This window comes from Aquila chrysaetos, chromosome 20 (assembly GCF_900496995.4).
Source record: "Aquila chrysaetos chrysaetos chromosome 20, bAquChr1.4, whole genome shotgun sequence".
Classification (NCBI taxonomy): domain Eukaryota; kingdom Metazoa; phylum Chordata; class Aves; order Accipitriformes; family Accipitridae; genus Aquila; species Aquila chrysaetos.
Window position 1 is genome coordinate 11,005,502 of NC_044023.1, and position 136,899 is coordinate 11,142,400.

The 136,899-nt window shown below is 53.1% G+C and overlaps 5 protein-coding genes across 15 annotated transcripts in view; all 5 read left to right on the forward strand.

Moving 5' to 3' along the window:
- Positions 1-263: 263 nt before the first annotated feature.
- On the forward strand, positions 264-22,927 carry IP6K2 (inositol hexakisphosphate kinase 2). Of its 5 annotated transcripts, none has more exons than XM_030043354.1 (6): positions 264-360; positions 15,515-15,813; positions 17,972-18,194; positions 19,027-19,202; positions 20,509-20,684; positions 22,143-22,927. In XM_030043354.1, the coding sequence occupies exons 2-6, from the start codon at positions 15,612-15,614 to the stop codon at positions 22,638-22,640; spliced, it is 1,275 nt and encodes a 424-aa protein (XP_029899214.1). In that variant the 5' UTR covers positions 264-360; positions 15,515-15,611; the 3' UTR covers positions 22,641-22,927. The 5 variants fall into 5 exon arrangements, with proteins under 5 accessions (XP_029899214.1, XP_029899217.1, XP_029899216.1 ...); XM_030043356.2 differs by lacking the exon at positions 264-360 and adding an exon at positions 1,750-1,767; XM_030043355.2 differs by lacking the exon at positions 264-360 and adding an exon at positions 14,625-14,773.
- A 9,547-nt stretch (positions 22,928-32,474) lies between these two features.
- Positions 32,475-86,364, forward strand: NCKIPSD (NCK interacting protein with SH3 domain). Of its 3 annotated transcripts, XM_030043351.2 has the most exons (14): positions 32,644-32,734; positions 48,613-48,779; positions 54,732-54,844; positions 55,616-55,817; positions 60,245-60,332; positions 62,532-63,160; positions 70,348-70,518; positions 71,713-71,799; positions 73,273-73,411; positions 78,846-78,926; positions 80,239-80,367; positions 82,274-82,366; positions 83,911-84,083; positions 84,661-86,364. In XM_030043351.2, the coding sequence occupies exons 2-14, from the start codon at positions 48,741-48,743 to the stop codon at positions 84,862-84,864; spliced, it is 2,148 nt and encodes a 715-aa protein (XP_029899211.1). In that variant the 5' UTR covers positions 32,644-32,734; positions 48,613-48,740; the 3' UTR covers positions 84,865-86,364. The 3 variants fall into 3 exon arrangements, with proteins under 3 accessions (XP_029899210.1, XP_029899211.1, XP_040974689.1); XM_030043350.2 differs by lacking the exon at positions 48,613-48,779 and having other exon boundaries at positions 32,475-32,734; XM_041118755.1 differs by lacking the exons at positions 32,644-32,734; positions 48,613-48,779 and adding an exon at positions 34,078-34,130.
- A 4,906-nt stretch (positions 86,365-91,270) lies between these two features.
- On the forward strand, positions 91,271-126,231 carry CELSR3 (cadherin EGF LAG seven-pass G-type receptor 3). 5 transcript variants are annotated; one of them, XM_041118768.1, is made up of 36 exons: positions 91,275-94,504; positions 102,520-103,152; positions 104,787-105,009; positions 105,468-105,583; positions 106,452-106,540; positions 106,980-107,137; positions 107,349-107,512; positions 107,974-108,099; positions 108,274-108,443; positions 108,682-108,867; positions 109,015-109,125; positions 109,394-109,562; positions 109,809-109,950; positions 110,142-110,262; positions 110,583-110,766; positions 110,860-110,961; positions 111,595-111,609; positions 113,287-113,381; positions 114,097-114,306; positions 114,759-114,942; positions 115,438-115,587; positions 115,866-116,046; positions 116,348-116,515; positions 116,846-116,972; positions 117,153-117,359; positions 117,467-117,641; positions 118,175-118,287; positions 118,598-118,677; positions 119,324-119,450; positions 120,113-120,226; positions 120,405-120,541; positions 120,636-120,742; positions 121,414-121,587; positions 121,732-121,932; positions 122,113-123,193; positions 123,883-126,231. In XM_041118768.1, exons 1-36 carry the CDS (start codon positions 91,345-91,347, stop codon positions 123,911-123,913), a joined length of 9,531 nt encoding a protein of 3,176 aa, XP_040974702.1. In that variant the 5' UTR covers positions 91,275-91,344; the 3' UTR covers positions 123,914-126,231. The 5 variants fall into 5 exon arrangements, 3 of the variants coding, with proteins under 3 accessions (XP_040974702.1, XP_040974703.1, XP_029851761.2); XM_041118769.1 differs by having other exon boundaries at positions 91,276-94,504; positions 123,886-126,231; XM_029995901.2 differs by lacking the exon at positions 111,595-111,609 and having other exon boundaries at positions 91,276-94,504; positions 123,886-126,231.
- Positions 126,232-129,307: 3,076 nt separating this feature from the next.
- SLC26A6 (solute carrier family 26 member 6) lies at positions 129,308-134,975 on the forward strand. The gene is made up of 19 exons (XM_029995902.2): positions 129,308-129,448; positions 129,767-129,906; positions 130,007-130,117; positions 130,394-130,566; positions 130,661-130,825; positions 130,954-131,106; positions 131,298-131,380; positions 131,476-131,623; positions 131,731-131,844; positions 131,951-132,028; positions 132,171-132,266; positions 132,389-132,495; positions 132,584-132,653; positions 132,828-132,920; positions 132,995-133,099; positions 133,645-133,830; positions 133,955-134,009; positions 134,292-134,413; positions 134,496-134,975. The coding sequence occupies exons 1-19, from the start codon at positions 129,315-129,317 to the stop codon at positions 134,517-134,519; spliced, it is 2,157 nt and encodes a 718-aa protein (XP_029851762.2). The 5' UTR covers positions 129,308-129,314; the 3' UTR covers positions 134,520-134,975.
- Positions 134,976-135,302: 327 nt separating this feature from the next.
- LOC115333272 (cytochrome b-c1 complex subunit 1, mitochondrial) overlaps positions 135,303-136,899 on the forward strand; it is a 10,282-nt gene continuing 8,685 nt past the window's right edge. Inside the window, exons 1-3 of the mRNA XM_029995982.2 lie at positions 135,303-135,435; positions 135,911-136,045; positions 136,538-136,624. Coding sequence (XP_029851842.1) covers positions 135,364-135,435; positions 135,911-136,045; positions 136,538-136,624 — 294 coding nt within the window. The 5' untranslated portion in view covers positions 135,303-135,363. The remainder of the gene's footprint in view (positions 135,436-135,910; positions 136,046-136,537; positions 136,625-136,899) is intronic.

Here is a 136,899-nt window from a genome sequence, read left to right on the forward strand (position 1 = left end):
CCCAGACCCGGACTCTACGAAGCAGGCCGGCCACCCCCCCCACGCTCCGTGGTTTCCGCGGAAGGGGTGCGCAGCCAGGCCGGGCTGCGGAGCGAGGACGGCGAGGCCCTGAGGGGCCAAGCGCTGCCCGGGCTTGCGGCGCCCCAGCCCCGCGCCCGCCGCCCGCTCCGGCTCCCCTAGCAACTGCGGCGCTGGCGGCCGCCCAATCAGCGCGCGGCGGTGAGGGCCGAGCCAATAGGGAGGCGGGCAGGAGGGCGGGGCGTGCTGGGGTGGGGGAGAGCCGGCCCCGCTCCGCGCCGCCATTTTGACGTCTGAGGAACAAAAGAGGCGAAGCCGCTGCCGGCGCCGGCCTGACAGCAGGTAACGGGCGCGTCCCGCCGCTCTTCCGGGCCTGCCGGCCGGCCCGCTCGGCGCCGCGGGCTTCTCGGCGAACCCGCCGCCGGCCCCACCCTCCCCCGGGGCGGTCGGCTGTGAGGGGGTGGCCGGGGGCTGCCGCTGGCGTGTGAGGCGCGGCGGGGCCCTGCCTCTGCAGGCCCCGGCCCCGCCCGCCGCGGGGGGTCGGTGCCTGGCCTGGCGGAGGCGGAGGGTAGGCGGCTGCCCTGCTTCCCGCTGGGGATGCTCGGAGGCAGCCTCAGGCCTGTGGCGGCGGTAGGGGGAGGGGCATTGCCTGGGCCCAGCGGGAAGGGAGGGGGGCAATGCCCTGGTTTCCCCCCTCCCCGGGGGGGGGGGCGGGAGCAGGGCTCTGGCCTGGCATCACCCCCGGGGGATGCGGGTTTGGTCCAGGATGTGGGGGACGACGACGGCGTTCACGGAGCATCCCCGTTCGCAGACCGAATCGAGCTTCCTGCCGAGCCCTGCCCTCCCCCGCGGGGCTGTGCAGGGCGGCGGTGGGGGGTTACCGGGGCGGGAGGCTTTCGGCAGCGCCGGTCCTGGCTCGGGGCTGGGGGGCTGCAGTTATGCGGTCTTACGTGGCTGGGTGACCCTGGAGCTGGTTGTTGCCCCTTGCTGTTACTCAGCAGTTCTCGTCTGTCTGAATCATAAGACGTTGGTTTCCGTTTTGCCTGGGTGATGGGTGTGCTGCAGGTTCGACGACTGTTTCATACATTTGGTAATATTATAAAATGAAAAAAGGGTGCTTCGGGATGTGTTGCATAATTGGACGTGCTGCTCATGAATACCCTTTTTCTGTGTAAAACGGAAGTACTGGGTGATGTTACGAGCTGTTCTGAGCATCATAGGTTTATAATACCTTGTTAATGTGGCTTGGGGCCCTCAGGCTCTTAAACTTCCGGTTGAGGCTTTGGAAATCGGCATACTGCTTAAGAAAATAAATGTTATCATTGTCGATAGAATAACAGCCTGTTGGTAGTTACACCCTGATACATCCTTGGTTTTAATTCTGCTGTGAAGAGTACACGTGTTTAACCCTGATATCTTTCCTGATATATGCTGGAATTTAATTGCCTTCTAATTCTAGCCTGTCTTTTTATTTTTTTGACACAATGCCTTATGTGTCCCATATATTCAGGTGTTTTAGAAATGCATGCAGCACCTATATGGTTTTTTAGACTCATGAACATCTAAGGGGGCAGTTCTGTGTCAAATACTGTAATTAGAATTTTGCTTTAATATTTAGTTCTGGAACGTTAAAGCTAACGTGAGTTTGTTTTAACATTTCAGTCAGATGGTGTGCTGCTGGTCATTACTCAACACGTAACAGTGAAGTGAAAGTAGAACAGTTCAAATTTGACACTTGAGAATAACAAGGTCAGGGTTATTTTGCCTTTTAAATGTCGAAGAGTTGGCATCTTTGCTCATAACTTTGCTTATATAAGATAAAAGCTATTTGAAACTGTAAACTTGTCTTTAGGCTGAAATGTGCGTATTTTCAGGACTTACGATAACATTAAGGAATGGAAACTGGGTTTATATACACATGCATCTACACACGAATATGTGTATTTTTAAAATGGACTGATTAATTTGTTTACATTTGGCCTGTTTAGCATCATCCAGCTTGTTGTTATATTTTTTCTTGATTAAAATATATTACTAAATGAGGAAGAACCCAATGATTTAACTGCCAGAATTCAGAAAAATTTCTTCAAAAAAGAGTAATCTTAAGTGCTCTGAAGTGTCTCCTGGTTAAGGGTCATGGGAAGGATTTCAGGATTACAGCCATTCATATGTACTTGTTTGTAAAAATTTCAGACCTTAAACTTGGCCAGGCAGCTTTTCATAAATTTATATTAATTCATTTAATTGAAAAGCCATTTTCCTACCTTTACTGTCTTTGCTGTTTATACCTTTCTGAAGTAATAATCTGTTACCTTGTCTGTGTACTGTGGTCATACAAGTAATGTAACCTTTATGTTGTTGTTGCTTCTTGAGGAGAGGTAGATCGGAGCCATTAGGACCATGTGGTATGGTAACTTGGGAAGGAGTCAGTCATATGAATGCTGGGCTTTGTGCTCTCAGAAATTCTTTCCCTACTAGTTGCTTGCAGGGAGGACTTTAGATTTGTCAGGCATGCGGTTTTGAAAAAACAGGATGAGAAAAGGTATTAAAGAAAGAAACTCTTTGCTGCCTGTCAGTGGATGGGCTTCCAGCCAGGTCACTGGTATGGTGGTACTTTAGTTGTTCTCTGGTAACTGGGGAGCATGAGAGGATATTTTTGGGATGTTTTTTCTTTTAAAGGGTAGGGGAAGGGTGTAAACCTTGAGGCACTAAGGGTGTCTCAGTCTGTCAGCTATGGTGCTGGGGTATGCCCTTCTGGTTTAGGAATAGGTGGAGGCAGAGTCACATTGATGGTGGAAGACCTACTTCGCTAGCGACATAAATTCCACAAGGATATTGCATCTACAGGGTTAAATTAAATAGAAGTCACTCTTAAAAATCTTTAATTCTTTAGTGTCTGAATACTTTCAGTGAATTGAATTAGATATTCGGGAAATTCTGGAGTAACTGGTATTAAATCCCAGTTACTTTTGACGATTCTCATCTGATGGTGTTTAGAGATTGGGAGACAGCTGAGGTGTTTCTCTGGGAGGTCAGGAGTGCTGCTCCCACAGCTGAGTTGGTGCCTGCCCAAGGTCGGGAGCAGTTCCAGGTCCAGAATAGGCAAAACAAGTGTCTCCTCAGTAACGCTTTTGATGCTGTCCTGCCCAGGGGGCTGCACGTCGGGTGGGAAAGGCTAGGGGCAAAGGCAAGGTTTTGAAGTGAAGCATGATTTGATGTGGTTTTTAATGCTAAGCCGAGGTGTAGCTTCTTCCTTTTTGATGTAGTTCATTGGTTTTCTTAATGTTTCTGCACCAATGCTTAAACACAGAAGTTGTTTAATGAGTAGGACCGTGTTCCAAAAGTTCAGGTACTGCATCAAAAGATTGAAAAGGCAGAAATTGAGTTGCGACTAAAAATTTTTACTTGAATGCACTCTACTGCTCTAGCTGTACCCAGAAGTGTGGGGGTAAGAGCTAAGTACAGTGGACTTTGAAGCTTAATTAGGCTGACATTTTACATTGATAATAATTCTTGTGTATCTAGTAAGCATGGGCTAGAACCATTATCTGAAAGCCGTCAGGTTTTTACACTGGTGTGTGGAAAAAACTTGCTGCCTCTCATTCAGTTCATCCACTTATCAGTTGTTGAATTTGCTGATGCTTAGCTCGTCCCTGTTGGCAAGAAGCTGCGGTTGGTCTCCAGGCAACGCAGGTCCGGTTGAGCATCTCTGTGCCTTGCTTGAAGAGATGAAAATTTTCCATTGCGGGGAGAGGATTTTTCCTCTCACTAATTCTGTTATCTGGCTTTCTGTCTTGCCCAAGGTGGTTGTATCTTTGAAACAATATAGGGATAGTTTTCAAATATTAAGAGGCTACATTTTAGAGTGTTAAGGTATAACTGCAAATGTGCGTTTCTACAGCTTTTGTTAGAAATATCTTATTAGGATGTTATTTTTGTGCCTCATAATAACTATTCTGTTTCAAAATAATTCTTTCTTCCCCTCTTTTGCAAAAAGCTGTGTGACACAATCTCATGTGCTGTAAGTAGCTAGAAATTTCTCCTGCAAAGTCTGAAATACTGGAAGACATAACATAAGCAAAATTGTTTGTTCAGATGAAGGTCTAACATTGGTTGTGTTTAATTGGGTGTTTAGGACCTTGAAATCATCACCGAAATCTTTTGCAAATTCTTGACTTGTGTAGCACTAAGTCTTTGAAGTCCTGACTCTGTCTCAGGAAGACAGGCTGTGTTAAAATAAAGTAATGATAATCTTTGTAATAGGTACAGAAAGTACTCTTTCACGCTGCTGGTTATCGGATATTTAACCTGCAGTCTTTGTTGTCCCTGTGTCTGGATTGCTGGCACATATGGAGGATTGTCTATTGGAGATAGCTGGAACCAGTTAGTACCCAGTTTTGCATTGTTTTATGGGAAAAAGAAAGGCTTGCTCATAAAATGGTTTTGACCACTGAGAGTCCTGCTTTATGAAGACAAACTCTATGCACGTGCCATGATGAATGGTTGGGCAAGAGACAGCACAGGCGGTGGCTGGTTTGGAGCTGTGTACATGCTCATCAGCCAGTTAATAGCCCAAACAGAACAGGTGAGTACTGAATTCACGCAGTGGCCTTTCAGCTCTACTGCCTCTCTTGGTCCCGGTCTTCTGTCCTGCTGTGTTGCCATCCAAACTGAAAAAAAAGATTTGGATGACTTGCTGAAACTGGTTAATGATGCTGTAGGTTGTTGAGATTTATGGTGAACAAGCTTAAGGACAGAAGATGCAATTATTTAGGCTATTTTTCCTCAGAAAATCACACTTGGAAGCAGCAAGGGTTTGGGGGGTTTGTGCCAGAATCTGTATTAGAATGAGCACAGCAAAAATGTTCATTTTATTTTCTTGAAGCACAAGAGGGCTTTGAGCATACCCAAATAGCTGTGCAGGGCTGTGATGCAGAAATTCTCTACAGTGCCTGAAACCTTATCAGGAATTGTGGGTGCTGCCTAGTTTCATGCTTATTGAAGATGACCTCTTTCTTTTAACATTTGCTCTTTTCCTTTTTCATATCTTTTTCCAAAAGACATCAGTTGGTGACATCAATTAGATTAATGTAGTTCCTTGTTAGAAAGATGAGAAGTGAAACTGCTGACATGATAAGCATCATCTTGATGTCTCTGAGGTGCTAGCTCTTTCAGAAGGTTGATTCAATTTAACTGGAGATATGAGGTTGAATTGGTATGTGGATGTGCTCATACTAACTAGCATTGTAACTGGGAATCTGTTCAAGCTAACTTAGGAAAAAATTTGGATGGGGCTTAATGGAACCAGTCAGTTTTCTGAAGAGACATCTGTGAATATTAAAATTGAGGGTATAGCTCAAGATGGGGAGGGAACAAAATGGCTTGGAGAATCATTTCAGAATTCATGGAAATCAGTAGTGTCTCAAGGATGAGGGCTAAACGAAGTAAGTGCTGATTGAGCTGCACTGAGTTGTGTGGTGAGAGGAGGACTGTCTTCCAGTTGTTCTGTTGAAACAAAACCTTTTGTGTATTTAAATGTAAATGCTGAATGGTGATTTCTTGCTTTAAAGTGCAAATAATGATTTAACATCACTATGCATGGTTTGCTTCCAAAAAATAAAATGGTCTTTCATAAGCTTGACGACTTGAAATTTTTTTTTTTTTCCTGAGAGTATGTTGTTTTTTAGAAATACAGATTTGGAACATGAGCACTGTGTTGATGGCGGTGCTATATTGCAGGTTTTTGAAGAGAAAATAGGTTTTTGGCAATCATCCTGTCTGAGTATTCCCTTTTTGGGTGGTGATGGTTTCTCTTTGAAGGCTGTTGTGCAAACCACACTTGCTTGTGCTGTAGAGTCACTGGCTGCTATAAAAATTGCCTGTAAAGCAACAGATGTGTTTAAGGGAATAAGACTTACTATAGTTGTGTCCCATTAGCTGGGCTACTAAAACTAGCTAGCTAGCTCTTTTGCATCATTAAATGTGTTTCAGCCTGCGGTGGGGACAAGAGCAATACAGCCAAGCCCTGCAAAAGCTCCCTGTTACAGATTACTGGAATTGATAAGATTTTTCTTCGAGTGGTTTTGTACTGCTGTTTGAATATGTAAACTGTATGAGATTAAAATGGATTAATTCTTTGACAGTGATTATTATGGAGAGCCTGTAATTGGTCCCAGATGGTGTATTACGAGATCACTGAAAGATGAAACATGAAATACGTAAATAATTTTTTTTAAAGGCATTTTTTAAGTACTGTGCAGGTGTGCTTGTACAAAAGGTCCTTGTCCCTTTTCCTAGGGAGAAACTGTGCTTGAAATAAGTTACATTTACCAGAGGAAACATTCACGACTTTCTCCATGGTTTTGTTGTGCCACATCAGTGTGTCTTGTAAGAATCCTCTCCTGTTCTTGCTTATGTCCAATCTGCTGCAGTTTAGCAAGATGCACAGTGCAATTATTATTTTCTGGGTTTTGGGTTTGAACTTCTATAATTGCTCAGTCATCCTGGAAGGAGCTATATGTTCAAGGTCTTAGGACCCAGTTATTTTCATAATTTTTTAGGGAAAGAGCATGTGGAGGGCACTGAATCGTATAAACTCTTCCCTTTAAGATACAAGTCTGGGTTGTGTTATCTGTTTTGAGATGTATTTTCAGTAGTTTGAAGTGTTTTGAAATGTAAATACAATTTTAAAAGATATGTTAAATGCATCTCATGAACTTGAGCTGGTCTGGAGCAAAAACTCCATCTGTCATGATCATCAGAAGTAAAGTCTTGGAACCTACACTTGAAGAATTATAGTTAAAAATGTGGATGGGCATTTCAAGTCTGATGACTATCTCCTTCTGGGCTACTTTTTAAGCACCTTCTACAAAAGGGGACTAAACTTCTTCATTTGAAGTATGTTGATGGTATAGATGAATATGCACATGAATGGGATGGATGAAATGTGTAACTGCGTTTTGGGTACCGTTCTTCCTGTAATAGTTTATTTATAGATGATCTTTGCTTTGTGCTCCTCTGGAAATTTTTGCTTAAGGAGTTAGACTGGATTGTAGGATTTGGGCATCTAAGCTTAAATTTAACGATCTTGTTCTGTGGGCTGCTAGTTCTTAATGGTTTAAGAAGTATTAAGGATTGGGATTTCTGAAGGGAATACAGACAAAGAAAACCTTTATGTAGTTAAGTGAATGCGACCTTCGAACAGGACTTGACCGTTGTCCTCTTGAGCAACTTCCAATATATGGCAAATTGGTCACAACTCAAGGGCCAGTCACAAAGATACCATGTTCTTCTATTGAGTGGCTAGAAATACAGTTCCCAGACTGCTAAATTCATGGTAATGAGAAAGGCATAGCCTTGGATTTATTTTAATCTTAATGCTGGAATTTCTGGGGCCTTTGGTGTCTTGAATAACACTTTCATGTGTGTAATCCACACAATTTAGCTCTTGCTGTCATATTTTCAGAAGATTAAAGGCTGAATGCTATTTTGGTTTCTCCATGACAAAGGGCAGTATTGTCTTTTTATAGCAACTGGTGTTTTTAGCCACTGGTGCCAGAACACTGTTTTAAGATGGATCAGTTTCTAAATAGGAAGTTTAAGTAGCTTAGTTTTGGTGGTTCAGGTTTCTTAGTTTCCATGGCATTTTTACTTGGAAAAGAGACTAGTTCTTAAATTACACAATCCCTGGAAAAACTGCATGGGTCAGAATTGCATGCTTTTTTCTGGCTGAATATGCTTAGTAACCTGTAACTTGGCTTTATTTTGGTTCTAGGGAGATAAAATAGCTTTTACTTGAGAAGTAAAACTCTGGCATTTCTCCAGAGCTTTGTGTATATAGTTGTTAAACTTACAGATTACAAATGGTGTAGGGAAAGCTGAAAGCTGTTGCTTTTGGGGATCTTGAAATGTTAGTTGTACTAAGTGCATAACCTCCTCACTGAGGTTTATGAAATTGCAGCTGAGGGGCTGCTGTGTGTGCTTCTGTTAAGAAAAAGCTAGAAGCTCTTGGAGACCGCCTTGGTTACTTGCCTTGCTTTCCCAGACAACAGGATTGGGGAACTGGGTGTCTCCTGGTAATGCAGAGCTGGTTTAAGGAAGGTAGGGAAAATGGTTGTGCATGAAGAACAATAACAGAATATTATGCAACTTCAGATTTTTTTGTTTATAGTTTGTTCCCTTAATATGTTATGCCTAATGTTTCATAATTCTTAGTTTCATCTGTTAAAGTTGTATTCAAAAGTCTCTTTGGTATTTGCTACAAGAGGTGGCTCTGCAGCTGTGGTGTTAAATTTACAGGTGTAAATACATGTTGTAATCTGTGTGGCAGTGTTTATTTCTCATAGTAACTACTATTGTGTTTGGGTTATATTTAAAGGAAGTCAAAACTAGAACTCCATGTTTAGAGGGTAAAAGGAGATAGCATAAACATGTTGCTGGTTTAAAAGAATTTGTTTTGTGCTGAAAGAGTGCATCTTTCTATACATTTTTCAGCATCTCAGTGCATTGTCTTTCATTTCTATATTATAGACAAAATTCTTAGTGGATAGAGAAGGCCTGATGCTCTTTTTGTAAAAAAAAGGATCTCTAAGGGTGCTGGCTTACACTCTTGAGAAGTTCACAGCAGAACAGGATCTTGAATGTAGCACTTGGGAGTCCTTTGCCATTGTAGCCGATGTTGGACTGTCCTCCCTCTCCTTTCAGTGGAGGGGGAAAAAGATGGGGAGGAGTAGTACCTTTAGGTGTGACATACCTGACCTGAGGTCCTCAGAAGAACCTTGGGCATTTCAGGATGTTCTTCTGCAGTTTTAAACTGCCTAGAGAGTTTTTAATTATTTCATGTTTTTGAAGGTATGTTAAACTGTTAAATGTTTACAAAAATGTTGGAACATTTTTTAAAAAAACTAAATACTATTTCAGCTGTGTTTGGCTTGTCATGTGCCAGTGATAGATGAGCTCTGGGACAGAGCATCACATTTTCCTAAAATCTAATGCCAGTGGATGTTACTGAATTTTATTGTTAAATTCCTCCAATAATCCAGCAGGAAAAATGTATACAACTTGATACAGGGAGTTCCTGTAATTGGTATGGAGGAGGGCAAGGGCTGCTGTTTTAATTTATTGAACCGATGAATACATACTTTCCACCCGATAATAAGCATGCATTCTTTCTTGGTGGGAATCTTTTGTTCGCAGTCTAAGGTTAAAATTAGGATTACCTTTCTACCTCGATGGGCCAAGACTGCTGTCCAGTTAGCTCTGTCACATTCCCAAAGGGTTTTGCAAACATGTTTTGTAGAAACTTTGTGCATGAGTTCATGTATAATTCTGGGTTTCTAGATTCAGTCTGTTTTGTGTGATTCAGTAAATTAATTCAAGGAATTTTTTTTTCCTTTTTATCTGGAGAAGTTCTTTCATTTTTCCAACTACAGTGATGTGGTGCTGCAGTTACTAGCCATTTAATAAGGACAGATTAAAAAAAAGGGGGAGAATATTGCATTATATCGGCACTTTCAACAAGCAGATGGTTTCTTTTATTGGTCTAGCCCAAGCACCCTACATTCAACAAGAATAATTTGCTCTTTTTTGGCTTTTTGTATCTGTAGGTGGTCATGATAGATTCATCATGACAGTGCCTGACTCTCATCACCCTCATGATTTACCAGTGAAGGCTATAGCAAAAGTATTTCTTCTTGGAAGGGGAATGCACATGTAGTCTCAATATGTAGCTGTGGAGGACTTGGTATTTTACTCTTGGGTTTGCAAGTCTTCCTGCTAAGTATCTGTACAAAACCTCATGCTTACTCATCTCTGAGTACAAGTCATGTGGAGATAACTTAATGATTGTTACATTGATTGATTTGCTGCAGAAGAGCTTAAATAACCCTGACTTGCATAGAAACTTATAGCTCAGCATACTCTTTTTTTTTTTTTTTTAAACCATCACAACCCCTTGGTTTAAGGTTATACTTAATGAAAAAGAAGGGATTTTTCCACTCTAGTCTTTCTTTTAAAGTAAGCTCAGTGGAGTAGTTTTCTGTGCCTTTTGAGTGTGGGTATTTCCAGACATTAGCCAAATTTGTTAGTGAGTGTTGCAGACCTACAGCATGTTGTGTCATATTTTGTTCTTGCATTTAGGGAAAACAGAAAATGAGACAAAAGCAGTATGCTCACCTGGGTGATGTCTTCCCCCCGGCCCCCACTTGATATCATGGCACTATTCCCCCCACAATGTTGAAAAGTATTGTCTGCTGTATTAAAATTGCATTACTTGCTGTTTAGGGGACAGGTTTTTGTTTACAATGAAAATAATCTGATAATTGAGAATGTCAATGCACTCTTTTACTGACGATAAACTTTTTCCTTAAAATTAGTTACCAGAATAAGTGTTTGCTTCCTGTAATCGTGCAGGATTTAAGGCTGCTCTTAAGGCTTTTTCCAAAACCGTAGGATTCATATAAGCACATTATTATGCAGGCTCTGCATTTGTACTGTAATGAGATAAAAAGTTAGAAACTATAGCTTTTATTGCTTAAACTTAGTTATATTGTTACTATTGAACATACAAAAGGCTTCAAAAGCATCCTAGTGTGGGACTTGGCATTTTATTTAGAGGTATAATGCATCCTCAAAGTTAGGAGTCTATTAAAACAGTTGTGATAACAGAAAAAAGACCTCTGCATTCATTTAAGAATGAAAAACATCTGTTGTATGGGGTTTGCTCCCTAATCTATATGCAGTTCATCTTTAAAATATAATTCTGTATTTCTGATACTGGTTTAAGGCAGCTGACTGGTCAGTAGAGGATTTGAGTATCTCCATTCTAGTCTTAAGAACTTCTGGAGCAGAACACACCAGAGTAACTTCAATTCATGAGTCAAGCAGCAACTAAAGTGAATGTTAGAAGCAATTCCTTACCAATGTTAGACTGGGCAAATTGGCTAATGAAATAGTGTTATGTGTAGAGGAATGGCATTGCTTTTCATCAAAATGAATCACAAGTTGTGCAAGAACTATAAGCCTGAGCATGTTTAACATATCTAACATTATTAATATTCTGATGTTGCATCCTCTGCTTTGTATTTTGTGTTCTTTGATTCAAGGAATGTGCCTTGCTATTTGTAAAGTAACAGGTAATGAAATGTGTAGTTTGCTCACATAAGGACTTGTAAAATTCCTGTAACTATTCCAGTTTCATAGGGGTATTGTAGGTTCTTAAAGTGTGTTTATTTTGCTTCAGTCGTGAACGATCGTTCTCTTTGAGCATTGTAATGGCTTACCAACTCAGACCTGAGGTACCTTTTGAATTTTATGCATGAAACGTGGTGGGCTCTCACAAACATACCATATACTTTCCGCATTGATATCTGCATCTTCCTATGTCCTTTCTCAGCTGGTATTCATTTCTTCCTGAGCATTCTTTGGGCTGAAGCAGCTTCCTCTTTGGCTTCTCTAATGGGTCACTGATATTCTTTTTTGGTCCTGTTGGCTGGCTGTGCCATTCCTCTGTTTCCTTGGAACCTTGGGAAGGGGCTTATCTTTGTCTGGTTCAGCAGGGTTTATAGCATCCTGCAGCAGCTCGACTTGGCAGGTAGCTACCCCGTGAGCTTCCTCTTTGCACTAGCCAGTGAACTGAGAAACGGACAGGCAGAAGGCTTTACTGCCTTGCTATTTCTGTCACTGTAAAGCTGATTTATGGCAATTTGGAGCTGCAGATACTGACCACCCAAAGTAAAAAGTCTGCACTTGAGAGAACCCAGTTTTAACAGATTCATTAGGAGGGCAGCTCTGCATCAGTAATTCTACTATTACAGAGTTTTGGGAAGAGGTGTTATTTTTGAGATTGTTACAAAGGAAGGACCTGCTGCTTAACTGAGAGCTGTGCTCTCCAGAGGATGTGTTCGTTAATGCAATTACATATGGGACTAAGTTGAGAGTCTGTAATGACATGAAATACCTTCCAAAGAATGCTGTCACCTGAGATTAATATTGAAAAGTCTGAAAATGTGACTTCATTGTGATATTGTTTCAATGGTCATTGTCACATGTGGATGAGAATAAGATGTCTGTACATGTCACTTCGGTTTTACAGGTTTGGGTTTTAAACATCTTTTGCTGCTTACTGTAAGAATGATATTGCTCTAGATGAGTTTTTATTTGTTTCCTTCAAGTTATGTCAGTTTTTTCTCTTAAAATGCTTGACATGTGAAGGAATAGTACATCTGCTGCCTTTTTTTTTTTTTTTTTCCTGATATGTCCTTTGAACAAAAGATCTTAACCAAAGGCACTTAAAAGCACGTAGGAGGAAAAGGGCAGGGTACAGTGAGCCTGTGTTTGGTATCTGGGAAAACTGCCTAAACCCAGCTGTTCTGTGCTCTTTCTTGCTCAAAGAGCATTGAAAACAAACTGGGTGTAGGATCAGAGGAAAGGCAGTGAAGAACTGTATTGTGCTTCTGCTGGTCAACATCAGTGCCACTTGAAGCTGTTGGTCTTCGGTTAAAGTTTTTATTTCTAAGGAAGTGGAACCAATTTGACATACTTCTGAGGTTGTTTATGGAAGTAAGGTATTTACAAATTGAGGTTGTGCAAAGCATTTCTGATGGGTGTTACAACTGTGCTCCAAGTCCTGTTGTTGTCCTGCCTAAATATTGCATAACTGATATTTTTATAATATCAGAGCTATTAAAAACTTGCTTTGTTGTCCCTTGAATGGGAAGTTACACTGTGTGATGTTCTGCCAGATGTTACTTTTTCAGGAAACAGTAAAGTAGCATGAGTAGTCCTGTCCAATTCTGTGTTTGGCAATTCCATTGCCAAGTGAATGTGGTGCACCATGTGCAAGTATTGTCCAGACCACTTGGGTATTTGTGAAAGCAAACAAGTTGAGCTGCTACTAATGAACTCCCTGAAGATGTGCTGGGTAAACAAGGTGGTGTGTATGGTCTGTGTTAGAGGTGCTTCTTGCTAGAGTCATTTCTATAGCATAAACATGTACAACGCTGAACTCCTGATGCAACCCTGATTGCAGGACTAGGACTAACTAGGTGTTTGAGGTTAAGGGATGTTGCAGCTACTTTCTAAGTTTGAATTGCTGCAGCTGCCTATCAGTATCTCTACATCAGGGGTAATTAGAAAGGCGGCCACAGAATGGTAATGCTATCTTGGGAAGGGTGGCTCTTGTAATGCTGATGTACTGTGGTGCTGTTAAAAGTGGCTGTGCCAGTGTCAAGCTGTCACCACAGGATCTTGTACGTACGTAACTGTGTTTCCCGGTAAAAGCTGGCACTCTTCTGGCTTTCCCTGGGAAATTCCAGAAGACTGGAGGCACTGTTGGCTCTAGGAAATCCTGATGAAAACTCTTGAGACTTGTAAAATTACATGCAATTTAATGGTGCATTATACAAACACAAACTGAAGCTTAAAATTTCCCTAATAGAAATTGGAAGCCACTCTCAGTCACAGCTTACCCGGGAGCTCATGCGGCTTGCTAAGTGTGCGGTTGAAGTATGTCAGGTATCTGCTGGTAAGCCAACTTCCAGTCGAGTCTAACGTGAGGAGCAGTACGGCCCTGCCCGGGGTGGATGGTAGGTGCCCTGGGGAGCCATCGAGCAGGTCTGTGACTCTGAAGCACTAACAGTGCCACCTTCTGACTGCGGCAGCTGCGGAGCTGGGTTGGACTGCCTGGGGTTTGAGGTCAGGCCAGGGTACACGGCTTTCCGCGCTCTCTGGGCACCGCAGTGTTGCTCGGCTTGGCCGTAATTAAAGAGGTTTCTGGAAATGGCTTGTGTCCGGCGTGGAATGGAGAGGCTTTTACCTGTGTGTCTCCAAGTTGTCAAGTTGTTGATGCTGAGGTATATGAGAAACTGTTCTGGGGATGCAGTAGCTGCATTATAAAAAAAATACTAGGAAATTCAAAGTAGTACAAACACGGATGGAAAGCTTACTGATTTTGTTCTAATCTTAAATATAGAGTATCAGAAGAGAGTATTGTTTCTGGGAAGTACTGTTCCAGTTTAAATTTTACCTGTTTGTGCAGAGAGGGCCTGAGTTTTGTTTTCCGTATTAAATAATTTATTCTAAAAAAAAAAAAAAAGTTGGTAACTTTTTGTCAAATAAGGCTATTGAAAGAAGATGTGTGTGTGTGAGGAAGCTAACTGGTACGTAGTGAGTAAAACTATTGATCTGTTATCCTTAGGCATGGGTAAACATTCCAGGAGCTGGGGTTCAATTGATCGATCTGTTGTTTCTTTAAGCAGTTTAGTTGTTTAATTCAATTAATGCCCTTACGTACAGGGCATGCTGCAGGGGTCTGTAGTTCTGTTAGCGCTGCTGCTTTAAGCCTGCAGGTCTCTGCTTTTCCAGTTAATGTAAAGCTGTTAAATATCTAAGGAGGACAAATAAAAATAGACCTGTGACCTAGAACACTTTGTAGTCTCTTTGAATTAAGTGTATTATTGTTCGTGTAATGATCTTCAGACAAAATAAGTACGAGGTTGTTTTTAGCTGCAAAAAGTTAATGATTAAAGCTCGGGTCTAAAATTAGAGCAACTCGACTTAAAAATTTACTGGAAGGTACAGACCAAGACAGTCATGTTTTGTTTTTTCAGCTTTGCTCCTTTAATTGTGTATTGAAGTGGAAGTTGCATGAAACTGGATGTTGGCCAGAACTGAGTGGTGTGTAGTCACAGGGGTACAGTAGCAGATCCTTTGGATGCAGATGGCACAAAACACTGCCTTCTGCTGTACTTATGCAAAAGTAAGTTCTTGGAAAATGGCTTATTAGCAGTTCAGTTTTTCAACTGAAAAGGTAGCATCTATGGAATACTTTAAATATCTGGCATGTTGTTGTGAATAAATCGGTGAAATAAGTGTTCAGCCTTGACCTCGGCAGGTTACTGTGATCGCTGTCATTGTCTGGAAGGGAGGAGCTGTAAACTTGGTTTTAATTACGAATTTCTCTGGTGGGCCTGGGATGTGTGCTGTTAACCTTCAGCACGGGGGAGGCAGGGATCCTTGCGAACGCTGATGCGTCTGGCTCTGTGAACGGATGCTGGAGGGCGTTAGGCGTAACTTGAAGTAGGACTCGCCAGGAATTACCATCAACGTTTTTTTAATTTAAACAAAACAAAACACACCAGGAGTTTATCTGCGGCTCGCCCTCCGACCAGCGCCGCCGATGCGCATGCGCGGCCGGGCGGGGCGGGGCGAGCGACCCGCGGCGCTGTCCGCCCCGCCCCGCGGAGGTTCCCATTGGTTGTGGCGCGCTGAGGGGCGGGGACACGGCGTGCCTGCCTAGCTGCACCCCGCGCGGGCCCGCAGTCGGCCGCTCCGTAAAGCGAGCGGTGCCTCGCTCCGCTCCGCTCCCCTCGGCTCGGAGGAGCCTTCGCGGCCGGCTTTGCTAGCGGCACCACCCGCAGCGGCTCTCAGCCTTGCATACCCAGGCCTCAGCGTGCGGGGAGGCTGACGGCCCGGCGCTCTCTTGTGTTTGTTTTAACAGACTTTTGAATCGGAATAAACACCTTCAGGTCTCGGAGGCTTCTGGCTCTGAACTGCCTTCACTACTGTCGCCTTCTTCTGTCTAATGTGCTACAAGGATGAGCCCAGCATTTGGAGCTATGGAAGTGGAGCACTATTCCAAGGGAGTCCTGCTCGAGCCTTTTGTCCACCAGGTTGGAGGACACTCTTGTGTCCTCCGGTTTAACGACAAGACCATCTGTAAACCCCTTATTCAGAGAGAACACCAGTTCTATGAGACTCTCCCAACAGAAATGCGTAAATTCACTCCGCAATATGAGGGTAAGTTACCAAACCTTAGGATGGGGTTGGGCTTTTTCTTTCTGTAAATACAAGTGTGCTGTGCGCTCTGTTATCTCTGAAATCTCTTCTGTGTGGAAGAGATTTTAGGGTTTTCTTTTCATGTATTTTGATGTTGTCTGAGGCAGGCTGTGGAGATGCAGGGTGGAAATGCTTGCCAAGTTGGTGTTTGGGCTGACTAACAGCATTAGAGTAGAGCAACTCTGCTGGTGATAGCCCATATATCTCCCTTAGGCACAGGTAAGTAGCTAACAGCTTGTGAATGTTTTCAGTAATTCTCTGCTGCTTTTTCTGTGGCTTTCTAAATTTTTTTTTTTTTTTTTTTGCCACTTGTTTAATGTTTGTTTACAGGGATTTGGTAAGATTGGTTGACTGTTTTGTGTAAGCTTAGTTGTGGTCTCTCTTGTTTTTGGATTTCTCCTCAGACTCATTTTGATCGCAATAAATACATGTCAGTGAAGTGTCTTGTTGAATATTTGCAGTGTTGTTTCTGCCATTAAGGAAATGAAAATTCATGGCATTTAGGTAGGGAAGGATCAAGTAGCCGTGATGAGGCTGAGTCAGATGTTATGTAGGAGTGGAAATTCCAGTTCTCCTAAGAATTGCGCTAGTTAACAGAAACACTTTTCTTTCCCTTCCCTATTCCATCAACTGCTGCCTGGTGATTAATAAATAATATGTCTGAAGCACTTTTTAAAATGGAGTTGCTTTTTAAAGCACATTGATTTTAACAACCATAAGGGTGACGAAGTTTTGCATACTGTTTGTGAAACTGGCAGAAGACTTCAGAGGAGATGTTTCAAAGTTAATATTTCCTGCATGCTTAAAGAGACTTTTTGACATGTAACTACAAGTTCTGTTGGACTGGAAGAAAATGTGATCTTTGAATGATACTTCTCAAAATGTAATAGAACAATTGTACTAGTGTATATGGCTTTTTGGGGAGTGTGGGGAGGGATTTAGGGGTAAGGGGCCTCACTTGGTCCATCTCTGTTATTTTTTCCAGGATAAAGCCAAAGGCCATTTGCTAGCTGGCTCCCCCCTTTTTTCCTGTTGTCCTTTCCTTTGTGGCAGCAGGACTGTCAGTCAGAGCTTCTGCGCTCCCTGCCCCAGCTACTGTAGGTCTCGGAGCCGCCTGCCCAGCTCAGAAGTGCCAATCTCTCGCCGAGACCTCTCCCCTCTGGCCTAGTGATGAGCTGCAAGAACTGTGCAGACTGATTGATTTGAGAATAAAGAGAGAGGACTGAAAAATAAAATTAAAACCAATTCAGACAATTGTTATGGTTTCTTCATTAACCACTGAAACTGGCTAATGTAGCACTGAGCGCATCTCTGTCAGAGTGCTCCACTAAGACTCTTAAAATGCAATGTAGTGGTCTAGAGACTCTTGAGGGGAAGATGAGAAAAAAAAATGCTTTCAAGGTTCACCATGTTTCTGTACCACAAACAGATTTGTTTTGTATTGCATTTTTGTTAACTTATTTGACAAGATTGCTGCATAACCAGAATCAATAAAATATATTCCAAAAAGGAGAAGAAAATGTATAATTAAACGTGGTGATTCTAAGTGGAAGCTTTTGGACTAGTTTCTGTTGTAATGTGACATTTTCCTTGTTTTGCTCTATTTGCAAATCTTTCCTTTCCCCTGGGGATCTATTAACCAAATCTTGTTTGGATAAGTGCTTTTTGCTTTGCTGTCATGCAAAACTTAAAGCTTTTGATGTGAGGGGGTTTTTTGTGCAGGTCACTTTTCACTACAAGATGTTAACAAATGTTTTACATCTCGCTTAGGGTCAGACCAGTCAGGTTTTTTAAATTAATAAAAACTTTTATTAATTGAAATTGTCTCCTGTTATTATTTGATTCTTATTTGACTGCATCAGAGAGAGAAAAGAACCTTTTGTATCATTGTTTTGTCAATATGATGAATTGTCTTTTGTGAGGTGTCATTTTTGTCTAGGTCTTTTGATATTTGTTAGGTTGGCAGATGAGGTTTGGCCTGTGGCAAGATAGAAACTAAGGACCAGGGTAAGAGAAAAAAACCAAAAGTTGCTATATTCTTGGTGTAAAATCATGTATTCTAAAAGGCTTGCTTGTCTCTTCAGCAATTCATAACTGTCTGTGTCCTTTCTCTCTTCAGGTGTGGTGTCGGTGAGCTTTGAAGAGGATGAAGATGGAAACTTATGTCTAATAGCATATCCATTAAGTGGGGACCATGATAACTTAGAAAACTTAGATAATTCTGACTGTGAACCCAAAAGTAAGCTGTTGCGATGGACTAACAAAAAGACAATGTTGTTAGAAAATGAGAAAGTATCTAAGGAATGGGTCCGGCAGCACAGGAAAGAGGAGAAAATGAAAAGGTAAGTTTGATAGGGGGAACTGGAATGCAGAGCATTGAAGCATAAAATTTTCTTCTGTCAAATTAGGATCTAGTCTCCAGAATTCCAGAGAATTCTACAGAACTCTTAACTTTCATTTTCTTTTCTTCTTGTTTCTTTTGTTTTTCCTGACCTCTTCAGTGCGGACAGGTTCAGTTGTGAAACTAGTATGTCCTCAGTCCAGTTGTGTGTTGAGTCTTTTTTTTTTTTTTTTTTTTTTTTTTTGCTGTGGTTAATTGAAAACGGTTTCCCAATGTTATTTTTGAAGCTTCTGCAAAAAAAGAAAAAAAACAACAAAACCAACCCACCTGCAAAATCACAGTAGTTGTAAAAAACCAAAAATTATTTCAGTGTTACAGCATACTTTTGTGGGAATCCTGCTTTATCCCTGTTAGTGATGTTTTTCCCATTGTTCACCTGTGTAAATTGTGCCCACTATAAACTGTGAGCCATGATGTGTTGTGCTAAAAACAGTGACCTTAGCAAAGGATAAATCTTAAGCCATATTGCTACTTCTTGCATGACTTCCATGGAAGTAATTCATGCAGGTAAAGAATATATAAGTAGAATTAGTACATATTTTGTAACATATTTGGCTATATGCTAATTTATATTAATACAGAAGTGGCTTTATAAAGGTTGAAATATTACTCATGGGCAACTTGTCCACTTGTACAGAAAGCAAAATAAAGCTTATGTCAGCTGTTAGTGAAGGTGAGCAAAATAGTTTGTAAAGTTAAATCCACTGACAACCCTTTTAAAGTGCTTATTTTTCTATTTGACCTCTAATTTGATGCTTTGTTCTGTTTTCTAGTCACAAATTGGAGGAAGAATTTGAATGGCTGAAGAAGTCTGAAGTCTTGTATTATACTGTAGAGAAAAAAGGAAATGTAAGTTCACAGTTTAAACACCATAATCCTTGGAGCATGAAATGTCACCAGCAGCAGTTGCAGCGGATGAAGGAAAACGCAAAACACCGGAATCAATACAGTATCCTTTCTTGAAAATATCTCATAACAATGGAATGAGTAGGGCTCTGCTTTTTATTTCTTGAACATGCCAGACGAAAGTACAGAGCAGGCTTAACTGCAATCCAGAGAGACTCTCTGAAGCTGTGATTTATTTGGTGACTTTGAAGGGTTTGCCAGCCCTTTCCAGAACATGGGCTTTTCCAGCATGTAATAAAGTAACTAGGCTAGGAAATTCAGATAGCTTAATTCAAATCTACAAATTGTGGATTAGTTAGTGGACAGGTTTTACAGCATACTGTGTTTGGGATCTTCCACAAAAACAGTTTACTAATGAAAGCTTTCAAAGGAGAAGAGTTCTGTCACTTTTTTTTTCGTTACTGTTTTGGTATTGGTGATGTTAAAAACTAGTGTCATCTTTCCCTTTTCAGCAACTTCTTAAATATAGAGGATATTCCAGTGCCTGGAGTTGTCTGCTTCTAGTAGTCTCTTTTTAGTGAGCCTTTCTGGTAAAGAAAAGCTGAATATAAACAATCATGTAGAACTGGACCATGAGAAATGCAAAAACAGTGACTGAATCCGTGAAACCTGAAGCATGCTGGTTTTGTGCTATGGAACTGTAGGCAAACGTCTCCACCCTGTGCATTCTGTGGGGAAAAAAAATCTTGCTGTATGCAGGCTTAGATGCAACCGATACATCCTGCAAAAATATTAGTATCTATATACTTAGGTAAACAAATTCCTTTTGTGTGAGTAGTTTCAGTGAATGGATTACTAGAACATCTCTGACTAATAAACTGTTCAAAATAGAAAGCATTTCATGGCTGGTACCCTCACCATTTCACTGAAGATGATTATTAAATTACCTAACTAGAAGTGTGTGATATCTCTGGAAAGGTTTTACTACAGATGTTCTGAAGTGCTTTTTAGCTTCTGTGTTTCAGAGGTAGTGTGAAGATGCTTCACTGTTTCTGAATGGTAACTGAAGCACACAAAATCTTCATTTCCCCCCCAAAAATGTCTCTTGCTAGGCAGGAAGTACTTCATAATTCCAAGTCAGCTGCCAGATTATATTTCTGTATGACCCCGGCTACTTTTTTTCCACTTAATGTGGAAATTCACCTGTCTTCTCTAGAGATCAGTAAAACTGGAACTAGATATCCACTCTGCTTTATGCCAAATTTATGTAACTCTAATTTTTGATAGGCTACTATATACTGGGCATGTTTTGGGTATGCTTAAAGTTAAGACTGTGGCACTATAAAATCTGTGGTAATGGTTTTAAAACCTGTATTCCTCATTGTGAGGATTGTTCCTTAACTAATCAGAATTCATTTTGCTGGAAAACCTAACATCTCGATACGAAGTACCATGTGTGTTGGACCTTAAGATGGGAACCCGACAGCATGGAGATGATGCGTCAGAAGAGAAGAAGGCTAATCAAATTCGCAAGTGTCAGCAGAGTACATCAGCTGTTATTGGAGTCCGAGTTTGTGGCATGCAGGTGAGAGGAAAACTAATTATGTGTAGGGCAAGACTGGCACCCATTTCTGTTGGTGGGGTTTTTGGCTTATGTAGTCATCCTATGTGTTGCTATCCTTGACATTCTGTGCTTCATTTCCTTCAGTAAGGGGAATGAGGCTTTTGGGTATCGCTTATCAGTTGAAGGTGGCAGCATCTGCAGGAGCAACCTGCAGCATGCACTCTGCATCAGTGAATGTGTTCTCTGAGCACAAAAACAGTCTCCTGCACAATAGTGGCAATTCAAAACTGTGTAGTAGAATTACTGATTTGATTAACATTTCAGGGTAGCGTAGGAAACAACTGAAGGGAGGCTCTGCCAGTACGTGCATTTTGAATAAAGCATGTGGCAATTTGCCAGAATATTAAGAACCAATCAGTTCTGTCTTGTAGACTTTGAAAAGCCACAGATCTTTCACTGCTTAAAGTAGACTTGTTGCAAAGTGCAGATGAGAAGTGGCTTGGTAAATGTGATAAGACTCATGGCCAAATAAGGAGATAGAGTTGCATGGACTTTCACCTGAGTTTTTTTGTTTACTTGTTTCTGTATTCCTAGAGTGACAAATGGGAAACAACTTGTTTGTATTTGAGGCTTTTCCGAAGCCTCTCTCCTCCCATCCAGTAGATTCCAGGAATGCCAGCAGTGTTTGCTAGGAATTGTTCCACAGCGTGACTATTGGCATGTTTGGTGTTTAGCTCTCTTTAACTTCAGAGAAAAACACAAGGCAGAAATGAAAGTGTGAGAGCTGCATTTCTAACCACAGCATGCTGGGATTTGAGCAGGGCCTGCTCATTGTTCACCTTCCAGTATAGACCTGTGCTGGTAAACAAGGAGGAACTTTGGAGGCACCTGCAGTCCTTATTTGACTGAGATGTTTAGGCATTATCAAGCTGTGTAGTGTATAGACTACTCTCCTATAGGGAGGAATCTTCCTGCAGGAGCACCTCTGACTTCTTTAAATACAGAGTATTATGGGGCACACCTTAGTTTTTTATATAGGAGTGTTTGCTGTCACTTAGAGCTCAGCATTCTGGGAATCAACTGGTACACCTGTGAGCAGAGGCAGGTAATGAGCTGAACGAGTGGCTGTGGTACAAGTTGTAGCTTGAATTTGGAGATCTTGGCCGCAGCTTTCCTAATCTCACTTAAACTCCTCATTCTTACATTCCCGGTGGAAAAGCTCAAATCTAAACTGAAGGAATTTTCCACTTCCTCCATGTCTCTGAGTTTCACAGACACTGCTGGATCTGTTGTTGTTAACAGTTTCTGTAACTGTGCAAGAGCAATTTTAAGAGAGTAGTGTGTCATCTTGTAAAAGCTTTCCGTAGCATGTCTGTCTGTTTTTTGGTTTGGGTTTTTTTTTCCCCTCTTCAAGGCTTTGAGTCAGTATTACCACCAATTTTAACTATTCCTTTTCTCGTCTTGTGTTTGTATATGCAGGTCTACCAGGCAGGCACTGGCCAGCTAATGTTCATGAATAAATACCACGGAAGAAAACTCTCAGTCCAAGGATTTAAAGAAGCACTTTACCAGTTCTTTCATAACGGCAAATACCTGCGCAGGGAACTCTTTGAATCTGTTATTAAAAAACTGACTGAACTCAAGTCTGTCCTAGAGAAGCAGGAGTCTTACCGCTTCTATTCAAGCTCCTTGCTGATCATTTATGATGGAAAGGAAAGGCAGGAAGTTGCTGTTGACTCAGACCCAGAGGACTTAGAGGACCTTTCAGAGGAATCGTCAGATGAGTCAGCAGGAGCATATGCCTACAAACCAACTGCTAGTACTGTTGATGTCCGTATGATAGACTTTGCCCACACAACCTGCAAGTACTATGGAGAAGATAGCGTGGTGCATGAGGGCCAAGACACGGGTTACGTTTTTGGACTTCAGAATTTAATAGATATTATTAAAGAAATAAGAGACGAAAGTAGTGAATAAACAGTGTGAATGCACATCAGTAGAAAGCACTATTGTGACTCTTTGTATTCCAAAATTATTGGCCACTTTCTGGTGGTAGGAATCTTTACAAGCTCTGCAGGGATGGTCCCCTCAGAGTCAGACTTGTTCAGAGGGCATTTACTTACATTGGTGCTGGACCTAGCACTGGCAAAACTTGGTATCCTTATTTATTTTAACTTTCTTAAACATTCCATATTTGATTACTCAGATACCTCTGTTATCCCTGTGTGTATACGTTCCAATAAAATTCTTTTTGTTCATTGTAAGCCATGCTTCTGTTGTTGCTGGTGACTGAGGAAGAGATGAAGCTCAGGTCTTTCTGGTGGTGTAATGCAAAAGCAGCGTATAAACAAGCAAGGCTTACCTGCGTTGTGAGACCGCATATGGAATAGCACATCTGTTCTGGCCCTCCTGTCAAGAGTAATGAGCAAGTCCAACAGCCACCAAGCTGGCCAGGGGCTGGAGCACCTGCCCTTTGAGGAGAGGCTGAAGCAACAGGGCCTGCATAGATGGGGGAAAAGATGGCTCAGAGGGACCAAATGTCAGAAGGTTGGACAGGAGACCTCCAGAGGTCCCTTCCAGCCAGAATGGTATGACTCTGATAAGTGAAGACTTGTCTCTTAAAATCTCCAACAACCTATCTCCTGTTTCAGGATCTTATAAATTAGATCTCATGCTGTGTAACCCATTTCTAGAGAGCTATTGACGTTTTTTAATCTAAGCTGAGCCAAAACATGCGTAAAACTCCTACAGGATTAGCTGCAATGGCAGCGACTAGGGGAGAGCTTCAGAGCCTGAAAGGTATCCTAAGCAGCTTAAAATCTTACTTGGGACAAATAGACAGGAGCGAAGTGTCAGAAAGTGAGAGGACAGTGAATAACTGAAAGATTTATCTAACCATTTTTAGATAAATGACATCTGCCCTTGTGTGAAGCTTGGAAGTCATTGTGATAGTGCAGAAGAAAACTGGGTGTGGAAGTGCTGAGGTAAGCGTGGGGATGTTGCCCGGGATAAAGCAGCAAGCTTATGTAGAAATGAAGAGTTTGGGGAGGCGGTGAGGCCAGGATCGCCTCCCTGGCCCATCCTTTGCCTTCCCGCAGGTGTGCCTAGGAGGTTAGAGGTGGGATGTGACAGGAAGGCTGCAGATCTGCTGGTGGAAGGTCGCCCTCTTCAATCGGCTATAGCCCTGCAGCTTTGGTTTCATATACCCTGGCTGTTGCTATCAAGTTCTCCTGATCAAAGTCTCTCTGATGGCCATCCTGTGCTCTTTTGTACTTTTTGAAGAGGTTTTTTACCTTTGCTCTTACAACATTACTTTGTGGTTGCTTTTTTTGTTTGTTCCATAGTGTTCAGGCACAAACTGATGTCAGTATTAAACAGGTATTTTTACATCTTGCAGTCACTTTGCTATTCTATGCCTGCATGTGGGGGATTTCCCCATGAGGTAGGTTTGTCCATCCCTAACTTGCCATTTGTTGCTGCTTCATGAGTCTCTGGTGCTGGATGCAGCTGATGAAAGCCCCATGAGCTACCCCTGAGCTGCTCCTGGCACTGGCTGTAAAAAAGCTCTCCGGAGGAGGATGGGGCTATTTATTCTTGGCACTTTCAATTGCAAAATGCTTTGGGCAGTGATCAGGGATGCTTCCTGTCTGCTGTCCCTGAGATGTGCCGTAGGTGTGAGTCAGAGTGCCTGGCACAGGGAGAGGGTCTGCGGCTGCAAGGTGATGTTTCCATTTCAGTTCTCCTGCTTAGAATGCAGTGCCCTCTGCTAATGAGCTAATGACAAGCCTCTTGGCAGGCGCTGTGGTTGCCCATCACTGGTGTTGCGTATGAATAAGCCTGCCTGTGCAGATTCATCTGATACATGGTTTGACTTTGTAGTCTGAAATTAGCAGGGATAAAGTCCTCTAATGTACTTGTGTTACGTAGGAACTCTGAAGGGAATTCATAAAATCCGATGAGAACAATCGCATTTGCTCTGATGCAAGCTGCCTCCAGAACAAGTCCTCTTTGTTTTGCTGCCTGCAGAGAGGGCCCTGGGTAGAGGCAGGGAGCTGCCTTCTCGGTAATGTTGCCAGCGGTGTAAGCTTGGGTCTAGACCTGGTCTCAGACCGGTACGGTGTCAGCAGCCAGACCTGGAGTACTTGGGGGTGCAGATGTAATAATAATAAAACCCCAGGTGGAATTGCAGCTGCTGTAGGAAGTCAGGGGGACAAATGTGGCCCCTGCCCCCGAGGGCCCTGGCCTGCGCTGCTAAAATCCTTTTGCCAATATTGTCTGAGGATTAATGGAGGCTGTGCCAGCACTGTAAAGCAACAACAAGGTGGTTGGGAGCTTCCTGGGCCTGCAGCGGCCGGGGCGGGGGGGGGGGGGGAGCGGGGACAGAGATGACCTTTTTGAAAAAGCTGCAAGAGCAAAATGTCAGGAGGAAAAATCTCCCCCACCTGCACATTGATCTAAACCGCAGGTATCCTGGCCCAGATCATGTCCTCAAGGGTTAAAGAGAGGGAGACCCAGAGGGCAAGTCCCTCTGAATAACACATTATCTTGCAAAGTTCAGGAGCAGGTTTGTTTTCCTTCCATGCTGTTCTGCACAAATCCCTCCGAGCAGTTCCTTGTGTTTGTGGAAAGGCAATTGCGTAACTGCCAGCCTGGGACATGCTGGGGTGGGAGCGGGGCTCCTGCGGCCCCTGCCTGCAAACGGCCACACCACCCATCACCCCTGCGCCCGGCTTCTTGGAGGACAGGACTGGGACCAGCAGGTTAGGGGTTTGGGGAGGGCATGGGTGGTTGCCGAGGGGGCTGGGGGTCACCCGCCTGTCAGGGCACGGCGAAAGATGGCGTGATGGAATAAGAGAGAACACCAGCCAGGCTGGGGAAGAGACTTGAGGGCTTTTCTGTTCCTGTTTTTCCGCCATTGGTGCCGGGCCGCTGCTGGCTGGCGGCGCCAGGCTGACCTTGGAGGCAGATGCTCTGGAGACGTCCCTCCTGGCTGGGGCTGGCAGCGGGGCGGTGGTGAAGCAGCCCAGCTTCCATGCCCCTGCGAGGGAAAACTCCAGCAGGCTCCGGGGCGTGCGTGCCATGGGAACCGGGGCTTCTGCCTCTGCAGAAAGCGCTTTCCCCTCCGGGGACGAATCCTGCCCTTGCCGCGTGTGCTCTGAGCGTGGCTCCGCACAGCTCTGGTCCTCCCTGGGCAGTAAGCTCCCCGCTGGCACCGGGAAGGGGCAGCTGGGCTGGCTCCCTGCTCCGTCCTGGGGAGCACTGAGCCCCGGCAGCGGCACCTCCACGGGGCAGCCCCTGCAGCCGGGCAGGGGGACGGGGAGCCGGGGCAGCCTGCGCCCCGGCAGGGTCGCCCCGCTCTGCGGTCGCCGCAGCCTCTGCTCCGTGGAGGACGACGCTGAGCGCACGTCCCCCGTTCCTCACGTCCCCTCGTGGCTCCCGTGTGTCTGGTCTCCTCCCTGGCCGCTTCCTGATGCTCGGAGAGGACCCACCTTTTCCTGCCAGCCCGGGCCCGGCAAGGCCATCGCCCAGGGTGGCTGCCACGTGCCGGGCCTGATCCTGCACCGGGGGGCTTTGCAGGGGCTGGGTGAGCGGCAGCGCGTGGTCCAGCCTGGCTGGGCTCTGGCCCCCCAAGGCACCCGCAGCCCTGCTTCCCCACACCTCCTCTGCGTGATGCTACGCCGGCCCTGAGCTCACAGGGAGCTCGCCTTACGTAAATAGGTCACTTTTAGCCCAAAACGGGTGGCTGCTGGGAATTGCCACGGGTCAGCTGGCCAGAGATGAAACGCATTCCTGCGGCCGGCGCCGGCTTCTCCGGTGAAATGAGTTCCACTTTGATGGCGAGGCGCTGAGGACTGGGGTGGGGGGCTGAGCGGGCATCTGTGGACCTGCCAGGGTGTTTTGGTAGGTGGGCTCCCTGGCTTTGGGGCTGGGCAGGGCAGGAGCAAAAAGAGGCAAGGGACAGCCCGTGGCCCCCCTGGAGGAGAGGACATCTCCGTCCCCGCACTGTCCCCATCCTGTGCTGCTGCCTATTGAGTAGCCGCTGGACTTCCTCCCTTGGGCTGGGTCCCTGCCAGCGGGGAGGGACACACAAATGGCTTTTATGGAGCAAGAGCAAAATATTTCCTTGTGGCCAGGCAGCAGCATCCCCGCAGGGCAGTGGCAGTGTGACCCTTGCCCAAGGGAGAGCCGTGTACCTTGCTTACCCCATGGCCCTGGGGCCGTAAAGTGCTTGGGCCCCAGCAAGGCATAGGGCACGTCCCACTGCCGCAAGTCTTGCTGGGGACACAGTGGCTCCCAGTGTGAGAGGGCAGAGGGACCCTGTCCCCTTGCAGCTCCATGGTGCCCACTGCCCCAGGGACAGCAGGTGCTGTGTGTGGCCAAGGAGCTGTGCCTTCGCCGTTTCTAATGGTGATGGGTCAAGTTTGTGTAACTGGACACTAATGAAACTGGTTTTAAGCTGTTTCTGTGGTGATGCCATAGTGGGGCTGGGCGTCTGTCCATCCTGCACATGGGTCCATCCTCGGTGCAGGGTGCCGAGGGTCCTGCGCTGCCACTTGGCCAGCTGCAGCGGTGCCCTACCCTGGAGCCATCCAGGGCAGGGCAGAGGGGACCCGCAACAGCTTGTGTCCAGCTGGGAGCTGCTGGGGACAAAGCCGCCTTCCCTGAATTGTATGGATATGAGGGTTGGCTAAGGGGCCTCCTGCAGCCGCCTGCGACTCAGACACCTGCGTGAGGGCAGAGCAAACCCCAACGGGGTGCCCGGAGCCAGCCCCCACCACGCCGAGCACCCCGCTCCTCCAGCGGGGATTCCCATCCCAGCACCCCTCACCTGCCTGCCAGTGCCTGCTGCACCAACCCACCTGCCCACGGCTCCCCCTCAGGCGAGGGTGCAAGCAGGAACACGGTCCTGCCCCCCCACGAAGAGCAGGGACAGCAAAGGGCAATGTTGGCAGGCAGCCTGGCGCGATGCAGGCTGGCATCCGCCACGCTGGGCTGGCAGCTCCAGATGAGGCCACGGGCTCTGTCCTCTTTTCTTTCTTGGGTTTGCACCATAGAAATGTCTCCACTGGCCGAGCCGTGACAGGCTGCGCTGGCCCCGCAGGGTCTTTTCAGTCTTTCTTTGAAAGGGAAGCAGGGGAGCTCCTCCAGCCTGCAGGGCCAGGATCTGCCGCTACAGCCCAGGCAACCCCTCGCTTTGCAGCTCTTCCCCCGCTGACACGTGCAACGGGGAAAGGATGTGAGAAGGGTGATGTTGGGCGATGCAACATTGGCTTGGTTAGAGACAGGAACCCGAGAGCGTCTCCTTCGCCCTGGCAGCCCTGCGGTGGGAAGGATGGCGTGGGGAGCCCAGGGCGCAGTGCCGCACACTGTGGTGCACCCTGTCCTCTCACTACCAAGCGCCTTACCCCAGGTCCCCTCCTCTCTTCTGTCACCATCCAGATGCCTTCTGCTTCCACCCAGCTTTTACACCACAGGCAAGGCAAGGAGCTTGGCTGCTGAGCTGATGGCAGAAAAAGCAGTATTTCCCTGAAACGGCTGTTCCCGCAGCACGGCGTTGCAGCCTGCAGAGCTGCCCCGGTGGGGGAGAGCCGGGAAGGGGCCATGCCGGCAGGCAGAGCGCGCGGGCTGGCGAGGGGCTCATCAGGTCAGGATGCGAGCAGAGAGCTTAACGAAGAACAGGGTGCTGCTGCGCGAAGCCAAAGAGCTTGTTTTCCCGAAGTGGAACCGCAGAGCCGGCTGGGCTGCGTGCTGCTCGCCTCGCAACCTGCAGCGCCTCAATCCTTCCCCTTCCCGCAGCATCCCCTCGGTCCCCCCGCCGCCATCCCTCAACTCTCCTGACCTTCTGTCTTCTTCGTTTCCAGGAAGCGCAGCTGTTGGCAGCAACGGGCTGCTCCTTCCTCCCAGCCGCAGGAGGGGCCTGGGCCCCTGCCAGCCCCACTATGGGCTTTGTGCAGGACAAGTTGCGCAAGGAGCCCTGTGGACGCCCCAGCCCCACGGGCGGGGGGAGCAGAGTGGGTCCCAGAGCCACCCAGTGCCCCGACGGCTTCGGCTGCTCCACGCGTTGGGCTCCGTGGGGCAGCGACCGCTGGCAGAGCAGCCCTTCGCCGGTGTTTTTGGGCTCAACACGGAGCACCGTGTCCCCGGCAAGAGGCGGCAGCGGGGTTTGCAGGAGCAGTGCTGGTTTTGGGGCTTTGCCCATAGGGGAGCAGATGTAATTGGAGTGGTGAGATCTCCTGTAAGCGATGCCGGTGTGTGCACTGCGCAGGCTGGGCGCGGGGCTGCGCTCCCAGCCGCTCCGGCTTGCTCAGGGATGTATATATGGCACAGAGCTGCCCAAACCTGTCCCTGCCTCCCGTGTGCGAGCCCAGCTCCACATCTTGCTCGGGAGCAGGGACACGCATGTGTCGTGAGCGGCAGCCGCCCCGCGCTGTGCAGCGCCCAGCTGCCACGTGCACTGCAGTCGGGGCTGGCCCAGCCGTGGGCGAGCAGGCAGAGCGCAGCCCTGTGCCTCGCGTCGCTCGCCCTCCTGCTCTGCTGCGGAGCTGCCTCTGGTCCACGGCAGCCTCGGCAGCTCTCCCACCTGCGAACCTCCTTCCCGAAAGGAGGTGGCCGGACCGGCTTCCCGCAGAGCTGTGGGAGCTGCTGGCAGCATCCCTGGAGCAAGCGAGGGCACGTGGCACTGCCTGTGGAGGGGCTGGGGCTGCTCCCACCCTGTCAGTTGTGCCGCGAGATTGCAGACGTGAGGCAGGGCTGCCCCTCCTGCCTGTAACGCCGGCAGGGACCGTTCCCTCCCCAGGTGGCCCTGCTCCGCTCAACAGGGTGGCAGGGCCGATGCTGGTGGTGGGGGGGTCTCGAGACATCCAGTTGGGGGGTCCCATCCACAGCCTTTCAATGAGATTTTCCAGGAGGGAGGGCTGCCAGGTCATCGGGAGATAGGGGCATGACCAGGAGACATCCCAGTGCCTCCCCGTCCCACTCACGGACACTCCCAGTCCCCATGGGACACGCTGATGGCATTGTCCCCGGAGCCATGGGCCCAGGGTCCCCGCAGCACCTCCCATCCCGTATGACTTTTCACCCAGAGAAGGCAGGCGGGAGTACAATAATATTTGTATACCTAAAAGTAGAACGATTGATCCCGCTGCTGTTTTGCAATGTGTTGACGACCAGGCGGTGCAGAATTATATAAGTGTACATGGAGCTGGCAAGTTTGTGTTTCAATCATATGAGTGCTGTTGTGCAACGCTTCCCCTCCGTGGCCCCGGGAGGAAAATGGGTGCGTGGGGGCTGCTGGTGCTTTGGCGGAGGCTGCCGTGCACGCACCGAGCCCTTCTTACCGTGATCCTGGTCCCCACGGCTCTGAGGGCAAGGGATGCAAGCGTTATTATCTGAGGTCTCAAGTTCAGCTTTAAAAGTCACCTGCAAATGACACAGCGGGATCTTTGCTCGTTGCCCCTCCCTGTCCAAGATAAATCACCTGGCCCTTGCAATTCGGAGTCGATTCCTCAGCGGCAGGAATCCATCCTGGGCTCTGAACACCCTTGGAGGCTCTTTGCCCCCCCCTGCATCGCACCCGGGTGCAGGAGGGTTTGCAGGAGCCGTTGCAGAGGAAATCCGGGCCCCTTCCCGGCCGCCGGCCGGCAGAGCTGACTCGCTGTGCCGAGCAGAGGGTGAGGCCGGGGTGCTGCTGCCGCTGCTGCCGTGTGTGTGGGAGGCGGGTGCCTTCATCCCCCTCCGCTGCCTTTGCCCGCCGGCACAGCCTGTGCTGCCCACTTCATGGAAATAAAGCGCCATTATCCCAGCGCAAACAGGAGCTGGGCCGGTGCCAGGCAGTGGCCGGGGCTCACCTGGAGCGGGGACACGGCCGCGAGCAGACCCCGAGGCAGGGCGAACACTGCGGCCGAAACCGGGACGGACTGCAGCCGAAACCGGGACAGACTGTGGCCGTCCCCCAGGCAGGGGACGGGCAGGCGGGGGGATCCCGGCCCTGCGGGAGCCCTCGTGATCCGGGTAATACCAAGAGTAATAATCCCCCAAGTGGGAAGGTTTGCCCTCCTGCTGCTCCCCGACTGCCCACCCCTTGCCCACCATCATGCCGTGCCCCCGCCGGGCATCCGGAAAGGACCGTGACCAGGCACGAAGCCCAGGCCCTGAAAGGCTCCCAAAGGGTTGAGCCCCAGTTGTGTCTCACAGTTCCCATTCAAAGCACCTCGTGGCCTTTCCAGCCCAAATGTGCCCGGCTTCAGCTGATTCCTAATATGCCTCTGGCAGCGGGAGAGCCTGGGCAACCGCTCGCTCCCGGTCCATCCTCCATCCTCACCGCTGTGACCGGGCTCAGCCAGAATTACCTCACCGGCAGTGCTGGGAAAACCGGGGGGCTGGTGGGGCCACGCTGGGAGCAGGCAGGGGGCCGTGGCAGCCACAAGCCTGGCTTTTATTGTATAACTGCCGGCTGGATTTGATTGTTGATGGTTTCTGGATGAATTAAACTCCCCCGTTGCTGGGAGCGGGGGGTCTGTGGACCGTTCCATCTCTGCGTCCCTCCATTCCCGCATCCAGGCGGGATGGCAGGGGTGGGCAGGATGGGTGAGGGGTGTCTCTGCGGTGGGCTCAGCTGCAGGAGCATGTGTACCAGCCCCCCCCCGCTTTGCTGCTGTCAGCCCCATGCTGGGCTCTCAGTGCTGGCTTTGCCAGGTGGAAAATTCCTCTTGTCCCTCGGGCAGCACGGAGAAAGCCCTGGCTGGGGAAGAGGGAGGAGGGCGATGCGCTGCAGGGCTGCCACCCACCTCCCCAGGGCAGCAGGAGGGGCTCGGACCCCCCCGACAAGAGCAGCGGGGGCCTGAGGGAAGCCGCTGATGTCTGGGGGGTTCGCAGGGGTCTTGGGCTGTTGGGGTGGTGGCCCAAAGGGTTGTTCTCCCGGAATGGGGCATCAAGGCGTGGGGATGGGACAGGGCTGGGGGCGGCTGCGTCCCCTCCGAGAGCTCCCGGCCTGATGGGCAGTGCATCCGTGTCCCCACGGCCCTCGTGCCAGGTCACCGTGTCCGCTGCGGCTCTGGCCGTGCCCTGTTTCCATGCTGGGGGGGGGGAGCGGGGCACGGCCGTTCTCTGCAGGGGGTGAAGCCCCCCCCCCCGTGTGCCGGGAGCAGGGCTCGGTGCCTGGGGTGGGGGCTCACCGACACACGGGGACTTTGGGGATTTAACGGTACTGGTTGCTGGACTATGGGACCCGCAGAGGAGGGGGCTTCTCGGGGGGCACCCGCCTGGGCTGGGAGGAGTTTGGGGGGGGGGGGGGGAGCGATGCGCTCGCACGTTCAGCCCGGGCACGGTGGTCTGACGGGCCGGTGCGAGGGCGGGCGGTGGGCAGGAGGTGGGGGCAGCGGCCAGGCTCTGGCCGAGCCCCCGGGGCCGGCGGTGACCCAAAGCCGGGACGGAGGAGGGACACCAGGACCCAAACAGGCCGGCGCGGAGGTTTCGGCCCAGAGCAGGGGAGGCGTCCGCTCCCGCCTAACGGCCCGTCCCCGGGGCTCCGTCCCGGGGCTCTGGCCGCCTCCCGCCGCCGCTGCGGGCCGGGCCGGGCCGGGCCTGGGCGGGGCTCCGCCCCGAACGAGGGGGCCGAGCGAGCGCTGGTGCCCTGCCCGCGCGGCCGCAAGGAGAGCGGCGGAGGGGGGGCGGGGCGGGGGGAGCGGAGGGGCGGGGGAGAGCAACGGGAACGGGCGGGAGGCGGCGGGAGCGGCGCCGCCGCGCCGCCAGGGGGCGGTTAGGGTGCGATGGCTTGCGGGGGGCGTGGCGCGGCGGTGACGTCCTGGGGCGTGGCCCCGCCGGGGGGCGTGGCGTGGCGTGCCGGGCCGAGCCGGGCCGCGGCGGTCGGAGGTGCCGGTGCCGCCGCCGCTGCCGCCGCCATGTACCGGGCCCTGTACAGCTTCCGCTCGGCCGAGCCCAACTCGCTGCCTTTCGCCGCCGGCGAGACGTTCCTGCTGCTGGAGCGCAGCAACCAGCACTGGTGGCTCGTCACCCGCGCCGGTTCCGGCGAGACGGGCTACGCGCCGGCCTCCTACCTCCAGCGGCTGCAGGTGGGCCGGGCCGCGGGGCCTAGACCCGGCAGGGTGCGGGCTGGCGGGGGAGGCGGCCGTGCCGGCCGTCGTGTGCACCGCCGGGGGCTGGGGGTCCCGGGGCTGGGCAGCTCTTCCCTCCGCCCCCTCACGGGCGGGGGGGGGGGGGGGGCAGCGGGGCTTTCCTGCTAAAGACCGGCCCCAATCCGGTTTGTGCTGGGGCGGGTGGTGCGGGAGCAGCCGGGTGGTCTGGAGCAAGCCAGCGCACTGACTGGGCTGCCTGCGGTCCCTGCTCTGGCGCTTCTGCGACCCGCTGGCCTCGGTTGGGAGGAGCGGGGTGCGTGGTTCTTGCGGATGCGGTTGCCCGCTGCGGTGGACTTTAGCGCGCAGGAACCTTTTGGAATATCGTGTTCCTGCCAGGGGTGAGAATCGTGAGTTTACAGGGAGGCAGGAGACATCTGTGGGTGTCACGTTTGGAGATTGAGGTCCAGAGAGCACCAGCTCTGCGGGTCAGGGACAAAATGAAAGCTCAGCAGCTTCATCCGGAGGAGGCGGGCTAGGGAAGGGTCCCCTGGGTGCTGACTCGTGGGTTAGGAGCTGAGGGGCTGAAGGGCTGGCTTCGCTCCTGCAGAATGGGAGGGGAAGACAGAAAAATGCCTAGATGATGCCCTGGGGAGATGATGAGGGGGATCCTCCTCCCAGGAGCGTACCTGATTACTAGATAACCCTGGAATCTCCCAACTAGCAGCCCCAGTTGGTGTGAGTAAGCAGCGCTTATGTGGCCATCTCCGTGCTAGCTGTTCAGCCACGAGGGTTTCCATTTGCGTGGCACCCTGGCACCAGGAGGGCAGCGAGGGGGTGGTTGTCCTTCTTCCACCAACACACTGTGACACCGATAGCAGACCTGTGCCGTCCTGGGGACCGGGAGAAGCCGTGGCAGCTGCCTGCACCTGCGATGACAATAATTACAGCCAAGTCAGTGATACTGGTAATTACAGAAAGTCCAGGCGGGCTGCTGCAGCCCTAACTGGGGTCTGAGGAGGGAGGGCACCTTGGGCAGCTGCAGGTGTGAGCCCTGTGCCTGCACGGGTGTCACAAGGAGGAGGTTGCTTATGGCTTGTACATTGCAGGGGTCTGTTTAGTGGAGGCTTCTGAGGGACAACATGGCTTCTGAAATTAAAACAGGCCTTTCATATAAGGCTAATTCATGGGGTTTTTATACTTCTGTGCCTCAGGGGATAGCTGTGGGAACTGCATGCTGAAAACTCTTTGCATCAGTGAATGGGTAACTGCACGTGAATGGTACAAATGGGCCTTTTAATGTCTGGCTGAAAATGGTGACAAACCCCTTTATTTCAGTGTGCTGCTGACACTCCTTCAGATGCCATTGAATTTCTGATTAGCGGTTATTCAGCCTGTAAGTAAGCGTGGGTGTGTGCTTCGCAGAACACTTCAGTGAGATGAGCATTACCTGGGGAGCGTGTATGTGTGTTAGGGCAATGCTGGGTCTCTCTGCTGGCTGCTTGGATCAGGAGCCGTCCCAGCTGCAAGGCTGGGGCTTGTCTGCAGCCTGGCAGAATGGCCTGACAGGAGGGGACATCTTGTGTATCAATAAGCCCTTAAGCTATTTACAGGAGCTGTTTAGTTACAGAGCAAAGACCTTATTAAACTACTAGATTTTAAAACTCCACAGTGGCGTTGCTCCAGGCTGCTGCTCATGAGTTTCCCTCTGCAGTCCCCTGCTTCGTTTGCTTGTGTGGCATGACGTCTTCTCGCTGCCGTGGGTGCGGGAGCCTTCTCCCAGGCTGTCTTCTGGAGCAGCCTTCCTGCATCTCCCCACCTCGCTTGTGCCAGTTTCAAAATCTTACAGGAAAAGCATTTCTTTGCAGACTTTACGTTCATTTTTCTCAGGTTATATTTCGCTACAGCCTTGAGATAGCTTGCATGCTGCTAGGCTGACTCCTGACAGTCCATTAATAATACACTAATGTTTAAGCAGCATTGCTGGTGACTTTGTGAGTGCCCTCCGCTAGTTCAAATGTAACTTTCCCAAATGCCCTTAGACCTGGTAGCAGGAAACAGAAGAGCCTTCCCTGCATCCGCTCATCCGCCGGCCATTAAGTTTCCGGCGCCAGAAGTTGCCTGATGATGCGTGAGGCTGCAGGATCTAATTTGCTGCTCTGCAGTTGCAGTAATGCTCTGTGTCCATGACTTTCTTTCCGCTGTTGCATCCTGCCAGCTCTGAAGAGCTGATCTGAAGTCAGAACCCCCTTTTATTCATGGGAGAAGGCATCTGCTTGCTGAAAGCTTGCTTGAGACTGCTGAACGTCTGGGATGAGAGTGCGAACAATTTGTCACCCAGTTTTGATTTAATAAAGGCACTGAGACTAATTAGTGACAGCGATTTGGGAGGCAATTAATGCTGCCCCGATCACAACAGAGAAAAAACACAGCTAATGATTAGTGTTAAGTGTGCTTAGCAGGGAGAGAGAGTGGCCAACAGGAGTCACCATTGTAAAAGTAAGCCTTTGGCTTTTTTTAGCAGTGCAGTCAGGTTCCAGGTGAGCGATACATTGCACAACAGTCGCAGCCAACAGCAGCAAATCTCCTGAAAGCCTCTCGCAGCAGGCCGCTGAGGGGATGCTCATGGGAGAGGCTTGAGCTGCTGTCACTGCTGCTGCTGCTGTCTGCTGTTAGGAGCATCGGCTTTCTTCCGAGCTCCTCTTGATTTTGGGTTTTTTTGCTCAGCTTTCAAAGATACAGGAAATTCATGCCTTGGCTTCTCTAGAGAAAAAAATAATTCCCATTCATTATTTAGAGTTTATTCTTGGCTGATGTCTTCTCATTGCAAATGTGGCAGAATTTTGTACTGAAATCCTTGTGGATCAGTGTTGCTATTAAAAGAGGGTTAGTTGTAGTGAGGAAGAAAAAACCAACAGACCCGTCTTAGAAACGTAATGCCTCTAAGAAACAAGTTAGAGCCAAGCCAGGGCATCAGAAGGTGCAAATGATGTGCAGTTAATTTGGGTCAGTTAGAAACGCCCAACTTCAGCTGATATTGCTGCTGACTTTACTCTTCCGTAGTTCCCTTTTAGCTCTGTTCTGAGTTATTAAGAGTCATTTCGAATCAAGTGGCATTCTGGGGATAGATACTGAAGCCATCAAGCAGTGACAGGGAAGGATCGGGCTGCATGCTGCTGAACGGGGGCAGGTTGTGAACCGCAAGCGGAGAGAGCTTCTTGCCAAAACGCCACCTCGCACGCAGCTGAACCCTGGCTCTGCACGCCCACGGTGGAGACCTTGAGCAGTGACGAGCAACAAGCAAAGCCGTAACGAACTCGGGGGCTGACAGGTGCTGCTGCTGAGACAAGTGAAAATGTGTACCCAGCACTGTGCTGGCTGGTAGCAGCACATAGGATAATGCTAATATCTAATGCCAGGCAAATACCGCTGCAGCGAAGCTGTCAGCATGAGTGCTGTGGCTTCTGACTGAATGGAAAGGTGCCCGTCGGCATGAGGTTGGTCTTTTGTCTCCAGCTGTGTGCTGATGCTTAAGTGACGTATGAGTGGCAGGAAAACGTGGAGGTTAAATTGGAGCTTAGGGTGTCCTCTGGAGTCAGTCACTGCAGAAGACAGGCCTTTCAAGGCTTTATATGGAGCAGTAAAATGTTCAATTGAGAAAGCTTCCTTAGGAGCAGGAGGTTCACTTGGTGTCAGGAAGGGACAAATGCCGAGTCTAGCAAATAATAAGGGTCCTTCCTTTGGGTTAAATAGCCCATATGTTGCTATTGTTATGAGGGGACATGTAATTTTGTAACAGGATCTGGAGTTATCCCAGGTTTGGCTGAAGGCTTCAGGCTGTACCACAGCAGCACAAGGAGCGCGAAGTGAGCTGCTGTCCTTGAGGATGCCAAGCTATGGGTGACACTTGGCCTGCTAGGAAGGCTTATTTGCTCTGCTCCTGGTAGGGCAGGGAGCAGGGCAGGGGCTGGCCGTGGGACCTGCGTACAGGTGTACAGTGAGCTTCAGCTCTTGTCTTCACCGGGTACCATGACTGGTCTTGCCTCGTCTCTTGTCTGCGCTGACCCAGGCTGTATTCCACATCAATGGAATTGTCAATATTACACGCCGAGGAGGGGAATGGCAGCTGTAAAATGCTGTATTGCTAAATGTCAGGGGTGCAAAAATAAGTGCTAAGTTGCAGGGGGATGTTTCTTGGTGAAGTGGGAATGGTTTAGCATGCTGGCTGCTGCAAATCAGCTGCTCAACTGTATTAAGCTGTTAGGAAATAGCTTTGAAATTACTATTAATAGCCTTTTCAAAATTACTTGAAATTTGTTTGCAATGTGAGGTTAGATTCTCTGCTCAGCTAAGGCCTTCTCTGGTCAGTCACACTTTCATGTTGTACCTCTGGAGAAGCGAGAAGGGGGCTGTCTGGCTGTGAAGAAGGTGCGTATGCCGATGGCCAAGAAGCTTTGGACTGTCTGGTGAGAAAATGGACCCAGCCGAGAGTATAACAAGTGTTTTAAGGATGCCTTGGATTGCTATTTGCCGTATCTTTTTCTACAAGAATAAACAGGCATGTGATAAAAATAAGAGACTGCTTTGTGCAGCCTAGCAACAAGTTAAAATTCTCCTGCAGCATGAGCAAGTGCACAGTGGCAGAGTACAGGTACTCCTCGCCAAGCAAGTGCAGGAGTGGTGTTTCACCTCCCAAGCTGCAAAAAGAAGAGTGGTTTCTGCGAAGGAGTGAATTTTGAGCTCTCTCTGCTTGCAGGAAACCCCTTCGTCCTGGTTCGTGTTGTAGCATTGACATGGGTTCAGGATTGGAAGTGCATTGTGCAGAGTGAGGTAGCGTAGGACCTGCCTTTCCTCGCAGGCAGGGGCATGCCCCGTTCTCAATTAATTCAGTTCACTGGCTTGCTGGAAAACTCTTTGTTTCTAATCTGGTTGCTTTTCTGCCAGGATAGCAAATGCATTGGTTCAGTGATGGAGCAGCATGTGCTGAGCTGGTGCAGGTTTAGGACCGCTGGGGAAGCAGTGAGCTGTGGTAGCTCAGGTACTGTCAAACCTTTCACGCTAGCATGGAGACGATGATGGTTTTGGAGCACGGAGTTGGTTTTACAGTGTCAGTCAAATGATGGGATGTTCTGATAGCAAATCCCCAGTCGCTGGAAACTGAGCTTTGACAGTTGTGCTTTGCTGTAAGAGTTTCTCCCTCTATCTACATAAAAATCCAGCTTTAAACTTGGTGCTCCTGACCCCTGGCAGAGTTCCTCTCGTTGCTCCTGAACAGAAGGTGATGATCGTGCAGACTGTTGTACAGACTGTCTCCTGCACCGGAACCTGCATCGTTATTTGTCATCTGCTGCAGATTTGACGGAGCTTTCAATGGGTGTGAGAGCTTAATCGCAATACTCACACAGATCCTGAATAAGCGCTTAGGCTAAAAATAAAGTTTTATTTTGGAGAATAAGCAGCTGGTAGCACTTTGCAGCTGAGGCTGCATTTCTTGACACATGCAAGAAACTGAAAGAATGAAGCATTTTTCTCTGGGCTGTCACAATAACAGAGATGCTATCGTGTCAGAGCTGCTAATGCTTTGAGATCAAGTTTTATTCTTGAGACTAAATTACACAGTCAGGGGAATTATAACCGTTTCTAATTACTGTAGCTAAAGACTTGAAATTTTAGCCAGAAGTTCTGCAATCTTTCCCAGTTCAGAATGATTAAAGTAGAAATATGCTAACGATCTTTAGCCTCTATTTTTGCTTGGCTGTGAAGACATGTTCTTCTTGCTTTTACGCTGATTAAAAATAATTAGGCTTTTTGATATCAGATATAATTTGCCTTTGTGACCTGGACGCCCATGTATGAGTAGCATTGGCAGTCTGGGCTTATACCTCCTGCAGCTGCATAATGGCTGAGCATGGGTGGGGTGGCACTGGTGGATGCATGCATGGTCGCGGTGGGTTAGCTTTGGGCTGGAAATGTTAAGCCTGTTTCAGGGTTGAACAGCATGAAGGCTATCTTGGTCAGAAGTGAGCAAGCAGTAGGGAGATGTCCGAGAGCCCACATCTGCTCTTGAGCGATGTGGCTGTGGCTCTGTTCGCCTTGGAGGAAGGGCAAGGTGAGGGGGCAGACTGGAAAGAAGAAATGTGCCTTTTTCTTCTAGGCCCTTGGAGAGGCACTTGCCCAGAGCTGATAGACACAGTCTGGTTTCTGGCTTCCCCACAGGGTTGCAGTGTCTGCCAGGTCATTTGCACCCCTGCTTTCTAGTGCTGGTCTTGCCATGAGCATTTCGCTGTGGTGCACAAGTGATCACCTGCTGTTATCTTGCAGTTTTACTGATCAAATCTGTGATTTTTCAGGCTGCCTTCTGTATGGTTTTTGACTGCTTTTTGTCAGGAGAAGATGGCTAGACATCCTTCCCCGGTTTACATCTGGAAGATGATCAACTTCTCGTTGCAAAGGGAAGAACTGCCAGTTTTGAACTAGGAGCATCTATTCAAAATAGCTGGCGAGGTTCTGATGCTGGAGGACAACAAATGTAGACACCCTTCTTCTCACCCCATTTGCAGGAAAAAGTCTTTAGTAATGACTGAATTGCATATATTTATTGAGCAAGGCGCTTAACATATAGGAGTCTGGATTCTTTTCAAATCTGCCACCACCTCCCTATGGGACTCCATGCAAGTGGCTTTCTTCACCAGACCTTGCTCCCCTGCCCATAAGTGGGGCAAGAGGCCCCACGGGAGGGGTTGTGGCTCAACTGAATTTCTCATTAACATTGAAATTTAGCTGGTGCCAACTTAAGCTGATCAACACTGCTGTCAGCCCATGGGAAAGTTGTTGTTGACTGCCCAGCAGCGTAGGTATGTCTCTCTAAAATAACAGTGCTAACATCAAGTCAAGCTGGTGGATGTGCTACACGACAGGTCTGCTGAAAGGTGTCCCACCTTCAGCCATCACTGTCTTTTGAAAGGTGTCCCACCTTCAGCCGTCACTGTGCTTTGATGCTTCAGAAGATCAGTCTTATGCTTTCCGTGCCTTGAGCAGGGCATCAATAGCTCAGCCTTGGCTGCCCTTTCTGAGCTGAAGGGGATTGGCAGGTGTCTTTGAACATGAAGTTTGAACGTATCTGGGCTTGCCGAGCCGCATGGCTTGTGTTTGTGCACATCTTCTCGTGATCCCACTCTTGTGTTTCCTTCCAGGATTTCCAGCATCCCATCAGGTGAACTCTTAGTAGAAAAAAACCCAGAGGTCTGTTGAGGTGGTTGCTAGGAGAGCTCTGGTTCTGGAACAGAAGCAGCTGCCTCTTTTTCTTCCCTTACTTGTATAGCTTAGATGTACATAAAAACAGAATTTTTAAGAGCATCCCAGCTTCACGCCCTCATGAAGGATTTAAACTTTGTCATTCCCAGCCAGGATTATGTATTCAGCATATGAGCTGTCAGTCTGGGCCCTAGAAAAAGGATAAATTCCAGAAGGGGTTTATAAGGAGGGAAGTACAAGCAGCCTTAGCCTGCAACTATAGCATTAGATAGTCCGCAAGAAAATTGGGCTTCACAGATGCTGACATCCTATGTGGCCAATGCTGTAGCCAAAATTTTAGATGCCACAGGTTCTAATAGAGCTCTGTGTGCAGATATTTTTATATTATAATGTGCGTGCATTGCATTTCTTCCAGAGAGAAAACCTTAAATTGAGGCTTTCTTCTTGGCCATGGGAGTAACAGTTGGCTCAATTTATTTCACTAAAGAGGCGCATTTGTGTGCAGACTTGCAAGGGCTGTGAGGACTGGAAGTGTTTGCTGTTGGACCAGGAGATCAGCCCCGGATCACAGGCTCTCGCAGACCTGCCCCGTTTTTTCATGTCCGATCTCTTTCTAATGGCATGCCAAGGAGGACGGGGCAGGGCTGCCTGTGCCACTTGCTGCCTGCACCGGACAGTGTTTGGTGATGAGTAAACGTGGTGGAGGCTGCTGCAGTGCCACTGGGGAGAAATGCTGGTCCAGCTGGGCTGGTGATACGCTGCTGCTCAGGCTTGCCGTTGCTGTCTTTGCTGAGTCTGTGTGTGCAGGCTGCTGTGCTAATGGGTGCTAACTTCTGATGGGGAAGGAAGTCCCATTTCAAGGGCTGGCCTGGTGACTGGAGATGACACAGCTTGTCACAAGGCCCAGGAGAAATGATTGAACTCGATGCTGGGGCTGCTCCCAAGTGCTCCTGCTAATGGGCCACAAGAAGCAGTTTGGTCCCCGTGCTGCGGCAGAGAGAAATGGATGCCAGCGCTATTGGAGGACCCCAGTTCGTGCTTTTTCAGTGCGTTGGCATCTGGAGCTGCAAAATGCTTGTTGTATTTGGAGGAAAAATTCTCACTTGAAATGACAGTCTGTTTAGGTCCACTGGAAATTCTTTCTGTGGACCCTGACCACCCTCATTGCCTCTGGTCTTGAGTTGCAGCAGGAATTGTCGTGGTTCCCAGTCCTGCTTCTGGAGGAGCATCACTTTGCTTCCCCAGCCAGTGGCTCACGAATAAAGTTTTGACCTCTACAGGGGGGACTTGTCAAGCCTAATTTGTCTTGATTTTTATCACATGGCAAAACCTTTGATTTTAAAAAAAGGGATTTGAAGCTTGTCATGTCAGAAGTGGAACAGAGGACACAATTCATGACTGCATCTGTTTCTCTCCGCTCCCCTTCACACCCCATCACTTTCTTGCCACGGGGATGTTGAGCACTACTCTGGACAAAGCTCCATTGATGCTAACAGAGAAATAGAGTTGTCCCGAAGACAAGACCCACCGCCTTGCAGCAGGAGAGGAGGGTTAGCTTCATTTCAGTTCTTCTGTGTTCACGCCCTGCCATGCAGAGCTCACTTGGCAGAGCTGTTTGCTTCCCTTGCAAGGGAACAAAGCACTAATACTTGTTCCCTTTTAGCATAAGGCTTAAGCAAGAAGGGGAAGTAAAATTTTGGCATTGTGGCTTTTTAGAGTGAGCTGGGAAGTTCATGTTTTTTTTTTTTTTTTTTCCTGGTTATTTGTTTGCCTGTTGATGTTGTTTAGAAGAAGTTGTCACTCCCTTCCTCCTTGGAAGCTGCTTACTTCCTGATTACTGAGTTGTGAAGCCCCTGCCCTTCCTCCTGTCTGTCTGGTACAGCTAAATGGGCAGCATCACCCAGCTGTGAGTGTAGCAAGCCCATTCCTCCGACTCAGACCGCCTTTCATGCTAGCGAGATGTGCCATTGGATACGTGTCTATCTTTGCTGTCATGCTGATGGGGTCCCATCTACACTGCTTCGTCCCTCTTTCCTGCTCAGGCTGGGGTGGTGTGCATGAGAGTGGTCTGCAAGATGTTGATTTTTGTGCCTGTGATCTGGAAATGCCACCACAGGCTGATACTTTAATTTGTTCAGCTGCTCAAGAGGTTTAATTAAAAAAAAAAAAAAAAAAAAAAAAAAAAATCAAGCTGTCAGACTAAGCATGCTAGATAATTCCAGGCTGTGGGTCATTTCTTGCTAAATCACTGGTTCCAAGTTCAGATTAGATCTCTTCTAAGTAATAGCTATTAATTATTTCTTGTTTTTTTCTAGTACAAGTGGGAACAGTGCCTTGTAGTATGGAAACCTGAGAGCAGGCCCTAGCTCCAAACCTTCTATTGTATGGAATAAAAATGAAGGGATGAGGGAGAAGATGCAGCAAGAGTTGCAAAAATAAAGTCACCCACAAGGAGGAGGGAATCACCTGGAAGCTGGGATGATGTCTTGATGAAAAGGTCTTGAATGCCTGTCCATGGAGTTTGTGCCAGGGGTGATACCTCCACAGCTGCTAATGTGGTTGGGGTGTCTTCTCCAACTGTTCCTGCCGCCTCCTTGAGCTTGCTGGCTGGGAGGCTGAGCTCAGCCTCTGAGTTGCATCCTCCTTCTCTGGAGGTGGGAAGAAGGCCTTGATGGACCACACAGGTGACTTTCAGCCGCTTGCATGTGGAAGGTGGAAATGGTGGTGGGCAGGTTTTCAGCATGGACGGCTCTTCATCAGTCGAGTTCAGTGCGGTTCTGTGTGCTGTGATGGTTGTACAGAGTACCGTGGCAGCTCCTGTAAAAACCAGATGGCTGTCTAAAAAGATGAAGTTGAAGCTCCCCACCAAGCAGACAAGCACAAACCTCTGTGGCCTCTCAGTCTGATATGGTGACAGTTCCTTTTTGGGTAAACTCGGTGAATTCTGTGGTATTCCAGGCTGCTTGAAGATACCCTTTTGTCCTCTCGTCCCAAGGAATGCATGTGTGTTTGCAGGTGAATGGAGGGAGCACCGTGGTCTGCACATCGAGTGTACCATGTCCAGATCATAAATCATACCCAAGTGACATACCAGAAGGCAGGTCCGCAGTCCCTTTCCCTCTGTGCCTGGGCTTGGCTGTCCCTGAGGAATATTTGGGGAGAAGCTCAAGTATCAGGAAAGCCCATGTTTTTCAGCATGTAAAAAGAATAATTGCTTGAAAACCCAGTACCTCAAGTAACAATGATGATCATAAAAATTCATTACCTGCTTAATGCAGAAGCTTAGGGATTTCCCTGAGCCTGGCCAAATCAAAGTGTTTGTAGCTGAAGACTTTTTCCATTTGACATCAAAAAAACAATGTCCCTTGAAGTGCTGGGTTCTAAGTAATAAAGTTTTTGTCTGCCCCAGAATCGCCTTTATTGACTTTAATTAAAGGGGATGCATTTTTCAGTTTGTTTTTTGAATTGATTTCATGTGTCTGTCTTCCATTAGCTTGATGACAAGAGATAGCAGCAGCATTGAAATAATTGTGCAGTTATTATCAAGGGGCCTGATATATCAAGGGGTACAATATAATTCTTTACCTCAGGGGTGGAAAGAAACCCCTCCAGCATCCAGTTTTGGAAAGCATCATCTTGTCTGTAGTCTCGGGCTCCCTTAGAAGCATTGCCCAGTGATATGGGCTAGCACGTGAGACTTTGACATGCATGAACACATGTGAACTGGCTGTATTTTTGAGCTCTCCTTTAGAAGCTTAAGATCTCAAAATGATATCGAGCTGTGGTCACTTTAAAAGCTTTTAAAGACTATTAATATACTAATAATGGCTGAGCAAAAAAGTTCTCCCAACAAAACCACTTTTGGCAATGTTTGGTCTCATGTGACTCTTCAGATGTGGAGGACTACCCAAACCTCTCATAGCTCTGCTGTGGGAACTTATGAGTGGCAAAGAGTGATCAGCCTTGAACTGGAGGAGTTTAGACGGAGTGAGGGAGTGTGTGTGTGAAGAAAGGGTGAGGGGGAGAGACAGCATGCACTTGGGTTGTGCAAACCACAGGGCTTGAGAGTTACTGTAGCCCTTTGCTTGCTGTCAGGCAGCTTCCACCACCTTCTCTGCCCCGTAGTGGCCTTGTGCACTGGAGAGGTCCTGCTCCGGACCTCCGCCGTGGAGGGCCCACCAGCTGGGTCGGGTGGAGGTGAGCTGAGTCCTGACCGTCTCCCTTCCTGCGGGATTTGTCCCATTGGAGATGGGCTGGAAAGATTTCCTGAAATACAGCAATTCGCTCTCGTTGATGCCACTGAGTGAGGTGGATGCTGACACAAGTGAATGTGGCACGTGAAGAGGTGGATGCAAGAAATCAATGCTGTAATAAGGCACGTGAGCTGGGTGAAAGTTTTGCGCATGAGAAGTGAACAGTCCAATAAATGCAGGTTTTTTTGTTCACTGCCTTGGGAAGTGAGGAAAACAGGATTATGGCTGTTCTGCTGTCTGTAGCACAATGTCCTAAGAAGACATTCCCATCCTGTTCCCATTTCTTCATGTTTGCTGGGGAGCCTGTGCCACTTTAAGCTGCAAAAGGAGATGGGATTATAACTTGCAGCTAAAGCAGTAGGCTGTTTTTTCCCTGCAGATAGTGTGGGACACTAATGAATTGCTCTTCTTCCGTGACTCACCTCTTATTTCCTTATAGGTGAAATGTCAGCAAATCCAGTTGAACCTTTAATCTTTTTTTAAGGTAAAAAAGCCCACTAAACAAATCCCAGAATATGTTCTTGAACTGAATCTGGAGATAACAGCAAGTTAGCCTCATTCCTCTGATAAACACAGCTAAACTTGCAGTTCTCAAGGTACTTTTGTAGGTCAATGGAAACTGTCAGTCTGTCTAAGTTTTGCAGCACAGAAAAATCATGTGCTGTCCACTCCCACTGTCTGCCAGTCAAAAAGCAACTCAGGAGGCTGCAGGGTCTTTAGTTCACAATTTTCTGGGGTTTGTTTTGGCTTGTGCTCTGTCTTTATGATCATGCATATAACAGCTGTAGTTGTAAGACACTGCTGTAGATCTCAGTGGTATCTTCATTTATTTTGGGGTATGAGTTAGCATTAGCTTTATCATTGAACCAGTAAAGCTCAATTGTGTTGACTTCCTGGGTTTGGTGAGTGTCTGGGTGCTGATTGCTTCAGCAGAAACATCCACTTTATCAGGAATAAATGTGCTTGCAGGAGCAGCTCTCAGCTAACAAGCATGTTGGCATACTTGGGTATTTTGTCTATGGCCAATTAGCATGATCTACCTCTTGACAGCTCAGCCTGTGTGGAGTATTTCAACCCTTCTGATACCCCCTCTCGTGCTGCCCTGCACCTGCACCCTCAACAATCTTTAAATGGCTTTGCTATAATTAGCTGGCACACCTAACTTCATGTAATTTTTGTGTATAGCACTAATAAGCCTAAAGCATGAATAGCATCCCCTGTTCGGTAGTGCTACTCTGAATGTGTCGAAATATATAGCTACCAAAATCTATGGTAGTGCATCGAGGGAGATGCCTGTTTTCTTTCAGAAGGAGCTGTTCCTTCTTGCCTTAGCCTTACAATGGCCTACCTGAAAGCAAATGAGCATTTGAGGGTTGTCTTTTACTGGGAGCCCAGCTGTCATACTTCTTGTTTAAATCCCTTAATGAGTATTTTGTACCCAGGTTAAAGTCATGAAGGCTGCTGGCAGCCAGATGGAGGCTGCTGGGACTGGACATGCCGTTCTACTTGGGTGGAAGACTTGTTTGGGATTCCCATGTTGGGAAGTACCTGCCCAGCACAGGGAAGCCGTGTTTCTTCCGCACCAGTGGGAGCTGGTCTGTACAGCCTGAAAACATTGGGGAGGAGGTGGCTGGGCACCCTGGGGTTTCCGAGTACTGATATTTCAAATACCTATGCCTGTAACCCGGCGGGGCTGTGGACAGAAGAGAAATTGCCAGCGAGATCTATATTATGGGAACATTATATAGAAATGAGTTTTTTTGGGGGCGCCTACTTTACAGAAACTTTGTAAGTATGCTTGCTCTCTTGGGTCCCTGGCCTGAAACACCATTAGCAGGAGAAATCCTCAAGGATCTTGGTCTACCTGATTGATGTGCTTGGGAGTTGTGTGAAGGCGTGATGGTAAAAGGACTGTTTGTAAGTGGTCCCTCCACCTTGGAATGGGCTTTGCTCTGTGGAAATGTGGAGCTGCTCTCTTTGAGCAGAGAGGCAGCATAAACCCAGCCTTTCTGGTTGCTGTTAGAAACCTTGCTGGTTTCTGCAGTTGCTTGGAGCAATTCTACTCCTGGTAACAAATACTCAGGTTTTTCCATATGGTGGTTTGGGGGTCATTTTATTTTGGAGTAGGTCGCAGATATGGCCTGATCACATCACTTTGATAAGCTACATTTTGGGTAGGATGCGCAAGTAACTTGAAGACAAATGCCCATTACAGAGGGAGGTGCTGGGTTTTCTGTATGAGTTAATGTGGTTTCTGGTCCTGCCCTGCTGGCTTTCTTTTTATTTTGGGGTGTGCAGGGGGAGCTGCATCCCTTCATGGCAGAAGAGGCAGTGTTTATTCGGCATGCAGAGTCCAGGACACAGGAAAATTATTTTCTAGCCAGACTGTTAACTGATCCTGCAGCCAGCAAGCTGCCTTTGATCCTTCCGACTGGAATCATCTTTGTTTGGGGAGAACTTTCCAAGGCCTCTCTCAGGTTTGCTCATGGCAATGCAAGGCAGGTTTTCATCTTCGCAGTGACAGCTTTGCAGGAAGGACCATGGGCTGCACCAGGCCTGGGAGCTCTGATGCCGGTGCTGCTAAAAAGATCCTGGGGATTTGTGTCTAGTTTACAATTTTGTGCAATTTACATCTGTCCAGGAATAAAACTAGCTGATGACTTTCCTGTGTTTGCCCTGTGAGGATGGAAACTCTTTTCCCTCATTAGCGGCTTTAATAAAGTACATATGGCTGTTCATAAACAGATACCAGAAAGCTGCGCTTGTTCCCTTTGTGGCAGACTCGAATCGTTCATGCCCAAGCCCGCAGGTTCTGCGCTTCCTTGGATGGTGACCTGTCCACCGCCTTGCCCCTTCTCCTTCCTGCCCTGCCGGCGTTCCTGGGTTGTACGCCTGTGCCAGCTGCCAGGTCTGCTTTCCCGTGTTCACTGGGGCTGATTTTCTTTTCCAGTCTCTCCTTTCCTGTTAAGTCAATAAGAGACGCTTTACAATTTGTCCATCGTTTCAGGTTTGGGCAACACGGTAATTATGCCCGAAGAGCAGCATAGCTGCAGTTTGCCGCCTTCTGTCCCTTGCCAGAAGGTTGGTCACGGGTAGGGGAGGATTTTGGAAGAAAAGCTGATAAATCATAAGTTCCCTTGCAAGATGAATCATGAGTTATTACCTCTTTCTCAAACATGTAACTGCATGCTGTGAAATCAGTGCCAGTCTGTGGCATGCAGGAGGCAAGTCCCTTTCAGTTAACGTGTACGTACGTGCTCTTCTCTTGCATCTGTCTTTGCGTATCAGTTGAATTGCCAACATACTTGCAATTTTTCCTGCTTGACCCCTGGAGACTTTACTTATTCAATACTCATGTGCTGGAAATGTACTTCAGGGTGGAGATGAATGGGAAGGGAGAGAGTTCTCCTGAATGTGGCAGAAATTTGAATTTCTTGGTCCTGCATCTCATATGACTGTCACCTTTCCAGCATTTTGCTACAGTCTCTGCTATGGAAATAGATTTTGGGGGAAAACTGAACCTTCCTCTTTGAATGCCAGAAGAGGAGCCAGAACTTGCATGGTTTCCCAGGCTCGTTTCTTCCTCTGGGCTCTGTCCTTGCCCCTTGTCCTGGCAACGCTTGGCAGACCTGATAAACTGCAAAGAGTGTTTCTGCAGTTGGGTATTCAGCCCACATCCAAGTTGTAGTCAGCCCAGCACTCTGGGAAGTTAGAAATTAGTTGCATTTTTGGTCATACTTAATATAGGGGCTTTCTTATGCACCTGTGCTAATTGCATGCAAGTGATCTAGGAGCTGTACTGAATCTCAGTGAGCAAAGGGCATTTGTAGCAGTTTGTTGGGCTACCAAACTGAAGACTGTGTAAAGACCCCTTCTGCTGGGCTTTTTTCGCAACTTTTAATGCTAATACGTCAAAAGTCCTAGAATAACTGCTAGCACTTCACTGCAGCATCTTTCCTTCCACCTTGATATATGCTGGTTCATAATCCTGAGCCTTCATCGAAATAGAGGCTATCTGCAGTTTTCTTTTTCAGTGTAGATGGTAGCTCAAATATATATGTGTATGTGTATAATTTACGTGTATGTATATGTAAGTAGAAACAGAAGTTTCTCCTGCACAGATGCAGTGCTGATCATGTCTGATATTGACTTGACTTGACAACTGTGTGCCAGAAGGATGCTAAACAGGTAATCCTAAAGAGAGGGGCAGCTCTGTTGTCTGGTGGCTGTTCGCCTGGAACGGCTGAGCCAGAGTAGTCCCCTGAAGCATTGAGAGCAGTAAGAATTAAGGCAGCAGAGAACAGCAAGATATGTAAGTATGTGTTGACTGCATTATTTTAAAAACTTCTGTCTCTGCTTTTATCCTCGTAGAGTGTTTTGGCTTAGGAGACGTGTTCTGGTTACTGGAGGGTGCAGAATTACGAGGGGAAGGAATCGGTGGCTGATTCTGATCATCGTGGCCAGTAAACATGGTCTGAGTGTGGCTGGAGAGACCCAGGATGAAGCATTTCCACCTTGTGAAGTACAAGTGTGCAGTGGTGGGTGGCATGTGTTTCATTGTTCCTCAGCGTGTCTCTGCCCCCTTCTCTCCGACTCTGAAGCTGCCTGCTCATGGGAGAGAAATCAGTTGAAGTTTGGTTGCTGTGCATCCCTCTGCTGCCTTCAGGGTTTTGTTTATTCCAAATGCCACTCGTGCCTGTACTATCCCTAGTTAGTATATCTCTTTTGCCAGGAACTCTGGCTTTTGCTTTAGCATGATTTGCACAACTTAAGCCCTTTCCCCGGCTATCCTTTCTCTTCATTTCTTATTTGTACAGGCTGTCTGCTCGAGCGGCTGCTGTCAGCACACAGTGGAAAAACACCGATCTGTTAGAAACCCACTATAGCATATCAGCAGGAATTCCAGATCTGTTTCTGGGCTGCCTCTTTGTCAGAAGAGCTCAGCCATGTCTTTGTTCGCTCGCTAGTGAGTCAGAGATGCTGCAGGTTTGTTTGGAGCTTTTCTCATCTTATTTGCTCAGTAATCAGGACAGTTGCCCATTGTTTCACTTGCATTTTTATCATGTGTTTTTAAGTGCCGCAAGGCACAATATCTTCATGCTGACAAGAATAAGTTAATGCATATCTCTTAGCCAACAGCCTGGGGACTAAAAATTTCTGATTGGGGCTGCAAAAAGGGGAAGAGAAAGGAGCTGAATTTCTCAAAGCAACGCAAAAACCAAAACTCAGCCCATTTGTTTGAGCTGTGTGGTTCAGAGGGGGAAACGCTTATCTGCTACATCACTCTGCTGTGGACAAAGGCTAGTTGATTTTGGTTAATTGCTGCCGTGATCATTTAAATCTGGAAGGAATACAGCATGCAGACAGTCTGGCAGTGACTGGGGACTAAGGGCATGTGACCTAAGAGGTGGCGTTCGTCTCCGATTTGAGTAACAAAGAACCAGCCTGTGCCTGTGTACGCCAGCGGGATAAATATCCTAATTTCAGCAGTGGTCCATGTCCGTGCAGCTGCGTGAAAACTGAGCTGTCACTGGAGACAAAACTTTGTCTGTCTTTTGTTGTTGTGTTGTGAGAGCTGGTGCAATGACATGAGGTTGAAAATCAGCAGCCCTGCCTGGGCACCCCTATGACTGCAAAAGCAGCCGCAGGAATGAGGGCACCGATTCCTGCACATGCAGAAGAGCAAATGCCTTTGATCACTAAAAACTGGGGAGGCAGGAGGAAAAAAATGCTGTATTTTCTTGGATCAGCCCCCTGCAGAGGCAAAGAAAGGCCTGCCATACGTTAATGGGCCACTTTCATAAATGTGGGAGTCTCGCGCATGCAGGGTGGCTCAGCCTGTCTGCGCTGATGCAGCTGTCAGCCTGTTTGTCTAGAAAATGCTTTTCTGAAAGGTATGATTATTCTAGACTGTTGAGCAAGTTCTTCTGTGTGAGCGCATTTAAACAACGCCGGCAGTATGCGTGGAAGGACTTAAAAGAGGGAGGGGGGCAACATTTTCGATAGTCCTGGGAGAGCAGGACAGGAGGTTGTGCTGCCTGCACAGCAAGACGCCAGTAGTGTTTCTGAAACGCTTGGGTCTCTCATCAGCCTGTATGTGGGGAAGCAGAGGTGTGCGACACATGCTGTGCACGTGTGCTCTCTTTGAGGAGATGGCTTTTGGGGCAGTGAAGATGAAAGCAGTGTGAGCCGTGGGGGTGAATGCATTCCTGCCTGTGCACGCCCGTGCCCCATGTTGGCCACGCTTAGGTATCCACGAGACATCCTGGAAGGATGCTTCTTAAAAGCCTGGCTTTGGCCCTGGGAAAGGCATCCTTCCCCACCTGCCTCGGGAGGATGGGAGTGCAGAGCACCCCAGGGCAGTGCTGGGGTCTGGGGTCTGTCCCTCGTCAGGTGTGGAGCCCCCTCCTGCGGACAGGGGCAGGAGGAAATTGGCAGTGGGCTCTGGGGAAACCCTTTGTTTGCTCGTGTTATTAGCAAGGAGAGAGGAAGTAATGATTTATTGATGCTTCTGTGATTCTCCTACACTGGGCTATGATATGAAGGAAGAAATTCTGTTTCCCAGCTGATATTCATGGCTCTAATTGAGCTGTAACTTGTTCCTGCAGGGCAGCTCGTCTGCAGGGTGCCGACTGTGCCCCCAGTTCTCCGATAGGGCGCCTCATCAGCCAGTCTAGCCCGTGATCGTCAAGGGTCACTGCTCTGCTCTTCCCCTGCCTCTTGGTGTAGCCAGGCTGGTTGTGACAGGCTGTTCATAGAGCCCAGTGTTTCTCTGCTGCAGTGTTTTATTTGATTAAACCAGAAATATCTGATAGAGGGGGTGGTGGCCACTCCTTTTTTGGGGTGAGATGCCATGTGAATGTGGATCAATACCTCACCAAAATACCCCTCTATTTTCACGGTACGTTGGGCAGAAGGTGGTGTCATATTGATGCCTCTTGGCTGCAGCCTGGTAGCTGTGCCACCCCACACCAACCGAGGAGACCCCTGCGCTCACCCCATAAGGGTGGGCACGCACGGCCGGCACCTTCCACAACCGTCACTGCCCTATCCCTGCCACCTTCTCTGCCTTTCGGGAGATGCCGACGTGGCTGGGCCACTGGTGAACTGGTAACTGGTGAAGGATATAGTTAACAGCTAGCATGCCGCAGTGGCTGCTCGGGGCTCTGCCAGCCCCCACCCGTGCGGTTACCAGCACAGCTTCAGTAAATCCATCTGAATTCCTGGGCTTTACTTGGTACGTCTCCTCTGACAGCACGCTGTACAGCGATGCCCTTTTTGTGTGCTCCCCTGCTTCCCTGTGAGCCTTAGCTTAGCCCGCGATGAGCAGGGTTTCATCTCTGTATCCTGGAGCGTGGGAGGGGGCAGGGGCAGGATCGTAGCACAGGGCCCTGCGGGGGCGAAAGCAGACTTCTGAGCAGTCTTTCCTGCCTGAGCTCAAAGGCTTTGCTCTGTTACCTTGGTGCTGGTTTGTGACCTCTCTCTTTTGCAGGCCCTAGAGCTGTGCGTGGTCAGGATTGCCTGCGAGTGTGTGAGAAGGTGTGGGTGTGCGCTGCCTGGCTGTACTGCTCAGGACCTCTGCCTGCCTGCGTCCCAGCTGCGAGCATCCTTGGGAGTGGGTGCTGGATGCAGGCAGGAATCCCTGCCAGCGCTGCAGAGTGACTGGTCTCCCTAAACTGCAAGGGGAGAGTGGCAAGGCACGTGCATTATCCTGAATTGCTGTGAGCAGGTAATCCCTTGAGTCCTAGGGAGAAGGAGATTGTAGGTGAGACATTGGCAAATCTGACTTTTGCCCCCACCCCCGCAACCCATGCTCCTTTTAACGTGCTTTTTTGTCCATCCTCTTCAAACAAAGCAATGCCATTTGGTTAACCTGAGGAGCGTGCAGATTGCTTCTTATCACATGATTTATTCAGGATACTGATTTCTATTTTTTAAGTTTGACTGTAGTGCAGGGGATCCCCAATGCTGGGTGTTCTACAAACCCTGAATGCAAGGCGGCCCCTGTGCTGAAGACCCTGCCCACTGACCAGCTCAGCTGAGCAAGGGAGGAGGAGATGATTTACAAGTAGCGTCAACAATGTCATAAAGTGCAAGTGGCAAGTTAATGCTGCTTTTTATTCCAGCCCTTTTGACAGGGCCCTGTTAATAGAGGGTTGGGGAGCAGAAACAAAGGAAAGAGCACAGCAGCTAAAAGCCAGTTGTCACAGCACTGCTGCATTAGTGTGAAAATGCTGTGTTTTATCAGAAAAGAATCGCCCTTTCCGTAACAAATGACATCGCACAGCAAGTAGCAGCTCCAGCTTGTGGATTCCTGTGGGCTGTGGATGATGTCAGCGTGCCCTCTGGAAGAGGGCAGAGACGCTGAGCTGTTCAGTAGGATTCAGCGTTCTGTACTGCGATCTTCCCTGGGAAGATCAGACTGAGAAAGGGTTGAAACCCTTTGTGGGGGAAAGCCTGATGGGCTGGGGAGGGCGAGAGAAGGCAGCACGAAGGGGTGTATCTTGTGGAGGGGTGGTGGTGAATGTGGAGGGACTACACGTGGGGGACCAGAGAGTGTGCCAGGGCGGGTGTTTGGAGGCTGTAGCAGGAGCTGTGTTGAATTTTGGGGTGGGAGCTCACATGGGAGCAGCACGAGGGCAGGTGAGCTGTGCAGAGGGCAGGGGTCTCCAGTGCTCAGAGCAGCACTGGCATTCCCCTGGGGATAGCAGTGCTGGACGCTTCTGTGCTGCTCCCCTTTCCCAGAGAAAGCATGCAGCTTGCCATAATTTGCTCTTATCTTCTCGAAAACAAGATGCATTGTCTGAAATAACTTGCCTTTCCTTCCAACGCTCCTTTAAATGTGTTCAAATGTGCTTTGCTCCATTTCCTTACTTAGATCTGTAGTTAGAGGTGGTGAAATGCTCCCTAAGCCATATGGGGCTGCTTGGAGACTTCATCCCAAAGTTGGGTTCTGAGTGTTGGTTTTGTCCTTGATCTGATACTTCAACAAATTTGGTAGGTGTATTTTAACATACCTAGTTTTATTTCTGAAGTTTTCCCCAGTTGCTTTCTTCCCTATCTCTCTGTCTTGGGAAAATAAACAAAAAAACCAACAACAAAACTGCTCCTAAATTTTTCTTTTTCAAAGCTGAGTATTGCAGAGGTGGCCTCTCATCCCTGCCTTGTTTGGAGGGTGTGTTTTTCCCCCACAGTCTCCAGTAGCTGTTAATTCACATTTGGTTTAGTAATTAATCAGGATATAAATAATACATAGCATGTTATCAGAAAACTGTATGCCAGTGCTATGGAGGCAGGCATTTTCGGCCCCGGCAGGGAGGGCTTGCCTTCTGCTGCTCTGCAGCCCCCTAAGGCCAATTAAGGTGCATCCTTGATGAGATGCCAGCCGCTCTTTGGCTGGATAAATGGCTGCTCTGATGCAGGGAGGAGGGCAAAGCAAGTGAAGATGAAGGGGGTTTTAGTGTTCAAACAGCTGCAATGAGCGCTGGAGTCCGAGCACTCCCCTCCTTTCCTGCTCCGTCCCTGCGTGCGTGGGCTGAGGCTGCCAGTGGTGGTACCGAATGGATGGTGCAGGCACCAGCGGCAGCTTGTGGGAGACCTGTGCGTCTGCTGGATCCAGGGCAAAGACTTGGTAGCGTGTCCTTTGCCTTCAGCCTTAGTCCTGTAAAGGTCTTTTCTTCTGAAGGCGTGTCAACTGTTGATAAACAAAGCCTTGAAGAATGTCCCAAGTGTGGAAACCTGCTTTACCTTCCCTTGCCCCTTTGCTACAGCTCTTCTAGCCTCCTGTGTAAACCCAGGGAATGACGTCTTTGGTATTTCTTGTTTCAAGGCTGGTGTTTATTTCAGCTGCAGTAATGAGTGCTAAACTGGCTGGCAGGAGGAATAAATGTTGCTATGACAGTTTGGGTGGAGATTTAGAAATGGCACTTCAAGTTGCAAAACAAGTATAAAAACCATCAAGAAAAAAGCAAGCAAAAATGCAAACCCAGAGCCAAGGGACTCTGAAGGCCACCAGATTTCAACTCTGTCTGTAACATTCACAGCTGTGTTTGCTCCATAGCAGGGCAGCAAGAGCAGAAATAATTGAGCTTGGGATAAGCTGGGCTTTACAGTGGGATCTCAAAAGCTCCCTGCAGCATGCTGAATATTCAAGGCTGCCGGATGGTCCTGAAGCTCTGTCCCTGGTCCTCCCGTAGGGATCATTCGACTTTGGTGCCTGTAACAGTGACTTTCTTTTCCAACCGTAAACCTTGAATGGGCAGGCTCAGTTGGAAGCACAGCTTCAAATATATTTCCTCTAGAGGAAGGAGGGAAAAGTGAGATGGTGCTGAGGTGGGGTTCTGGCTCTGGGCGCTGTTTGTTGGCTATTTAGCTCGTGCGGTGCCTGCTCTGGGGGTTTCCTGCACTGTGGTCTTTCCTGCCATAAGCTCTGGTGCAAAAGAACCGCAGCTGAAGCAGCGCAGTAACATGTGGGATGTTGTGTTTCTCAGGTGCTGGAGCAAGATGTGGTTCTCCAGTCTATTGACCGTGCCATTGAGGCTGTGCACAATGCGGCCATGCAGAATGGGGGGAAGTACAACCTGGAGCAAAGAGATGTCCTCCAGTAAGTACAACGGGCGTCTGGGAGAGCTGGTGGATGGAGGGTGGTCAGCGCGTGATGCTCGTGTCTTTTCTATTCTTGGGGGTCAAGTTGGACGTTGTTGATTTGAGTGCCTATGCTGCAGAGTGCTGATGCACTCGGAGAGCTTACCAGTGTTTGAGCTGGTAGTTGATGCTGCTCCTCCTGTCAGCTGCGTCCAGCAAAGCAGTGCTTTGGTCTTGCCCCTCTATCCCCATGCATGTAAAAAAGAGGAAACTCTCTGCTGCATTGTAGGTTTGGAGGAGAAATCCAAAACCTTTCGGGATGCATTTTCTCCTCTCTACCAGCCAGGAATTGTAGAGGTTGTTGGCATGTGGCACAAAGTCCTTAATATGTTCTCAAATAATTGCTCGTGAGGAGAATTTTTGTTTTTCTCTGACACCTCACACTCTGCGCTGAGGCACGCTGGTTTAATCTCAGTTGAACAGCGATTCTAAAGTGCAGGCAATTTCTGAAGCTTGCAATGCAATATGTGACTCTCCCCCGAGGAAGAGGCATTTTTCTCCAGCGAACTGATGAATAAATCATGGGCTCTTGCAAAGCCTCTTCCTTCCTCCCCCAGAAGTGCTTCCTTAGTTTTTAATGAAACTGGAGTTGGTGTTCAGAGTAATATAACCCATTCTGGTATATATAGCCCAAATGCAAGAAATAATTTTAAAATATCATTTAAATGTTGCAGCACGGTCACTCCCTTCCTTTAGCTTTGCTGTTCCTGATGTCGTCATTCTGTTTCAGAAAACTGATCCATCACCGGAAGGAGACCGTGTCCCGCAAAGGTCACTCTCCCACCCCGCAGGGGATGGTTATGACACAGTCCTCCAGCGATCACCATCTGGATGTGGCACGGCAGCCCAACGGGGTGTGCCGGACAGGATACGAGCGACATCACAGTCTTCCAAACACCGAGTTCGAGGAGGAGGATGAAGGTCTCTATCAGGTAACAGCGGCTGGACACTTTCTAGGTTCCTTCTTTGGTGGTATGACATTGCTTGTCCTGTTTAATAAAATGCCTTTGCAGCTGAAGTCACAAATCAAGTGTTTGTGCTGCTTACCTGGGATTACTGCAATGTAAATTGATGCTGTCTCTATATAAGAAGTCTGGAACAGTCCCTCTGCCATTTACACTTGTGATGTTTTTTGGGATCCTTGAGGGTCCATAGTTTTATGGTGACGTGCGAGATCCACTCTATATTGTGTGACTGTCTCTTGACAACTTTCTAAAAGAGTTGCAAGCTCCCCAGAGAATACTTTGAAAAACAGTTTTGACATGAGCAGCAGAACTCCCTCCGAGTACTCAGCACTGCTTTGTTTCCCCCTTGTTAAATCTGTGCAACAAGATCTTCGGTCATTAAGCGTTTTATCTGCTGTGGCTGCCTATTTTTACTATTCAAAACAAAACAAAAAATATCCTTCTTTGTCTGAATGTTGCTTGTCATGATGAATTAAAGGTAAACTGCAGGAAATATGTTTTAGAGCAGATTTTTTTTATCTCGGCGGCACAGTTCCAAGGTTACTGTGCGGCGCCAGCGAGGCTTCAAAGAAGTAGCCCAGGACGGATGCAGCAGTTGTTGGGGATGAATGATATGGCTAATTACACTGTGTAGGTATAGCTGGATGTTAGGGCTAAAGGTGCCAAGCAAGGATGAGCCTGGAGATTTTTTTCTCCTACAGATGAACATGTGCACTGTAGTTTTTCTTCATCTGTCTGGGATAAGCATTTTGAGGCAGTGTTTATAAGGTACTGGTACACTGTCACTCCTAGCAGATGAGGCTTGTTTTACACTTGAAGAACTGAGAGTCTGCAAAGATGAAAGATAGCTCTGGCTCACGCAGAACACGGCAATCCCTACAAACCCCATTTTTCTCCTCGGTATTCGTTTTTGTTTCTGGGCAGCCAAAACCAGCTCCATTCTCAAGCCTGTGCATTATGCACTAAGCAAATGGAGCACCTTACAGCCCATTCTCTATGCTTATTCCCTGTCTTTATCTGGTCTGTGGTTTGGTTGCTTGCCAAAAAGGAGCAAGACAGATCCCTTGGCTGACAAAGAACTGTTTCTGTCTGGGTGGCACTGAGGATGCAGTTGAAGGGCTTCCAGCTTAGCCCTGTGCTGAAAGCGCTCCTTGAGATTTTAACAGCTCAGTTGAGGGATTTCCTGTGCGCTTTGAAATATGAAATGGAGGAAGCAGCACTGCTTTCTTCCACTGGTTATGCAGCTGCCTAATAGGAGATCTACTAAAATCTAAACTTTCTCACTAACTCTGGAGAAGCAGAGGTCTTGGGATGTGCTTTTCACTGCTTGGGATTTTCGGGTGCGTTCAATGTTTGCATCTGAAAACTTAAGCAAAATTTGAGGTGTAAATTTCCTGTCGGTAGTTTTGCTCCCGGGGCTGAGCTGGCTGAAGTACTTGGTGATGGCACCTGTGCTGAGCCTCTCTTCAGCTCCTCCGTAGTTATTGTAAGGTGGGAAGCTGGGGCAGTTACATACCAGCTGCCAAGGGAGGAGGTTGGGCTGTCAGAGTATTTTAGTCACAGTCTGCTGCATTTGTGCATGCTCAGTGGGTTTGTGATGCTCGTCTCCAGAAGCCTTTGCTGCAGACCAGATGCCTGGCTTGGCAGTTTGGCTAGAGGAGGTGGTGGGCAAGAGATTGTTGGTTTGGCTTTTTGTTTTGGTTTTTTTGTTGAAAGGTTCCTATTATAATAGTGTTATTCCAAGGAGTTGAAGGAGTGGTGGTGGTCTCTGCCTGCCTGGCTGGGAAGGGGATGGGAGTGTTGTGGTTGAGTCAGCGCTCATCTCAAGCAGCACAGGGAGCAGAGCCTCTGCTAGCAGTCCCTGCAAATTGGAGAAGGAGAGGAAGCACGTGTAAAATCCATGGATTTGGGGAAGTTCACAGCCCCCTTGTAGAGGCCTGGGGAAAGGGAGGCTTTCAACATGTGTGTAGGTGCTTCTCTCTGGACCCTTGGTAAGGTCCCTCCTCTTTTCTCCCCTCTGGGCAGGAGGGATCTGAGCTGCAGGGACTCCTGCATGGTCACCTTCCCCACGGCAGCTGGACAGTGGATGTTTTCTCCCCTTTCCTCCACTTCCATGGGGGGGTTTTGGTGTTGTACATCCTCCTCTTGGCCCCATGCAGCGGCTGGGATGTGGGGCGGAGGGAGGGGATGGCCATCAGTTACCCCTTGAGACTCCTAACCGTGTGGCGGCTCACAGCTTGGGCAGGCATCAACATGGGGAAATTCATGTGATGCTTCACGTTCTCATTGCAGCGTGCGTGGCCATCTAAATGAGGCTGGCGGGGCTCTGAGCTAACATTAGCTGTACATCTATTAATTTAAGCACTAGTCTGTAATAGCTGTGTTAAATTTGCATGGTAAATTTGGAAGGGCTAATGAAGCCATGGAGATACTCCAGAATGACCCAACCCTAGCTATCTCCAAATAATGTCATGCGGCTCCTCTAAGCTCTGAGCCTGCCTGTCTGCTAAATCCCGCTGCTTCGGTAATCGTGGCCATGCCGTGCCAAGCAGCTCTGACTCGTGCTGTTAGCTCCATCACTCTGCAGAGAGGGCTCTGCTTTTAGCACAGCTGAGCTTTCCGGATTTGGGACCAGCCTTCCAACCACGCGATGCAGAGACCTCTCTTTATCTGTTTGGCCTCTCTCAGCTGTGCAGTCTCTTTTTGGACCGACATGGATCATTTTTGAAGCTGTATGCAAGTATCATATAGCATTTTGCCCAGAGAACAATGTGGGGTGGATTGACAAGAGCAGAAGAGCTCAGGCTGGGAGTCTGCAGCAGTATCTCTTACTAATCCACCAGCTGAAGGCACTTGTAAAGAAGTGACTTGTTATGTGACATAGTAAAAGGTTGGATGTATTGGGTGTTGGGTGGGAGAAAGGAACTGAGAGATCCCTTTTTAAAGTCTTTGTAAGCTGTGCAAACTGCTGTGTCTTCACTTGCCTGGTAGGGTCCAGACATGGGCTGTGAGCACCGTATTGTCAGCTTTTGGCATAGAGTCTTGAACGTTTGAGGTGGCTCCTGAAGGTGTCTTATTTACAGGAATATCTTTGCTCCCATTTCAGAGGAGGTTTCTGCCCTTCCTGGATCCAGGGGGAAAAAAGTACAATTTTCATTCTCCTCGTTCTGAGCTATTTAAGGTAGAGACCTTTCAGGGGCCTGTCTCAGTTTTTCACTGCAGGGACTGGCAGTGCTCTGTGCCCTGTGTGGCGTTATAGGGCTGTTCAGCACTGACAGATCACAGCAGAACTCCTCTTCCAGGGCTAAACAAACCTGGAAAATTGGCACTGTGTGGTAGCCTGAATGTCACTATAGATTCCAGCTGGCTTCAACGTGGGCTACCTGAGACGTTCAGGCCATCACCTCCTTTCCCTTCCCATGCTGCCCTGGACAGTTTTGCTGCAGGCAGTGATTGCAATACCCCATAAAAACAGAGGCATGTTTCAGGCAGCAAGCTTTGAATTGCAGAAGTCCAAAGACCCTGAACCGTGTCTCCTGGCCCTGAGCCACTGGGATGTTAGGATTAGGGTATTGATGCAATGTGCTTCCACCTAGCTTGGCCACTGTGTTCAGCGGCATCCTACTGATCAGAGGTTAACCCTGAGGTTACACCTCACCAGAGTGATTCTGGGTGAAAGCAATGTCAGTGATCACGGTGTTTGGGTCCGAAAGGAAAAGGTGAGTGTAGGAATCTGGGTCTGGGGCTCGTACGCTGCTGGCTCAGCATTCCTAGCAGAGGCGACTTACAGGAGAAACCCCAGATGCGGAGAGTTAATGCAGCTCCCTGGCAAAAGCTTTTCCCAGGGGGTCTTGCTATAGGTAGTGTAGGACTGCACAGAGGGTCTAGCCCTGTTTTCTCCCTGCATGAGCAGAAATAGCTCTGAAAGCATGGAAAAGGCATTTACATGTCTCCAGTCTTTGGCTTTGTCTTTCTGCAAGGGTATTTGTAGCTGATGTAATGGATCTCTCCAGAAGAGTGTCTAAATACGCACTCTGTTTGCAGCCTCTGTGGAGCTATTGAGAGTAATGTGGAGTCACGGTGAGTGTGTGGGATCGCATTTGGAATAAAGGAGGAGTAAATGCTTGACAGGTCTACACGATGTGTGTGCTGCTGAACACAGCAATTAAACAAGGGCTGCTTTGCCTGTCACAGGGAGGGGATGAAGCCGGCTTGAGTCCTGCTTTGTTCTTGTTGGAAGCCGCCTATTAATATCTGTCCTCCTGAGAAAACTTGCCCGAATGATGAGAGAGATGTAAGGACAAATCTACACACGCACACGCGAGAAAGGTTTCATAACAGAGAATGTCTTTATTGTCAACCTCCTTTGATTGCTCTGAAATCTTTCCTTATAGATCCCACCACAGCCCCGGCGTGCTGCTCCTATCACCCCCCCACCTCCAGAGAAACGCAAGAATGCACAGATTGCCGCTCCCGTTAAAAGTAAGGACAAACCACTTTCCAGATCTCGGGCACGAAACAGACACTGGGTGATGTAACAGTCATGGTGCCCGCATGCTTTTGCTTTGTGCTTAGAAGACCATCCTTACATATATCCTAAATTCCTATAGGTTTTATAGCCTTATAAATGTATATATATCCTAAATTCCTAAAGGTTTTAATGCTAATGATCATGAGCTGGTGGCCAGTGCTCCTTCAAGCCTTCTCTGATCTGGGAGGGTCTGGGCAGCCTGGCATCTGTGGATGGGTGCCAGGTATCCTCCTGGTCCTCTGGTGCCAGTGGCCCTGGGAAACGTGGTGCTCTCCAAGGAGCAAACTCTATGCCTGCTCACGTGGCTAATCTGGCCAGCACACAACCTTGGTGATTTAAGATCCTTGTGGGTGTTTTTCTCCCACAGACACCATGGCCATCTCCCAGCAAGGCAGAGGTATTTTTCCCTGGCAGTGCAGAGTGCGGTAGTTCACCAGGGGGAGCTCACCAGTAGCGTTTTTAGGACAGGCCCAAGTCTGCTTTTGGCTCCCAGTCTGTCAGGCACTTTCTTTGTACAGTGCTCAGATGGGATTTCCATAAAATCGGTGGCTGGTGTCTGTAAGGAGCAGAAATAATAACAGGGACACGGCTGTGTATATGCTGCCCACAGGCAGGGGATCTGCTGGTCGTGAGCACTTCAGAGCAGAGCAGGACCATGGGGCTAAGGCAGGAGCTTCTCCATCTTCGGCACAGTTGGGCTGGCAGAGGCAGTGGTCATCTTGCTGAGTTGCTGTCAGCTTGCCCAAGTGCTTTCCTGTGCTGTGACAGTCATGCCGTTAGTGACACAGCCCATCTGAAGCCCACTCATGTCCCCTTGTGAGGAGCAGGACAGAGCTGTTGACCTGCAGGTATTTCATTGAAACTTGGGGCTGGCACCAGCTTGCTTAATGGTACTTAATGGTATTGAGCCATTCTTCACTGTGGTAGTGGGAGTTTGCAAAGGTCAGTTTCGTTCAAGTCGTTGTCTTGATTAATGAAGCATGGTGGAAACTATGACTTGTGAATGCTCCTCTGTGAGGAGGAGGAGGAGAAAAAAAGAGGAATGCTGAGCCCCTGTGGGAGGGAAGGGCCCTGTTTTTCTGCCTAGCTTGTGCTTGCCTTGGGTGGAGTGGTGGATGGAGTAGTGGAGGGCTCCCAGGACCAACGGCACAGGAAGGGTTGGAGTTGCCTGCAGAGGTGCAGCAAAGGTGTTTCCCGTGTCTGTCCCACTGGTCCTTCCTTTGGTGTGTGGGAAACTGCCTTTCCTGGGAGCTGGGCTCCCTGTGGGGCACGCTCCTTCTCTTCCAGTGCTAACATCAGCTGCTCTCGTGAAACTCTGGATGAAGGTAGCCCAGTGTTTGCCCAAGTAACTGTTTTCATAGTCAGGGAAGGACTTGGATACATTTCTGTCCCCTAGAAACTAATGGATAATGTTTACCAAAATTATATATTAGACCAGGTTAAAGGAAAGAAAAATCTTAACATCTCTTTGCTTGCAGTGGGTTTTTTTCCTTAGAAGATGGGACAGCTACCACTGCTAGAGCTAGTCAAAACTAGAGGTGGGGAGGGGGAGAAATACAGTAGAGCAGCTAATGTGGAGGCTTGTGAAAGTGGTGGATGCTAGCAGGGCTGCAGGGCTCATCATCAAATGTTGGAGAGTGCTGAAAGGGAGAGACTAGAGGTGTTGTCAGCCAAATGTTTCCCTCACAGTTGGTGTTAACCATGGCGTGCAGTCGGTGAGGTGCGTGCAAGAGGGAGGCGCGGGCTGGCGTGTGAAGCCTTCAGTGTCTTGCAATTCTCAGGCACCATCATTCAAAAGTGAGGGCTTAAATCCTGAACGGAGAGAAAGGCCCTTGTTAAGCCAGGGGGAAAAGACTTTTCTGTCCCTTAGTCCTGTCCCTCCCTCCCTTCCCCTGGGTAAAACACTAAGCCCTTTGAAGGGTATTCATCTCAATAGAGTAGTTTTCCCCTTTCTAAAGAGGTGATTGTGCGGGAATGCTCCAGAGAGAATTGGTACAATTTTGCTTTGAGATAAGTGAGGCAGGAAGAGGAGTTAAACTGCTCTGGTCGCATGCACAATGAGCCTTTTAATGGACTGCTCTGTAGCAATTTGTTTTTTTCTTTTTTCCTTTGATGCTGTTGCTAAGGCATTTTTAATTGTTCCCTTTCAGACGCCGTTGAAATTATCCCTGGGTCAGCTTCTAGTGCCTCCTCTATAAGCACGACATCCCTGGATACCTTGTACACCGCTTCTTCTGCGTCAGAGACCGCTCTCCCGACAGCCACCTCCAGTCCTGCCAACACCCCACCCCCTGTCCCGAGCCGGAGCGTCCACACCACAATAACCCGCAATTTGGATGCTGGCTCTGTGGCCCACTCCCGCTATGGGACTTCCCCAAAGGATGGGGCCAGCAAATCTCCCCAGACCAAGAGGGCTGCCCCAGCACCACCAGCTGAAGGGGGGACCCAGAGGTCCCACACTGTGGATGGGGAGAAGGCTTCTCAGGTGAAGAAAGCTGCCCCAGCCCCCCCTGCAAGCCTGGATGCCTTCAACTCCCTCTGCCTGGAGGATAAGAAGGCAGCTGCAGTGGAGCCAGCATCACCAGAACCCAGTGGTCTGGCAGCGTCCGTGCCCAAGACGATAGGTGCCGAACTGATCGAGCTGGTGCGCAGGAACACCCACCTCAGCTATGAGCTGTCCCGCGTGGCCATTGGCGTGGTCATCGGCCACATCCAGACTTCCATCCCAGCAACCAGCAGCATCATGGAGCAGATTCTCATCTCCGTGGTGGAGAGTAAGGTAACGTGCACGCGGGGCTGGGCAGGGGGCTGCTGCAAACCATGTCCTAGCATCGGGCAGAAGGTGTTAGAAACTCAATGAGCTCTCCGAACATTTGGGATGAGAAGTGCAGTGCGATCCCAAAGGAGAGGGGAGAGGTGCTAGATGGGCGTAAATGTCTAGCCAAGGGAACCAGGGGTTTAAACCAGGTCCAAGTACTTGTAGCAGGAAAGTGGAAAACAGGTGAGTTTGTTTCTCAAATGAGCTGCAGATGTATGACATAACCTTGAGTGTGGAGCTGGGGGTGAGAGGTGAAACCAGCTGAGAGGGCCCTTGGTGCTGGGAAGCACTGGTAGGCTGTGGTGGAGGGCTGGGTGTCTCAGATGAGACTGCAGTTTGGGGAGAGGGTCCTGAGATGGATGGTAGTGAATTGAAGCACGTGAGCACATCAGGTGGGAGATGACAACCTTCCAGGTCCCAGGGACAGCACTGGTGGCAAAGCAGCGGTGGGAGTGGATGCAGCAGGACTTGAGGCACGCTGAGAAAGCTCTGACATGAGTTGTTGACCACTGATTCTGAAAGCTCACGGAGAACCACTGTGGCAGCAGAAAATCAGAGAAAGAAATGAATAGTGACTTTTTAAAGAGGTATTTTCTGTTATGAATGTGACAAATAGAAGCTGAGGAAAATTGAGCCTTTGCAATGAGTGCTTCTGTATAGAAACCTTGTATAAATAATGCATTGTATAAACTAGTTTTCTTCTACAGTAGTGCACATCCTCTGTAGATTCAGCATGCTTATGAATACTATAAATCTGCACGGATTTTTTTCTCTTTTGATGATGGAGCACCCAAAACTTCTATATGTCTGGCCTGGTCTTTCATCAAAGCGATGAAAACTAGTTTTCCGTAGATGTGAACCTCTCTATTCCATAACGCACACCTCAGCCCTGCTTTTTTTAAAGACCATGGAAGAGGAGTTTTTCAGCCACTGGAAGAAGAGCATTATCTTGAGCTCGTTCTAAATAAACCTTATGCGAAAACGATCATATATTCCTCCTTTCTCTGCGGCAGACACGCAAGGAGGGAAATAAAAGGATGCTTCTTGCAGCAGTCATTGAAATGGCAAAGTGCACCTGGGCAGCCCTCCACTAAAGTTGTATGGATAATAAATTTCAGTTCCCACTTGCTAAATACAGCCCTGAGGAGTATGCTTCATATAAACATCTAAGATTGGAGTTCCATTGCTAATGGCAAGATTATAATGAACTGTTCAGAGGCATTTGAATATGGAAAACTAATGGCATTCAAATTGTAGACCAAATTGTAATCTGGTTAACTGTCTGCACTGTATAGAGGGTCCTACAAGCAATCATCAAGTCTCAGTTTGTGGCCATAACCCAACAGTTAATTGCTTCCTACTTCAATAACAATACTGTGTCAATGTGAGATCTAGATTCAGCAAAAAAATTTAGCTGTTTCAAGCATATGTTCTGGCTCTGACTTACACACTAAGTTCAGTTTTCTGTTATTTGGACCTTAAGCAAGATTTGAATATTATTTTTATCTTTAATACCTGTTCTCAGGATACAATAAGCTTAATTCCACAGAAGTCATTTAGTGCCAGGTTTCTGCAGAGGTTGTTTGAAAACCTCCATTTCATGGCCATTGCTGCAGACCAGCCTGAAAAAGACAAGAAGAAATTCTGATGCTGCTGCAGGGACGAGTATGGATGTATTCATAACTGATACAATATCTGTCATCTAGGACATCCGTGGGACTTTAAAATGCCCGGTACTGTATGCAGAAGGTCCTGTACCATCTCATAATACCTCATCATACCTATCTTGAGTGGTACTGCTTTCAGAAGGAGAGCCCAAGTGAGCTTGCACAGTGCTTGTGGTGTGCGTTTTTCCTCAATGTCCCACACAGAAGATGTAGCTCTGCTGATATGTAGGGGCCTGGTCCCAGATGAGGTTCTTCACCTGGCGTGGAAAACCAGTTCTAACAGTTGAAAGGGCAGTCCTGAGTAGTTGTGGGGTGGCTGTACTGCTGTAGCTTCACTAGGGTAGTTTAATGGTACAATTTATTATTGTTGACTTTGTGTTGTTCATTATACAAAATCGTTCCACGATCTCAGGGGTTTCTGTGTATAATTGTTGCTGAGTCATCAGTTCTAGGTCAGGGGCTTTTTTTTCTTTAATTTGTAACTTCTGAAATCCCTCCACACCCTAATCCATGCAAATACGTGGTCAATTCTTCTTTTGCATATTTTTCAAGGTTTTTCTTTCACCCCCTAAAACAGAGCGACATATCAGCTTTGATTTAAAGCTTTGGTCTGCTCCGAGTAGATACACCTGCTTCAACCTTTTGTATCACGTTCTTTAATTAGTTATATCCTTTTTATTCCTATTCCATTCTTACTTTGAAGTCAGATCACTGGTTTACTAAATCAATTCCAGAATCCATTACCTCACTCCTGTCCCCAGTGCCTTATGAAGGTTGAATTGCAGTGGCACTTCCCTCTTATTTACCTTTCCACTCCTCCAGTGTGGAGTCTGCCCAGGCACATGTTTTCAAGAGAACAAAAGACGCTTCTGCCAGGACAGCATCATGCTCCTGCTTTTAGAGAGGTAACATAAGGCTATGCTGGGGAAACAGCAAAGACAAGGAGGGTACTGAGGTGCACACAACTTAGGAAAGATGCTTTAGAGGTACCATACTACTTGGGTAAGCCTAATCTGCAAGAGCAAACGTGCTGAGTTGGCTTCCCTGTGTCAGGATTTGGCCTGGCCTTGGAAATGGCCCCTCTTCTTGTCCTTGAGCTGGTTCCTGATGAGTGGCATGGTGACTGGGCAAGATGCACAAAGGGAAATGAAAACTCTTTTCAAAGGCATTGCCGTAGTGACTGTCTAAACCTGGAGCTGGCTTTCATGGGAACTCGTTTGAAATTTGGATGTAACTAAAGATAACAGAGGTGCTGCCTGGTTTTCAAGCATCTAGAGAATCACTTGGATTAGTATGTATTGGTGATACATGATTGCCTTCAGCTCTGCTGAATTATCTCCTATTTGAGAGGGGGTAGTACCATAGAAGTCTTGTCTAGGGAGGTCGATTTGAGGATTTATTAAACTGAGTGTGAGGCAAGCAAAATTGCCTAATACACAAGCTAGCTACACCTTGAGAGGGAGCGCTTAGAAATCACTTACCTTCTTTTTATTAAATTAGCATTGCTCTGTTGCGCTTGTGACCCAGACCCATCTCTGGGTTGCCTTAAATTTAAGCTTGAAAACTGCTGACAAAGGTGTGTAATTCAGTTTGCTCTTACAGATCAGCCCAGGCTGCTGGGTGGGGTCCAATGGTTCTTGGATGTGTCGGAGGTGGAGGAACAAGTTAGGAAGTTGGTGTGGGAGGTGATGTATTTCCAGAGGGGGTTTCCCTTGTAGTACTGGGCTGTGACCTGCTCCCATGGGTACATCACCAGTGCCTGGTGGCTGCCTGTTGTCCCCAAGGAACCCTGGCAAACCTCGTGGCTAATGTGGCCGAGCTCCCTCTGCTTCCCCTGAATCCATGTGGGCTGCCTCTCGCGTGTAGTTCCTGTTCATTCATTGATTTGGCTTTGCTTAAAGGAGAATTGCTTTTGAAAAGATACAAATGCTTCTCTGGGACTTAGCTTTTTCCCTGCAGGAGCTTTGTCCTCCTTCTCGCCTGGCACAATGTGAAGGTCATCAGGGTGAGTGCTTTCAAGGCTGAGTCCTTTGGTTGGGCTGTTAGTATGCCTATGTAGGGCTCCTCCTTAGTGAAATACTGTAACAAAAGTGAATCTGGAGGGTGGGAGGAATGCATTAATGCTTAGGCAAGTCCTTTGCTCACTAATTGCTAGAGGAGCCTTTATGAATGTCTGTGCCAGAGTCTTCACGCGCAGCCGTCTCGGTTCAGCTGTAGATGGGCCACGCTCATCCAGAGAGAGCTGCTGCTGCGTACATCTGCAGAGCAAATGTGCATGGGCTGCAGATGGCCAGGACACCTGAAAAGCGAAGGCGACAGAGACCTTACTGAAGTATAGCTAACGTGGTGGTTGAAAGCCAAGCGCTCCTCTCTCCCATGCCACACCGCAGGTCTGTGCATGGCAGGCATTGTCTCCCTGAAGAGCTGACCGGCCCTGCGACAGGGCTGTGTCCCTGGGGTGTCCAGCCAGGAGCAGACCTGCTGCTGCCAAAAGAGTGCGTGTGAAAGGCCTGCGCTGGGAAGCTTGGCTCAGCTGAAGTCAGGTGTCTCTCTTGCACCATGTTTCATCTGGTTTAGCAGCTGCCAAGGAACCTGGCAGTCTGCATGTGCCGAGAGCAGTGTTAGCTGCCTGGTTTTTTTAGATAGTGCTGTAGCAGGAGTGGTTTGCTGGCCAGAGAAAGGGGCAATTCCCAGAGCAGTCCCCCTGAAATGTGTGTAAAAAGCTGCTATACGGTTTACCCAAGGCAGATCTGTGCTCATCTGGATCGAAACTGCTGGTAGGTGCACATACCCATGCCACTAGTGATACACCACACTTGCTGATGTAGTGGGGAGGGAGGCATGGGAGGAAGCAAGGAAAAAATGGGAGGAAGAACTCAGCAGGACAGCATCTGGGTTTTCATGGCAGACATGACCACCTCTGAGCAGTATGCGTGTGCCGAGTTTCCCAAAATGGTTTGGGGCTGCTCAGAAGGAACAAAATCCCTGTAGCAGTTTGTTCTGCTGGGTTGGGGGGAGGGAACTATTTGAAACAGCAAGATAATGCAAAGTGGCATTGTCAGAAATACCTAAACCCCCTCCTGCTTATGGTCTCTCCAGCAGATTCCTGGAAACGACCATATGATGAGGCTGCAGGTTGAAGTAGCTGCCAAGATGCTTAATAAGCAGAGACCTGACCCTGGTGGTGGGAGGGCTGAGAATGGTGCTGAGAGTGCATTGAGACAGTGCGTGGTGTAGTTATACTGGTCGGATTGAAGAGCTTGTTAATGGATTGATCTCATCCAAGTCCATTAGGAGCTTGATGCTCAGTGGAGTTGTAAGGGCTGCAGATGAAGGATTGGAGGAAGCAGATTAGTGATAAGAGGCTGAACAGAGTGATCATTAAAACGAGTACCCATTAAAATGCTCATCCAAACAGACGTCCCAGCAGCGGACTGAGGTAGGACCAGCCCTGCACTGCTCTGGCAAGGAGGATGTGAGTAAGGTACAGAAATGGAGAACCCTCTCCCAAGCAGCTGCGATGCACGAGGACAGGCAGTGTTGTAGGTCCTTCTAAAGAGAGGAGATGACAAGACCAAGCGAGTCTCTTAACTGCCGTATTTGCTTCTGTGATACGTCACCATTCAGTGGGAGATTCTCCTGTGTTTGTGCTCAGCTCCTGAAAACTGCCATCCTCTCTCACAGCTGGTTACCTGGTTTTCTGCTAGGCCATCCACAGCTTCCCAAAATGTTAAGAGTGTACAGAGGCTTGTGTTAAACCGGCATGCTCCTTCCTTCATTACCTCCCTGACAAAAATTATGTAATGAGCAGCGACAAGAAGAATACTTCTTTATTATATAATTGAAGCATTGAATTGAAGTCCTAATTAGTTCATACCCCAAATACCCCAAAGCAAATTACTAACTACGTTGTCTCTAATAAAGCAGACAAGACGTTACTGTTAAACCTGGAGTGGTTTTCCCAGAAAGGGCTGAAGGTGTGCAGGAAGGGTGCCGCTCCTGCACTTGGCAGTCTTGCGTGGTGCTGGCTGCTCGTGTCGTGGGTGTGTGACTGTGTGTGCATTGCCACTGACACAAAACATGGGCTTGTGTCTCCGTACAAAATCATTCTGCTCTGCTTGTAATGTGAAGGTCTGCTCTAAAGGCTTGCTGCCCCTGGCCGTGCAGCCGGCCTGTTGGAAGTAGCTGTACCAGGACAGGACTAAGTCTTCTCCAGGTTTCCAGAAGAAGACAGTGTGCAGTAGCAGGGTGTCCTGGCTGGTAGTGGTAAAGGCCTTTTCACACTGAATGATGTGACTTGTCACTGCACGCTGCAAGACAGCTTCATCTAAAAATTAAGCGCTTGGTCTCAGTCAGTGGGTTTTTTCTGTTTGAATTTCTCAGCTCTGTTCCCTTTCACCTTGCTGACCTCCTGCTGCTTGTTGTCACTGCTGCCAAACCCTTTTGTATATAATTTAAGTTCTTCTGCAAATTAGTCTTTATCTCTCTTAATGGTGTCTGGGCTCATCACCTGTAATCAGCCTGGTTCCATGTGCTGGTCCCCGCTTCTTGCCCTGCTTTCAGGAAACAGGTAGTTCGTATGATGTCCTTAGGTCCTAGAGAGTTATCCTAAACTGCAGACCACAGCAGCTGTTGGGGCAGGTTAACTGCTGCCTGGCTACTCCCCTCTTTCTCGAAGGAGAGGAAAGTATAGGAAAGACAACTGAAGAGTGAAGCATTTGTGGTAAGGGTTAGGTATGCAGTTAATCTGCATCGTAGCTACAAGCTCCAGAGCTGCTGTGAGCGGTGGTTGAGTTCTGCTGTTTGGAAGAAAGCAGAACCAAAGCAGCCCAAGATGAATTGGTTCCATCCTCGCTGCAGAAGATGGCAGACGTAGTATTGAGCAGTTGGCATGTGGAGTACGATGCAAGTGTTTGCTCCCAAGTCAAGGATTAAAGGAAGGTCTGTCCCTTTCAGGTTGGAGGGAGGGGGCAGTGAAGGGAACTTCTGCTTCCTGGAGGCAGTTGTGCAGTGTGGTGGTTTGGTGTCCAGGACACATCTGTTTTACTGGGGGTGAGCCTGCAGCTGTGCTCAGCTGCTGCCTGGCAGCGGTCCTGGTGGTTACTAAATGCCATAAGAAAAAAGGGGTATAGCTGTGTCTGAGTGAGGTTTCTTGGGTCCATTAACATCCTCAGAAGACAGCTAATGCTTCAGCAGGATGGTGGCAGCTTGGATTTAAAGACTTTCTGACTGTGCACCAGTTCTGGCACCTACTTCAATTCATTCATTGCATTAGCCGTGCAAGGAAAGGAGGCAGGTAGAGGCCCCAAAAGTATGAGAGCTGAAATAATGCACATGTCTTAAACTTGCTGGTTTTTTGCTGCCAGCTCTTGACTGAATGAGGTCAACTGCCAGTCCTGAGACAAAGATTAGAGGAAACAGGCACCCAGACAACAGCTAGCTGTCAGGACCCCACTAACCAGTGGTTTTGCTATTGTGCAGAATCTGAGTGCGGGGCTGCCCTCGGGACAGATCTGCCACGACGAGCAGCGGCTGGAGGTGATCTTTGCAGATCTGGCCAGGCACAAGGATGATGCTCAGCAGCGCAGCTGGGCGCTCTATGAGGATGAGAACGTCATCTGCTGCTACCTGGAGGAGCTGCTTCGCATCCTGGTGAGTAAATTTCTTTCTTTACAGGCAGAGCAGAGCAGACAGCCCTGGTGAAGTTCCTTTTTTCTGACCTCCTTCGCCCCTGTGTTGCTATCAGATCTGCTGTTTTAGAGGGCATAGGTTTCTTGTGCATCCTTTACCATCAAAGTGAAGCCCTGCCCTCCTGTGTGGGGTCTGCAGCGCTCTTGAGCTGCCTTGCATTTTACCTTACAAAGCTGTTCTGAAAAGAGTTATAGAGCCATTCTTCATTATAGCTGTGGTATTTACCTATCACAGGAGAATATAAGCCCTCAACTCCAAAAAAACCCAACCTCCTACAGAAAACCTAGAAGTCTGCTGTGAAGGTTGTAGCACTCCTAGGCCCATTTCAAATGTCTTCCATTTAAAACATCATCTGTGGCTGGGAAGTACCTGTGGGGTGAGGCCCATTAAATGCAAAGAAAATTCTTTGGTTGCCTTGACAGTGAGCTTTAAAGCTATTTTTGTGAGAAAGTATAAAGTATCTCACCACATCTGTGCGTACAGGAGAGGTACATCCCCATAGTGAGCAGCAGTGGGAAATACTGTCCCAATGCTGTTGCTAGCACGTACAAGCCCATCTGTGTACTGTGATGATATGGGAGCTGCCACTCAGTGCAGTGACGTGGTCTGTGTTACAGGTGCTGGTGTGGGGTTTGCTCTGGCACCTATTTTGTATTCCTCTCCAGTTCCGACAGAAGCAGAACAGATATTTTTTTGCGTAATAAATGCCCGTGTCTTCGTCACTCAACTTACGGCCTGTGCCGCCTCGCTGTGGGCCTGCAGGGTGACGCAGAGGTGGATTTTGTGCAACCATTCCCCCATAATTTAGGGGTGGGAGATGTACAATACTTCTCAGGATGGGAACGGTGCTGGAGCTGCCCTGTGTAACTGCATGATGCAGTCATCAGGGTGCTGCTCAGGTCATGGGTTTTTTAGATGTTTTCAGCCCAAGACATGTTGTATGGCAGAGACATATCTCAAGAATTCACTTTGATGCAGAATCTGCAGGGTGGCGAGTCTGTGCTCGAGCTGTCTGTGCTCTGCCTTCAATTTCTTTGTGAGATGGTTGGGCTGGGGCTACTGAGATTTGAAAGCAGCTGGCCTCCCTCAAGGTACCTGCAGCAGGCACCTTGCTGCTTTGTGCCACCGGGCTGACCTGTTCATTCCTTCTTCCAGACAGATGCAGACCCAGAAGTTTGCAAGAAAATGTGCAAGAAGAATGAGTTTGAATCCGTCCTGTCCCTTGTGGCATATTATCAGATGGTAAGGTGGGAGAATGCATCAAATACCTCTTTTTCAGATTTCCCTGAAGATGCAATAGAGCAGGGTTGCTATGATGAATGTATGGGAGACATTCCCCCTGCGTAGGGCAGTTCTGTGAACTAGATGGAGTTGCAGCACTTCCCTTTTGTGTGCTGGCTAATGTCAATGCTATGCATGCAAGTTGTACGGAAGAGCAGAGAGAGGATGGTATAGACTTCGAAGCGGTAGCTAGCACTGTGAAGGGTAAAGCTTGCTGCTTTTATTATCTCCATGGGGGGACAGAATTGGCATCACTAATATCTAGAGGAAGGATTTCCAAGGATGCCTTGGGAAAGCTGACAGGCTGTGACTGCTCCTCTTTTAATTGATACACTCCTGTGCATTAGTGAATAGCTTTGCTTAGGAAAGTAGGTTGTGAGTAGAAGCCTTGGGAGTGAGGAAGGAAATCAGTATTCAGAGGAAGAAATGGAAGTTTTGCCTTCAACGCCTATGCAGTGTTGCTTTGCCCCTCTCCTTCCTGGAATGTGCTGTTGTAGGACTCTGGGGGGGTTGGAAACTTGAGCCCATCTTGTCCCTAAGTCCCCAGCTACAGCACATCAAGCCTTGTGGCATTTAGCTTTCATCTGGCATTTCTGTGTCTGAACCCAGAGCTCAGCATCAGGGGGCTGTAGCATATCTGAGAGCAGTGGGAAGGCAGGCTGGGTATAATGGAGCCTGCTGGCTTTTACTGCCTGCTCTCCTCTGACCAGGATTTCCAGGAAGCCTGACCAGATAGAGAGCAGTTGGGTCTCCAGTCCCAGCTGCTGTCATGCCCAGTGCCAGAGCTTGGCTCACTTCTGTTCTCTGAACCCTGGAGTTGTTGGCTGAGGCTGGAGTATGAAGGTTACCCCAGTACCAGAGCTGCGTGGGAACTGCAGGTTGAACATCATCTTTGCTGGAATCCCTGCATGTCCCAAAACTTTCTGGTTTATACCCTCTGCTCCCAGCACAAACCCAACAGGTTCACAGTGGAGGAGCTGCTCCCATGCTGTTCATTAACCATCACGTGCTAAAGAGGGTTTGCAAATTTTGGGTTGTCAGGAAACTTCCTTCAGAGCAGCATTTGCAAAACCTCAGTGTGCTCAGAGAATCCTGGCTACCCAGCAAATTAAATCTCTGTTTGCTGGGGATGGGTATAGGTTGTTGATTTGTATCATATTTAGTGGATGAAGTGGGGCATTTCAGAACTGAGCACTGGCTGCCACATGCCCTCTGACTGCATATGCCAACAACCTGTAGCCAGCCCAGTTGCGGATGTTACCGTAAAATGACTCCTGTGCTGTTGTTAAAAGCTAGTAGAGGTTCTGGGTGCACAGTCACCCTGGGAGAGTCTGTGGCTTCCCAACAGTGGGAACTTCTAGCCAGTTATGTCTCTGCCTTAGAGTATAAGCCCTCATTTGGGACATCGTTTCATCTAATAAATTACTTCTGCAGGAACACAGGGTGCCATTACGGCTGCTGCTGTTGAAGTGCTTTGGAGCCATGTGCAACTTGGACGCTGCAGTCATCTCAACACTTGTAAACTCTGTGCTGCCGATGGAGCTGGCCCGGGACATGCAGACGCACACACAAGGTGAGCCAGAGCTGCTGTACACAGGTCCCCAGGAATGTGTCTTTCCATTAGATGATTTACAGCAGCACTGGTGGCCCCTCATTGCCTGACTGCTCTACGTGCCCAGTGCTCTGGGGAGAATGGTGTCTGGTTTTAAAGTTATTCAGGTTCTTACAGCTGTAAGTGGAGAATGCACGGGAGGGGATATTTCAGTCCAATGGTGCAAGGCCCTCTAGCTCTTGAACATGCCAATAAAGATCTGCGTCACTTCTTGTAGGTGTCTTAAAGTACATTTTGAGCTGTTCCAGTTTTGTTTCATGATGCTGACAAGAGACACCTGCAGATCTCAAGGAAGATCTCTGCAGCTTCTTATAGGCAGTTTTTTTCCAGCACTCTACACCGGATCTTTGTGGTGTTTCTTGCTGGTGAATGAGATGTGTGCTGGTTAAAGGAAAGGGCCTTCTCTCCACCACTGTACTGAGAGAGATGGTAGCACTGTTAAAGTGGCAGTCTGGATCCTCTGCAGGATAGTGCCACAGCTCTCTTTCCCCAGCTCTTTGCTTTCCATACTCAGGCTTTGCCCTTGTGATCCTTCTACTTCGTGCTCCTGCTCCCTTTGTTAGGGTGACCTGTCCCTGCTATTAACAGGAACATCCTTCCTGCCCTTTAAGCTCCATGTGCTCAAAAGCTCAGTGGTGGTGGTGTGGTCAGATTTGCTGGCATTGTCCCCCAGAGTTCCTGCTTAGCCCAGTGTCCTTTATCTCCCAGCAGCCAGGAGCAGGTGCTGAGGAAGAGCCTAAGAACAAGGTGAACGTGTAGTAATACTCCCCTGACATTACCTTCCAGCTCCCTATGCGTGCCTGGCCCTGGCAGTCACAGCTTTACTCCCCATTTTGAAGTCAGCCTGTAGGCCAGCAGTGCTGGCAGTGGCATATACTACTTAAAGGAATATTGAAAATCCATTGTTTTGTGCTCATCATGACCCACAATTAAAGTAGCTGTTGAGTGACCATGTGGATCAAATCAGAAGATCCCCAGTGTTCGGAGCCTTGCTGCCTTGACTGCAGTCTGTAACCTGTTGGTTTGCTGCGGGTGTCATGGAGCTGTGGAGAAGTATAATTTGATGATGAGGCTGTGTAGGGATTGACAAGTCTGTGCAGAACAGGTACCGTCACACCCATTTCATGGGAGCCAAGTAAATGTCCAAGATGACCACTTTGGACGTGCATAATAGCTGTCCCGTTCCCCAGTATCTCACCACAGACTGTGCCAACCTGACTGTGTGGACTAATGGGGCTAATCTGGTGTCTGGAAAGGGGTATGAGAGGTGAAAATCAAGCCTGTTGCAGAAGGCTTTGCGCTCATCTTTGCTTAGATGCTTTGACGTGCAGGCATTTTCAAAGGTGGGGAGTGCCTGAAAAATAGTGTTTCAGCTCAGGGCAGGGCAAAGCACTGATAGTGTGGTGTGGGACTAAGATCATTACGCCTGTGTTAGCTACGCCTTCTCTTTGTGCTACTGCTGCTTGTCAATTCTATGCAGGGAACTTATCACGCTGTTGGTGTTTTTATCTGGTTATGCATGAGAAACTTCTTTTCTAGGCTGAGGTTTTACTGCCCAAGAAGCAAATATTACTTGGTTATGGGACTATGACTGTGCTTCTGTGGCAACATCACTCCTGATTTTGTGCTGCCAAAAATAAACTTTATCATGCATCCATCACTAATTCATAAAGATTGTCTCCAGTTGAGTGTCTTCTGCACCACGTCCAAACAGGCTTCCGTCTCCTGCTCTGTTCCCTGAGCTGTCTTCGTATGGGCAGGGCGGGCTGGTCGCCCTTATTACTCCTTGCCTGGTCACAGTGTTGCTGTCCAGGGCGTTTTGCCAGGGGCTGTGTCATTCCCAGATAGCACAGCTAACTCAGCCTCTTGATATGATGGAGCATCGAGCTCTGACCTAGGTGATTTCTGCACACCTTTGCTAATCTCCACGCAGCACTTCTGGTTGAAGCAGGCCCATCTCCCAGCAAGTGTTAGCTCTGCTTTGGGGACCTAAAAAGCATTGCAGTGGAAGCGGGTGAAAAGCAGCTCTGCTGTGTCCTCTGAACTGCCAACATGCAGCTCTGCAGCATCTCTTCTTTCCCTAGCTTCGTCTCAAGGTGAGGGTTTTTTCCCTCCTTGCTGTAATACGTAGGCAGTACAGTCGAAGGATGAAAAGCTGCTCTTCCTTTGCTGACAGACTGCTTTTGGTTATAGAAGCCTCCCAAACTGGTGTCCTGATCCTGTGCTGCCTTCCTTGTGCTAAGTTTATGGCGGGCGCTTGCGCAAATGTCATCTGTGTGGCATCCAGTCCTCTTGGCCTTCACAGCAGGGCTGCAGAGAAGTGACCATCCTTGACCCAAATGTGTCTGTCCTTCAGAGGTGTTTTAGGGCATTACTAGTTCCCTACTGCCATTCTGGTGCTTATTGCTCCATGTCCTGCCAGCAAATGGCAAGCGGTACCTTGTGTGAAAACATGACCTTGAATCCTAGAACTACTTGAGCTTATTTTGGTACTAAAAACTAGGGAATAGCAGCTGATCCATGACATACTGTGGAATAGCTAATCCCTTCTGCGGATGGCAGAGGCCAGAGCAATTGGTGCCAGCACTAGGCAACTAGGGAGCGTTTAACTGGCTGTAGCAGCTCTGTGGGATCCTTCCTGGCTTGTTACTGAAGAGCAGCCGAGGCAGAAGCCCTGTGTGGGGATGCTGGGTGCCTTTGATGAGAAGGCACTTTACCCTGGGGCTGATGCAGGCGTGTTGGCTGCTGGCCAGTTCTTCTGCCAGATGCTTGGGTCTTATTGCTTCTGGACAGCCGCTACTTCCCTCTGCTGTGGCTGGCCTGCACATCTATCGGTGTTAGAAGAGCTTATAATAAGCCACAGTGAGGCAGAATTAACCAGAACAATTCCAAAGAAAGCAGACAGGGATAATCCAGTCTGTAATCGTGACTTTCTCCCTTGTTGCAGCTCAGTGTACATGCAAGTTGGCTGTCGGGCTCTTTTCACTTCAGCTGCAGACAGTTGTGTCTGCTCCCAGTGCCCAGATTTTGCACTGCTGTGTTTAGAGGTTGGAAGCAAGGTCTTTGAAGGCCTCTGACAAATACCTTTCATAGATAATAGCAGCTTTCTTAGCAGTACCTCAGTAGGCTTCAGAAATGCAGGCTGGTGAGCAAACAGCCACGTCTCTCCTGCCCTTCACGGCCACTTGAGTGATGCTTATCAGTCTGTTGTCAGCAGAGTCCCTCTGCTTCAGGAGAGCTGTATCAATGCTATTTACTTTCTTGCAGCCACTGGTGCTGGTCTGGAAGGAAAAACAAAGCTGTGCTTTGACTGGCAATTACTTTGTTGTTCAGCATGTTGAGTCTTGGATAAGTCTTGCTGCAGCTGGGACAGTCCAAAAACTTGTGGAATCTGTGCTGAGTGAGTGTACCGGATTAATCTGGATTTATCCCGAGTTCAGCTTTCTGGCTGGTTTCAGCATCCTTTGATTCAGCACCATTAGGCAAATATGACAAGATTTGCCACCTAGTAGTGGAGTCTGCTGTCAACTGACATGAATGGACATCAGTTCATGGCAGATGGGCCAAGGATGTGTAAAACTACACCCCCCCACCCCCAATTAATCTCTTCCTCCATACTTGTTACAGCCACATGTTTATTGCTGGCTTCTGGTTCTCAGATCATTACTTCATTGCTCCTGATGTTATGAAAGAAAATGTTTTGTTCATAAAAGCCTTACTAGGAACATGGGAACAGCAGGTGCCTATGTGTACCTGCTGCAGTATCCTGCCTCTGACACCCAACTCTTGAAGCCATGGAGGAAAGAATGAAGAAACCGTGTGGTGAACAGTTTGTCAGATTCTTTTCTGCTACAGTGAGCTTTGGCATCACTGACACCTTACAGCTGAGAGCTTCTTATAGAAGTATGAATTATATTTAAGTCATTGAATATCCTCCCTCTCTGTTTACCAAAAGTAAACAGTAGTTTCCAGCTTTCCTTTGCTGCCACATGGTCTAGAATGCTCTCCTACAAACTTTTAATCTCGTTAATGCTGTAGTATCTCTGGTTAAGCCCCAAATGATCTATTTTTACTCAAAGTATTTGCTATTTGAAAACTCAGGCATCTTGTGGAGCTCTGACAAAGTCTGCATGTTCTTTGTTTATAGAGGCTTTGCTCACAGAGCTGACTTTCCAGGGGCACGAGGCTGGAATGATTTGCTAGCATTTTTTTTCCCCATGCTAACAGTAAATCTGAGAGCTGCCAAGTGTTGCAAGTCCTTTGGCCAGTCCAGGAGTGTGCGGTGACAGTGAAGGCATCGGCTTGTGCAGTCAAAACCAAACTGCAGGATGCAGGTGCTTAGAGATGGATCAATCTGTGCATAGAGAAGTGAAATGTCTTAACGCTTTTGGAGCGGGTACTGGAACCAGCATGTATTGTGCAGGGAAGCGGTACTGTTGGGAGAAGCATCATACATTGAAGGGACTTTTTTCTCCTCTAATGAAAAGTAGTTTGGGTCAGGTTTTTTATATATACATCCTCAGATTCCTTTTAACAAGTGCCCCTAGGCTCTTTCTGGCAGATGTAGCTGAACTTTATTTAGCCAGTATGTGTGGTAACCTACTTTATAAAAATAATACTCCTTTCCTATAGTCTTCAGACTTGCTGAACTGGATGGAGGCTACATTTGATGATGGCACAGATCCTATTCCATGACTTTTTTTTCTTCTGCAAATATCCATTGAGATGTATCCATTAATTAAAATTCAGGAAAGGCACCGGCTGTGGTTCTGTGGAGCATTCACGTATAGCTGCTGCCAGCGAAAATTGTGTTGGACTAGCAGGCTGCGGGACGTATTAATGCTGGAGACACGTGTGGCCTGGGAGGTGGGCAGATGCACAGCCCCAGTCATGAGCAGTGATCTGGTCTCCCCAGAGACCTTTTATACCTCCAGGCAGAGCTGAGGTAGCGAAAGTAGAGCAGTGCAGAGATGGTAACAAGCAGCATAGCTGTCCGGGGGTGGTGTTGGGTGGAACAAGCAGTATTTTGAGGTGGCCAGATGGATGCTTTTTCTGGGTTCAGTAATTACATAACTATGGGATGTGTCCTGGGACTCTGCAGGGGCGGTTTTTAATTATTCAGATCAAGTCTTCCCAGATCCTCTTAAGTGCAGGGGAAAAAAATTGAGAATTCTTGTTGTGATTATTTTTAAATTGCTTTGGAAATGCATGGCACAGAAGGCATGTGGTGTGCTTAAACAGGGGAAAAAACACCCTTATAGCTCAGTAAATACAGAAATGAGGAGCAGTCTAATTGTGTTAAATGCCTGTATTAAATGTGTGACTTCCCAGCTGCAGCTGGGGAACAGTGTTTCACATCCTCGGAAGAACTAATGGCAGGACCTTTATCTTGCAGATCATCAAAAGATGTGCTACTCTGCACTGGTGCTGGCAATGATGTTCTCCATGGGGGAGCCCCTGCCATATCATCACTATGGTAAGAGCAGCTTACACTTACAGCTTGGTAGGACAGCAGAGCTGATGGTGGGACATCTGGCGCGTGCTGGCAGACACAGGGAAGGGACCTTTCCTGGGGGCCAAGGTGGGGACATTTAGGGGAAAGCCCAGCACAAGCAGGCCAAGAGTAGGGTCTGCTCTTTGTCAGTAGAGCCTGGCTGCTGAAACACTGGGCTGAGATGCCAGATTTCCAGAGATAGCAGCACAAACCTGGCTTAGAGCAGTGGAGGACTGATGCCATGCTGCAGAAGAGGTGGATTTGCCCATCGCTGTGACTAAGCGACATTTTGTTTTACCTCTGCCCTGCATGAAAGCATGTACCTCTTACCTGCCTTGGAGATGTTCTGCCTGCTGGTGAGGCTGAGAGCCCAGATCGCTCTATGAATGCCCACTAAAGCTGTCAGCTGCACAATGTGGCCTCTTCCTGGTCTCCCTTCTAACAGGATGGTGCAGCCCTAAGTATTTCAAGCTCTTAGGGAAAGCGGAGATGATTAAGGGTATTGCTGTCAATAAGGAACTGCAAACGTTGTGCCAGATCTGCCTGTTTAATCCTCTGTCCTTTCATTCCAACCTTCAGCCAGAAAGCCCTGCCTGCCTGCTTCTTCCCCAAGCCATGTTGTGTTCCCTGTATTTGGGAAACTCTGGGCTCATTTTTCCTAGAAAAGCAGTAGAGATTTTTACAAGCATCTCCTCAGCAGCTTCACCTTAACACCCTAGTAAACACATACAGGATTCAAGCTGGTGCAGTAGAGACGGTGGAACAAGCCTCCACACCTCCTGCTTTTCTCTCCTTGTGTAACCCTGGCAATTATGTCCTGCAGGTGGACTTATTTGCATGAGCTCCTGAGCGTTCCTAATAGCTAAATTGAAAAATGGGTTATTGCTAATGATCTGGATGATTACTTTTTTTAAATAGATGCATTAAACCAGTGGTCAAGAATACAAATATCTTCCTACCTGAAGCCTTCATTCATCACTGTTGCAGCAGTGATGCTGCAGTGACAGCTAGAGCAGGATTTGGTGTTTTATTTGCTCCAAAAAATTGCCAATGGGAACCAACTTTCAGCATTCCCCTGCACTGTGGATAGTTCTCTGAACCACTTGTCTCTTGCACAAAAACACTCAGTTGTCTGTGTAGTCCACTTGCAGGGTTGTTAAATTCCCTGGAGGCTGACACTGGCACCCCACTAATGGTTTTTAAGCATAAAAGCACGGAGAAGTGGCTTGCATGGTCCCTTGTTGCTTGGTTTATTTTCACTGTGCTGTAAATGCCCCTCTTTTTCCTTGCACAGAACATCTCAACTCTCAGTTTGTGCAGTTCCTGCTGGATGTGATTGAGGATGGGCTGCCCTCGGACACCACTGACCAGCTGCCTGACTTATTTGTCAACGTCCTGCTGGCCTTCAATCTCCACATTCCAGGTTGGTTTGGTGCTCCTCTGCCTTGGCAGGATTTCAGTGGTCTGGAGTGAGGGTGTGAAGAATGGGGAGGGAGAATATCACTGGGTCTTCATGGTGCTATGATAACCTCTCCAGCTCCTCCAGCCTTTGGCAGTACACTGTGTTTAAATATTGTGCGAAACCTTAGAGGAAAAAACGGTCTGAGAGCCCATGTCCAACCAACTGACCCTCTGGGGCACAGCAGCTCTGTGAAACCCAGCAGATTTTTCTCTGTACTTTCACACTGCCTGGATCAAAGCAGTTGCTGGGCTGTAAGTGCAGAACATGAGTGGGGTTAACTTGTAGGCACAGCTGATTTGGGAGAGAAAATGCTTCAGCAGGCATTTCTTGGTACCAGTCCAGAAAGAAAGTCCTCTGCCTTCTGTAGGTCTTGACAAACCTTCTGCTTACCCTTCTGTACCTCTTGAAGTTCATTCAGTGCCTATGTGTTGGGGCCAGGCTCTTCAACGTTGGCCTGAGCAGCACGCTCTCCTGATTGCCCTCGTTCTCTGTCCTCCCTCCCCTGCTGAGCTCCATGAGAACAGACAACGCATCTGGTCCCTAGAGAAGGGCATTTGCCCTCTCGCTGCCTGCGAGTTTTGAAGCCTGTTGTTAGAAGATTGTAGTGTATTTCCAGGTCCTGCTAAGAGAGGCCACTCCTTAACCCCAGATCTCCTGTTGCTCCAATTGTCTTTAGTTAATTACTTCCTCTCGTTCTGCTTCATGGCTTTATCCTTGGCTTCGTGGAGCGAGGGGAGGATAAAGCAGCAAGGACGTGTCCAGTAATTTACCTGTTATTTTGGGTTGCGCTTCATTAAAATTTATGTGAAAGTTTCTAATTTCATGTGAAAGTTGATTGCACAGAGACTGATTAAGCGTATCTCTGCTGCTTTCATTCATTACCTCTTCTCACACTTACCCATATACTTCCTGGCTGCAGTAATTAGGCAATAATGCATGACAGGCACTGTGTTTCTAGGGGATTATTGCCCACCTGGGGTGTAGCTGAGAGCAGTGACTTGTTCTCTATGCTAAGATCATGTTAAATGATGTTCAGGTTGCTTATTAGTGGATTGAATTTTTTATTCCTCTATCTGCAAGATTCATCTATCATACAGTTCAGTGGTGCAGCATTAGTTCAAAAACTCTCCTAAAAACGTATTACATTGATGCCCTTCAATGTAAAGGATCCTAAAGCACTTCACAGCCTGTGAAATATTATAGGGTTGCCAACCCTGTGCCACAGACATAGCCATGCTGTGCTGTTTGGATGCTTCTGAGCGTGCACACTCACACACATGCATAGGGTCTGCTAGGGTGAACATACTCTAGTTACGACAAATCACCCCCAAAGCAGGCTAGGGGACATTTCCTAGAAGAAGTCTTCAGCCCCTATGCTTGCACAGCCCGGTGCCGAGTGCTAGGAAGAAGAACTTTTCCGTTCTGGCATGCTCCTGGGACTTGGTCATCCCTTATGACAGCTTGCAAGGCAATAAATTCCAGCAGGGCACTGCTGGTATGAAGTAAGAAGATACCAGAGAGTGAAGCCCTTGGCTTTAGAGGGTTGTGAGCAGAGGTAATGTTTGACAACATAAAGCCTTTGCAAGGTATTTCACAGTATTTGGCTGGCAGGACTGGAGTCCGTGTGAATCAGGGGTGCATAGAAAGCACAAAGTCCCAAGTGTTTCATGCATTGTTTCCAGATTTATTTCACCTTCCCTCTCCCTGCCCACCTACTGTGGGGCTGAAACTGTTCGTAGCCTGATAGACTGTGGTAGCCCAAAGCTCCCCAGAGCACTGATGCGAAATAGGACCCCTCTGCTAGTTTTTTTTCATTACTGTGGTCTTCAGGAAACAAAGGGATATGCTGAACAGGTTTCTTCCTTAGTTCCAGAACACAGTGTGATCATGACTACAATAAGCAAGCACTCGAATGTCAAGACTTTCACAGAAAAGCTGCTGCTGCTGCTGAACAGGGGAGGTGAGTGTTTGCGGCACTATTACATGCCTGGCAGGGGGTGCAGCTAATGGTGACTCAGGGAAACGAGCCCGGTGCTCGTTAAGGGGTAGGATGTGTTGCAGATGCAGGTAGCTGAGGAGCTGTGGGCTCAGGCAGGATGTGCTGCGTCCTGGTGAATTTGTGAGGGTGACAAGCAGCATTGCTGAGGATGGAGCTGCACAAAGAATAAAGCGATGCTAATGGCATCTAGGAAGAGAGGAGAGGGCTGCTGTTTCCATGTACTTCTGGGTCAGATCAGCCCCATCTTGCAGCATGGCCAGCTGTAATGTAGGCGAGCTCTTGTCTGGGAAGAAAGCTGGTCCTGGGCCATTTCTGTCCTTGGACAGACAGGACTCCATCAGCGCTGGCACACAAACCTCAGCCCGTGCTGGCAGTCATCTGCCCCGGGGGACAGATCCAGAGGGAGGTCTTGCCTTCCGAAAAGCTGCTTAGAGTGGAACTTCCCATTTCAGAATTGCCGGCAGAGGGTTAGCTTTGTGTCTGCTCCAGGCATAGAGTGAAATCCACTGTACGTGTAGAGCTTTTGCAAAGCAGATTGCTAGAAAGCTGGAGATCTCCGCAGGAAGAGCAGTGCCAGGTATTTCTGCCTGTGCTGCGTGCCACTATTGTGCTTTCTAATACCTTCTGGAGCACAGGGGCTTTGCTGCCTGAGATTCATTTTGTTGATTTGCTGGTAAATAACTCATCCTGTGATGCTTGCAGCTCATCTTACTCCGGCTTTAGTTCTCTTTGGGGTTGGAAATCATTGTCTCCACACTGTATCAGCCTTATGGCAGCCGGCTTCTCAGTGCTCTTGTCTGGCCTCCTCCCAAAGCCTTTGTTTAGCCCTTTCCCGGCCAGATTCCCTGCAGGGATCACCTTACTGTGATGGGCTGGCAGAAGAAAGAGGGGGGCCACAACCTAATGAAGATGCTTCTCTTTTGCCTGCCTTCCTGACAACTGTTGGGGGGGGGCTGCAGTGTCCCAGAGCCCCTCTTGGGGTCTGCAGGGACGTGTTTTGGAAGACAACAGGATGTCGTGGCTCATTTAAACTTGGAAGTGTCTCTTTTCTTGCTTCTGGGATAGTACTAGCCTGTGGTGAAAGCTCATTTCTGGTACAGGCTCTTGATGGGCTTTTCAGAGGGGTCATTGGACCAGACTTAATAAACCAGGGAGAAAATGAGTGGTAGCTGTTGAGCAAAAAGGGGAGGCACTGAGAGGTGATGTGCTAATCAGGTCTCACCTGGGATGGTAGGTGAAACATAAACAATGATTAATGCTAATGCTAATGACTTTGGTCTCAGCTTGGTACCCTGCAGAGCCACCGTCCTGATTACGCAGTGTTGTGCAAGGCACTAAGGTCTGCCGGCACAAAAGCTAGCCACGGGCAGGGAGCAGCTGGCCAAGGCCAGGGGCAGCCTCCTCTCCAAAGCCTGTAGGGTTTGGATGAAAGGATGTGCACTGAAGGTGAAGGAGGGGGGCAATGGGGAGCATGTGGCTTAGCGCAGTCTCTCTGCCTCCCTTAGATGATCCAGTTTGTATCTTCAAGCATCAGCCTCAGCCACCGCACTCAGTGCTGAAGTTTCTGCAGGACATCTTTGCCAGCAAGGATACAGCCAGCATCTTCTACCACACGGACATGATGGTCCTGATAGACATCCTGGTGCGGCAGATTGCTGATCTCTCCCCCGGAGATAAGGTGCTTACAGTAACCCATAGGCACTGGGGAAGGGAGGACAGTCCCAAAGCTACAGTGTTTCTCCTGGCCCTCCGTGGGGCCTGCTGGTGCAGGCAAGAGTGGAGTCCTGGGGTGGGCACGACATTTCTGGGTGCTCAAATCAACCTTGGGGGCTTAGGAGGAAGGGGGGATTTATCCTGCCCAGCACACAGCAGGAGAAAGGTGTGTTTGAAGAAAGGTCTGCCAGGCTTTTGGTGGTCTGCACCCTTCTGTCCAGGGACCTTTGGGAACAGGGACTCTCTGTGAGTAGTAGAAGTGGGAGGGATGTCTCTTTTCTGGTATTGCAAGAGGCAGGGGATGTGCACATGTTTGAGAGTGGGTGAAGAGCAGCACTGGGTTGCTGTGGGAAAAGCAGAGTTTTCCATAGCTACTAATGAGCCTTAAGGAAAACAGGTGCCTCTGGAGTCACTGTCTGGCTGCTGCTGGTGCAGCAGCAGCTGTTCCTGTGCTCATGCTGTAATGGAGGCTGGCATGCTTGTTTATCTCACTTTAAATCTTTCATTGTGCTCTGTGTTTTGTCTCCCCTCCCACTTGGCAGCTGAGGATGGAGTATTTATCTCTGATGCACGCCATCATCCGCTCCACACCCTATCTGCAGCACCAGCACCGCCTCTCTGACCTGCAGGGCATCCTGCAGCGCATCCTGGGGGAGGAAGAGGAGGGCCAGCAGTGCCAGATGGACAAACTGATCATCTTGGAGATTTATAAGGAGTTCCCAGAAATCTCTCCCGGTACCAGCTAACCGCCCCTCAGCTTGGACTGGAGTTTGAACCACTTGGATTGACGATGTCTCTTGTTGACACTTTCTCCCCATTCCCTTCCAGTACAGCTCATACCTTATATCCCTCCGTGCGAGGCCTAAGGTTGGGACAGCGTTCACTGGCCCTTTAGAAGCGCCAGCGGCAGAAAGGGCGTGGGGTGCCCCCCGGGCCTGGTGCTCCGGGGAAGTCAGAGCGGGGTGGGCGCTGGCGCGTGGTTTGCCTGCAAGACTCGGGCAGGAGGTATTTAGGCGACTGGTGTTAGCGAGAAGGGCAGAGAGCTTGCGAGGGACTTAGCAGCCGGAGGTGGGGGGGGTGTTTAGCTGCGCTGGTGTCCCGAGGTCCTGAAGAGAAAGGCCTTTGCCTTAGAGTATCACTTCTTTTCCATGTGCATCTCTCTCCCTGCAGTGACCAAGTGGAGTCCGCTGGTGCTTGGAAGAAGCTTTCGTAACATCTGTTTTGTTTTCTGCTGCTAGTGCCAATGTGCTGCAGCCCTGCCAAGGGGAGGTAGCTCGCTCGCTGTCTAACGCCTCGTCTAGTGAGCCTTTCACTCCCTCCTGGCCCTCAGCTTTGCCTCTGGGTAGCAGCCCACCTAGGGTCATAGAAGTCTTACCCCAGCAGCTGCTTTTTTCAATCTGCTTTCTATAGTGACGTTTAAATCTGAATTTCCTGCACACTGTGGCAGCCTAGAAGTAACGACTGTGTGGGTGACACAGCCCTTAGGAAGCCTTTTCCCCAGACACAGCCCAAAGATGTGTCCTGCCAAGTGAAAGCTGCCGCTTGCCACCTCTCTCGCAGCGTTGCCCCGGTGCCCCGAGCAGAGGGGCTACACGTGGGCTGGCGCGCTCTGTTCGTGAAGCGTGTGGATTTCTTGCCTTGAGCTTCATAGTAGCTCTGCCTCGCTGCCCTCCCTCTCCACGTGGCAGCACTCAGAGGCAGCGTGAGCCTGGTGTCCAGTAGCTGTTTGTGACTATGCACGAGTGTGGGGAACCCTTATTTATATATTTCCTCTAGGTTTCTAGCAACCGGGATTAACCTGTTTCCCTGTTACAGATAGTCACACTCACTAACGTTGGTCTCTTAGATATTCGTGTGCTCAGTCTGGTCACTCCCTGTTCCCAGCTCTTCCTTTGCAGTATCCAGTGTAGGAGCTATTGGAAAGTGGAACTGGTAATACTGGACGCTGTATTTTTTTTTATTGTGTTTTTTTTTTTTTTTAGCTTGAGGCGATGACACGAGCTCTGCTCTGCAGGCCTGGACTCTGGGCACTGGGGCAGTGATGCTTGGGAATGGTGGGGGTTGGCCTGGCAGCCAAGGGGGGCAAGGACCTCCTGAAGTCAGCCTGGGAATGCCCAAGCTTAATAACCACCCTTGTAGAGTAACCTATTTTTCCCCTGTAAAAATGTATGAACGTCAAAAGGGATCCTGTATTTTCTTAAACACTAAGTGTAACATGCAGAGGAATAAAAATGTCTTAAACTGGACTTCTGTGAACGTAGCCCTGCCTGCCCCCTCCTGTCATGGGGGGACTGAAGCAGTGGGGGTGGGGGCCGCTCGGGTGTCAGCTGCCCGCTAAGGCAAAGCAGTGGGTGCTGATCTTCAAATGGGAGCAATGCAGTCGTTCTCCCACACTCGGCTTCTTGCGTTGCATTTTCCTACGCCATTGCTGGCAGACAAGGAGTGGTGACAAGGAGTGGAGCAGCCGCCCTTGCTAGGGGCACAGCCATCACCCCTGTGGGCCTGCCCAGCATCGTTGCTCTAGATTAAGGGATTGGCGGAGCTGGACTCAGCAGTTCGCTTCCCGCAAGGCATGCACAGCCTCAGCTGGCTCCCAGCAGAGCTGCCGAGGCAGCAAGCCTGCGCGGCGAGGGTTTAACGGTCTGTATCGAGTGCTAATGAATCACGCTTTGGCTGCGGATGTCTGTTCCCAAACCTCAGTCCTGCGTGTGCTGCTTTGGGGGGTGCCTTGGATGGCAGGGGGTGCGTGTGGCGGGAGGGCAGTCGGCAGCAGGGAAGCTGATCTCTGCTCCTGGCTGTGTGCTGGGGGAGCCAGCCGGACAGTGGGCTACAGCCCTGGCCAAGAGTAGGGGTGTAAATGCCGGGTGCAGGCTGTGCCCCCCCCCCAAAACATGGGGGCTGCATCAAGCACAGCTGCCAGCCGAAATGGGGCTGGGGCTGTCTCGCAGCTCCTGCCTCTTTGGCCGGTGTCTCCCAGGCGCCCGGGCTTGTGGCCTTGCAGCGTGTCAAGCTGCACACCTGGGGGGGACGAATCGTGATACGTGAGGGCTGCCAGCACTCGCGGGCGCCCACCCCGCAGCGGCTGTCCTGTGCCCCCTTGCTCTGTGCAGTGTGTGGTTGCACGTCCCCCAGAGATAACCACGGCTTGCCTCTGGATGCTGCTTGGGCTTGTTGTCAGCTTGTGCCCTGCTGCAGTGGTGGGACGTTCCTCTGGCACTTGCCCGCAGTGACGCAGCCCAGGCTTTGCTGTGCCAGGCTGGGGCAAGCCCGGAGCCCGGCAGAAGCCCAGAAGCGGGCAGGACCCGTGGCTCGGCTAGCCTGGAGCACAGCCTTTGGTGACAGTGCCCTGCCTGCCGTGGGGGGCTGGCAGAGCCCTGACCGGGCTGAGCCTGAACAGGCAGAGCCGGTGGCCCCCTTCAGCATCCCGGAGCCACTGCTGTCCCCGGGGGTTGCTCACCCCATGGCCCAGCTGCACAGCAAGCACGATCCCTTCTGCACCACCACCGTGCTGTCACTGCAGCCAGGGCTGGAAGAGCTGGGGGGCAGCCTGCCGTGGAGGGTCCCGGGGGAGAGCTGCACCCTCTGCCCAGGAAAGGCCTTTGCACGTCGCAGGGAATCAAACCGCAGCGTGTAAACTCATTATCCCCGAGCCCGCTCAGTGGTTCCTGTTCTGCTCGCGGGTGACAGGCGCAGATAACACGCTTGTGTTTCCATGAGCCGTAATAGGCGGCTATTAGAGAGTATCTCCTCGTATTGGTGTGTTTTTATTGTGGTGCAGCAGTGAGGGGTGTTGGGGGACTGGCGTGGGGGGGAGCGATGTGCTGCCTGTGACCTGCGCCTCTGCTTTATTGTCTGGAATGATTCAATTACAACTATTTTGTGGCAGTAATACCCCGATGATTTTCTCCTCCTCCCCTGAGCTGTCAGCTGGGTAATTAGAACAAATAAACTTGAAAGCCTTCATAATTTTTTAAAAGCATCGCCTCTCTCCTGATTGGGTTTCTTGATGGCAAATCCCCAGTTTGAGGAGGTGCGATGTATAATCCAGCCGGCGGCAGGGGGTCCTGCGAAGCACGTTCCTGTCGCATGCAAGTGCTGCGCTGCCCTTTATTAGATGAGGTTTCTTGGGTGAACTGTGCGTGGGGCCGGGGCTGCTCTGGCATTAGCCTAACAGCACCAGGAGGGCTCGGGTGGGTGCGTGGGGCCCTGGAGGGGGAGAATGTAAATCCCCCAGGGCACCGCATGCACATGGCTGGCATGGCCACAGCCCTGTCAGGGCTGGTGCTGGACCAGCCAAGCCGGAGGCATTTTGTGGTGGCTGAGGAGTTAATCATAGCAGATTACCAAGGTTCAGGAATCCTATAGAGTTTATAAATTAATATGCCAGCTCCTCTGGAGGCTTAGAAATCCACACCCACCAAGTGTCAGCCCTCAGCGTTGTGTAAGCACCACAGGAACTTCTCTCCAGCACGTGCTTGAGCTGCACTAGCCACCGCTTTAGGGCCTGCTTGGTATTTCCCATGGTGGTCCTGAAACGTGTGCTCAGCCCAGGGGGACAAGGACAAGCCCTGCTTGCTCTGCTCACCCTGCCGCTGCCCGGGTGGTGGCCAGGCCTTGGCTTTTGCGTGGGTGATGGTGGTGGAAGGGAGGCACCAGCCCAGCACAGAGAGCCACCGGCTGTGAGGATGGTGCAAGGTGGTTTGGGGACCTGCTGGGCATGTCGCAGACCCTGCTTTGTGTTTGCTTGTTTTGCACCCTAGCAGTGGGAGCCTGCTTGCAGTCAAACCCCAAATCAGCAGGCAGCATGCGCTCTTCCCACCCCCTTGTTTACACTAATGATAATTGATAGGGGACCATCTGTCACCATCGGTGGAGCCGAAGCCGGGTGAGAGCCCGTGGTGGTCGTGGTTGACGGGGGAGCGCAGGAACACGGGGCATTGGGCAGAGGCAAAGCACCGGTGATGCCAGGATTCAGCACCAGAATGCGGGATGCCGCAGCCCCGTCTGCAGCTGGTGCAGAGGGCACCACCGCGGCAGCGGTGGCTGGACCCCCTCACGGCCCCCAGACCTGCTGTGCCCGGGGGTCAACGTGTCTCCTCTGACCTCCTCCTTGCTGTGGAGGTGGCCTGAGCTGTCCAAAGCAGCGTGCAGCTCCAAAGCAGCCACTCAAATTTCAGGCAAGGGTCCACGGGACCTCGCGCAGCCTTGTTAGGTTTCATGCGGGGTGGGAGCGTGTTCGGCTCCCCAGGAGTGTCGGAGAGTGCGCATTGCTCTGGTGCTGGGAGCGAGGGCTGAGTGAGTGGAGGAGCCCCACCTCTGGTGTGAATCCATCCCGCTGTTAACTCATGTGTCTTTTGGGGAGCTATGTAGGGGCTGCACAAGGGGTGCCAGCAGTGCCCAGCCTGGCTGCGGTGTTGGCACGGAGGTCCCCCTGCTTCCCAGCCTATCCACCCTGAACTGCAGCCCATCCAGCACAGTGGCACAGGGGGCTCCCCTTGGAGCTGGGATGTGCATGGAGGCACTGTGTGTCCTGTGTACTTCCTGCCCTTCCCTACCCCATCCTAAATTCTACCCATCTCCCAAATTTACTCTATTTTCTTCCCCAGTATGGCTCTTCTCTTCCCTAGCACATGCCTCAGCCACCATGGCTCAGGCTCCCCTCTTCTTCAACAGGATGCGGCCAAGGATGTTTCCCCCGCCGCAGCGCACTGAACGCTAATGAGGACGTAAACCCCTGTTATTCCTAAACCTATTACAAGCTTCAGTGGATTAGGCTGCGATATTAGTTGATTGAGATCAAACCAACAGCTAAGTTGCAAGGCTGATAAGCTAATGAACCATCCGATGCAAGGGCCCCAAACTGAATTTTCCTTCTCCCGTGTTGATGCCTCACCTGGTGGGTGGGGGTGGCTGAGGTCTGCATCGGGGACAGGAGCGGGCCAGCTAAATCCCTGCCACGTGGTGGCGGAGCCGAGCGGCAGGGGCTGTGACACCCTGGGAGAGCTGCCGCCCTGCGGTGCAGGACAAGGGGAAGCCCTTTCTCATGCGCGCAGTAAAAAAACCCATCTCTGAAGATGCCGAACTTGGTGCTGCTTGCAGATGGACATGGACGGGCAGAGGGAGCCGTTAGGGCTGCAAAGCATCGGCAGTGCCTCCTGCCAAAACACCGGCGTTTTCCTGCCTCGCCCCTTCTGCTAGCGGCAGGGCGGCTAACCCCAGGGCCTCTTCTCAGCACCTGGGGGAAGCGGCCTGGCCCCGGGGATGCTAGCAGGAGCACGAGGACCGTGCTTGTCGCCCGGTGCACTGGCAGCGCCGCAGCAGCGGTGGGGTGGGCGTAAGCGGAGGTGCGCGCTGAGGGTCGGCGTCCACGGGCCCCGGGCCCCCCGCAGGACTAGGGGCTGGCTGGGATGCAGCCCCTCACGGCGTCCCAGCGGCCAAGCACGGGCCCGCGCCATGGCGTGCCAGGGCGAGGGGAGGCCGAGCCGCACCACCGTCGGCCATCACCGGACCTGGCACGGCGGGGCTCTGCGCGCCTGGAGGGGCAGCCACGGGCGGGTGGCCGTGAGCCGGCTGGACGAGGCGGGTCGTGCCGGCAGGCAGCTCGCCCGCCGCCCCTGCGACGCTGGCCCGGCCTGTCCTGCCCGGCAGCGGCCGTGCCTCCCGTGAGGGCTGACGCGCTGTGCGCGATGGCCGGCGGGTCTCACTTGAGGGCGGGCACACCTCGCACCAGGGCAGGTGTGCCGCACGTGGCGGCGGCAAGCGCAGACGGTGCCTGGCACGGCTGGCACCGGGGACACGTCCCTCACACGAGGGGACACGTCCCTCACACGAGGGGACACGTCGCTCGCGCCCCCTCTCCCCGGGGCTGCCCCTCCGCGCTGCGCAGAGGAGCCCGGCCGGCGGCCCCGGGGAGGACGGCTCCCGCCGCCGCAGGGCGGAGGAGCGGGGCGGCCGGCGGCGGCCCGCCCGCTGTCGCTCCCTCCCTCCCTCAAGATGGCGGCGCCGGGGCGGGCGGGGGCGCGTAGCGGGGGGGGGGCGGGCCGGGGCGGGGCGGCGGGAGCCATGTTGGGGCTGCGGGAGGAGCCGCCGCCGTCGCCGCCACCCCCGGCAGCAGCGGCAGCGGCGCGGCGCAGCGGGGCGGGGGGCGGCCATCGCCGCCGCTAGGCGGGGGCGGCGCCGAGCCCCGCCGCCGTGCGCCCGGGCCGGGCGGCGGCCGCCGAGGCACCATGGCGGCGGAGGAGCCGGTGGCCGCCCCGAGCCGCCGCCGCCGCCGCTGCTGCTGCCTCCGCCGCCGCCATCGGGGACCGCCGCCGCCGCCGCCGCCGCTGCTGCTGCCGCCGCTGCTGCTGCTGATGCTCCCTTTGTTCCCCCCCGGGCTGGGGGCCGCCGCGCCGCCGGCGGCGGGCTGGGGGCCGCCGGCCCGCGGAGGCTGCCCCGCCGCCGTGCCGTGCTGGGCGGCGGCGGCGGCGGCGGCTCCCCCGGGGCTGGCCGCGGCGCCGCGCCGCCGGTCCCCGTCGCGCTGCCCGCCCCGCGCCGCCCCGCCGCGCCCGCTCCCCTTCCCGTCTCCGTCCCCGTCCCCGGGGCGGCGGGGTCGGCGCGCAGCCCCCAACCGCCACCCGCTGTTCCCCCAGTATAACTACCAGGCGGAGGTGGCGGAGAACCAGCCGGCGGGGACGGCGGTGGTGGCGGTGGCGGCCCAGGACCCCGACGGGGGCGAGGCGGGGCGGCTGGTGTACTCCATGGACGCCCTGATGAACAGCCGCTCGCGGGAGCTCTTCAGCATCGACCCGCGGGCCGGGCTCATCACCACCACGCAGGCCCTCGACCGCGAGAGCATGGAGCTGCACTACTTCCGCGTGACGGCCGCCGACCACGGGGCGCCCCGGCTCTCCGCCACCACCATGGTGGCCATCGCCGTGGCCGACCGCAACGACCACGACCCCGTCTTCGAGCAGGGCGAGTACCGGGAGACCATCCGGGAGAACGTGGAGGAGGGATACCCCATCCTGCAGCTGCGGGCCACCGACGTCGACTCCCCGCCCAACGCCAACATCCGCTACCGCTTCGTCAACGAGCGGGCCGCCCACGCCGTCTTCGAGATCGACCCCCGCTCCGGCCTCATCACCACCAGCGGGCCGGTGGACAGGGAGAAGATGGAGAGGTACTCCTTGGTGGTGGAGGCCAACGACCAGGGGAGGGAGCCGGGGCCCCGCTCCGCCACAGTCAAGGTCTACATCACGGTCCTTGACGAGAACGACAACACCCCTCAGTTCAGCGAGAAGCGCTACATCGTCCAGGTGAGGGAGGACATACGGCCCCACACCGAGATCCTGCGCGTCACTGCCACGGACCTGGACAAGGACAACAACGCGCTGGTCCACTACAACATCATCAGCGGGAACAGCCGGGGCCAGTTCTCCATCGACAGCATCACTGGGGAGATACAGGTGGTGGCCCCGCTGGATTTTGAGGTGGAGCGGGAGTACGCCCTGAGGATCCGGGCTCAGGATGCCGGGCGCCCTCCCCTCTCTAACAACACCGGCATGGCCAGCATCCAGGTGGTGGACATCAACGACCATGCCCCCATCTTTGTCAGCACCCCTTTCCAAATCTCCGTCCTGGAGAACGCTCCCCTCGGCCACTCCGTCATCCACATCCAGGCCGTGGACGCAGACTACGGTGAGAACTCGCGCCTGGAGTACAAACTGACGGGGGTCTCGGCCGACACGCCCTTCGTGGTGAACAGTGCCACGGGGTGGATCACGGTCAGCGGGCCCTTGGACCGGGAGTCGGTTGAGCACTATTTTTTTGGGGTAGAGGCTCGGGACCACGGCTCTCCATCTTTATCTGCCTCCGCCAGTGTCACCATCACCGTCATGGATGTCAACGACAACCGTCCTGAGTTTACCCAGAAGGAGTACTTCATCCGCCTGAACGAGGACGCAGCCGTAGGGACCAGTGTCCTCAGCGTCACAGCGATCGACCGGGATGTGAACAGTGCCATCACCTACCAGATCACGGGAGGCAACACGCGGAACCGCTTCTCCATCAGCACGCAAGGCGGGATGGGTCTCATCACTCTGTCTCTGCCGCTGGACTACAAACAGGAGAGGCGCTACGTGCTCACCGTGACGGCCTCTGATCGCACCCTGCGTGACAATTGCCACGTTCACATCAACATCACAGATGCCAACACACACCGGCCCGTGTTCCAGAGTGCCCACTACTCTGTGAGCATCAACGAGGACCGGCCCGTGGGCAGCACCGTGGTGGTGATCAGCGCCACGGACGATGATGTGGGGGAAAACGCCCGCATCACATATTACCTAGAAGACAACGTCCCTCAGTTTCGCATCGATCCAGACTCCGGGGCCATCACTCTCCAGGCAGAACTGGACTATGAGGACCAGGTCACGTACACGTTGGCTATCACTGCCAAGGACAATGGGATCCCCCAGAAAGCAGACACCACCTATGTTGAAATCATGGTGAATGACGTTAATGACAATGCCCCCCAGTTTGTCAGCCCTCATTACCAGGGCATGATCTCTGAGGACGCACCTCCCTTCACCAGCGTGCTCCAGATCTCTGCCACCGACCGGGATGCCCACACCAACGGGCGAGTGCAGTACACCTTCCAGAACGGGGAGGATGGGGACGGAGACTTCACCATAGAGCCCACCTCGGGGATCATTCGCACTGTCCGCAGGCTGGACCGTGAGAACGTTCCTGTCTACGAGCTGACTGCGTACGCTGTGGACAGGGGCATCCCTCCTCAGCGAACTCCTGTCCATATCCAGGTTACCATTCAGGATGTGAATGACAATGCCCCTGTCTTTCCAGCTGAAGAGTTTGAGGTCTTGGTAAAGGAGAACAGCATCGTAGGCTCCGTTGTGGCCCAAATCACAGCCATCGACCCGGATGAGGGACCCAATGCCCAGATCATGTACCAAATTGTGGAAGGCAACATCCCCGAGATATTCCAGATGGACATCTTTTCTGGAGAGCTCACAGCCTTGATAGACCTGGATTATGAGACAAAACCCGAGTACGTGATTGTAGTGCAGGCCACCTCTGCCCCTCTGGTCAGCAGAGCCACAGTCCACATCAAACTTATTGACCAGAATGACAACAGCCCTGTTCTGAAGAACTTCCAGATCCTGTTCAATAACTATGTGTCCAATAAGTCCAACACCTTCCCCTCGGGGGTCATAGGGAAGGTCCCAGCTTATGACCCAGATGTGTCTGACCGCCTCTTCTACACCTTTGAGCGGGGAAATGAACTGCACTTGTTGATTGTAAATCAATCGAGCGGGGAGCTGAGGCTGAGCCGTAAGCTGGACAACAACCGTCCACTCGTGGCCTCCATGCTGATGACTGTCACAGGTAGGGTGTGAAAATCATTAAACCTTTAGTGCAGTACCTTTAGGGGGGCTCTGCGTGGTCCCCCTCGGGGAGCCCATTCTGCATTGGGGGGAGGGGGGCACGTTGGGGACTGGCAACAAGATTTGGATTGGGAGTCCCTTCCAATCGGGGAGTAGTACTGGAGGGGCTGGGAAGGGTGGCAGTGGGGGGACGTGCTACAGCGGAGCGCTCTGTAAGGGGGCCGAGGCCGGAGGTGGTCTGCAAGAACAAAGCATCGTTACTCAGCTGTGAGGATCGCTTGTAGCTGCTAGCGAGACACCTTTGGAGGTGCTCTCGCCAGCAAGGCTGTGATGTGCGCTGTAGGGTGCTGGCCAGGCAAGCAGCCGGTTCCCGGGGTGGCCAAGCTGCCAGCCCAGGGGCTGGCACGCCGCTTCGCTCCCAAGCCCGGGTGGCTTTTCTCCCTGCTGGGACCGAACGCTTCCCTGGCTGTGCTCGGGAGGGAAGGATTGAACTCGGGGTGGAAGGAGCCTTCTTAAAAATACCCATCTGCTGGTAGCAAACGGTTCAGTCTGGATTCTGGCTGTGGCACCTGTGCATTGTGGTGCGGCTTCTAAAACCTGGTACCCTCTTTCTGCAGCCAACTTAGTGTTGCAGGGGACAGCTGTGACAAACCTCAGAGCGCGGCGCTTAAAACTCTCGCATCGTGTGTTGCCGGAGTATCCAAATGCGGATGCTAGCGGTAGCTGCCAGGGTGGCTTTGGGGAGTGTTGGGGTCCCCTCCAGCCCAGCTGAGGGCAGGGCAAAGATGGACCTAGGGGCTTGTCTGTGAGAAAGCAGGGTTTGGACCTGGAGATCCCTGCCGCCTGAGCTTTGCCTTCACCATCAGCCTTTCTTTGCTTGCGGATGTGTGATCTGAAATGGAGGCATCCGTCCATCGCTGAACCGAGGGGCGGCTCCGGGGGAGGGAGGGCAAGAGCCCTCTTTGGAGGGGCCAAGCGCCGAATTACCGAGAGTGCCTGGGGAGCTGTACATTGAATCGTGATGCTCCCCTGACCCTCGGCTACAGCTGCCCTCCCTTTTTACTTCTCTCTATCCAGCTTATTCAGTGAGAGGAGGATTTCTTTCAAAAGATGGAGCGAGGGCTTTAAGAGGAGACCTGTTCAAGGCAATCCTGCACGGCCAGCACCAGCCCGTCAGTGGATTGGGGCTCTTTGGGGGTTAATTGTAACCAGAGGGCTGGCTGAGAGCGGTGCAGGCACACACATGCCCATCGCTGGAGACGGGGCTGGTTTTGACCTTTCCAGCTTCTGCCCGAGTGTGTTTATGCAAGCCCTGCCTCCTCGCACACTTAACCCTGCACAAAGGCAGGAGACAATCACGTCCCGAAGTCCTGCGTCGAGCCGCCTCGCGGCGAGGGGGCCCTTGCAATTAGAGTGTCGTCATCTTCCAGCGGGAAGGGAGACTGGGAGAGGTGCGCTCACGAAGGAGGGGAGAAGATGGAAGGGGAAGAGCCATACCGGGGAGGGAAGCGAGACACTAGAAAACGGGCCTTTTGTTGGCTTTGATAATGGCTGTGGAGGTGGAGGTCTGGTTTGGTTTTTCCATCTTTATTGTTTGAAGCCCCCCGCCCAGCTGGCAGCTCCGTCGGCCCCATGCTGTCGCTGTGTGCAGGGGGAGGGTGGGCAGGTGGGTTTGCAGAGCTGGCGGCCAGGACATTCAGACCCGGCTGCATTGTTTGCCCGGGCTCGGCGTCGCGCTGGAGCGCCTTCCTCCTGCAGGAAGGCAACAATAGCACCTAGGTGGGTGCCCCGAGGGTCAACATCCAAGGAGAGAGCAGCTTCCCTGCCTGCCTGTGAGCTTTATGGTCCCTTTGAGCGAGGCTGGATCCCCCTAAAACACAGGGTGAGGGGCCCTTCTGCCTGCCTGTGAGCTGCATGTGTTCTCAGCTCAGCCCCTTGTAGGAGGCAAAGACTTGGGCCATCACAAACCAGTGCCTTTCCCGGGGGACTGACAGCCTCAAAACTGACCCCAGCTCCTTGCAGGCAACGTGGGCACCTATGGCTGCTAAAAACTGCTCTTGGCCGCTGAGGATGCAAGGCAGTGGGGCGGTAGGACTGTGTCCATGGCCAGCAGCACAGTGCGGAATCAGGGCGTTGTAGGAGACTGATGTCATGTTGACTTTAAACCATTCCAGACTGGTTGCACTGGGCCAGGCTGCCGGGCTGGTGGCGAGGGTGGAGGCTCGGCCGCACTCAGCTGTGGCTGCTGCGTTACCCTTGTTCCTCTCGAGCTCTTTGTACACAGCTCCCCTCAGCCTGCAGCCCAGGAGCTTGGCCTGGTGAGGGGAGCCATTTGTCCAAGATATCTCACCTAAAATCCCAGCCTGGCAGGGAGGACCTCCCTAGGGCACATTTGTCCTGACTCCTATGTCTGAACACACCAGAGCCATCTTTTCAAGCCAGGTAAGGGTCCCAGGGCTGCCCTGGCCTTTCAGAACTTGCATGCCTCTCCTTTCTTGAGGAGCCCACTCTCAGGAGCTTCTGCCCCTGTTAGTCCATCACAGCTGGAGGTGCTGACCACAAAGTTAGGGTGGGAGACAAGGATTTCTGTTCCTGCTTAGGGCACGGTTTTGGAGTCATCTTGGTTATTATATTTTAGTCCCTGTCTTTAGAGCTACCGGGAGAGTGACATTCATACTGTGTGCTGGGTGAGGGGAGTCTGATTTACTTCTGAGATCTCTTAACTTGTCAAGTATCATCAAAATCTTGAGATGTCTGCCAAAACCCTTCAGAGGTGGTGAGGAATGTTCACCTTACCTGTGCCTGTCTCTTCCTTTCCTGGCTTCTCTGTCTGGAGGTGTTTTACTGCTCCTCAGCTGCAAATGTGAAAGCCACCCCGTCTGTCCCCAGAGCACCCTCGCCATCTCTGGGTGGCCGCTCAGGGTGTTGCAGTCAGAGCGGTGGCTTTCGGTCTCTTGGACACTGGCTCTGCCGCCCAGAAGAGGGCAGGCGGTGATGCACCAGAGCCTATTTCTGAGCTCCTGGTCACCCCAAGTGGAGGGGGGTCCTGGGTCAGGGAGGCTGTTTTTGCTGAGCTGCCTTCTTCCCAATCCCTGGAGCTCCCTGGGAGGCTGAAGTCTAAAATGTTTGCTGTAGGGGAAGAAGGACCTCTGCTAGTGACTCCAAGGGCCCTTGGGTTGGGAGCATTGGCTGGAGCCCATGGCTAGTGCCGCATGGCGGGCTGGGGTGCTGCCCGGGGATCAGGAGAGCCTCTGGCAGCACAGGGGGACAGGAGAGATGGGCTCTTGCCCTGACAGACCCAGCAGACCCTTGGGCAGCGGTCAGCAGTCCTGCTTCCCCCCAGGAGGTTTCCAGCACAGGCCTGGAGCTCCATTCCCAGGCTGACAGTGCAACTCCCCAGGAGGAATCTGCTGCCCATCACGCTCTCTGGCTGGAGCTCCTCTTTCTGTAGCTTCGCAGCTTTTGAAGCTGGTAATTGTCAGTCCTGGAAATGCAAACACAGTGACCTGGTGCTGCCCAGCACAGGGGTTAGAGCCCGTCACATCCCTTCTCCCTGTTCCTTTCCCTGTAGGCATGTTTCTGGGGCTCCTCGTTCTGCTGCATGAATATTCACCAGGCACCAGCTCTCCAGCCACAGGATTTAATCAGAAAGGCTGAGCATTCGTGATTAAAATGCCTCCCAGGGGGGGTCAGTGCCTCCAGCCAGCTTTGGGCTTTCTTTTGGTAGCTTTTTTTTTTTTTCTTTCCACCCTGTTTGCAGCAGGTCATTCTCTTAACCATCTGCTTCCCCTTGCATGGAGCCGAGGGGGGAGGCAGCCCTGGCTGTAATGCTGAGGTAGGACAGCGTATTATGGGGGACCTTATTGAGGAGGGCTGTGGGGCCGGGGCTGGGCTCCACATTGCTGTGGGGAACTGGGAAAGGGGCACCTGGGCTTTCCTGCCGTGGGCTGGGCAATGCTAAAGGCGTCGGGCAACCTGCAGCCCACCTTCTTCCCCGGCCACAGCCTCCTTGCTCCTGAGAGGCATTGCTGGCCTCCAGTCTGCCCCAGGACTCAGCGTCGCATCAGCCAAGGCCTAACAACAGCCATAAATCAGGCAGATGTCTGCCTGCCTATTGCTGGGCGCTGAGCAGCCCTTGGGGAGAGCGAGAGCTGTCCTCTGGGCCTCGTGGCTGCTTGCGGGTGAACCATGAGCCGGAGAGAGGAGAGGGGGAGGCAGCTGGGCTCAAACCGAGCTCGTACTTGCCTTGGTCAGAGAGGCAAACCGCGAGGAGGGGACAAAGGGAGAGGAGAGGGAGCGGGGACACGGCGCAGCTTCCCGCTGAGAAGGGAGCTGGTGTCGAAGTGGTGGCATCCCGGGGTGCTGCCTCAGCGGGTGGTTCCTCAGGGAGGGATGCCAGGTTGCTGGTGGCTTGGGGAGCATCTTATGCCAAGTACGGCTGAGCCAGGATTGTGGCTTTTTGCTCACTCCTGCCTCCCCAGGGCTGGGTGATCTCTGCAGCCCATGAGCCTCTTGCAGAGAAAAGATGCCTTGGGGGACGCAGGTGACGATGCTAGTTCCTTGCGTCGAGCCCAGGCAGGTCTAAATCCCCTGGCACATCCAGCCAGGTGCTGGACAGAGCTGCTTGTTAACCACTGCTCATGCTGCCCTCCATGTCGGAGCCAGCAGGTTGTCACACAGAGGGGTGGTTTCTCACCTTGCTTCCATAAGGGGTGGGAGCAGTTTGATTTCAGAGAGAAGCAACCCCCCTTCCTCCAGGAGATTAGCTCCTGGGTGACTGTACTGGCACCGCTGCTCCCCCAGCCCGGTGCGAGCCTTATCTCCAGAGCACCAGCCCCGGCGCGCAGGCTGGTGCTTGCGCGGGAATTTGCAGGGTCGCCAGAAAGCTTTCACCTTCTGAAGAGTAGAAGAGAGAGAGGGGAAAAAAAGGAGACATTTCAATCTTTAAATCCTCCTGCACTGCAAACTTCAAACGGGGCTGGGGGAAATCAAAAGGCTTTGCAGCGCAGCAGCCACGGGAAGAGAGGAACAGTAAAGGCAGCTTTGCACATGAGGCTTGGAGCTGGGGCACGGGTAGGGGATGGGGGGGGCTGGCATTTACACCCCTAGTCCTTGTCGGGGCTGGGGCTTACCAGGGTGCCTGGAATCCTGCTGCCCCTCATGCCACCTTGCGCTGGATTGCAGGAGGTGAAGCAGTGCTGAGCAGGGTCTGGCTGGGTTTGCCAGGCTTGTTTTGCAAGTGGCCCCAGCATAGGCTGGCCAGGGCTGCCTGGTGGCAACGGTACGGTCTGTTAGTCAGTCCTGCGCGTTCTGGTAGCAGCGCTCATTTGAGCAGCTGCCCAGGTTACATCTGTGTGCGGGAGATGTGCCGTGCAGTTATGTGCCATTTGGAAGGGCGGGCAGGGGAGGTGCAGTGGCACAGGGCTGTGCTGCGCCTTCGCACGGCTGAGGACAGGATCACCTTGAAGACTGTGCATCCCCTCCCTGCTCTGAACAGCACAGGGTGGTCTCACACCCATGTCTCCCAGGCCGGGAGAGAGGCAGAAATTAGAGTGTGTGAGTGAACGAGCAGCTTTCCTGTGTTCATACCAGTAATGCACTGTGGTCCCTCCGGGGCCACTGCGGGCTAGACTGGACCGTGGCACCTTTGAAAGGTGCAAGGTCCTTCTAACAGGGTGGTCACACCAGTGTGCTTGGTTATAACACACACGGCTGCCCTCTGGACTGTGAACAGCCAGAGCTGCTGAGGGCTCGTCCTTCAGCTTTCTGGCTGCGAGCTGAAGGGACAGAGCGTGAGCAGCCCAGCCTTGGGTGCCTGGTTTACCCACACCAGCGGGTGCTGGGGGACGGGTGAGGGCTGGGGTGAGGCAGATTGGGGGCTGCCTTCTGTGATGCTGGGGGCATCTTTGCTTTAGCCGCTCTTCCCTTGAAGTGAGATCCACCTTCCTGTCTACCTTTTCACAAGCCCATCTCCCGTGTCAGCATTTAAATTGTGGCCCAGAGTGTTGAACCTGACACGGATGCCCAGGAGAGGATGCATGAGGCTGTCTCTGTGGGGCCGATTTACCTGCCAGGATGCTGATTTACCGGCCAGCGGTCAGCATGGCAGATAGGGAAAGGGAAGCATCCCAGAAAACTCCTTGCCTATCGTTCGGGTGGCCTTGCCTGCAGACAGGCACAAGCAGGCAAACCCAGTATCCCCGGGGAAGGGGGTGGCTTGCATTTGCCATTTATTGGTCACATGTAGGGGATGTTACAGCAAGGCTTGGTACCCAGGAATAGTCCTGGGAGTCACCGTTGAGATGTGCTGATGTAAATGTTGTCTTGGTATGACGATGAGAGCCAGGTTTCCAAGAAAACATTGGGATTTGGGGCTCTCGGGTAGATGTGGGGTGAGAGGTGGGAACAGCAGGCAACAGCTGTGTGCTGCCAACACCTGTGGGGCACCAGCGCTGGGGTGCTGGCAATGGGCTGGACGGCGGATCGTCCCATTTCACCAGGAGCAGTGAGGTTCTTGATGAGCCTCATTGAGCGTTTCTGGGGCCACAGAGGTTGGCGCAGTCCTTGCTTCGCCATGCTGAAGGCTGGCTCTGCCTGCCGGAGCCTGTGCTGGGAGCGGAGGGCCCAGGAGGAGGGGGACTGGGAGAGCGGAGGTGTCCTGGAGCAGCAGGCAGGCTTCTCCCTCCGGGTGCCCCAGCCAAAGTGGCTAGCAAAGGTGCCTGGGGTGGCCTGAGGGAGGGGGACGTTGGCAGGCTGCTTTGTGGGATACCTACTGGCAAAGCCACTGACTGGGGGCACGTGGAAAGGAGAGTTAAAGGCTGAAAAATAAAACCACTGCCCAAACTTCTGCCTGGGCAGACAGGGGGAAGAGCGACAGCCTCAGCAAAAGGGAGTGGGCTGGTGCAATTGTGCTCTGGAAGGGACCGATGGGGGTTTTACCTGAGCAAGGTATGGGGCTTGCTGCCTGACGGGTCCCCAGCTGGGGTAATTACAGTCTGTCTTGCTGGGAGGGGTGCTCTGTGCCTGCCTGTGATTGTAGCAGGGTTTCCTGGAGGAATTAGGAACATGGTCACATCTGTCTGTCTGTCCAGCTCCCATCTTTGCCAGTATTTCCTAATTTGCAGCAGGGTATGACCCTCCAAGGTAGCGGGATCTGTTGGCTTTCTGGGAGCTGGGTAGGTGGGGTGAGGCAGGGGGCCTCAAATCTCAGAGCTGCTGGGGTGGGTGCTGCGGTGGGAGCTGCGCCATTGCCAGTCCAGGTTGGTGCTGCGCTGCCTGCACCCCTGCAGCCTGAGCTGCTGGCACGTGAGTGTGCCTAACGTGGGGGTGAGATGCTGCTAACGGCCAGGGTCCTGGGAGAGAGTAGGTGGGCACGCTCCTGTGTTCGTGCCCAGGAGATCACTCGTGTGGTGCGGGGTCCCAAGAGGAGGGAGTTTGTTTCCAAGGAAAATAAAGATTAAAGAGAATTAAACAAACCGGAGATGGGCTGAGGGAGGAAGAGATGCGGAGCAGATAAGAAGGGGGGAAGCAGGGAGAATGGCACAAAAGCCTTGGAGACCCTGAAGGAGAGAGGAAGGAAACAGTAGGAGAGCGCAGGGAAAGGCAGTGTGGGGGAGGCAGACAGGGTGCAGTGGGGAAGCAAAACACCCCGGGCCCTGGCATCGGCTCCTGTGTTTGCCCAACCTCCTGCTGGGACTTCCTTCTGCCCGAATCTCACCAGCATCTTTGTTACTGAGAGCTCAGTTTACTGCCGAGATCCGGGACAGGGAGGAAACATGAGAGTTATCTCAGTGGAGAGCCTGAGGATAAGGAGAAGGTGCAGCTGCACCGATGCTCCCCTCCAGCCCGGGTGGCACCCTGCTAGCCCCCGGGGCTGTGGCTCCAAGCTTCCTTAGCCAAGGACTTGGGCCTTTTGGGGGCTGCACTGGGGTGCAGGGCTCTGCCCTGGGGTGGGAAGGAGGAGACCCTCCAAGCAGCAGGCAAAGACCTGCAGCGTCTCCCTGTTCCCTCCCGCAGATGGGATCCACAGCGTGACGGCCCAGTGCGTCCTGCGGGTGATCATCATCACAGAGGACATGTTGGCCAACAGCATCACGGTGCGGCTGGAGAACATGTGGCAGGAGCGCTTCCTCTCCCCGCTGCTGTCCACGTTCCTGGAAGGGGTGGCCACCGTGCTCGCGACGCCCAAGGAGGACATCTTCATCTTCAACATCCAGAACGACACGGACGTGGGCGGCACGGTGCTCAACGTCAGCTTCTCAGCCCTGGCGCCGCGGGGCGGGCGCTACTTCAGCTCGGAGGAGCTGCAGGAGCAGCTGTACATGAAGCGCATGGCGCTGACGGGCGCCTCCATGCTGGAGGTGCTGCCCTTTGACGACAACGTCTGCCTGCGGGAGCCCTGCCAGAACTACATGAAGTGCATCTCCGTCCTCAAGTTCGACAGCTCAGCCCCCTTCATTGCCTCCCCCTCTACACTCTTTCGGCCCATCCACCCCATCACTGGCCTGCGGTGCCGCTGCCCGCAGGGTTTCACCGGGGACTACTGCGAAACAGAGATCAACCTCTGCTACTCCAACCCCTGCCTGAACGGCGGGATCTGCACCCGCAAGGAGGGGGGATACACGTGCGTTTGTCGCCAGCACTTCAGCGGTGAGTGCCCGGGTCTGGGGGCCACGGGAGGATGGGTGAGCGGGTCCCTTGGCATTGCCGGCACCATGGTGGGGTCCTCTTCCCAGCGGGGCGGCAGGTGTCAGAGCCCCTCTTTGCCCGCAGAGGTCTGGCTCTGCTCCCACCTCTCCGTGTTTCCATGGCGCTGGATGTGCAGGGCTGAGGTTGCCATAGAAATCTGTCTTGTAGGGAGGTGGCATGGAGGGTTCTTGGGCACCCTGGCCACCACCTCCCAGCTTTTTTCACAGAGCAGGGGGACCAAGCTGGACCGTGCCAGGCTGGGGCACAGGAGGCTCCTCGGCCCTGCCCCTGTCAGTGGGGTGATGGGCTCTGGGACCATTGGAGGTACTGGTTTCAGCTTGTGCCAGTCTTCAGCTGGTCTGGCAGAGGTCTGGAACCCACGCTGGCCCCATGTGCGGTGGGTGAGCTGCTGCCCACCCAAAACAGAAGGCGAGGCTGGGCCTAGCTGCCGCAACAGGCAGGATCCGATCCAGGCAGATCTGGTCCTAGCCATGAGGGGAATCCTTGGGCCGGCCAGTGTCTTGTTGCCACAAGTCCCCAACAGGCTGTGGAGACCCGTGCCTGGCCACTGGCAACCTGGGCATGAGGGAAGGTGGCCTGTGGCTACTGGGAAGGGAGCCTCTGCCTTGCCCTCCCTGCCGGGAGGGAGAGCGCGGCAGCAGATGGCTGCCTTGGAGCCACTCTCCTGTTGGTGGCTCCTGGTGAGATAAGCAGAGTCAGTGGTAATTAACCCCCAGCATTTGAAGCGTGAACAGCCATTAGCAGAAGGGTTAATGAGCTCGTTTCCCTGTCACTTCATGCTGTCTTCTCATCCTCCTTGCGTGCCACGGAGCAAGTAATGGGAGCAGGGCCCGGGGCGTAGGACTGCAGCTGAGTGGTTCCCTGCATGCTGCGAGAACAGCATGGGAAAAGGGGCTGGCCAGACCCCCTGCACTGCACTGCACTGCACTGCTGAGCTGGCTTGGGGCATCCCCGTTACCGGTGCCAGCAAGGTGCAAGGGTATTCGGTGTCCCTCATCTGGCTGGTTTCCACGTGGGTTTTGCTCCTATGTCAGAGCCTGCATGCAGGGTTACGAGACTTTCCTAGCTATTGGCAGGGGAGCTCGGTGGTGCTGGGCTGTCCCCACACCCCAGAGCCAGGACTGCGATGCCCGTCCCAGGCCTGTGTGGTGGCAGTGCCCAAGGAGGCACTCTCAGCATTGCCAGGACTTCCCTGAGCTTGTCCTTGCCTCTCCATCCTTAGGACTGTGCAGCCCAGCTGTGGCCAGTCCCCTCCTGTCCCATTCCCATGCCATCCTGGGTCCAAACTTGCCCCTTCAGCCAGAGCTGGCATCCCATCCAGCCCAGTGGCTCTTGCTGCAGGGCCGGCGGTGGTAGCTAGCTTGCTGGCTACTGTGGGGAACACCTGGGTGACACCTGGGTTGTCACAGCTTTTGCCTGCCCCCAGCTGCCCCACAAACTCCTGCCCCCTGGTTGCCCTGCCCCAAACCCAGGCTGAGGTCTGCACTTCCAGGGCAAGGAGTGGATGGGTGGCCGCTGCGTTCGTGCCCCCGGTCCGGGACGTGTCCCAAGCCTCTCGTCTTGCTCCCCACCAGGCGAGAACTGCGAAGTGGACAGCCGCTCGGGGCGCTGCGTGCCCGGCGTGTGCCGCAACGGCGGCACCTGCACCAACGGCGCTGATGGGGGCTTCCACTGCCAGTGTCCGGCAGGCGGCTTCGAAACACCCTTCTGCGAGGTGTCCACGCGCTCCTTCCCACCGCGATCCTTCGTCATGTTCCGGGGCCTGCGCCAGCGCTTCCACCTCACCCTCGCCCTCTCGTGAGTCCTCTCCTTCCTCCACTGGACACCAGCATCCGCCAGTTCACCTGGCCCTGCTCTGGTGGATCTTGTGCGCCCTGGGCCTGTCCAGGGACTCGCTGATGCTCTCCAGACCCCAGCGTTGCCAGCCTTGCCTTGCCACGGGGCTGCCCTGGTGCCTTTAGCCAAAGGGCTCTGAATCTACACTGTCATGTCTCCCCTGGCATCAGCTCATCCCTTCCTTCAGTGCCTCTGCCCTTCCCTGCTGCCAGTTCTCTGCCTCCACGCCAGGCCCCCATGCTCCCAAAGCGTCCGCTGGATCAATCTCTCAGCCCCTTCCCAGCTGGGCTTGCTCCTGGGGCCAGGCCCAGGTCTCACCCTGTCCCTGTGCTGGGATGCTGGTCCATGCCACGGGAGAGTGGGGTTCTCCGTGTGCTCCTTGTGCCCACCCTGCCCTCCCGCTTCCTCCCTTGCCCCAGGTTCAGCACCGTGGAGCCCAGCGGCCTCCTGCTCTACAATGGGCGCCTAAACGAGAGGCACGACTTCCTGGCGGTAGAGATCATCCAGGGGCAGGTCCAGCTGAAATACTCCACAGGTAAGCTTGGCCCGGCCCGTCAGGGGATTTGTGCTGTGGGAGCTATGAGAAGGCCTGTGCTGAGCGGGGAGAGTGGGGTGCTGCCCTGGATGGAGCCTGTGCTAAGGGAGGTGGGTTTGAGAGAGGTGTTGGTGAGCGTGAGTGGATGGCACAGGAGGCACGTGTGTGTCTCGGGACTCTCCCTAGGCTCAGGAGTGCAAGTGCAGAAGGGGTGTTGTGAGCACAAACCCTTTTGGGGTCTCCACTGCTGTTCTGCCTCGCTGTGTCACCGCGAGCTTCACCTCTTGCCTTGCCGTGAACCAGTCTGGAGAGGAGGACCCTCCTGGGAGGGTGTTTGCTATCCTGTCGGTCTCATCCCTGCTGCCTTGTGCCATTGCTGTGCCCATCCTGCCTGCCCTGAGGTGTGTCAGGATGAGCTGCCAGGAGCACTGGGCCCTTGTTGTTAACAACTGGGGCTTCCCTCCTGTCCTGGGTCCGGTGCTCCTGCCCTCTCCTCTGCGTGCAGTGCCTGATGGCCATCCTGCTACTGTAGCTCTGGTTGCGCTCGTCTCCTCAGGGCAAGGCTCAGCAGTGAGTGGCTGGCAAGGGCCAGATGCACGGTGCCACAGCACCCTGGCAGTCAGCCTGGACAGAGGAGCCATCCCGGGGTGCTGGCGACCGGTTCTAGGGCTGCAATTCCACCCTCCCCACTCCTGCTGCAAGGCTGCAGCAGGCAGAGGCCGGCGTGCTGAGCTTGTCTCCCTGAAGCCCTTCTCCATCCCTGCACGAGGCCGTCGGCAGCGCGGCGGGCTTGGTGCCTGCAGGAGGGGCGGGTGTGTCTGAGGGCTGTCCGGCTTCCCCCAGCATGCCATCATCCCTGTCTCCGCAGGAGAGTCTAGCACGGTGGTGAGTCCCTACCTGCCGGGGGGTGTGAGTGATGGGCAGTGGCACACGCTGCAGCTCCGCTACTACAACAAGGTACGTGTGCCCCAGCTGTCTCCCCGTGCGCGTGGGTCTCTCCCCGTGAGGCTTGAGCGAGCGGCTCTGGCTCTCCTGTTCTCTGGCTCTCCTGTTCTCTGGCTCTGCCCCACGGGGGAGGCTGTGGAGAGAAGGTAGAGGTAGTTTTCAGCCCTTGGGGATGGGTGCAGTGGAGCAGACAGCCAGGTGCAGGGGAGATTGACCCTCAGGACCACACTTGGAGGCTGCAGGAATGCACTCTATGCAGTGTCCTCGCCCATGTCCATCTCTGGTGCTGCTTGCTGGGCTTGGCCAGAGATGTCCCTCCTGCCTCGCTCACACCTCCAGCAGTGCGGTGGTGCGTGGGCCATGCTCAGGCCCTTTCCTTGCTGTTGTGTGAGCCCTTGGGTGCCTGGGTCTGGGGGCACATGTGCTGCTAACGCCCTGCATTTGGTTTCAGCCCAAGGTCAGCACCCTGGGGGTGGTGCAGGGCCCCTCCAAGGACAAGGTGGCCATCCTGACAGTGGATGAATGTGATGCCTCAGTGGCCCTGCAGTTTGGCAGTGAGATCGGGAACTACTCCTGTGCCGCAGAGGGTGTGCAGACCAGCTCGAAGAAGTGAGTTCCTTGGGGACTGCTGGGCACTGTTGCAGTGGGGAAAGGAGCAGGGCACTTGGGTCCCCTGCGGTGTCAGCCCTTCACATCTGGGACCTTGGCTGTGTCTGCCTGGCCCCAAGGATGTCTGCTTCCCAGCCCCTTGTGCCGGGGAGCCAGCTGGTCGGCCTGAGGTTGCTGTGGCTTTTAAAGCCCTGGGCTTCTGTCCTTGTAGGTCCCTGGACCTCACAGGTCCCTTGCTCCTCGGAGGGGTCCCCAACCTGCCAGAAAACTTCCCTGTCACTCACCGGGACTTTGTGGGATGCATGAGAGACCTATACATCGACAGCAAACGCATTGATCTGGCCTCCTACATCGCCAACAACGGAACTGCTGCAGGTACCAGTGCCTCTGCTCCTGCCAGCCCCTGCCCTGGGAATAGCATCTCCTGCTCACACAGCAGCACTGCCAGGCTCTAACAGTGTCATGGCAGCACAGCTGGAGCTGAGAAGCTTTCCACTGAAGAACAGGGCCTCCTCCCTAAATGAGCCAGTCCCCACCCCAGCTAACGTTCTGGGAATGTCCCCTGATCCCAAGTGCAGAGTCTGCAGAGCTGGCCTGGCTGGGAGATGCTAGGTAGTCAGTCCAGCTCCGCAGTGTATTTCTTGTGGCATGAGGATCAAGGCTGTTGCTGCTCCTTATCTCTGAGCAGGCAGGGCCTGTGCGGAGAGACTGAGCGGCTGGGCTTCCCCCTCTGGCAACCAAGGAAAGGGCTGGTGGGCAGTGGTGCCTCTCCCTGTGGGCTGGGGGGAGGTGGTGAGCAGGTCGAGGCTGATGTGGGTGACATTGATTACCTCCAGGCTGCCATGCCAAGCACACATTCTGCGACTCCAGCCCCTGCAAGAACGGCGGCACCTGCTCTGTCAGCTGGGGGACCTACTCCTGCCTCTGTCCTGTTGGCTTCGGGGGCAAAGACTGCCGCCACCGTGAGTGAGCGGGTGCTGCTGGGTGTGGGCAGGGTGGGTACGTGCAAGACTGCGGGGGTTGCTGTGGAAGCAGAGTAAGGGGTCCGTGTGAGGTGAACTAGCTCTGTTGTCCCTGCATCCAGTGCTCCCTGTGTAGTGCCCATCCCTTCTCCTCACGTCCACTTTCCTTTCCAGCCATGCACCATGCCCACTATTTCCAGGGCAACAGTGTCCTGACCTGGGACTTCAAGACAGATGTGAAGATCTCAGTGCCGTGGTACCTGGGTCTGGCGTTTCGGACACGCCAGCCAGACGGGGTGCTTCTGCAGGCCCATGCCGGCCAGTACACCACCCTGCTCTGCCAGGTAGGGCCACAGCCTCAGCTGCAGCACTGTGCCCCAGCCTCTACTGCCATCCGCCCCGGGAGATCAGGAGGACCCTGCCCTCCATGTTGACGCCAGCCCAGGCAGAGGGTGGTTGCTGGAAGAGGTGTTTAGAAGGGCTGGGTTTCCCTCCCCATCCTCAGAGGGAGGGTAGGCTGGAGGCAGCCAGAGTTGCTGAGGCCTTTGCTCACTGCTGCCATTGCTGGTTCCCTCTCTGCAGCTGGCTGGGGGCCTGCTCTCCTTCATGGTAAGCCGGGGGTCCGGGCGCAGCACCAGCCTCCTCCTGGACCAGCTGCGGCTCAGCGATGGGAGATGGCACGACCTCCAGCTGGAGCTGCGGGATGTCCACAGCGGGCGAGACTCGCGCTACGTCATCACCCTCACCCTGGACTTCGGGCTCTACCAGGTAGGTGCTGCTTGAGATCCCAGTACCAGGATGGGAACTGTGGGGGATGCTTGGCATACACGGGCCAGGCTGGGCCCCTGCACCCTCAGAGAGGACTGGGGCAGGGCTGATGCCAGTTGCCCCATGTTACTCCCTTTCCTTCTGCAGGATACGGTGGTTGTCGGAAATGAACTGCATGGCCTGAAGGTGAAACACCTGCACGTGGGGGGAGTCCTGGGCTCTGGCGAGGTGCAGAACGGGCTGAGGGGCTGCATACAGGTGAGTCCATTGCTCTGAGCCTTCCCTTTCCAGCGGGTCTGTTACATGGAGGGGTGGAAACACAGGCCTGGCAGCTGCTGCCAGCGTCCCTCCTGGTGGTGACACTCCCTCTGAGCATTCAAGGCTCTGAAGTGCTGCAGGGCAGCCATAAATCAACACAGCAGGGATGACAGCGGGTGGCTGCCCCTGGGGATTTGTGGAGGGCAGGAGGACTGGAGCCTCATGTGCCTGTCCTAGCTTCCCCGTGAATTTGTTGCCTGCATTGCAGGGTGTGCGACTGGGTGACAGCATCACTGGGACCGTGCTGCCCAAGCCCAGCCATGCCCTGCGGGTGGAGGCTGGCTGCAGCGTGCCAAGCCCCTGTGACTCCAGCCCTTGCCCGGCCAACAGCGTCTGCAAGGATGAGTGGCAGAGCTACTCCTGCGTCTGCCAGCCAGGTAGGGCCTGCAGCGCCCTGCCACCCTTTTGCTCTCCGTGTGTGTCTGTCTTCTCCTCTCCCCGTGTGGCTCCTTCCTGGCCTGTGACTGCTCTCCTGTCCGTCCCTTGGGCAAGTCACATCCCTGTCAGACACGCGTTAATTCTTCAGAATCCCTCCTGAGCCCCCTGAATCCACTCCTTGGTGCTCTGGCACCTCTCAAGGGGAAGGTGCTTGCTTTACATGGTGCTCTCTGTCCACACCTCAGGGTACTACGGAGGGGACTGCGTGGATGTGTGTCACCTCAACCCCTGCAAGAACAAGTCGGTGTGTCGCCGCAAGCCAGGCTCACCCCTGGGCTACGTGTGCGAGTGCGGAGGGAACTTTTTTGGGCAGTACTGTGAGCACAGGTGAGATGCGGGGCACAGGGCAGGGCCATGGCCTCTGTGCCTGGCTCTGTGCTGCCCTCTCATCTTGGCTACGTGACCAGGGACCTCTCAGTGCCACCCAGCTCCTTGGAGCTGCCGAACAGCTGGGCTGGTGGGAAGAGAAGGCCTGGGGGATTTGGTTGTTGTAACAGCAAAGGTATTTCTCTCCCTAGGATGGACCAGCAGTGTCCGAAGGGCTGGTGGGGGAACCCCACCTGCGGGCCCTGTAACTGTGATGTGAACAAGGGCTTTGACCCCGACTGCAATAAAACCAACGGGCAGTGCCACTGCAAGGTGAGGGGCAGCTGTGCCCATGGGGATGTGGCCCATGGCTTGCCTGGAGCCCTGCTCATCCTTGGTGCTGTTCCTTGTCCCCTCCAAAGGCCTGGCAGCTGCCCAGGCCTGCCTTTGTGTGCCCGCTTCTGGGCTGGATCCCCACTCAGCTCTTCTGTGCGGCCCTCCTGCCCCAGCACAGTGACGATGGGGGCAGTGGGGGTGCTTGCAAAATCAGGAGAGCCTGGCCCTTCTCTGCCCTGGCTCCAGTGGTTCCCCAGGTGCCGGCCTCAGCTGCTGTCCCGATGGACTGTCTGATAGCTGTCCCTGTCTCCCCCCAGGACTTCCACTACCACCCCAAAGGCAGCGACACCTGCCTGCCTTGCGACTGCTACCCCGTGGGCTCCACCTCACGCTCCTGCGACAAGGAGACGGGCCGGTGCCACTGTCGGCCCGGGGTCATCGGGCGCCAGTGCAATAGCTGCGACAGCCCTTTTGCCGAGGTGACGCCCAGTGGCTGCGAGGGTGAGTGTGGGCACGGTGGGGAGCTGGTGCCATGGGGCTTGGCGTCAGTGGCCTCCCCCTGTGACCGGCCCCTTGGGGTGTGTGTCTCCACAGTGCTCTACGACGGCTGCCCCAAAAGCCTGAAGGCGGGTGTGTGGTGGCCCCAGACCAAGTTTGGCTTCTCAGCTGCAGTGCTGTGTCCCAAAGGCTCTTTGGGTGAGTGGGGGATATGATGGGGAGGGGAGGGGGCAGCCTGGCTGTCCTCCCAGGGGCTGTAGCAGCCTCAGCAATATCACTCTGTTCTTGTGCTGTCCCAGTCCCATTTAGCTGGGCTTGAGGGCTGGGAGAAGGAAGTTGAAGGAGAAAATGCCATAGCCTGGGGGAGAGTAGAGGGGGCTGGCCACGGGGCTGCGAACAGGCTGTGGGGTCTAGGCCCATCACCCAGCCCTGGGACTGTGCTGATCCCTCGGCCTCATTCCCCACCTTCTCCCCGCTGCTTTTTGGTTTCAGCGGGCTTGAGGCTGGGGTTAGGCTTGGCACGGCAGCTCAGTGCCTGCAGCGCCTTGCTGTGTCTCTGCCGGCCCCGTCCTCGGTGTGCACTGTGAGGGGAGCAGGGCACAGCGTGCCATTAGGTGAGTGTCTCGGGTAGGAGTCAACGTCCCGAGCTGGAGGAGGCTGTCCTGGGTGATGGCAAAGGAGTGAGCAGGGTGTCTGGGACTGTAGGGCAGCGCAAGCCCCAGGGGACAATACAAACCCTGTCCTTCTCCAGCCGTTCGCCCCAGGAGGAGGCAGGTTCGGCTCCTAACTGTTGTCGCTTCTCTCCCCGGTTCTTTCGCCCTCCGTGCTCAGGCTTGAGGGGTGCAGGTAAGGTTGTTCCCATCTCCTTCCCCCTGTGCTGTAAGGGCTGCGCCCCGCGGCTTTCCCTCCCTGCTTCCTGCCTGGCACCCTGCACACCCCTGCGCTTTCCCCGCTGCTTCTGGAGCTGCCGAGTGTCTTCCCAACGCTTTGCCTGGCCTCACCGCTCCTACATGCTCTTCCCTGCTCCCAGCACACTAACCAGCACAGACTTGGCTGCAGCCGCATGCAGCCCCTGCCACCCGCTGTCCTGAGCCTGCAGCGTTGGCTCTGGGCCGGTCCGCTCTCTGCTCCCCGGCTGGGATGGATGCTGGCTCTCCCGGGCTGGTACCTGCTTGCTTAGGCTGGGAGGGGAAGGAGCTGGTGAAGAGCAATGGGTGGTGAGGCCAGGAAGGCCATGGAGGAATGGCCGTGGGGTGGAGGAAAGGGGGAGCTGTTTGAGGGGGGGGGGGGGGGGGGTAGGATGGGGGCAGGAACTGATGGGCATGCACAGCACAAGGTCCTGTTCCCTCTGCCTGGCTGGCAGGGGGGGCAGAGGGACCTGGCGGCCGGATCCTGCCCAGATCTGCAGCTGAGCTGATCCCTGTTCTCTGCTGGGGGAGGGCCAGCAGTGTGGAGGTTTCTTTGTTCTCCCTGCTACCAGCTGCAATGGCACTGGTTCCTGTGCTTCTGCAGCTGGGGGAAAGGTGGTTGCAGAGGACAGCTAGGAGCTGGAGATGGTGGGAGGGGACACGATAGTCACTGGGGCTTTTCTGAGCAGCAACTGGAGTCGGCTTCAGGCTCCCTCTCTGCGCTCTGGCCATGCTGCTGCCCTCTCCCAGCCATGGGCACCTGGGTAGGCTCCTGTGTCCTGGTGCCCTCCCCGGGAGGGCCTGGTCCACAGTCCTGCCGGCTATACTGGGATTGTCCGGGTTCCTCTTGCTCAAAGTGTGTGTGGTGACACTCCCAGCCCAGGACACTGCTGTCCGTGTTGGCTTCAGCAGCGCTTTTGGTGGTGGTTAACGGCTGATCCCATTCATTGCTGGTATCTCCATTGCTGTGCAGTAGTGCTTGCACCTCAGCCAGGGACCGGGGTCTTGCGCTGGGTATTGAACCCACACTGCTGGATGGGGGATCCCCCATCCCACTCCTCCATCCCACTCAACTGCAGGGGCTCGTCTCTGGGGCGGGTTTGCCAGCCCCAAAGCAGGGGTGTTGTCCTCCTGGCGTGACTTTGCCCTGTAGAGAGAGGCAGGACCTTAGCAGGCATTGCAGGCTGTCAGCCAGGGGATGCCTAGAGCTGCATGGGCTTCAGTAGTTTGGGGTCAGATGTGCCCTAAGGACACAGACATGTCCCCACCAGCAACCGGAGGCTTCTCCAGCCTGAGCCCTGCCAAGTCACTTATTCCTCTTTGCAATTCTGTGTGATGGCACCTGGTGTGATGCAGCCCAGAAGCACACAGAGGAACCCAGCTCCTGGAGGGAGGGGATGGCAGCAGCTTGCTGAGGTGATGCAGACCAAGGGTGGAATGGGTTGCACTGGTGCAAAGCAGGAGGACGGCCCTGGGGTGTTACAGGCCCTCCCCATCGCTTGCTGGTGCTGCTCTTCGGGATTAACTGGTACAGAGAGTCCCTGCTGGGGGGATGCAGCAGGGGAGCCATGTATCCCTTGCTGAATTTCAGACATGCCCTTCCTCCTGGTTTTAGGTGCAGCCATCAGACACTGTGATGAGGAGAAGGGCTGGCTGGAGCCAGATCTTTTCAACTGCACTTCGCCTGCCTTCAAGGAGCTCTCCATGCTGGTAATCCCCTCTCAGCTCTGCAGCCCTGACAGGGCAGGAGCCATACAAACAAGGGCTCACAGTCAGGTTTCAAAAAGCTCAGCTCTCATTGAGCACCTAGAGTATGGGAAGGCTTTGCCACAGTGCTCGGCACCTTTCTCTTCTCATCTCCTGTCCCCAAACCCATCCTGTGGGAGCACTGGTCTGAGCTGCAGTTCTCTTTGGTTTAGTTGAATCTTTTGAGTGACCCCATCAGAAGTGACCTGTGTCCTGCCCCAGTATTTGAGGAAAACAAATAACCCTGAGCAGAGCTGAATTGTTTGAAGCTGGTGGGATGTCTGCTCTGTGGGACATCTGTAGCCCTCAGACTCTGTCAGTGACAAATCCCTTTGAAATATCCAAGCAAGTTTATTAAACACTTGCATCTAGGCTGAATTGTAACTGAAGCCAGGAGAGTTTCCAGGGAAGTATCGCTAGATGTTTGCCCTGTCCTTTCATCTCCTTGGCCTTTGTTGTGTACAACACTGGGTTAGCTGGGCCAGTGCAACCCCTGGTGCGTTGCTGGAGGCTGGTTGTCAGAGATGCTCCCTGTTCTAGTGACCACCACTGTGAGTGTCCGTGGCTTGTGCCATGGTTTCAAAAATAATCTTTTGGTCCAGCGGGGCCTGCAGCATCCCAGTTTCCCAGTGAGGAACCTGCTTAATTGTTCAATCCCTTCCTTTCTCCCTACTGGCAGCTGGAGGGCTTGGAGAGGAACGAGACTGAGCTCAACACAATTGAAGCCAAGAAGCTGGCCCACCGGCTCCGGGCCGTGACAGACCACATGGACCACTACTTTGGCAACGACGTGCACATCACTTTCCGCCTGCTGTCCCGCCTCATGGCCTTTGAGAGCCGGCAGCGTGGCTTTGGACTGACAGCCACGCAGGATGCCCACTTCAATGAGGTGAGTCCTTCCCCCAGATCAGAGTGGCTTTTGATGCTGCTTCTCTTTATCAGCCACCCCAAGCCTGAGGGGATCGAGGGTGTTGTGAGACCATGTCAGGAGCATGGGACTCCCCAGTGCCACTCAGACATTGACCCACAGGAGCGAGACCTGTGGAGGCCACCTGCGTGGTCGGGGCTGGAGCACAGCGTGGATGAGGCGAGGCAGAGAGCTGGGTTTGCTCAGCTGCCTGCAAGTCCCTCATGGCAGGGGTGCAAGGAAGATATCTCTGTAGGACACTGGGTAATGAGCATTGAGGGTGGGGGCCCAGCGCAGCAGAAAGTACCCCTCTTCCCTGAGCCCTTGTGCAGCAAGCTGGGCAGAGAGCACAGTGCTGCAGCCTGGAGATGGTCAGGACAGGGCCCAAAGGCAGTGCTTCCCTCACCCGCTGCCCCCATGTCTCTCCCATGCAGAACCTGCTGCGTGCAGGCAGCTCCGTGCTGGCACCCGAGAACCGGGAGCACTGGGCCATGCTGCCACACAGTGAGCACGGCAGTGCCAGCCTCATGGAGCAGCTGCGGGACTACTCAGGCACGCTGGCCAGCAACATGAAACTCACCTACCTCAACCCTGTCGGCGTCGTCACCCCCAACATCAGTGAGTAGGATCTGGCTGGTGATGGGGTCTGGCTAGACTGATGCAGAGCCACTCCTCCATCACACCCAGTCCCCTTCTCCTCATCTTACTTCACCTCAGCAAGGGTGCTGATAACCTCCTTGGTGGCTCTCAAACATGGGGAGGTGTTTGTGAGAGACATCCTGGTCCCATCCCTGTCTGGAGTAGCTGACAGACCACCAAGAGCCAGCAGAGCCAGGAGTGTGCTGCTGGCTCCCAGTTACCTCCTAGTCTCTAGTGAAAAAGCTGCTGGCCTCAGTGGCAGAAGTAGTCTGGCAGAGCAAGGATCTGGGCTCGGAAAGAGCACTGTGGGTGCTGGGATTTCTTGTAATGCCCAAACACGGGACATATCCACAACCCAGCCTGTGGCTTGTACAGTCCCTTTGCCAGTGACTTCAAATCTGGGGTGCCCTGGAGCATGGTTGCTCTCCGGGTGGCCATCCTAGAACTGACTTTCACTCCGTTGCTCCTCCACAGTGCTGAGCATCGATCGCATGGAGAACCACTCCCATATCCGCCGGCGCTACCCTCGCTACCACAGCAGCCTCTTCCGGGGCCAGCCCGCCTGGGACCCCCACACCCACGTTGTGCTGCCGCTGTCAGTGCTGAGCCCCCCGAAAGCTGAAGGTGAGCATGTGAGCATCGCTCAAGGAACAGTGTGGGTGGGCCTGGCTGGCCGGGAAGCTGTAGAATCACAGAACGGTTTGGGATGGAAGGGACCTTTAAAGGTCATCTAGTCTGCATGTACCCCTGCTGAGACCTGGCTCTGTTAGAGGTCTGCAAGTCACCCCTGAGAGCCCAGAGCCTCTGACTTCACCACATCCCAGAGGCTCCTGATGACCTCACAAGTTGCCTTCAGAGCAGCATGTGTGTGTCTGTTCTCACCAACCCCTTGTGTGCCTCAGCTGCCCCCACAGCAGTGCCCACGCTGGCTGGGGGCGAAGGGAACTACACTGTGGAGAACTCCTCCCCAAGGCAGGCGCTGCCGGAGCCTGAGCCCGCTCTCACTGTGATCATCCTCATCATGTACCGCACCCTGGGGGGGCTGCTGCCTGCACGCTACCAGGTGGATCGCCGCAGTGTCAGGTATGCCCTGCTCCCCGTTGCCCTCCACAAGCACCAGTGGAGTGGCTGGACTCTGTTTTGCTCCCTCCAGCAGTTGCTGAGTCTGCAGTGGCTTGGGTTTGGTTCCCAGACGGTCCTGCACTGCTCTGCCTGTTCCCCACCTTGCTGTTGCTCAGCCCCACGTTTCCCAGCCCTTTGGTGTGGGCTGGGCAGAGCTGTTCCTTCTGAGATGTCAGGGCATCCAGCGCAGGGCATCCAGGAAGTCCCCGGAGGGTTGCAGCTGCCAGGCACAGTGATGGTAGAGCTCCATTGCTCCTTGCAGGCTCCCCAAGAATCCTGTGATGAACTCCCCCATCGTGAGTGTGTCTGTGTTCAGCAACCACACCTTCCTGCGGGGGCCCCTGGACACCCCTCTCGTGCTGGAATTTCACCTGCTGGAGACAGCCAACAGGAGCAAACCTCTCTGCGTCCAGTGGAACCACTCCAACCCGTGAGTCGAGCACGGCTGGGCCACCCTCTTTGAGCTGCTTTCCCCAGGCACCTCCTTATTCCCCAAGTTTCCCTGGCCATGATAGGCTGCGTACCTGGGCAGCACTGGGATGTGGGGGTTTCTGCCCTCTCCCAGGGGGTTCATTCCTGCTGGGAGGGCACAGCAGGGTCCCTGCAGGGCTTTGGCTCCAGTACTTCAGCTGTAGGAGTGCAGTTGTATCTGCTGGTAGAAAAGCCTTGCCAATCACCCCTCTACTCTGCAGTTCCTTCCCCGCACACCACACTCATCTGTCTTCTCTCCTAAGTGCACTCTGCTTTTTGGTGGCTGCAGGACCAACCCCTCTGGCTTCTGGACAGCCAGGGACTGCGAGCTTGTGTACCGAAACACCACACATGTCCACTGCCAGTGCTCCCAGTTTGGCACCTTTGGGGTTCTGATGGACAGCTCGCACCGAGAGGTAACCTCAGCCTGCATGGCTATGGGCGGCGGTGGTGGGGGCTATTAGCCACTGGGTCCCAGAATAAGGAGGGACCGGCAGAAAATTCCCTGTGGGACACGAGTAGAGATTGAGAGCTCAGTAGGCTTCCTGTGTCTCCCCCTAACACTGCCATTTGCCTTTTGTTCTCTGCTGCTGCAGCAACTGGAAGGTGACCTGGAGACATTGGCCATTGTCACCTATTCCTTGGTGTCTCTCTCCTTGGTGGCTCTGCTGCTGACCTTCTCCTTCCTGACCTGCCTCAAAGGCCTCAAGTCCAACACACGTGGCATCCACTCCAACATATCAGTCACCCTCTTCTTCTCTGAGCTGCTCTTTCTCCTGGGCATCAACCGCACTGAGAACCAGGTCTGTGGGCTTAAACAAGCACGCCCATGGGGGTGGGGGTGAGGCATGGATGATGCAATTAGCGTTGGCACAGTGGGACCATCTCTGAGTGGCTTTTGTCTCCCCAGTTTCTTTGCACTGTGATTGCCATCCTCCTCCACTGCTTCTTCCTCTCCACCTTCGCCTGGCTCTTCGTCCAGGGCCTCCACATCTACCGCATGCAGACCGAAGCCCGCAATGTCAACTTTGGAGCCATGCGTTTCTACTATGCCATCGGTTGGGGAGTGCCCGCCATCATCACCGGTAGGAGCTGCTTGTCCTACAGCCATGCCAAAAGCACCCGTTCTCAGCAGCCTCCTGATCCCCTGGTGTTGCCCGGCTCACGTACCCAGTGGGGAGAGCTAAGGGTGGGCCTGCCATGGCCAGCAGTGCTGGCAGCAAGCAGTGCTGTGGTGGTCAGCTGGGGACCACGTATCAAGGGCTGTTGTTTTGCCTCCTAGGGAGAATTAATTCCTCAGCGCATCTCCCCATGGCTTGTTTGATGGGCACAGGACTCATGTTGTCCCAGGGCTTGTGGTTAAGGTCTCGTGGTTTCCCAAGCCTGCATGCTTGGGTGACCTGTTGCTGGCAGTGAATGCTGGCTGGGCTGGGCTGTGTCAGGCACGCCTGGAGAAAACGAAATAAAGGCCCTGGTGCTGGGGCTCGCAGTCCTGGTTCTTTCACCTGTGGCGGGGAGAGAGCCCCTTCATGGCCTTCAGTGCTGGGATGGGATCGATATGGCTTGGATGAGTCCAAGGCTGCTGGGTCTGGACCTGACCTCTCCCCTCCTCCTATAGGGCTGGCTGTTGGCCTGGATCCTGAGGGCTACGGGAACCCTGACTTCTGCTGGATTTCCATTCATGATAAGCTGGTCTGGAGCTTTGCAGGCCCCATTACTGTCGTCATTGTGGTAAAACCCTGTCCTGTTTCACCCACAGCCCTCTCCTGCCTCCCTTCTCTGCACCATGGGCACTTGCCCCTTCCTTAGCTGCCCACTGCCTGCCCCATTCTCTGTACTCTCCTTCCTCAGTTAGAGGCCCTCTCTCTGTCCCTCATCGCTCCAGCCAAACCTGGGGGAGGCCATGGCTCAGGCATAAAGGGGAAAGGAGGGGATGTTCACATGGGCCTGGCGGACCTGGAGTCTGCCCACACTCTGTGCTGGGGATGTCGGGTCAGAACCAGCCCTTGGCGCAGCTTCTAATCAGTGCCAACGCTTTCAGATGAATGGGGTCATGTTCCTGCTTGTGGCCAAGATGTCCTGTTCCCCAGGCCAAAAGGAGACCAAGAAGAAATCGGTTCTGTGAGTATTAGTGGCCAAACTCCCAGCAGAGCTCCTGTGGCTCATGGTTTTTAGCATTTTCAGTGACCATCCTCCCTCTTCCACCATCGCAGAGTGCCTCTCTGTGCATCAGTGTCAGCCTTGCAGCCACTCTCCTCTCCCACACCTGCCAGCCACATTAACCCTTCCTAAACTTTGTCCTTTCCTCTTGTTCCTACATCCCCATCTCCACACTGTCCTGCCAGCCTGTCTCCCTTCACCACCTGCCCTCACAGCCACCCATTTTGTCTGCCTGGATTCAACACTCTGCCCTTGTTGACTCTCAGCACCTCCTTCCTTTCCTACATGCTCCTTCTGAGACCTTTCCCTGTTCCCTCCTGGGCCAGCCCTGGACCTTGGCTCAGCTCTCTGTGGCTCCAAATCACCTGTGTCATTTGGGCTCCTGTGTTTGCCATGTGTGATCCAGAAGGGAAGGCCTGGGAGAGTCAGGGGGAGCTGTGAAGGGATGTGCCCACAGTGCTGGGCGCAGCAGGGAGGGCTGAGCAGGAGTGCGCTTTCCCCTCTGGATCTCTGTCTGTGAGCACTAGACTATAGATTAACAATACGCACTAACCTATCGGTGTGTGTCTGTGTGCCTGTCTGTCTCTCTCTCTCTCTCTCTCTCCAGCATGACGTTACGGAGCTCCTTTGTTCTGCTTCTAGTTATTAGCACTACCTGGCTTTTTGGCCTCTTGGCTGTCAACAACAGTGTCCTGGCTTTCCACTACCTCTACACTGTCCTCTGCAGCCTCCAGGTAACTGGCCGGCCTCTGCCAGGGGAGGGCACGGGTCAGCCCAGGAGAGCATCCCTGTGGTCCCCACAGCCATCTGTGGAGAGCGGGTGTCCTGCACTGAGCCTCCAGCGTCCCACTGGGCTCCTTATCCCTTCTGCTGTCACCACTGCAGCAGCAGGTGACTCCTGCCAGTCCTCACTGCTGTGGCCACAGTGAGTGGTGGCACAGAGCAGGAGGTGGCTGCAAGGTGCTTGGTTCAGAGGTGACGTCCATGGAGCAGCAGGGACCATCTTTGGAGGGAAGGGGCCTCCATGCTCTCAAAGGGCGGAGCAAGAGAGCGGCCTGCAATGGAGGTGTCGGACACCCCAAATATGACCCACGGCAGCACCCTGTGGACCTCCTGCCACCACCATGGCTGGTGTTGCTGCAGGGGACCCTGCCAGCTGCTGCTTGGCCACTGCCAGCCAGGAGGACATCCCACCCTTTCCTCCCTTACCCGTGGCCACCATGGGGGTTAGCACCGACCAGTGTTGGGGGGCTCTTTGGTGCATCCCAATCCTGGTGGCCACCAGGGCCAACACACTGGGCTCTGGAGGAGCCAGGGACTGTCCCGGCACTGGCGCTGCGGGCGAGCAGGTCGGTTGGCAGCAAGGGGCTGTTTCTCACTGCATCTCTCCCCACAGGGCCTGGCTGTGCTCGTCCTGTTCTGCGTGCTGAATGAGGAGGTACGGGAGGCCTGGAAGCTGGCCTGCCTTGGCAAGAAGGGGCAGAGCGAGGAGGCCACAAGGAGCACACAGGTGGGCGAGAGCAGGAGCAGCCCAGGGATCTGGGGACAGGCTGCCTGCCTGGGACAGGAGCTGACGGGGACGTCCCTGCTTCCCCGGGGGGGTGGCAGGTGCGGGTGGGAAGGCCATCCCCTGGGCTGCTGTGGCACCTTCTTAGCAGGGCATGTGCCCTCTCTCCCTGCCGTGCCAGGGCCCCAACGCCTACAACAACACGGCGCTGTTTGAGGAGAGCGGCCTCATCCGCATCACCCTGGGGGCCTCCACCATCTCATCGGTGAGCAGCGTGCGCTCTGCCCGCACCCACTCCAGCCAGCGGGCTTACCTCAGGTAGGGAGCAGCGCAGGGCTCCGGGGTGCTGGGAGTGCCCAGGCAGAGCCAGGTTGTCGTGCCGCTCTAACTGTTCACACCTCCTATCTTTCAGAGATAACGTGACGGCACGTCAGGGCTCGGCCCTAGATCACAGCCTGCTGTCTCATGCTGGCCCCACAGACATCGACGTGGCCATGTTCCACCGTGATGCTGGGGGAGGTAAGGCTCAGTCAGCCCTGTGCCTGGGTTTGGGGTGAGCCCTGCGCATCCCAAATTAACTCTTGGCTTAAGGAAATTCTTCCCAGTACAGGGTCTGGCTGGATGTACGGTTACATCCTCCACCCCGTGCTCAGCTGTGACTTCCAAACACGCTGTGGATAGGAGGGAGAGGGAGCAACTGTGTCGCTTAGCACAGCCTCCTCCCGGATGGATGGCAAAGGGCATAGCCAGTCTCCAAGGAGCTAGAAATGGAGGAGGCAAGAGAGGAGCATAGGCTGTTGCGGGGTCCCTGGGGACACCGGGCTCCCCAGTGCAGCACGGGCCTTTGACTCACTGGAGTGAGACCGGCGGGGTCCACCCTCGCAGCTGGGGCTGGGGTGTGGGACAGGCAAGCAGAGGCTGAGGCAGGTGGGTTTGCTCAGCCTGGAGAAAGAGGAGGCAAATGGGATCTTACGGCTATTTGCAGCTGCTTACGGGGAGGTGCAGTGAGATGCCAAGCAAGGGAGCAGGCACAGGCTGCTGCCAAGGGAAAGACAGTCAGGGGTAAGGCAGGCTGTTGTCCTCACGAGGGTGGTCAGCCCTGGGGTGGTTCTGCCTTCCTGGCCCTGCCACGGGGAGCCTCTCCCACCTTCATTCCAAATGTCTCTCCAACACACACTGTGTCCCTACAGACCAGGACTCAGACTCGGACAGTGACCTGTCTCTAGATGAAGAGCGCAGCCTCTCCATCCCGTCCTCGGAGAGCGAGGAGAATGTACGCCTGCGGGGCCGCTTCCAGCGCCAGTTCAAGCGGGCGGCACACAGCGAACGCCTCCTCACTAACCCTGCCAACACCACTCCCAAAGGCAAGTCCCAGGGGCTCTGGCAGGGGAAGGGGTGAGCTCAGGTCTGTGGGGGTCACGCCGTGTCTTGTGATGGCTTTGATTGCTGCTCACAGAAATATTCTCTCCCTCTTCCCTGGGGCCTGTTTTGCTTTGTCCTTTCGCCAGACGTGGATGGCAATGACCTCATGTCATACTGGCCGGCTCTGGGCGAGTGCGAGGTTCACCCCTGCTCCCTGCAGAAGTGGGGCTCCGAGCGGAAGCTGGGATTCGACATCAACAAGGATGCGGCCAACAATAATCAGCCAGACCTGGCCTTGACCAGCGGGGATGAGAACTCCCTCACCCAGACCCAACGGCAAAGAAAAGGTAACGGCCTGGAGCAAGCGGGCAAGGGTTGCCTTGCCTGTCTCAGGTTCACGTGGCCCTGAAGGCTCAGCATCAAATCCATCTTGTCATGTCCTTGGGGAGGTGTGGCTTATCTCCTCCCGTTTTCATGCTCTTTTCACTGTTATGCAAAGATTTGATTTCTCTTTCTGTCTGGTGCAGGGATTTTGAAGAACCGCCTCCAGTACCCTCCGACTCTCCAAGGCCTGCCATCCGTTGGCAGGATGACCAACGAGCTGACGTGGTACAAGACCTCCACGCTGGGTCACAGGGCTGTCCCCGCTGCCTCCTACGGCAGGATCTACTCTGGGGCAGGCAGTCTGTCACAGCCAGCCAGCCGGTACTCGTCGCGGGAGCAGCTTGACATGCTGATGAGGAGACAGATGTCCCGGGAGCAGCTGAGTAGACACAACTCAGGAGAGTGCTTGGAAGCTGTGTCCAGCCGGCATGGGTCCAGGGAGGAGCTGGACACTATCCCCAGCAGGCATGGGTCTACTGAACACCTGGAAAGTATCCCGAGCAGACACGGATCTAGGGAAAACTTGGATCTACTTGCTGCTAGGCCCAGTCAGAGAGATCATGGGAACACACTGCCCCGGAGGCAGGGCTCCAGAGACCACCTTGACACTTTACCTTGCAGATTTGGGTCAAGAGAGCAGCTAGACTGTGGGCCAGTAAGAGAGGTCTCTAGAGAATGGCTAAACACGTTGCCAAGTAGGCAAGTGTCCAGAGACCGAATAGACATCCTGCCAAGTCGAGATACTTCTCGAGAACAATTGGATTTGCTTTCTAGAAGACAGCCTTCAAGGGACCAGCTAGCATCAGCTAGACAAACTTCAAGGGAGCAGCTGGACTTTCTGTCCAGAAGATCTAATTCCAGAGAGCCTCTGGACACAGTGCCTAGCAGGCATCCCTCGCAGGACAACCTGGGGAGTCTCTCTAGGAGGCAGCTGTCTAGGGAAAGCCTAGAGCCGCTGTCAAGGAGGCAGCCTTCTAGAGAGAACCTGGAGACCGTTCCCAGCCGGCATCCTTCCACTGAACAGTTAGATATCCTTTCTTCCATCCTTGCTTCTTTTAACTCCTCCGTCCTGTCCTCGGTGCAATCTTCCAGCACGCCTTCAGGCCCCCAGACCACCGCCACCCCCTCTGCCGTGCAGACCTCCTCGACGCCCTCTGCAATGTGCCCCTCGACACCTCGCTCCGCCACCTCCCACAGCATTTCAGAGCTGTCACCAGACTCAGAGTAAGTGTGTCCCTTCCTCAACCAGGCCTTGTTCAGCTGGTCTCATGCATCGTTCACCTGCCTTGCTTCTTCCCAGAGGGTTTGGGGGGAGAGGGCTGTGTAAGGGTGAGCCCCTGGGGTGAGTGCAGGTGTCTCCCAGTCCTGAATAGTGACCGGCCAGGGAGAACCTGCAGGTGCAACAGCTCTGGGTGTTTGCAGTGCAGCACAAGCAAAACCATCAGTGTATCTGAGTCCGCCTGCTCTGCCAGAAGTGATGGCCCTCACCTGTGGCCTGTGGGGGCTCAGGGAAGATGCTTTGTGCAGCCAGGCCGACCTCAGGGCTGGTCCCCTTGCTTAGTGCCAGCTGTAAGTCCCAACGAGTGCATGTGTGCAAGGGCCAGGCTGGCTGGAGAGGAGGAGGAGGCCCAAGTCCTACAGGAGCCCTGCCTGCCCCAGCCACATTTCTCCCCAGGGTCCCTGTCCCAGTCTGTCATTTCTTCCCCTCCAGGTCTGCTCCCTGCTGGCACTGCTCCCATCCCATTCCATCCCATCTCTCCTTTCTTCTTCCCTGAACTCAGGGACTCGGAGACAATTGTTCCTGCCCTGACACAGGAGTGGGTTCCTGCGCTGTCTCCATCTGGCATAGCTTGGGGATGCAGCTGGAGCCCAGGGGAGATGCCATGGCTAATGCTGTTTTTCTTTCCTCCGAGAAGAATAACGAGAAACGAGGGCCATTCCTGAGGGGCCGAAGCTGTCCACAAGAGAGACAGAAGAAGCAGGGCCCTTTGCCTAGCCAGGTGCTGCCAGCTGAGGTTTGGTGTCCCCAGGGGGCAGGGGCCAGAACTGATGATGGTCAGAGGCCCAAAACCGACCCTGCCTTCCCCTGTCCTCCGGGCTGAGGGGCCGGCAGCCCACACCACCCCACTGCTGGGAGCCTCCGGGGTCTCATCTGCCGCCGTGGTCCCCATCGCCTGCCCGGTGTGACAGGTACAGCAGGAGCCTGCTTGGGCGAGGGTGGCGTCTCTGACCCCCCAGGGCTGAGCTCTTCCTCTGCGAGCCGTTTGTCTGCTGGGTGTGCGTGTGTGTGCGCGGAGGGTGGGCAGGGGCAGGGGGATGGAAACAGAGCCCAGGATGTGGCGGCAGGGGAGGGTTTTCTACCTTTTTGTATCTTTGTAATCAGAGAGAAGAGAAATTTCTATGGTTATTTTTACGGATGGTCTGTTCCCAGGACCTGGAGCATTTGTTTCACTAACAGCCCTTTGCCAGCTTCGCTGGGGGTACCAGGGACCATAACCCCAGCGGACTGGAGAGACAGTGCCAGGCAGCCCTTATGGCTTTGCCAGCACCACTTTGTCCCATCCCCATTGTGGGACAGCTGGTCCCGCTGCCCCTTGCCCTCCCACCATGCAGCTCCACACGTGTCTCGGTGCCATCCTCCTGCCTGGCGTCCCTCAGCCCCCTGCAGCCGTGCTGGCGCTGCAGCCAGGCCCCCCTCCGCCCTCCCGTGGGAGCCCGCTTGGAGCTGCCCCTTGTCCGTGAGCTGAGGCTGTGTGCCAGCGAGACCACAAGTGAGTGGGGCAGGAAATTCAGCACTAGGGATCCGCTGGGGGAGGAAACAAACTTTGCTGTTCAGTCCTGTCCTGTACCAGGATGGTACCACTCCTGTAAGTGCTGGTTTCCTCTGCTCAGCAAATGAGCACTATGTTTTTACCCACTCTATGTTACGCTCTTTAACCTGCGTGTTACAGAGCAAACCTCTCTTGGTTTGTGGGTCCAGGCAAGGAGCTGGACGACCCTAGCCCTGCTCTGCAGCAGGCTAGGCTGTTCCCAGAGCCAACGCTCACCCAGCGGAGGATTGGCATCTGCAGGAACATGATGCGGCTCCAGTCTTGGGGTCCAGCATTGCCCACAAAAGTTGTATCCAGCTGGTTCCCTGTGGGCTCTGCATACATATGCACACATCCCTGCGCTCTCTGGCTGGCAGAGGAACCCAGCTCAGAGTGGCCTGGATTTTGGGAGATGGAGATAAACAGCACTTTGTCCTCTCTGGAAATTCAGGCCACCCTGATGGTTTCTCTGCTTGGCTGGGGGCCTGACCCCGGGCTCCCACTGGCGCTGCCGTGAGATGACACTCCTCTGTGCCTACCCCAGCCTCGGGCCAGGGGCATTCGGCTCTGGGGGCTGGCACACTCCTCCTCACCTGCCGAGCGTGGTGCCTCTGCTCGGCTGCCCCTGTGGTGCTCTTGGGGCTGCGTGACAGCACGCTCCTTACTGCCTTACTACCATGCTGCCGTAGCATCTTACTGCAGCCCAGCCTGACATGTTTACAGGAGAGGACTTGTGCCACTGTCCTCCAGGCCCCCAGGGAGGCCAAGGCCTCTCGGCTACGTCCCCGAGTCAGCGGGGAGAGTGTGGAGGGAACAGAAGGACTGGGTGATGGGGGTGCCATGGGCCTGGCAGGGGCTGCCTGCCCCTGTCACAGCCCTGACGAGGCAGGCTCGCTGCCGCCCTTCTCCCAGGATGGGGAGGGAAGGGCCTGCTGACATGTTTACATGCTGTTCGGGACCAGTGGACAGAGGGAAAGCCTGCCGTCTTTGCCTTCGGGAACAAGCTCGTTTACATGTTTTTCTCCGGCTGCACAGCAGTGGCACTGGAGTCCTGGGTTCCTGTCCCTGCTGCGCTGTAGGGCCCATGTTTCTGCTAAGTTGGGCACGGGGGCTCTTTGTGCTGGTGCCAAACGGAGAGCAAGTGACAAGTGCCAAAAAGAAGAGAGCAGCGGAGCCAGTGGCTGTTGCCACAGAGCTGGGCTGGTCAAGAAGCAGGAGTCAGTCTGTGGCTTGGTCCCCGATTGTAGTGCTGTGGCCTGGGCTCTGGGGAGCATCCTCCTTGGGTTTAGGTTGGGTTTGTTTCTTTGGGGGGTTTGGTTGTTTTGGTTTTTTTCCTCTCTCCATTTCCCAATTCTGTGGGCAGGGAGCAGGAAGATGCCCGTGCCCCCTCCCCGGCTGTGTAAAAGTGTATCATGGAAGCGCCAGATTTGGAAATAAAAGTCTATAAAATGGTCCTGGCTTCTCTGCCGTCTCTCCCTACGCTCAGGATCCATGGCTGGGGCTATGGGCACAGTGCCTGGGCTGGAGGCAATGCTGGGAGGGGGCTTGGGCAGGAGCTCACAGCCAGCTCCTGGGCTGAAGGGCAGTTGCTGTGGCCCGGGGCAAGGTGACCAGGTCACAGGGACTTCAGGTGCTGCCAGTTGCTTGAACTTGGCTCTGTCCAAGCCTGTTCACCCAGAGATGGGTTTGGCTGCAGTGGTGCCCAGCGGCCCCGGTCCTGGCTGGCAGGTCTGCAGCACTGCGGTGGCTGTGGTTAGCCACGGGGCCCACCCCTGCCCAGCAGCCTGGGTGAGGACAAGGGGAGAAATCCACTGCCCGAAGGCAGCGTGATCTCAGCGGGGCCGATCCGGGCTGCGGGAGAGGAGAGGGAAGCGTGAGGAGAGACCGAGCACGGTCCTTGGGCCCTCCGTCCCTCCGTTTCTTGCTGTTGGAGGGGGAAGAGCAGGTGAGCAAAGGGCGGTATTGATCCACGGCACCTTGAGCAAGGCTCGCCATCAGTCGTCTTCCCTCCGTCCCTCACGGGCTCTGTCCTCGGCGCTGGCCTGACCCTAACCCAGCCCAGGGCGGCCCCCGAGCACCGGACTCACAGCGGCCCCCGGGGAGTCGCGTTGGCGATGCCAGGAGCTGCGGTCCTGTCCCGCAGCCCTTCCCGAGGCTGGCCTGGGGGCGAGGGACCAGGGAGAGCGGCCGGGGGGAGCTGGGGAAGCCAAGGTGGGGGGCCAGAGGCAGAGCGGCCAGCCCGGGGTGCGGGGGCTGGAGGCTGGGGCGCAGGAAGCAGTGGCGCAGGGTGGGGACAGGGAGCGGCGATAAGGAGGCAGTAAATGGCACCCGGCGCTATCAGTTGCTACCAAGCAGGAGCCCTGTGATGGCCTCTGCTTCGGTGCCAGGTGAGCGGACACGCGATGGGGAGGCAGCAGGCGCCTGTGTCGGCATCGGCGAGCCGCTGCCCGGCCGCGGTGGGACTGATGGGCACGAGGGTGGGACAGCGGGGGGTCGGGGATGCGGGAGAGGCTGAGGGGAGCAGGCTCAGCCCCACTGCTGAAAGGCAGCCGAGGAATCTGCGTGTAGCTGCTGTGGGACCCGGTTTATGGCAACCATGGGGAGAGCCAGGGTAGCCACGGGTTTCCCCCCACCCAGCCAGCAGTGATGGGAACGAGTCGCTCCGACCCCGCAGAGCGCGGTCTCAGGTGTCACCGCTCATGCCACTCACTCACCAGCCCCATCCCACCACCCGGGGCAGCTGGGATTCCCTGGCGCCTGCCCTGCCCTCTCCACTATCTTCACCCTGCACCCTGGCACCAGCCAGCCCAGCCCACGGGTGCCTGGATTTCCACTGCCATGTCCCCATAGGCCTGGGCCAAGCCTGACTCAGAATCAGAAATGCTCTGAAACCAATGGCAGTCCCAGGTCGCGGTGGAGCCCAGGAAGGCGTGATGGGTTCAGCGCAACTCTGGTGCCCGCTGGGGACCTTTGGAATAAGATAACGGCTGGGTCTGCGCATGCTGTGGGAGAGTGGGGCATTCCACAGGGCACAGCACACCCGTTTCCAGCAGGTAAGCAGGGGCCGGAGGCGGTGGAAAATACCCCAGATGCCACGGCCGGAGGCTGTGGGTAACTCTCCTTGCCCCAGGCACAGCTCCTGCTCCAGGATATGAAGTGGGGAGGGGACACCCGTGGGAGCCCTGGGGGCACAGGAAGGTGATAGCGGGGCCCCGAGCATCCCCCGAGCAGGTGTCCCGGGGAGGTGAGCGCCTGGCAGCTCTTGGCAGGGGGTTGGCACCAGGACGTGCCCGGTGGCTAGAACCCTGCCCTGCACGCAGCATGGGTGCTGGGCCATGGCGGTACCCTGGACACTGCTGCGGGCCAGGAGCTGAGACTCGCCCGGACAGTCCACAGGATGGGATGGTCCTGGGGACAGCGGTGACAGCCCTGGGCCTGCCACAGCCAGGGAATCCAGCACAACAGGGCACCGGGGGGAGCGTGGCGGGTGCCATGCGGCAGTGGGGCTGGGAAGCGGGCAGCTCCTCAGCAGGGCAGGAGGGAGGGCAGGAGTCAGGGAGCAGTGTTTCAAAGATCACGGGTTGGTATTAATAAATAGGAGGGAGCAGAGCGTGCACCTGGCTGGTGACACCTGACCAACTTGGGCACAGCAGGTAGGAGGGCTGGGGGAAATGTGGGGACTCGGGCTGGAACAGCCCCGGGCACCCTGAGAGTGGCTCGCGGGTCTGGCTGCAAGTGAGCACCTCGGGACCAGCCGGGGCCACCAGCTGGGTGAGCCCGGCAGGACGGCGGCAGCTCTCAGCTCCAGCCCCAAGCAAGGCCAGGCTGTGGATCTGTACAGAGAAGCCTTGGTCCCACCGTCCCAGCCCTGTGAAAGGAAAGACCCCAGCCCAGCCCCGCTCCTCCATGCCCACGGGCTCACCCTTGCTCTGCAGTGCAGGGGCTGGGGAGGGCGGTGGCGGAGAGATGGTGAGCCCGTGACACTCGGTGGAGGTTGACATTCCTACTCCCCTCATGTGTAAAGGGACAAAGTCTGCAGACAGGGTTGTGGGGTGGCTGGGGCTTTGCTCGGCGGCTGTGCTGGCCCACTGCCCTGGCTGTGCTGCGGTACGTGGAGGAGAAGGGTGGTTAGCACCGAGGTGGGTCCTGCGTGGGCAGGCAGAGAGGGATCCCACCTGGGGCAGCTCTGCTGGCAGCCCCCACCTGTGCACCCCAGTGGGGCAGATGGGGCTGGCGCAGGGCAGGAGCAGGCAGCGCTGATTGCCGAGGCCTCAGCTCCCTCCCTGCCCGCACGCCGGCTGCCTGACGCTCTCTGTTGTGAGCTGCTGCCACTGCTTCAGGACTCCCAAAACTTGGCTCACCCCGGCCTCAGGGCCGATCCTGCATGCCTGGCCGGGATGGGATGGCTCCGCAGGGCGAGCAGGGCTGCAGGAGGGGCTGCGGGGTGAGTAGGGTGCCAGGTGCCCCCAGCCGTGGAGACGTGGCTGAGCTGTCCGTCGTGTCCCCGCGGCAGGCTGGCAACGCAGGAGGGCCGGATGGGCATGGCGGTGGAGATGGCACTGAGCCACCGAGCGCCCCGCGAGGTGCTGAGCGAGGCCGACCTGGAGGAGCTGGCACAGCGGAAACCTCCCACCAAGCCCTCGCTGCGCAGCTGTCTCCGCAAGACCAGGTAGGACCGCACTGGCCGGGGACATGTGCCTGGACCCCACCAGGCACCGTGTACCCCAGCCCCACTGCGACGGGGAGCCTGGCTCTGGCTGTCCCAGCCCCTGCGGTAGACACGGTGTAGACCCAGGGACTGGTCCCCCAAGCCCAAACATCCGCATTCCCACTCTATCCTCCTGCCTGGAGGGACACCTGGTTCCAGTGGATGGAGCTGGGTGTCCCACAGGACCCATTGCTTCCCACGGAGCCCCATCCACTCCCACTGATGTCTCCAAGCCCCTGCACTTGTGCTCAGCCCCGGCTCCTGCTCCTTCCCCACCAGATGCTCGGTCTCCACTGCCAAGTCCCTGCTTTTCCGGTTCCTGCCCTTCCTGCGCTGGATGCCCCGCTACCCAGTCAAGGACTGGCTCCTGGGGGATATTGTCTCGGGCTTCAGCGTGGGCATCATGCACCTGCCCCAGGGTGAGTGATGCCATGCCCAGGTTGCCGGGGGCTCCCTGCAGGTTGGGGGGGGCCAGGGCTCGGCCATCCGTGACATGTCTCCCTGCTCTGCCATGTCCAGGGCTTGCCTACGCACTGCTGGCCGGGCTGCCGCCCGTCACTGGTCTCTACTCCTCCTTCTACCCCGTCTTCCTCTACTTCTTCTTTGGGACATCCAGGCACAACTCCGTGGGTGAGCTGAGGGACCGTGTGCTCCCACAGGGACGGTGGGGAGGGAGCGAGTATGAGAGGGGTGAGCCCTCGTCCACAGCACAGCGTTACCACATCACCGGCTGGGGGGGACCTTTCTTGCCTTTACTTTGCCCCACCAAGAAGGTGGTTGGCCAAACCAGAGCCAAAGCACAGTGGGTGCGCTTTGAGCCCAGCCCAAGGGGATAGGTGCCTGTGGACCTCAGAGAGGTCCTGGTGCTGACCTTGGGCTCCCTGCCCACACCCTGCCTGTCCCCAGGCCCCTTTGCCGTCATCTCCGTCATGATCGGGAGCGTGACGGACTCCCTGCTGCCCAGCGAGAACTTTGTGGAGTTCGTCAATGGCACCAACTTGACAGTCAATGAGGCACGGCGGGATGCTGCCAGGGTGGAGCTGGTGGCCACCATCACTGTCCTGACGGGCATATTCCAGGTAAGGGGGCCCCAGCCTAGCCTCGCAGGGAACGAGGGGCCGTGGTGCCCCAGGGCCACAAGTTGTGGGTCACTTCTGCTGCCTCTCCTTCCAGGTGGCCCTGGGCCTGCTGCAGTTCGGCTTCGTGGTGACCTACCTCTCGGACCCGCTGGTGCGTGGCTACACCACTGCTGCCTCCGTGCATGTCCTCGTCTCCCAGCTCAAGAATGTCTTTGGGGTCTCCCTGGGCGAGCACTCAGGGCCGCTCTCGCTGTTCATGGTGAGTGGGGGCTCACTGCTGCCCAGGACTCCCCAGGCGCTCATCTGTGGGGCACATGGAGGCCCCCCAAAACCTGCCAGGGAGGAATCTGCTTTCCTGAGCCCTCTCCCTCCTCCTGTGTCCTCTAGACCTTCATTGAGATTTGCCAGAAGCTGCCACAGACCAACGTGGGCACTCTGGTGACAGCCATCATTGCCATGGTGGCCATCTTCGCCGTGAAAGAGTTCAACCATGAGTTCGCCACCAAGCTGCCCATGCCTATCCCCATCGAGCTTATCACGGTACCCAGAGCTGCCCCAGCTCCTTGTGGGGATGCAGCCATGGGTGGCCCTGTCCCCTCCAGGGTGGAGAAGGGTGGGATGGAGTGCCTTGGCGAGTGCAGCTCCAGGGCATGCGTCCCCTCCTCCTCCTCCTCCTCCACCATAGTCCCTGTGGAGGAAGGCCCTCCCTCACTCCAGCCATCCTCCCCCAGATCATTGTCTCCACTGGCATCTCCTATGGCGTCAACCTGAACGCCAAATTTGGCATCTCTGTGGTGGGCCACATCCCCAGCGGGTGAGCACGGCCGGGCGGTGAGGGTGGCTGTGCTGGGGCACCGCGCTGCCCGTGGGACCCCCCTTTTGAGCCCCATCTCCCTGTCTTGGCTGTAGGTTGAAGCCGCCTGTGGTCCCTAACGTCAGCTACTTTGGGCAGGTTGTGGGCAACGCCTTCGCCATCGCTGTAGTGGGCTACGCCATCTGCATCTCCCTGGGTAAGATCTTTGCCCTGAAGCATGGCTACAAAGTGGACAGCAACCAGGTGATGCTCTGACGCGCAGGGCCCCTTCCCTGGGTGAAAACCAAGCTTGTACTTCTTGCAGCCAGGGGTAGGCATGGTGCTCCCACACCGCTGCTCTGTCCCCGCAGGAGCTGATCGCGCTGGGCCTCTGCAACTTCCTGGGGGGCTTCTTCCAGTGTTTCGCCATCAGCTGCTCCATGTCGCGGAGCCTGGTGCAGGAGAGCACAGGGGGCAACAGCCAGGTGGGTCTGGGCAATGCTGCCTCCCTCCGCGGGGCTGGACCCGGGGCAAGGAACACAGCAAGCAGTGGGCGGCTCACCTCTCACCTCCCACTTTCCTTCCCCTCAGGTAGCTGGTGTCATCTCATCCCTGGTCATCCTGGTGACCATCCTGAAGATCGGAGAGCTCTTCCGGGACCTGCCCAAGGTACATCTGGTCCCATAGCCTCCGTGCCATGTCCCACCCCTGTGCCCGTCCCACGGCAACGTGGTGTGGCAGGGGAACAGCCAAAGGCCATGCCCCAGACCTGCCTTCAGCATCCTCATAGCTGCAGGGACTTCTCTCCTAGGCCATCTTGTCTGCCATCATCATCATCAACCTCAAGGGTATGTTCAAGCAGTTCAGTGACCTCCGCACGCTCTGGAAGTCCAACCAGGTGGACCTGGTAAGGTGCTGATCGGCCCTGGGGCTTTGCTCTCGTCCCTGGAGAGGGTTTCTCCATGCTCCCCGAGGCTTGCAGGTGCCGGCAGAGAGGTCATGCTGCAGCTAACCACGTCTCCCTTCCAGATGGTCTGGATTGTGACCTTCGTGGCCACCCTCATGCTGAACTTGGACATCGGCCTGGGGGCCTCAGTGGCCTTCGGGCTGCTCACCGTCATCTTCCGCACCCAGCTGTGAGTACCCTGGGGCTGGGGCCAGTGCTGCGTCCCGAGGGCAGGGGAAGCCTGTGGTGACCTCAGCCCCTTGCTCTGCTCCCTGCAGCCCCCGCTACTCCATCCTGGGGCGCATCTCCGACACCGATGTCTACAGGGACGTGGCTGAATACCAGATGGTAACAGCACCAGGGGGGGTGGGAGAAGAGCCGCCTGCAATGGGGGGGCAGTTCGAAGCACCCCCAGGGGCTGTTCACTGGGGAAAGGAGCAGCGGGGGGGCATTTTGGGGGAGGGAGTGAAGGGGAGCAGGGGACTCCATTCCTGGGGTAGCACCCTCCCCATCTGCCCCCAGGCACAGGAGGTCCCTGGCGTGAAGATCTTTCGCTCCTCCTCCACCCTCTATTTTGCCAATGTGGAGCTGTACGCTGAGGCCCTGAAGAAAAAGGTACGAGAGCTGCCAGCCCCCTGGTGTCCCCAGCCTGCCGACACCTGGGGACACGGGGCTGCATTGTTTTGCAGAGCGGCATCAACGTGGACCGCCTGATCGAGAAGAAGAAGAAGGCCCTCAAGAAGCTGAAGAAACAGCAGAAGAAAGCAGAGAAGGAGAAGGCAAAGAGAAAAAAGGTGCTTCCCTGCCACGGGCGACCCCTCTGGTGCCACCCTGCACCGCCTCCCTGCCTGGCCCTGACCCTCCCACCCATGCATTTGCCAGGCTTGGTGGCCCGTGGGGTTCCCGGTTCAGTCTGGGGCCACTGGGTGAGAAGAGGCACTGGGGCCAGGCCATGGCGTCACACCCAGGGTCGGCAGGGAAAGCCAGGCCGTTAATGATTAGGTGGTGGAGCCAGTGAGTCATTAGCTGTTTGGCCAGTTTCTCAGAACTAGGAGCGAGAGCAAAGGCTGACCTGGTGCCAGCTAATGAGCCCAGCTCTGGAAAGGGTCACTGGGGAGAGGGGTGGGTCCCGGCGCATCCGGAAAGAGCCCAAAGTAGGTGAAGGTGCGAGCAAGTCACCTCTCCCAGGGACACCCACTGCCTGTGCCCTAACGCAGCCCAAGAGCCTCGCCAAGCCCCACTGTGCGATAGGGCAGGGCGAGCCCAACAGGGGACACTGCCCAGCCAGGGGTACCGCCAGTCCCCGTGCAGTGAGGCTGGGTCTCCTTCCCTCCCCCAGGACACAGAGGATGGACAGAATGGTCCGGGCGTGGCGGTGATCGAGCTGAGCAGCGCAGAGGGCAGCACGCCCCCCAAGCCCACCTTGCGCACCCTGGGGCTGCCCCAGCCCAGCTTCCACGCCGTCATCTTGGACTTCAGCCCCGTCAGCTTCGTGGACACTGTCTCCATCAAGATCCTGAAGAACGTAAGGGGCTGGGGGAGCAGGCGGGCCGGCAGCCTCGCCGCGGGTGTCCCCAGGACCCTGCAGGGTAGCCCGATGGCTGCTGCGTGTCCCTCTTGCCAGGCAAAATGTTTTCTCCCTTTTGCAGATCTTCAGAGATTTCCATGAGATAGAAGCGGAGGTCTTCATTGCTGGCTGCCCGGGTGAGAAGGCTCTGCAGAGCCATCAGCCCCTGCTAGGCATACCCACGCCTTCGGGACACAGCTCCCTCCATGGTGTCATCATCCCCAGGGTTTCCCCAGGGGACAGGTGCTGCAGGTTGTCCCATGGGCCCAGTCTGAGCCCTGCAGCCCCCAGTGGGGCAGCTGGATCCCTGGTGATGGCCCCGGTGTCCCCCGCAGCGCAGGGGGAAGGAGGCTGCTCCGGGTGAGGGATGGTGGGCTCAGCCAGGTGCTACAGCTTCGGATGTTTCTCCCTCCACACAGAGCCCGTCCTCGCCCAGCTGGAGCGGGGCAACTTCTTCAGCTCAGCCATCACCAAGCACTGCTTCTTCCCCTCGGTGCACGACGCTGTGCTCCACATCAGTGCGGAGCAGCGCCAGACCTTGGTAAGCACCCAGCCTCGCCGTCCCTGTGACTGTGATGGGAGGGAGGCAGCCAAGCCAACCCTTCCCTGTCTGTCCCCCTTAGGTGGACCTCAGCACCAGGATGTAGTCCCACAAGTGGAAGACGTCTCCCCGAGGAGCCGGGTGGGCGAGGAGGGCTTTGCCACCCTGATGGCACCAACTCACCCACCCCAGGGCCCGGAGGCCTCGTACCCCCACCAGCCCCTCCGGAGTCCGAGAGCTGCGGCCCTGCCCTGGCCGTGAGCTCCCCCTGCGATGGAGCTGCCGCAGGCCGTCACGCCAACGTGCCCGCTTGGCCGCCCCGCTCGGCCCCGGCACGGGCCTGTCCCACCAGGCCGGCCTCTGGTTTGGGGGGTGGCAGAGGGGCCCCAAGACTCGGTCAAGGAGGGGCCCGCTCCCGGCAGCGGGTTGGCGTCACAGATAAAACCGTGTACCACTTCTCAGGCTTCGTTTTAATGCACTTTCCTCAATAAAGGCGACCGCAGGCAGCGCCGCCCGGCTGCGCCCTGGCACTGGTGGGCACCGCCCGGCTGGGCCCAGGCCCGGGCCTGGCCCTCCCTGCGGGCAGGCTTGGCTCGCCACCCCCCCTCCTCTGGCCTTCTTCTGCCACTTTTCGCCCCCCCCGCGACCCGCTCCGGGCCCGCGGGGCTGCGGCCGAGGGAGCGGTACGGGCGGGGACCCCCCCCCGGGACCGCCGTCCCCCGGGCAGCCCCGCGGCTCCAGCCGCCACCGGGGGGCGCCTCCGCACGGTCGCACGACTTTGCGCATGCGCCCCTCTCCGCCGGCGCGGACCGCCTCCTCCTCGTGCGCATGCGTGTCGCTGACTCGCCGGCGGCCGCTCGGCCTCGTGCGCGTGCGCCTCCCCGCCCACAAGGCCCTCCTTCCTGCGCAGGCGCGCTGCGGCCCGCTCGGTCGGCGGCGGCGGGGACGAGATGGCGGCTTCCTCTGTGTGCCGGGCGGGGTGCGCGGCCGGGCGGGCCTTGCTGTGGGGCCCTCGCCCCTCCGTGAGTTCACCGCGGCCGGCGGCGGGGGCAGCGGCGAGGTGGGCCGGGGGGAGGCCGGCAAGGGGAGCGGTGCAGCTGGGGCTGCCGGGCCTGGCCTGCCGGTCGGCCGGGAAGGTCACAGGGACGCGGCGGCCGGTGCGAGGCGGGCGGCGGTCGCCATGGAAACCCCCCTGCTTGCGGGGCTTGCCGGGGGCCTGCTGTCCCCCCGCCCTCCTCCGCCCCGGTACGGGGTTTTGACCGGTTCATGGGACTCTTCCCTGGGGTTTTCGACCAGCTCGAAACCTCTGGCGCTGCGGAGGGTTTCCAGTTCTGCGGTTAACGAACGGTGTGTAGCGGGAGCTCCTCAATATAAACGTGAAGGAGCTTGTCTGGCCTAGCTTCGGCCAGCTGCGTGCCCAGCGGTCTGCATTCTGGAGGTCTGCCCTGCAGAGGGGAGTTGCTGGTTAGTGGTGATCATAGCCTTTATTTTTTATAGGCAGCTTTGTTGACAAGGAGCCGAGGTGCTGCCACCTATGCCCAGACACTCCATAATATCCCTGAGACCCAAGTCACCACTCTAGACAATGGTCTACGAGTAGCTTCTGAGGAGTCCAATCAGCCAACGTGTACCGTAAGTTTAAGATAGGTTAAGGGCTTACTTGAAAGGCAGCCTTGCCTACTCTTTAGCTGGTCTTCTAAAAGTGACAAACCCCTATTTGAACTGAAGCTTTTGACAGAGACCATACCACTTCTGTTTGTTAACTGGTGGGATTAATGTAGCAGTAGAAGGCCTAGCCTGGCTTTGTATAAGTCTGTAGTCAAGCTTTCACGCTCTACAAGTTTTCTCAGCCTTACAGTTTTTGTGTAAGCAGTAAGTGATCAGTAGTAGTTATATATCTGGCAAAACTAGCAAAGGCTTTTGTGAGGCTGCTAGAAGAAAAGCCAAAATGCGTACGGGAAACAGTTCCTGGTGCTTGTTCTTATTTTGATGCTACTAGTGCAATGTCTGTGGAGCAAACTTCTTGCTCCTGCTGTTATATTTGTGGCATGAGGCTTGAACATGCTCTTTGTTTTCTTTTCCAATATGTGTATTGTCATTCTAATATGGTGCTTTTGCCATTAGGTGGGTGTGTGGATCGGGGTGGGGAGCCGCCATGAAAACGAGAAGAACAGTGGGGCCGGTTACTTCCTGGAACATCTGGCCTTTAAGGTAAGGAGTTGTGCTAGGTCTGGCACAGGACTGCATGGAGAGCTGTTCTAAGTATTCCACTTATATATTGCGCTCTTGCTTCGGAGGCTGTAGTCGTTAAAAGAGAGCATAAATTGGGTCATCTGAGTCCCAGAGACTTTGCACATAGTATAAAAATAAACTTTAAAAAGTACCTAGCCTATATGGTGCTCTTTGGTTGAATACGTGGCAACTTGCAAGCATGCATGAATTAAGGCAACTCTTATTTACTAGTTGGTATTTCCTCTCTTAAAGGA

Coding starts and splice junctions, on each gene's coding strand:
- SLC26A6 (XM_029995902.2), top strand. CDS start 129,315: ATGGGCATGGCGGTGGAGATGGCACTGAGCCACCGAGCGCCCCGCGAG. Junction 130,567..130,660: donor TCCTGACGGGCATATTCCAG/GTAAGGGGGCCC, acceptor CTCTCCTTCCAG/GTGGCCCTGGGCCTGCTGCA. Junction 131,845..131,950: donor GCACAGGGGGCAACAGCCAG/GTGGGTCTGGGC, acceptor CCTTCCCCTCAG/GTAGCTGGTGTCATCTCATC.
- IP6K2 (XM_030043354.1), top strand. CDS start 15,612: ATGAGCCCAGCATTTGGAGCTATGGAAGTGGAGCACTATTCCAAGGGA. Junction 18,195..19,026: donor AAAGAGGAGAAAATGAAAAG/GTAAGTTTGATA, acceptor TCTGTTTTCTAG/TCACAAATTGGAGGAAGAAT. Junction 20,685..22,142: donor TCCGAGTTTGTGGCATGCAG/GTGAGAGGAAAA, acceptor TTGTATATGCAG/GTCTACCAGGCAGGCACTGG.
- CELSR3 (XM_041118768.1), top strand. CDS start 91,345: ATGGCGGCGGAGGAGCCGGTGGCCGCCCCGAGCCGCCGCCGCCGCCGC. Junction 117,360..117,466: donor TCAACCGCACTGAGAACCAG/GTCTGTGGGCTT, acceptor TTGTCTCCCCAG/TTTCTTTGCACTGTGATTGC. Junction 120,227..120,404: donor AGGCCACAAGGAGCACACAG/GTGGGCGAGAGC, acceptor CTGCCGTGCCAG/GGCCCCAACGCCTACAACAA.
- NCKIPSD (XM_030043350.2), top strand. CDS start 32,564: ATGTACCGGGCCCTGTACAGCTTCCGCTCGGCCGAGCCCAACTCGCTG. Junction 32,735..54,731: donor CCTACCTCCAGCGGCTGCAG/GTGGGCCGGGCC, acceptor TGTGTTTCTCAG/GTGCTGGAGCAAGATGTGGT. Junction 60,333..62,531: donor GATTGCCGCTCCCGTTAAAA/GTAAGGACAAAC, acceptor GTTCCCTTTCAG/ACGCCGTTGAAATTATCCCT.